The 144,179-nt window shown below is 43.3% G+C and overlaps 2 protein-coding genes across 2 annotated transcripts; one reads left to right on the top strand and one right to left on the bottom strand.

Annotated features, from left to right (window-relative positions):
- The first annotated feature begins 38,473 nt into the window (after positions 1-38,473).
- On the top strand, positions 38,474-56,759 carry LOC132649473 (neurocalcin-delta-like). The gene is made up of 3 exons (XM_060373253.1): positions 38,474-38,866; positions 53,316-53,421; positions 56,627-56,759. Exons 1-3 carry the CDS (start codon positions 38,489-38,491, stop codon positions 56,722-56,724), a joined length of 582 nt encoding a protein of 193 aa, XP_060229236.1. The 5' UTR covers positions 38,474-38,488; the 3' UTR covers positions 56,725-56,759.
- A 7,757-nt stretch (positions 56,760-64,516) lies between these two features.
- Positions 64,517-130,276, bottom strand: LOC132649582 (grainyhead-like protein 2 homolog). The gene is made up of 10 exons (XM_060373659.1): positions 130,213-130,276; positions 125,033-125,202; positions 106,064-106,222; positions 89,366-89,453; positions 88,850-88,989; positions 86,595-86,626; positions 80,276-80,370; positions 76,074-76,159; positions 66,353-66,417; positions 64,517-64,631 (listed from the first exon to the last, which is right to left on the bottom strand). Exons 1-10 carry the CDS (start codon positions 130,274-130,276, stop codon positions 64,517-64,519), a joined length of 1,014 nt encoding a protein of 337 aa, XP_060229642.1.
- Between the last annotated feature and the right edge of the window lie 13,903 nt (positions 130,277-144,179).

Here is a 144,179-nt window from a genome sequence, read left to right as displayed (position 1 = left end):
TGTGATTTAGTTTCCAAAGTTGTGCTTTGCGTTTCTGTTCTTTCATTGGAAACATCTTTCTGTGCTCTAAAGTGGGAGATATCCCTTTTCAGTTTTCCTGTATTCCTAATTGAGCGGGCGACAGAGATGTGATTTTGTATACAAAGTTGTGCTTTGCCTTTCTGTTCTTTTGATGAAACTTGTTTCTGTGCACTACAGTGGGAGATATCACTATTCAGTTTTCCTGTATTGCTAATTGTGCAGGTGACACACATGTTACTTAGTTTAAAAAGTTGTGCTTTACATTTCTGTTCTTTCGTTGGAAACTTGTTTCTGTGAGGTACAGTGCGAGATATCTCTTTTCAGCATTGCTGTACTCCTAAATGAACGGGCGACACAGATGTGATTTAGTTTACAAAGTTGTGCTTTGCCTTTCTGTTCTTTTGTTGGAAAATTGTTTCTGTGCACTACAGTTGAAGATATCACTTTTCACTTTTCCTGTATTCCTATTTGAAGGGGCGACACACATGTGATTTGGCTTCCAAAGTTGTGCTTTGTGTACCTGTTCTTTCATTGGAAACTTCTTTCTTTGCTCTAATGTGTTAGATATCACTTTTCAGTTTTCAAGTATTCCTAATTGAGTGGGCAACACAAATGTGATTTAGTTTACAAAATTGTGCTTTGCCTTTCTGTACTTTTGTTGGAAACTTGTTTCTGTGCACTACAGTGGGAGATATCACTATTTAGTTTTCATGTATTCCTAATTGAAAGGGCGACACACTTGTGATTTAATTTCCAAAGTTGTGCTTTGTGTTTCTGTTCTTTCATTGGAAACTTCTTTCTGTGCTCTAAAGTGGAAGATATCACTTTTCAATTTTCCTGTATTCCTAATTGTGCTGGCGACACACATGTTACTTCGTTTACAAAGTTGTGCTTTACATTTCTGTTCTTTCGTTGGAAACTTGTTTATGTGAGGTACAGTGCGAGATATCACTTTTCACTTTTTCTGTATTCCTATTTGAAGGGGTGACACACATGTGATTTGGCTTCCAAAGTTGTGCTTTGTGTACTTGTTCTTTCATTGGAAACTTCTTTCTGTGCTCTAAAGTGGAAGATATCACTTTTCAGTTTTCCTGTATTCCTAAATGAGCGGGCCACACAGATGTGATTTAGTTTACAAAGTTGTGCTTTGCCTTTCTATTCTTTTGTTGGAAACTTCTTTCTGTGCTCTAAAGTGGGAGATATCACTTTTCAGTTTTCCTGTATTCCTAATTGAACGGGCGATGCACATGTGATTTAGTTTCCAAAGTTGTGCTTTGCGTTTATGTTCTTTCATTGGAAACTTCTTTCTTTGCTCTAGAGTCGGAGATATCACTTTTAGTTTTCAAGTGTTCCTAATTGAGTGGGGAACACAAATGTGATTTAGTTTAGAAAGTTGTGCTTTGCCTTTCTGTTCTTTCATTGGAATCTTCTTTCGGTGCTCTAAAGTGGAAGATATCACTTTTCAGTTTTCCTGTATTCCTAATTGTGCAGGCAACACACATGTTACTTATTTACAAAGTTGTGCTTTACATTTCTGTTCTTTCGTTGGAAACTTGTTTATGTGAAGTACAGTGCGAGATATCACTTTTCAGTTTTCCTGTATTCCTAATTGAACGGGCGACACACATATATTAGGTTTCCAAAGTTGTGCTTTGTGTTTCTGTTCTTTCATTGGAAACTTCTTTCTGTGCTCTAAAGTGGGAGATATCACTATTCAGTTTTCCTGTATTCCTAATTTTGCAGGCAACACACATGTTACTTAGTTTACACAGTTGTGCTTTACATTTCTGTTCTTTCGTTGGAAAATTGTTTATGTGAGGTACAGTGCGAGATATCACTTTTCAGTTTTCCTCTATTCCTAATTGAACGGGCGACACACATCTGATTTAGTTTCCAAAGTTGTGCTTTGTGTTTCTGTTCTGTCATTGGAAACTTCTTTCTGTGCTCTAAAGTGGGAGATATCAGTTTTCAGTTTTACTGTATACCTAATTAAGCGGGAGACACAAATGTGATTTAGTTTACAAAGTTGTGCTTTGCCTTTCTATTCTTTTGTTGGAAACTTGTTTCTGTGCACTACAGTGGGAGATATCACTTTTCCGTTTTCCTGTATTTCTAATTGAACAGGCAACGCACATGTGATTTAGTTTACAAAGTTGTGCTTTGCCTTTCTGTTCTTTTGTTGGAAACTTGTTTCTGTACACTACAGTGGGAGATATCACTTTTCAGTTTTCCTGTATTCCTAATTTTGCAGGCGACAATCATATTACTTATTTTACAAAGTTGTGCTTTACATTCCTGTTCTTTCGTGGGAAACTTATTTCTGTGAAGTACAGTGCGAGATATCACTTTTCAGTTTTCCTGTATTCCTAATTGAATGGGAGACACACATGTGATTAGGTTTCAATAGTTCTGCTTTGCGTTTCTGTTCTTTCATTGGAAACTTCTTTCTGTGCTCTAAATTGGGAGATATCACTTTTCAGTTTTCTTGTAGTCCTAACTTCGCAGGGGACACTCATGTTACTTAGTTTACAAAGTTGTGCTTTACATTTCTGTTCTTTCGTTGAAAACTTGTTTCTGTGAGGTACAGTTCGAGATATCACTTTTCAGTTTTGCTGTATTCCTAACTGAACGGGAGACCCACATGTGATTTAGTTTCCAAAGTTGTGCTTCGTGTTTCTGATCTTTCGTTGGAAACTTCTTTCTGTGCTCTAAAGTGGGAGATATCACTTTTCAGTTTTCCTGTATTCCTAATTGATCAGACGACACAAATGTGATTTAGTTTACAATGTTGTGTTTTCCCTTTCTGTTCTTTTGTTGGAAACTTGTTTCTGTGCACTACAGTGGGAGATATCACTTTTCAGTTTTCTTGTAATCCTAATTTAATGGGCGACACACATGTGATTTAGTTGCCAAAGTTGTGCTATGCGTTTGTGTTCTTTCATTGGAAACTTCTTTCTGTGCTCTAAAGTGAGAGATAGCACTTTTCAGTATTCAAGTATTCCTAATTGAGCGGGCAACACAAATGTGATTTAGTTTACAAAGTTGTGCTTTACATTTCTGTTCTTTTGTTGTAAACTTCTTTCTGTGCTCTAAAGTGGGAGATATCACTTTTCAGTTTTCCTGAAATCCTAATTGAACGGGCGAAACACGTGTTACTTAGTTTACAAAGTTCTGCTTTATATTTCTGTTCTATTGTTGGAAAATTCTTTCTGTGCCCTAAAGTGGAAGATATCACTTTTCAGTTTTCCTGTATTCCTAATTGAATGGGCGACACACATGTGATTTATTTTCCAAAGTTGTGCTTTGCGTTTATGTTCTTTCATTGGAAACTTCTTTCTGTGCTCTAAAGTGGGAGATATCACTTTTCAGTTTTCCTGTATTCCTATTTGAACGGTGGACACACATGTTACTTAGTTTACAAATTTGTGCTTTACATTTCTGTTCTTTCGTTGGAAACTTTTTTCTGTGAGGTACAGTGTGAAATATCACTTTTCACTTTTCCTGAATTCCTAATTGAACAGGCAAAACACATGTTACTTAGTTTACAGAGTTGTGCTTTACATTTCTGTTCTTTTGTTGGGAACTTCTTTCTGTGGTCTAAAGTGGGAGATATCACTTTTCAGTTTTCCTGTATTCCTAAGTGAGCAGGCGACACATATGTGATTTAGTTTACAAAGGTGTGCTTTGCCTTTCTCTTCTTTTGTTGGAAACTTGTTTCTGTGCACTACAGTCGGAGATATCACTATTCCGTTTTTCTGTATTCCTAATTGAGCGGGTGACACACATGTGATTTAGTTTACAAATTTGTGCTTTGCCTCTCTGTTTTTGTGTTGGAAACTTGTTTCTGTGCAGTACAGTGGGAGATATCATTTTTCAGTTGTCCTGTATTCCTAATTGAGCGGGCGACACACATGTGATTTAGTTTCCAAAGTTGTGCTTTGCGTTTATGTTCTTTCATTTGAAACTTCTTTCTGTGCTCTAAAGTGGAAGATATCACTTTTTAGTTTTCCTGTATTCCTAATTGTGCAGGTGACACACATGTTACTTAGTTTACAAAGTTGTCCTTTAATTTCTATTCTTTCGTTGGAAATTTCTTTCTTTGCACTACAGTGGGAGATACCACTTTTCAGTTTTCCTGTATTCCTAATTGAGCAGGCGACACACATGTTACTTAGCTTAAAATGTTGTCCTTTACATTTCTGTTCTTTCCTTGGAAACTTGTTTCTCTGAGGTACAGAGCAAGATATCACTTTTCAGTTTTTATGTATTCCTAATTGAGCGGGTGACACACATGTTATTTAGTTTACAAATTTGTGCTTTGCCTTTCTGTTTTTTTGTTGGAAACTTGTTTCTTTGCAGTACAGTGGGAGATATCCCTTTTCTGTTTTCCTCTATTCCTAATTGAACGGACAACACACATGTTACTTAGTTTAAAATGTTGTCCTTTACATTTCTGTTCTTTCCTTGGAAACTTGTTTTTGTGAAGGACAGAGCGAGATATCACTTTTCAGTTTTACCGTATTCCTAATTGAACGGCGACACACATTTTACTTAGTTTACAAAGTTGTGCTTTACATTTCTGTTCTTTTATTGGAAACTTGTTTCTGTGAGGTACAGTTGGAGATATCACTTTTCAGTTTTCCTGTATTCCTAATTGAGCGAGCGATACACATGTGATTTAGTTTATGAAGTAGTGCTTTGCTTTTCTGTTCTTTCGTTGGAACCTTGTTCCTGTGCTGTACAGTGCGTTATATCACTTTTCAGTTTTCCTGTTATAATAATTGAACAGGCGACACGTATGTGAATTAGTTTACAATGTAGTGCTTTGCTTTTTTGTTCTTTCGTTGGAAACTTGTTCCTGTGCTGTACAGTGCGATATAAGACTTTTCAGTTTTCCTGTCTTCCCAATTGGGTGAGCGACACACATGTGATTTTGTTTACAAAGTAGTGCTTTGCGTTTCTGTTTTTCTGTTGGAAACTTGTTTCTGTGCTGTACAGTGTGATATATCACTTTTCAGTTTTCCTGTTATAATAATTGAACAGGTGACACGTATGTGAATTAGTTTACAAAGTTGTGCTTTGCGTTTATGTTCTTTCCATGGAAACTTGTTTCTGTGCCGTACAGTGCAATATAACATTTTTCAGTTTTCCTGTGTTCCTAATTAAGCAAGCAACACACATGTGATTTAGTTTACAAACTAGTGCTTTGCGTTTATGTTCTTTCGTTCGAAAATTGTTACTGTTAGGAACAAGTTAGGGTTAGGGTTAGGGTTAAGGATAGGGTTAGGGTTAGGGTAGGGTTAGGGTTAGGGTAAGCCTTAGGGTTAGGGTTAGGGTTAGGGGTTTAGGGTTAGGGTTAGGGTTAGGGTCAGGGTCATGTTCTGGGTCAGGGTCAGGGTCAAGGTTAGGGTTAGAGTTAGGGTTATATCACTGTTCAGTTTTCTTTTTATAATAATTGAACAGGTGACACGTATGTGAATTAGTTTACAAAGTAGTGCTTTCCTTTTCTGTTCTTTCGTTGGAAACTTGTTCCTGTGCTGTACAGTGCAATATATCACTTTTAAGTTTTCCTGTATTCCTAATTGAGCGAGCGACACACATGTGATTTAGTTTACAGAGTAGTGCTTTGCCTTTATGTTCTTTCCTTGGAAACTAGGAAGAAGTTAAGGTTAGGGTTAGGGATAGTTTTAGGGTTAAGGTAGGGTTAGGGTTAGGGTTACGAGTAGGGTTAGGGGGTTAGGGTTAGGGTTTGGGTTAGGGGGTTAGGGTTAGGGTTAGATTTAGTGTTAGGGTTAGGGTCAGAATCAGGGTCAGGGTCAGTGTCAGGGTTAGGGTTAGGGCTTTATCACTTTTCAGTTTACCTGTTATAATAATTGAACAGGCGACACGTATGTGAATTAGTTTACAAAGTTGTGCTTTGCTTTTCTGTTCTTTCGATGAAAACTTGTTTCTGTGCGGTACAGTGCGAGATAACACATTTCTGTTTTCCTGTATTCCTAATTGAGCAAGCAACACAAATGTGATTCAGTTTACTAAGTAGTGCTTTGCTTTTCTGTTCTTTCGTTGGAAACTTGTTCCTGTGCCATACAATGTGATATATCACTTTTCAGTTTTCCTGTAATCCTAATTGAGCGAGCGACACACATGTGATTTAGTTTACAAATTAGTGCTTTGCGTTTATGTTCTTTCCTTGGAAACAAGTTAGGGTTAGGGTTAGGTTTAGGGATAGGCTTAGGGTTAGGGTAGGGTTAGGGTTAGTGTTAGGATTAGGGGGTTAGTGTTTGCCTTAGGGTTAGGTTTACTGTTAGGGTTAGAGGGTTAAGGTTAAGGTTAAGGTTAGTGTTAGGGTCAGGGTCAGGGTTAATGTCAGGGTCAGGGTTAGGGTTAGGATTATATCACTTTTCAGTTTTCCTATTATAATAATTGAACAGGCGACAAGTATGTGAATTAGTTTACAAAGTTGTGCTTTGTGTTTCTGTTTTTTCGATGAAAACTTGTTTCTGTGCCATATGGTGCGATATATCACATTTTAGTTTTCCTGTATTCCTAATTGAGCGAGCTACACACATGTGATTCTGTTTACAAAGTAGTGCTTTCCTTTTCTGTTCTTTCTTTGGAAACTTGTTCCTGTGCTGTACAGTGCGATATATCACTTTTCAGTTTTCCTGTTATAATAATTGAACGGTCGACACATATGTGAATTACTTTAAAAAGCTATGCTTTGCATTTCTGTTCTTTTGATGGAAACTTCTTTCTGTCCTGTTCAGTGCGAGATAACACTTTTCAGTTTTCCTGTATTCATAATTGAGCAAGCGACACAAATGTGATTCAGTTTACAAAGTAGTGCTTTGCTTTTCTGTTCTTTCGTTAGAAATTTTTTCCTGTGCTGTACAGTGCAATATATCACTTTTCAGTTTTCTGTATTCCTAATTGAGCGAGCGACACACATGTGATTTAGTTTATGAAGTAGTGCTTTGCGTTTATGTTCTTTCGTTGGAACAAGGTAGGGTTAGTGTTAGGGTTAGTGATAGGGTTAGGGTCAGGGTCAGGGTCAGGGTCAGGGTCAGGGTTAGGTTTAGGATTACGGTTATATCACTTTTCAGTTTTGCTATTATAATAATTGTACAGGCAACAAGTATGTGAATTAGTTTACAAAGTAGTGTTTTGCTTTTCTGTTCTTTCGTTGGAAACTTATTCCTGTGCTCTACAGTGTGATATAACACTTTTCAGTTTTCCTGTATTTCTAATTAAGCGAGCGACACACATGTGATTTAGTTTACAAAGTAGTGCTTTGCTTTTCTGTTCTTTCGTTGGAACAAGGTAGGGTTAGTGTTAGGGTTAGTGATAGGGTTAGGGTCAGGGTCAGGGTCAGGGTCAGGGTTAGGTTTAGGATTACGGTTATATCACTTTTCAGTTTTGCTATTATAATAATTGTACAGGCAACAAGTATGTGAATTAGTTTACAAAGTAGTGTTTTGCTTTTCTGTTCTTTCGTTGGAAACTTATTCCTGTGCTCTACAGTGTGATATAACACTTTTCAGTTTTCCTGTATTTCTAATTAAGCGAGCGACACACATGTGATTTAGTTTACAAAGTAGTGCTTTGCTTTTCTGTTCTTTCGTTGGAAACTTGTTCCTGTGCTGTACAGTTTGATATATCACTTTTCAGTTTTATTGTATTCCTAATTGAGTGAGTGACACACATGTGATTTAGTTTACAAAGTAGTGCTTTGCGTTTAAGTTCTTTTGTTGGAACAAGGAGATGCCATATTGCTCTGGCTTTTTTGGTTGGACTTTTACGCTGTCCTCTACCTATTGGGCTATCTTAGTTGTTTGCATTTAGTTTCTCTTTGTTCCTGGACTCTTGTAGTGGAGAAAATCCCTTTGGCAGGAAGATGGTTTTTCCTGAAGGAAGCCTTTCCAGCTTTTTGGGTATAGTCACTGGATGTCTCGTGTTTTTCAGGAGTTGCTACAGCTCACCTCAGCCCTTAGACCTGGGTAGTAACTTTGGTCCTGATTATTCGAGAGGGCTCTCCTCTCACTGGGAGAAGTCCTGGAGACAGTTACCCTCCTTCTGGGTTTCTTGCTGTAAATTTAGTGATCAACTGCTGTAACCTGTGTGTCCTGTGGTTTGGTCGGTTTTGTTAGGGATAACTGGTTGCCCCTTGGAGCAGTATCTGGGGGGATGATCTCAGGGTTCCCGGTCTTTTGTAGATCTGAGGTTGTAGCTCTGTGCCCCAGGACCCAAGAGGTAATTTGTGGCGGGTGAGTACTGCTCTAGTGTCTTGGGGCACACAGTTCTGCCTGTAAGGTGTATTTGGTACAATGCAGGCCTCTGGGCTGGTGGAGTGTGCACCTGCCTGCTAGTCTGCAGAAGCTGAGTTTCCAATCACTATGTGCTCCCTGTTTGGGCCCAGATCTGTGATGGCTGGGCGTACTCACCTGTCTGCGATCTGCAGGCTGCTAGGCTTTCCCTAGGTGACCCCAGCAGCACGGTTTCTTCCTTCCCTGTGGGGTCCTCTCTGGACAGGGGTTCCCAGTCCCTGTTGTACTGTGGCCCGCAGCTTGTCTGTACTGCTGAGCTGAGTGCGCAGCTCTCTGCACGGCAGGAGCTCAGTTGTGTTGGCGGTGGGTACCCGCCATCCTAGTGACCTTCCGGGTATAGACTGGGTGACCTGTGATCAGTCTGGCAAGATTGCTTCCCAGTGGGGTCCCCCCGAGGCTAGGACTCCCAGCCTCAGGCACCCTTGTGCTCACGGATCAGCCTGGGAAAGTGATTGGGGCTCGGACGCTTGCGGCTCGAGCCCGGAGACACGAAGCCCACGTTACCCGGGATTTCTTCTGGGTTTTGGCTGGGTAGCCGTGAGTGGACCCGACCGATTCCCATGCCGTGGGAGCCTCCCCTCACCTGGGAAACACGATTGATGTAGTTTAAGGGCCCAGAGTTCAGTCTCCTGGTCTCTGCACGGCGAGTGCTGTCCTGCTTCTCAAACGCGGTGCTCTCCCGGCTCCCCATACTTATAATTTTTGTACATCTGATTTTTTTTTCACTTTTTGAAAAATAAGCCAACAAGGTGGTAGCCAGGCTCCCCTTGAGCTCAAGCCTTTGGGATGTTTTCTAAAGTAAGCAAAGCTTGTGTAGTCATGGCGGGAAGGGGTGAGTGGGTGGTGGCAAGTGGCTCAGAGAGGCACTCTCCGCACAACGTGGTTCACATGGAACTGTCATTCTCCCGGGCTCTGCACAGAAGAGCAACTCTGGTAAGCTGAGGGGAGGGATGGGCTGCGTGGCTGGGGAACCATGGCAGTTGCCATGATTCCCTTGTTGGAATGTTTTCAAGCACAAGCCTCAAAAACTGCACCCCTGGCCTGCACCATTGAGTTCTTTCACACCACTGAAGCTGTGGGAGGAACCCGTAGGCACCTTAATGTCAGCAGCCGTTCTCCTGTCTCTCTCTCTTTAAAGATTTACTTTTATGTGCATTGATGTTTTGCATGCATGTATGTCTGTATGAGGGCTCCAGATTCTCTGAAACTAAAGCTATTGACAGTTGTGAGTAGCTATGTGAGTGCTGGGAATCAAACCCAGGTCCTCTGGAAGAGCAACAAATACCCTTAACCACTGAGCCATCTCTCTGGCTCCCTCCTGTCTCTCTTGTTATGTGCTCAGTGGCAATGCAAATCAGACCTGTGGCCACCAGATCATCTCTGTTTGTGAGCATTGTCTGCTTTTCTTGGATGACAATCTGAAAATTACTGGGAACTTGAAAAATTCAATTTAGTAGTTTATGAATAAAAGGTCTAGGATGCACCAAGTATTTCTTATCTTTTAAAAATTTAAGTATGACAAAAAGAAGTGTCAGAATACCATTTTATTGAGAAAAATGAGATTAAATGAAAGGATTCTGTTGGAAACAAAGATCCTTCGATGATTTTTGAGAAGAAATATAAAGACTGAAAAAATATGAATGTATCTTTATTTCCTTCATTCTTTTGTTTCTCTTTCATTATTTCTCGTTTTTATTTATTTGGTCTCTTTTTTCCCTACTACCAGGGATTAAATGCAGGGACTCCCACTCATTAGGTCACCACCTTACCACTGAGCTACACATCCAGACCTTTTGGGGACCAGGGGCAGTCAGGGTCTTACTAAGATGTCATGCTGGAAGTGAGCTCTGCATCCCACACTGGCTGTGGCAAATTCACAGGTCTCCTGCATAGCTCTTAAATACAATCCTTTGTTGCCTGTTTTTATTAGCAATGAGAACATCTCTCTTGGCTTCTTGTAGTCTTCTTTTTGTGATTTACTGCCCAGACTGGGGCTCCTACCCTCTCTACCCCAGTTCCTGGCAAGGGAGACACAGTCCTCAGCACTGGCTGAGCCCCATTACAACTTCTCTGCATGATGAGAGAAGACAACAAGATGATGTCAGAGTTCTGTGGATGTCAGTGTGAACAGGGAAATCGCTCTTGGGTGTGAATTTGGCGTGTGCTGCGTCGACTTTCAGAGGCAGTGGGTATTTGGACTGGGTTTCCTGGTCGAGTCACTGTGACTGAACAGGGTACAGTTCAATCTCTGGGGTGTAGTGTCAGTACTAGACCTATTGAGAGAACGCCTATCGGTTCCTCAGCTGTTCATGTTGTCTTCAGTCAGCTTTCTCCTAGCACCGGAAATGAAGAGGATCATCTAGATCGCACGCCACCTAGCTGTCATGGAGTCTTCCTGGTAGAGTTTTACAAGAAAAGTGAGTCTTTAGCTAGCTACAAAGTCATGTTCTTCAAGGATTTAGTCAATTAAAAGTTATATCAGGAATTAGCTGGAGGGGGGAGGGGCAAGATGGTGGCACCGGGAGGACTCTCATTCTGAGCAGCAGCAACAGGATCAGCACAGTGACCAGTAATCAGAACTCGTGGCCATAAAACACAGTCATTGTGTTTCCCAGGTGAGAGGATACCCCACGGTGGGGGATTCAATCAGCTTTTAACTCACCCGGCTAAACCGCTGAAGAGATCCCGGTTCCGTCAGACGCTTGGCTGCCGGCTGCTGGCCGCCAGCCTCAGCCCCAGCCCAGAGCCACAAGCCAGTGTCTCTGGTCATGGTCCCAGACTGAACCGTGCGCACCACACTATCAGAGACTGGAATTTTCAGTCGAGAGATAACCCCAGGGTACAGAAAATGACTGGGACCGGCCTTAGGTCACCCAGACATCCCCTGGAAAAGACTAGGGTTCCACGGGCACCCCAGGAGCCAGCCCAGAGCCAGAGCCAGGGATCCAGGTTCCCGGCACTGAGCCCTGCCTGCCTGTGCACCTGACTTGCCGCCTGAGATAGAACTGTGGGCACCAGGGCACCAGCGAATGAGTTTCACTGTCCGGTGCAAACACACAGGGAGGGAAACGGCTGGTCTGATCTCAGAGCACTCAGCTAACACCCCCAGCCTGAAAAGGCCCCCGGAAAATTACCCAGTTTAGGGAGGCACCCAGACTCCCAAAGGCTGCAAAGGCAGACACAGGCAGTTTCTGCGCACCAGACAGCTGGCAGAGACTGAGCTGCCAGCACTCAGCTGTGCTCCAGGCACAGGCAGTTTCTGCGGCCAGCCAGCTGGTGGACACTGAGCAGTGTGCACCAGGGCAAAAAAAGACACTGGGAGTCCCTGTCTCCAGAGAATCCACAGGGAAGGAAGGAAACTGTACTGACATAAATCACCCAATCCTTCCCTAGAAATAGTCTAGCAGACTAGTGGGGCCAAGGCGCCATCACTCAGCTGTGCTCCAGACACAGGCACAAACAGTTGCTGCGTGCCTGATGTCCAACTGGGTCACAGCAGCTGATCATTAAATATACAACAAGAAACCCAGAAACAGGGCAGCTGCCCTCAGGACTTCCCTGGGTGAGAGGAGAACCCTCTTGACTAACAAAGACCACAGTTACCATTCAGGTTTATATCCCTGAGGTGAGCAACTCCTGAAAAAATGCCAGCCATCCAGGGACTATACCCAAAAAGCTGAGAAGACATCCTTCAGGAAAAACCAGCTTTCTGCAAAGGGGATTCTCTCCACCACAGGATCCCCAGGAACCACCAGAAAATAACCCCAAACACCTAAGATAGCACAATGGGTAGAGGCCAGCGTAAAAGCTCAAGCAACAAAAGACAGAGCAATATGGCATCTCCAGAACCCAGTTACCCAGGGGCAAGTAGTCCTGGACACCCCAGCATAACTGAAACCCAAGAAGATGACCTAACAACTTTGCTCATGAAGATGATAACAGAGGAAACAAATAAGATACGTAAAGACATAGAGGAAGATAAACTCAAACAGAATATTGCCATCCGTAAAGAAATAGAGGAAGCTGCAGTCAAACAGTTTATGGCCATTAGAAAGGAAATGCTTAAAGCACTGAATGAAATAAAAGAAACAGAGCTGAAGGAACTAAAAGAAAAACAGGTGAAGGAAGTAAACAAAACAACTCAAGACCTGAAGATAGAATTGAAAAAATTAAAGAAAACACAAATGGAAGAAATAATGGAAAGGAAGAATCTAGGGAAGAAAACAGGAACTGCAGAGGTAAGCATAACCAACAGACGACAAGAGATGGAAGAAAGTATCTCAGGTGTAGAAGATACAATGGAAGAAATCGATGTATCTGTCAAAGGAAATGTTAAATCCGAAAAATTCCTGTCACAGACCGTCCAGGAAATGCAAGACAATATGAGACAAAACCTAAGAATAATAGGCATAGAGGAAAAAGAAGACTCCCTTCTCCAAGGCCCAGAAAATATTTTCAACAAAATCATTGAAGAAAATTTCCCCAAGCTAAAGGAGAGGCCAATTAGAATACGTGAGGCCTACAGAACACCCAACAAATTTGACCAGAAAAGAAAATCCTCCCGCCACATAATAATCAAAACAGTAAGTATACAGAACAAAGAAAAAATACTAAAAGCTGCAAGGGAAAAAGGCCAAGTAACATATAATGGTAAACCCATTAGAATCACACCTGACTTTTCAACAGAGACTATGAAAGCCAGAAGGGCCTGGACGGATATCATGCAGACCTAAGAGAACACAGATGTCAGCCCAGGCTACTATACCCCGCAAAACTCTCAGTCCTCATAGATGGAGAAAACAAGTTATTCAATGACAAAAACAAATTTCAAAAATACCTACAAACAAATCCAGCATTACAGAAGACACTAGAAGGGAAAATACAACCCAAGAAAGCTAGCTACATTCAAGAAAACACAGGAAATAAATAACCTCACTTCAGTAAAACAAAAAGCAACCAAGCACACAACCTGATGACCACAGCCAACATCAAAATCAAGGGATCTAACAGCCACTGGTCATTAATCTCTCTCAACATCAATGGACTCAACTCTCCAATAAAAAGACACAGATTAACAGAATGGATACATAAACAAAACCCAGCAATCTGTTGCATACAAGAAACACACCTAAGACACAAAGATAGACATTACCTGAGGGTAAAGGGTTGGAAGACATCTTTCCAAGCAAACGGACCCAAGAAGCAAGCAGGAGTAGCCATTCTAATATCTGATAAAATAGTCTTTCAACCAAAATTAATCAAAAGAGATGGGGAAGGACACTTCATACTCATCAAGGGAAAATTCCACCAGGAAGACATCACAATCCTGAACATCTATGCCCCAAATACAAGGGCACTCACATTTGTGAAAGAAACATTGATAAAATTTAAAGCACATATAGATCCCCACACATTAATAGTGGGACACTTCAACACCCCACTCTCAACAAAGGACAGGTCAACAAAACAGAAATTAAACAAAGAAACAATGTCTCTGACAGAGGTCATGAATCAAATGGACCTAACAGACATTTACAGAACTTTACATCCAAACACAAAAGAATTTACCTTCTTCTCAGCACCTCATGGAACCTTCTCCAAAATAGACCATATAGTGGATCACAAAGCGAGCCTCAACAGATACAAGAAGATTGAAATAATCCCTTGTATCTTGTCTGATCACCACGGAATAAAGCTGGACCTCAACAATAACAGAAACAACAGAAAGCCTACACACACATGGAAACTGAACAACTTGTTACTAAATGACAGCTGGGTCAGGGAAGAAATAAAGAAAGAAATTAAAGTCTTTCTAGAAATCAATGAAAATGAAGACACAACATACCCAAACATGTGGGACACAATGAAAGCAGTGCTAAGAGGAAAGTTCATAGCACTAAGTGCCTTCAAGAAGAAATTCGAAGACAGCTCATTCAAGCACCCTAATGGCTCACTTAAAAACCCTAGAAAAAGAAGAAGCAGACACACCAAGAAGGAGTAGACGGCTGGAAATAATCAAACTCAGGGCTGAAATCAATCAATTGGAAACAAATAAAACAATTCAAAGAATCAATGAAACCAAGAGCTGGTTCTTTGAGAAAATCAACAAGATCGACAAACCCTTAGCCAAGCTAACTAAAAGGCAGAGAGACACCACCCAAATCAACAAAATCAGAAACGAAAAGGGGGATATAACTACAGACACTGAGGAAATCCAAACAATCATTAGGACTTACTTCAAAAGACTATATGCCACAATATTTGAAAATCTAAATGAAATGGACAATTTTCTTGATCGATTTGACTTACCAAAGCTGAACCAGGACCAGGTAAATCACCTAAATAGACCTATATCCCCCAAAGAAATAGAAGCGGTCATCAAAAGTCTCCCATCCAAAAAAAGCCCAGGACCAGATGGCTTCAGCGCAGAATTCTACCAGACCTTCAAAGAAGAGCTAACACCAATACTCTTCAAACTATTCCACAAAATAGAAACAGAAGGAACATTACCAAACTCATTCTATGAAGCCACAGTCACCTTGGTACCTAAAACTCACAAAGACTCAAACAAAGAAAGAGAATTTCCGGCCAATCTCCCTTATGAACATTGATGCAAAAATACTTAATAAAATACTTGCAAACCGAATCCAAGAACACATCAAAGATATTATCCACTATGACCAAGTAGGCTTCATCCCAGGTATGCAGGGGTGGTTCAATATACGGAAATCCATCAATGTGATCCACCATATTAACAAATTGAAAGAAAAAAACCACATGATAATCTCCCTAGATGCTGAAAAAGCCTTTGACAAAATCCAACATCCATTCATGTTCAAAGTATTGGAGAGATCAGGGATACAAGGCACATATCTAAACATAGTAATGGCGATATACAGCAAGCCTATAGCCAACATCAAACTGAATGGAGAGAAACTTAAAGCAATCCCACTGAAATCAGGGACAAGACAAGGCTGCCCACTCTCTCCATATCTCTTCAACATAGTTCTGGAAGTCCTTGCTAGAGCAATAAGACAGTTGAAGGAGATCAAGGGGATACAAATTGGAAAGGAAGATGTCAAATTATCACTATTTGCAGATGATATGATAGTATACGTGAGTGACCCCAAAAACTCTACCAGGGTACTCCTACAGCAGATAAACACCTTCAGCAAAGTGGCCGGATACAAAATTAACTCAAAAAAAATCAGTAGCCCTCCTGTATACAAAAGACAAAAGGGCTGAAAAAGAAATTAGGGAAACAACACCCTTCACAATATCCACAAATGACATAAGGTACCTTGGAGTAACCCTAACCAAGGAAGTCAAAGACTTGTATGAAAAAAATTTCAAGTCTCTGAAGAAAGAATTAGAAGAAGATATGAGAAGATGGAAAGATCTCCCATGTTCATTGCTTGGCAAGATTAACATAGTAAAAATGGCCATCTTACCAAAAGCAATCTACAGATTCAATGTAATGCCCATCAAATTACCAACACAATTCTTTACAGACCTGGAAAGAAAAATTCTCAACTTCATATGGAATAACAAGAAACCCAGAATTGCTAAAACAATCCTCTACAATAAAAGATCTTCTGGAGGTATCTCCATCCCTGATCTTAAGTTGTACTATAGAGCAACAGTTTTAAAAACTGCATGGTACTGGCATAGAAACAGAATGGTGGATCAGTGGAACCGAACAGAGGACCCAGAAATAAACCCACACACTTATGGACACCTGATCTTTGACAAAGGCGCCAAAACCATACAATGGAAAAAAGATAGCATCTTCAACAAATGGTGCTGGTCCAACTGGATGTCTACATGTAGAAAAATGAAAATAGATCCATACTTATCACCCTGCACAAAACTGAAGTCCAAGTGGATCAAAGACCTCAACATAAAACCAGACACATTAAATTGGCTTGAAAAAAAAAGTGGATAATACCCTAGAACTCATTGGTACAGGAGAAAACTTCCTGAACAGAACACCAACAGCACAGGCTCTAAGAGCAACAATCAATAAATGGGACCTCATGAAACTGAAAAGCTTCTGTAAAGCAAAGGACACCATCATCAAAACAAAGCGACCACCTACAGATTGGGAAAGAATCTTCACCAACCCTTTATCTGACAGAGGACTCATATCCAGTATATATAAAGAACTAAAGAAGCTGGAAAGCAGCAAACCAAGTAAACCACTTAAAAAATGGGGAACAGAGCTAAACAGAGAATTCTCTGTAGAGGAATACCGAATGGCAGAGAAGCACTTAAAGAAATGCTCAACCTCACTAGCCATTAGGGAAATGCAAATCAAAACAACCCTGAGATTTCACCTTACACCCATGAGAATGGCCAAGATCAAAAACTCAAGTGACAACACATGCTGGAGAGGTTGTGGAGAAAGGGGAACCCTTCTCCACTGCTGGTGGGAATGTAAACTTGTACAACCACACTGGAAATCAATCTGGCACTTTCTCAGACAACTAGGAATAGTGCTTCCCCGTGATCCAGCCATACCACTCCTAGGCATATATCCAAAAGAGGCTCAAGTACACAAAAAGGACATTTGCTCAACCATGTTTGTAGCAGCTTTATTTGTAATAGCCAGAAGCTGGAAACAACCCAGATGCCCCTCAACTGAAGAATGGATGCAGAAATTGTGGTACATCTACACAATGGAATATTACTCAGCAATGAAAAATAAGGAAATCATGAAATTTGCAGGTAAATGGTGGGATCTGGGAAGGATCATCCTGAGTGAGTTGTCCCAGAAGCAAAAAGACACACATGGTATATACTCACTCATATAGACATACAACATAGGACAAACCCACTAAAACCTGTGCATCTAAAGAAACTAAGCAAGAGAGAGGACCCTAACTAAAATGTCCAATCCCCATCCAGAAAGGCAAAGAGGATGGATATCAGAAGAAGAAGAAAACAGGAAACAACCTAGGAACCTACCACAGAGGGCCTCTAAAAGCCTCTGCCCTACAGACTATCAAAGCAGATGATGAGCCTGATGGGCAACTGTTGGGCAGAGTGAATGGAATTTTAGGTAAGAACTGGGAAATAGTAAGAGCTGGAGAGGACAGGGTCTCCACAAGGAGAGCAACAGAACAAGAAAATTTGAACACAGGGAACTTCCCTGAGACTCATACTCCAACCAAGGACGATTCATAGGGATAATCCAGAACCCCTGCACAGATGTAGCCCAGGGCAGTTCAGAGTCCAATTGGGTTACATAGTAATGTGAAGAGGGACAGCCTCTGACATAATCTGATTGGCCTGCTCTTTGATCACCTCCCCCTGGAGGGGAGCAGCCTTACCAGGCCATAGTAGAGGACAATGCAGCCACTTTTGATGTGAACTGATATACTAAGATCAGAAAGGAGAGGAGAAGCTCCCCTATCAGTGGACTTGGGGAGTGGCATGCAAGCAGAGGGAGGAGGGAGGGTGGGATTAGGAGGGGAGGAGGGAGGGGCTTATGGGGGATGCAGAATGAATAAAGTGTAATTGATGAAAAATTTTTTTAAAAAAAGGGAAAAAATAATTTAAGAACCTTAAATGACTTTCAAAAGTGGAGGAAAACATGGAGTTAGTCAATTTACATGGAGCACGTCTCGTCCCTGGGGGCAATGGTCTCCTGAACCTACTCAGACCTCAGACACCACCACTGCTAGTCTAGAACTGATGCAGGATGTTCCAACAAGGGGGTTAAGGCTTCTCATAATATTTCCTATAAACCCACACCTGTTTGTTTATATCCCCCATTTTTATTCATTATTAGCCAGATAGAACCAAGTAATTGTGGTAATGATACTTGCTTTTTTGCCCAATGCTGGAATGCTAGTAAATTTACTACCTGGTTACTCGCATGCCTCGCTGGGTGCCTGTGCCCGTTGATGCCCCTCACGCTATGACTCTCTTCAGACAGAAAAGGGATCTTGGAACTACAGCCACTATTGTTACTGCCATCTCATTGGTGGCTGTTGGAGCTACCACCGTGGCATTAGCCATGAGTCATACTGTGCAGACTGCTCAGACCCTGAATAATCTTTTAGCCAATGTAGCTCATGCCTTAGATGTACAAAAAGGAATTAATGCTCAACTAAAAGGAGGTTTGATGGTGTTCAATCAGAGGATTGACCTCGTGCAGTAGCAAATTGATACCCTATGGCAAATCGCTCAACTTGGCTGTCAATGGAAGTATGCTGGACTTTGTGTCACTAGCATACAATATGAGAATTTTTCCCATGCTGCAAATCTGTCTAAACAATTGTCTAGCTATATTTTAGGTAATTGGCCTGGAGAATTCAATACTACGATGGAGCAGCTGTGAGTGGCCATTGTCACGGTAAATTCTACCAGAGTGGACGCAGGACTAGCCACAGGATTATCAACATGGATTGCTGCAGCCATGAATCATCTGAAGGAATGGGCGGGCATGGGAGCGTTAGCAGACCTTCTGGTGTTGCTCTCCTTGGTTTGCCTGTGGTATATATGCAAGATTAGAGTCTCACAACAGCGTAATGCAGCCATGACCATTCAGGCCTTTACAGCCATTGAAGCAGGACAGTCTCCCCAAGCATGTTTGGCTACCATAAAAAGCTAAAGTGTTATGCTCAGGATGTGAGGCTAAGCACTGCACTCAGGATCAGCTGCTTTGGACCCAGAGAAGAGCATGTCTGATTGTATGCGGGTTGATGCTCCAGGTCCCGCCTCTGAGAAAAAGGTATTGGACGGGTCTGATGCTCTTTGGGTGGATGACACCTAAATGAACATCAGTACAAAGTCCCAATTCATTTCTAATATCAGAGATCAGACCTCTACTCTTGCCTGATGTGTCTAAAACAAAAAGGGGGAACTGTAGAGAGCTGCAGAATGCTGCGCCTTAAAGATGGAGCTGGTTTCCACCTTCCACCTTCCCGATGGTGAGTGCTCTCTGTCATGAACAACTCCACATTTGGCTAAGGCCGAGGATCTGGCTTGCTTCCATGTATGTGGACCTATCTGCATTGCCCACATGGCACTCTGGGGTTGGCTACCCAGAGGCTATTTAAGCTGTGGGCTGGCTTTCCCCAGGGTCAGATGATTGTACAAGGTTCCTGAATAAACTGCATTGAAAAAAAATGTTATATCATTATATGCCAAAAACTATGTTTAAGAGGTATGTGGTAACCATGTGGGTGACATAGGTGGGTAGAAGGAAAAATAACTCAGAAGTCCAGCCAGCAAAAGTGAGGAAAAGCAGTTTGCTTTGCACTGAAAGACTTGAAACTCTAATCTTATCACCAGACTGAGTCAGCATGAGCTGCTCTGTGCCTGCCTCTGCGGCTTGCACCCTGTGAGGTCTGAAGTGGACGTGAAATAAAGACACAGATCCTTGGACCATAACTGTCATTGTCAGTGCTGTTGCTTGATTGTGTTTGGGGCAGTTTTCAGCCTCACCACACACCTCATCTGACCCATACTGCATAAGGTATTGTTTTACATACGTGAATTTTTGGCCCAACCAGCTAAATGACATGCTCAGGGGATCAAGTGAGTATATGACAGAAGAGGGACCACTACACCTGATGACCTGAGCTTGACCCCCAGGATTCACATGATGGGAGAGAAACAGCTCCCACAAATTGTCTCTGACCTCCACAGGTGCACTGTGGCTTGTATATACACAGTAAATGAATACATTTAATTAGAAAAAAAATAAAGAACAAGAATTAAAACTTACACCTTTAACCTCAAAACCCATATCTTTTGCTCACCACCAACCACCCTTCTTGACTCTTAGTATTTCTGAATTCTGTGTTTTCACCAGAAACCAAAATCCTCCTCAATGATGTTCCCTCTCTGAGCATCAGTTTCTTTGCTGTAACATGAGATAAGTAGGTCACAGACTCAGGGAGGTTAGCTAAAAGGTGGGTGTGGGGATTCTTGATAAATTGCACAGGATTACAAAGATTCTCGAGTTCCATTCATTTCACTTATATGTGGCATGGTGTGCCATAGTGAACAAAGCAGGAACTTCAAGTTCCCTGTGACTGGAATTCAACTCTGCCCTCAGCTCATACTCTGTCCAGTCTTGAAGAAATTATCTCATTTCCCTAAGCCTTTGTACCCTGTCTGTGTAGTGAGGTGCGCTATTCTTTCCCCGCAGGGTTGTCATGGGGATTAAATGACACAGTGTACAGAAAACATTTAGCAGTTGCCAGGACATTGAACGGTGACGAAGCGAGAGTGACTCTTAGGCTTGGGGTCATAGAGATGCATTGCACAGCAGGTCACGCTGGTAAGGGCAGGTAGCCAAGAAAGAATAGGCTGTACCACTCCCCACTGCCCTCACCCCCCTCCCACTCCTGTGGACCCTTTCTCCCAACAAGTCTTCTTCTGCTTTCTCTCTCTATCTCTCTTTTCTCTCTCTTTCTTTCTTTCTTCTTTTTTTTTTTGGTTTCAGTATATTTACATCCCAAGGGTGCCCATCCCTCCTCTCCTCCCAGCCCCACCTTCCCTCCTTTCCCTTTCCCCTCTCCCTTCCCTTCAAAAAAGGGGAGCCCCTTCCTCCACATCAATACTCCCAGCACACCAGTCCTCTTCTTGTTTGTGACCCACTTGAGCTTCTTGGGATTATTTATAGGCGTGTGAAGGTTACTTACTAGATTATGAGCACTTACCACTGTCTGCATCACTGAAGACATCACTGTCCCTCCTTCAGCAACCATTAACTTCAGAAAACCATTCAGGGAGCAATGGGGCCTCGTGAGCGCCCCACATCTGTGATGGGCAGTTGATGGTGCCTGGCTTTTTTTAGTGTAGGTTCTGGGGATTGAACTCAAGCTTGTAAGGCTGATGGGACCATCTCCCCAAATCCTAATTTTGTATTAAAAAAATCTTTGCAGAGTTTGTATAAACTGTGTTGGAAAGAAAGTGTTGGCTGATTCTCCTCACTTGAGTCTCAGCTGCCAGTTTCAGTACCCATTTCCACACCATCAGAAACTGCCTGGGCCCTTTTCAGTCAAGGCTTATGTATATTTTAAGCAAGAGATGTGTATTAGGGTTCTCTAAAGGAATAGAACTAATAAAATAAATGTGTGTATGTGTGTGTAGAGATAAAATGAATATACATGTGTATTTTCATTTTAGTATTTAACAAATGATTTCAACTTAATATTTAATGAATATGGTCATTTTAATATATATAATTTCTTAGAGTGTCTTAAACTCTAAGACCCAGCTAGTTCCATAATGGCCGTCTCCTGACAGGAAGGCTGAGAATACAGGGGTTGTTCAGTCCCCAAGGCTGTTTGTCTTGGCGGTCCGATCTGGTGCTGGAGTCCTAGAGGAGTCCTACAAGTATTTCTAAGGAGTTGCGGGTCTTCAGTCTCTGCTGGAACCCAGATGAGCTAGGTTCTAACACAGTGGAGGAGTGCCTGCCTCAGCAACAGGCAGATGAACTCGCCACAGAGGGTAGGATGAGCATGCAAGAAGCAAAGCTTTCTTTTTTCCATGTCCTTTACATGGGCTGTCACCAGAAGGTGTGACCTAGGTAGGCAGTCCCACCTCAAATGATCCCTCAGGAATGTCCCTCACAGAGCTGATTCCAGATGTGGTCTCATGGACAGGTGACAGGTTGAAATAGTGAAGTGCATCTTTATGCAAAAGAGAAAACATAAACTATTCTGAATTGATGGAGGAGCGTGAATAATAAATTTGAGGTATTTTCTCCTCTTTTAATTACTAAATTTTCTCCTTTTCAGATTTATTTTTATTATTTTTTTATTATGTGCCTGTGACGGTGTGTGTGCACATGAGTGCAGGTGTCCCCTGGGACTCACAGGTGTCATTACCCCCTGGATCTTAGTCACATGGGGTTATGATCCACCCAATCTGGGTGCTCAGAAAGGAGGGTCCTTCCTAGGAGCGGTGTTTGCTCACTACCAACTGCTGAGCTGTTTCCTCTTTTGGTGCTTCTTGTGCTGGTGAGGACTCCTAGTGAGCTGGGAGTGAGCTGTGTCCCTCCGTTTCCCTGGGCAGCCAGGAAGGCCTGGCTTTCTCAAGCCCCTCCCGACCCCCTCCACTTACCCCAGGGTACTGCATAAACAGAGCCCCTTTCCTCTCTATAAAAAAGGCAGGAGGCCTAGCTATGGATGCCGGGTGAGTATGATTGTTTCCTGCTCCCACGGTGGGGATACAAGTTATCGGACATTCTCATAGGCTGTTTCCTGATTGAGTTTGACCTTGACAGTGAAGACACACGGCAGATAAACTAACATCAAATCAGGATGCCCGGCCTACCCAAAGTTCCGAATGGAAAGATGTTTTCAAGCTTCAGCAGCAGAAGCTTTAAACCACGCACCAGGGCTGAGGACGAGACCCTGTGGGCAGGGGCCAACCCATAGAATGTGGCTGATCTTGGGCTAAGCATGCCTGGGCCCAGGGCTCAGTCCCAGCACCCAAAAACAAAGTCAGGGAGAAGGAAAATCCACTGAAAGTTCTGCCTAGGCTAACTGCCTGTTAGCTGGGGAGAGAGACTTCTTGGTTATGTTGCGGTTATTCCCAAGTGAACTTTGAATTGCCTGATGTGAAGCTTTGGTTTTCTTTGAAAACAGAGTTATTTAAAGTTTGATCATATTTACCCCCAACTCTTCCCAGATTCCGTTCCCACTACCATTCAAGTTAATGTCCTTTAAAAAATGTTCACACACACACACACACACACACAAACACACACACTGCAATAAATATAAAACTCTCCAAATCCAATTTGTGCCGTCTGTAACTCATAGGTGTGGGGTGATCCAGTGGAACGTGGTTTACCTACCAGGAGCCATATCCTTAAAGAAAACCAATTCTCCCTTCCCCAGAAGCCGGCAACTGCCTTTGCTAAGGGTGGAGGCTCATAATAACCCCCTCCCCATTTGACTTAGCTTAATCTAATCATTGACAACCTTAAGCTACAAAAACATCTTTAAATGCTTCAGAATCTTTGTAAACTAATGAGGACTAAGACAAGGACCAGGTTATTGTACTAAGTGAATATCACTGTTGAAATACAGTTTTTAATATTTTGAAAAATGGATCCAACTCACTTTTAATCCATGGCACCTGCTCACACGTAATTTGTACTGGGTTTCGATATCCTTTTATTACCAATTTCTCTTTGAATACAATCAAATCTTCCTTTTGCATAACTTTATGCAATATTCCCCGGGGGCAGGGGAGTATTGGCAAATCCATGCCCCATTACTCAAACAGAGTCACTGCTCATCATACCACACCCTGCCTTTACTGCTTTCTCCTTCGACAAAATTGTTCACATTAATTTCACATTGCCTTCTGGTATTCTTTAGTTGTAATCATCCTCAAAGTCTGAATTTGGCTGTGAGAGCAAGCATATTGGAGTCTTCAGAAGAATTAGGCCATCACTTTTACCCATTTGCATTATGGTTTTATTTGTGCTTCTGAGTATGTGCTCTGCTTACCTCATAAATTTAAGGTGTTTGCTGGTTATGCATGGCAAATGCACCACTCTAATGTCACTTCTGCTTAATTCATCTTTGCAGCTTGCCACAGAGGCTGTACTTGCTGGTGCCATGGCTGCTGAGATGCACCTGCTACTAAACTCTATTCAAGCAAGATTAAGCTTGAATGACCAGAAGTTACATTGATCTAGAAAAGACAGAACATGGTTTTCTTTGCACTTGCCTTTAACGAGGTCAGTACATTTCCAGGACCTGCAATTCAGACATTTTTAAGTGTGTGACTACCTATATGTGGGGGCCAAAGGCAACAGGGTGTTTCTGCTTGGCCAGGCCTGGTTAGCAGAGGGGCAGGTGTTAGGGTTCATCTGTGCATCCCACATGCTCATGTGTTTGACCACTTGCTCCCAGATCGTGGTGATAACTGTAGAACCTTATGGACATGGTTCCTACCTGGCAAGCTAAGCCACTGCAGGGGGCTCTAAGGGCATTCGCTTCTGGTTTCTGCCTGAGATCTTTATTTCTAATTGGCCTCCATGAAGTGACCAGTCACCAGCTCCACCACCACAGACTGAGCCGCTCCACCATGATGGGCCGTCCCTTTGAACCATGAGCCAAAATAAATCCTGCTCAAGTTGCCTCTGTCAAACATTCTGCCACCACTATGAAAACAGTAACTAATGCTGTAAGTCTGATACTGCCTTAGCTGTCCTCAGCTCAGGTGTGAGGGACAAGAGAATCACGGAACCTTGTTTGACCTACTTACAGACACTTGGAAACCTTTCTTTCTTCCTTCATTCCTTCCTTCCTTTCTTCCTTCCCTTTTTGATTGACGGCTTGATTGATTTATTCTAGTGCTGTGCCCTATCTGATGGCATTTGCTGTAACATGAGGACTGGAGACATCCATGGGAGTTCAGGCAGACTCTTATTAGCATCTAGAAGGAACAGGAAGCATTTTTGAGCTCTCTGGTGTGACAGTGATGAGGTGGGCTCACACGATGATCTCTGAGTAAGCCCACCCAGACATACCAGAGGTGCCCTAAAAATAACGCTAGTTTGTCCTGGTTGCACCCACAGCTTGTCCTTCAGATGCTGGAGCCTTCACTTGGATGCATTCTAATTACTTTGTGGCATGGATTCCTTTAGATTTTACTTTCTCTGAATATGGAATAAAAATAGCAACCAGAGAGTACACAAACAAACAGAAAGATGTGTGCGCGCACACACACACACACACACACGCACACACACCATCCTCCCTAAGCCTCTACTCTGATTTCTTCCAGTCCCTGTGCTGACAAAGGAGAGTGCAAAGCATTCTGCCTCTGCCACTGACCCTCGGCTACCTCACCTTAGGCTAATACTTAAATCTTTACTCTGATTCTTTAATATGGAGATTCTCTTTCACACAATATTTCAATGATCTACTGAAAAAGTAGTGTGAACATTCTGTAAATTTATACAAGAAGGTACTATATTTCACTTGAGTTTGTTACGCAGGGCACTGATAGGCATGTGCTCTGAGTCAGTCAATGTTGGTGGTAAGAATGAGTGTATTTAAAACATCAGCTGGTTTGATTGTAAAAGTAGTATTCTCTGTTTTACTAAGAATTTTTATAAGCTGAACAGAAGGCTGAGAAGCAAAAAAGAACAAATCAAATGAAAACTGAGCAAACTGAGTTATAAGTCAATCAATAGGTTTTTATTGAGTAACTAGTTTGTTCTGAATCTTGTCCCTCAGTATTGGGATTGTGGGGACTGTGAACAAAACAAAACCAAATCTGTGACTTCATGAAGCCTCCATTTTAGTAGAGAAAGATAAGCAATAAACATAATAAAGCTGTTAGTGTGCTGGAGGTTGAAAGTACTAAGGCAGACAGTAAAATACTCAAGGAAGATCTGGCGTTACGATTTTAACCAGGGATCTGAGGAGAAACACCACTGGAAAGGTGATATTGGGGTTATCGTGAAAGAGGCGAGGCATGGGTGGTGAAGATGGGTTCTCTTCTAGCTGCTTTGGACTGAGAGCAAACTCACGATGGGACATGTAACCAATATTGAGTCAAAGGATAAAATTAGAAACACTATGTATTTTTCTTGTCATGTGAGTAGAAGAGCTGTGGTGTGGTCTTGCCTGTACAGTGTTGGTTCCTGAAGCAGAGTTCCTTGTTAGTGTGGACTGGGTTCTTCAAGGAATGCATCTCTTGTTCCGTAGCTATGTAAGAACAGAGTACTGTATGCCTTTGTCCAGGTGGGCAAAGAGCCCAACTTTGAGTGGAATAAGGGAGCCACAGCAGAAAAAATGCCTGTCCATGACAACAGTCATCAGCTTGTCAGTGACAGCAGATACCTCCTAAGCAGGCATCATCTTCTTGTCTCTTCAAAGAAAGACTTCAGCTGAGAGACACATGGTTTAAGCAAAGCAAATTACACAAGTGAGTTCTCCAGTGTGGACATTTAAGAAGTTTCTTATAGGCCCCTACCTCCTTTGACATCAGTGCTTAGTTCTTCCTCTTGGGTACCACCTTCATTTCACCCCATTGCACTCAGCATGCTCTGGAGCTAAGATGTTGCTCGCTGTGGCTTTTCCTCCCTTGGTTGTTGGGATCTTCTCTGGTGGGCCTATGTGGGCCACAAGAAAGTGCCCTATCGTTTCCATTTCTAAGATGGTGGCACAAAACTACTTCACCTCAAGATGTCAAGCCACAAAGCAGTATTTTACCTACCAGGAGACAGTAGTTTCCCTGGTTACCTTGTGTGTTATTCTCTGCCCGCCTAGTCAGGATGTACTGAACAATAAAAAGGACCTATCTACATGACACCCCTTCCCTCCTGCTCATCATGCCTGCCTCACTACTTCCTCTCACAGTATGAGAAAGAAAACACAAAACAAGACAGACTCTCCTGCAATTGGTTTAACATCTGGCTGGAGAAGCTGATCTGGAACAAAATGTAAATAACTAATTCCAGATGTAGCTAAATGCAAGATGTGACTGCAGTGTGTAAAGGAAGCCCTCTGGATGACCAGAGGTCTCTGAAGAAAGAGCTGTTCTATTTGGGTTGAGTATGTGTGAGTTGGGTCAGTGGGCATTTAGAAAATGGAGGCGACTAGGTAGAAAGAGCAGCCTTTTGGGGTACAGAACATGGCTACAATATATAAAGGAGATCTGATGGAACAGGAGCATCCAGGAAAGCCAGTGGGGGGCACCACTGGTGTCAGGGAGCTAAAGGCTCTGCCTGCAGAGGGTATTCAGCACCACTTTTGCTCTGTAACTCCAGAGTCACATGGCTAAAGTCATTGTTTTGTGGCGCTCATCCAGCATCCATGGTATCTTGCTACAGAGCCATAGCCTCCCCAGAACCAGAGGGGAGGGCAGGATGAAATCCAGAGCCCTTCTCATCAGCTACAACTCCCAGGGGACCCGTGCGCTTCATTTCTGGTTGTCATAATGACCACCACATGGAAAACATTGACCTAGGGGCTAGCCTCCTGGAGTACAGACCCACAAAGATTTTTCATAGCTGGGTAATGACCCAAATGGAAGTCAGGCTAGAGAGAAATGGCTCCTGCTCCTTTTCTTTGTGCATCACCTTCCTGGACACTGGGCAAGAGGGAGAATGCCTTCACACCCTTGGAGCACTTGTTTCTATAAGTATGCCAATGGGACAGTACCCTTATCTTACTTAGGTTAATGGTGTTTATTGAACATCTGCTGGAGCCAGGCATGATGTTGATTTTTTTTTCCATCGCTCAGCAGCAGGAGGTTCTCTTTCTCTCATTCAGTCCTCTGGACAGCATGAGGGCATAGGTGTCAATTGTGCCTAATTACTGTATAGTAACTAAGAGGAGGAGACGTGGTGTCCCCAGGGCCACATGATACACTGCTATAATAGTGACTCTGATTTAGTTGTCACCTACCCTGCAGGAGCATCACATAAGGCACTCCATAACTTCTCCTATCTGGTCAATGGGTGTCTCGTGCTCTACATCCAAAACACAACTGTTGCACGTGTTTTGTAGATAGATAGCATATCCTGCCATGCTAGTCAGGATGAGGAATCCCAGGATACATTTTAGCATAATCAGCCATTCAAACAACAGAAACCTCCCAGCCAGGGGAAACAGCAGGGGTGGAGGTGGGAGGAGATAGGTCACCCTCCCCTGGGACCACAGCTGCATGTCACGGCTGTTCATTGCTTCATAACTATCATCCTTGGAGTGAAATCACAGACTTTCAAAGAAAAATATTAATAAAACTTCTATGAACTATGTCCCAAACCGCAGACTCTTGCTACTTCCTTACCCCATGTAGGAGTATTTTTATAGAACTATCCCTTCTAAACCCGGAAGCCATATGCCAAATAAATTTTAAAAATTATGAACTATTCTTGGACTCTATGGGGCCTGGAGCCATTTACTAAATGCATTTGTGGCCCCCAGAGGAAGTCTAAAATTGGGGACATGAGCCTCTGGTCTTCCAGCTGCTGGTAAGCAAATTGGTCTGGATGGCTGAAACTGATCTGTTTGCTCCCCTGGTCTAGGAAGCTCCATGCCCTGTCTGCTGTCACAGTGATTACTGTTAAGCCATAGTTTGTGATTAAAAATAAGAATATTTAGTGCCTTAAGCTGAGCAGACATTACTTGATATCAGAATTCCAAGCAACTCCATCTGGTTGGACTGCGGCAACTCTGAGAGACTATTGAGGCCACAGTGTACCCCCAGCCTTACCCCATAATGTGGCTGTAGTCAAGTCTGCCACAGCAGTCAAGTGTCCATGGACATAGGGACTTTCTCCAAAGCTCTTGACTTCTGACACTCACACGGTCTCTGTGCTGTGTCAGCTGTATAGTACGAATAGGCCTGGACAGTGACCATCTCATGGGGCCTGTCCACTAACTCATGGATCATTTACATGGACAGGGTAAATGAGCCTCCAAATGCTGACCATGGATTATGCAGGAAGGGTAGAACCAGACATGAGCTGTATGACCAGCTGACGGCAGAAGGGATGCCTGAGAAGCTGGCTGTTTTCTCTAACGTGCTTTCAGACTAGTTAGTTTCTCATTTTTTACAGCCTCTTATTCCTTAGATTTTTTTTCAAAGAAAGTTATTCACCATATGACTCCAGCTGGCCGAGAATGCACTAGTAGACCAAGCTGGTCTGAGCTTGCAGAGCCCTCCCCCCCCACCTCCTGAGTGCTGGTTAAGGCTTGAGCCACCAAGCACAGGTTGTGAAATGTTTTACAGCCAGTCACATTGTTCCTCCACCTCACCTGCTGGCAGTGTCTGTTACCCATGCCCACCTACATCCAAAACTGCTTCATGGAAAACTCTAGCAACAAACAATTCAATGGCCTTTATTGCAGTACAATTGCCTTATTTTCTTGTAAGTTTTTATTAATCTCTTGTTTCCAACTTATAAATTAAACTTTATCTTTGATATATATGTATATGAAAACCAGCATAGCTATGAATAGGATTGGTACTCTCTTTGGATTTAGGCATCCACACAGGATCTCAGAATGTATCCCATGCAGATAGCAAGAAACTACCAAAATGATGCAGTCTTTGGTGATGAGCTTAGTTAAAAGTAATGTTTCTATATTTTAAGAGGAGGTTATAATATTGTTAGACAATGCTTTATTTAGATTTTTTTATCAAAATACATGTTTAATTGACATTAATGTAAAAAACAAAACTTTGGAAAGAGCCAAAGGCCAATCCTTGCCTAGCCTAAAATGCAAGGTCTCCAATGCCTTAGAAACTGTTACCCCTGAGCTCACCCAGAGCAAACCTGGGCCTCATCTCATGCCTCAGGGGACATAAAAAAAACTATCAATCAAGCTGATGTCCTTTTGTAGGGAAAGTGGGCGCAGGCGTGTGACATCACTCAAGACATTCGGGCCATTCTCCTGGGAAAGAGACTTCACTGTAAGCAGTGGCTTTGTACATTTGTTCAAATGACTTCAGCAAGCCACATAAGTTTTCTTTTTCTTTATCATTTTTGTGTGCCAGCCTGTGTGAATCTATGTGTATCACCTGTGTGCACGGGTCCAAAAAGGCCAGAAGAGGTTCCCTAAAACTGTAGCTGTGAGCTGCCATTTGGGTGTGGAAACTGAATGGTCCTCTTTTCAGTGAAAACTGAAATGGTCCTCTGCAAGAGCAGCAAGCTCATTTAACTGTGGTGCCATCTTGCCAACCTCTTCAGCAAGCTGCGAGTCCTATGCCCATACCACAGGCTGGAGGAGAAAAATGTGGTCGAGGGCTATCACACAGCTCCCCAGTCCTCCTTTCATACCTCACCTCTTCCTTGAGGCATCACTGTTTATTTTCCTAATCTGCCTGTGTCCTTGTGTTGGTTTGGGTGGCCTCCTGTCACACTCTGCTGAGTTTATTGAAGGGAAGTTCTGAGGGAACAGAGGTCCCTCGGCTTCTTGCCCAGTCATGCTTTTCTCCACTGAGAACCATAGACAGACAGCCTAGAAATGAATTTGAGGATTTTAACCATCAGTCAGATGGCATCTAAAACAAGTCATGAAAAACAGCACACCTCTCCATTCATCCATAGCATTTATAATTTTCCTGACATTTTTCTAGTTGTGTTTTTGTAGTTGAAACAGAAGAGTCAAAACCATGCTTAGTGGACAGGATGAAGCTTCCACAGGGGACAGACATTTTAATCACGCTGCTCTTTTCTGGGGATTCTTTGTTTTTGATGCAGCAGACTTGACTTCAGCCGCTAGCACCTTACAAATACCATTTTAGGAGACCACAGTGCAGCTTACATTGAGACTTCCCCTCCAAAGTTAGCCAGGCTGTCTAGGGTAAGTTATGGGCTTTTCCCTGGAAAATCTAATTCTGGGAGCTGAGGAATGAAGCTACAGAGTTTTCAAAACCTTTTGGGGAATCACAGAAGTGCAAGGCTTCTTCCTTCCCTGCACAGATGCAGAAGGGAAGAAGGGAGGTCTTGCCCTTGAAAGAACATCGGCTAGTCGCCATTGCCTTTAGTGGAGGAGGGGTGGGGTTTTTGTTTATTTTGTTTGGGGTTGTGATTTCTTTTCTTCTTTGATGGAAAAACTGGCTTCACATGTTTTTCTTTTCCATCTCTGACCAAACTCTACACTTTTTTCTTTCTTCCTTCTTCTTCCTTCCCTCCCTTCCTTCCTCCCTCCTTCCTTCCTTCCTTCTTTCTTTCTTCCTCTCTTTCTCTTCCCCCTGGAAGATTGGGTGTAGCCCAAAATAAGTTAAGAAATTCCACACTACCCTTCTTGGAGGAAACTATTGAAAATAGGATATCAGTGTTTAATGAAGCGGAACTGAAACAAAGATCATTAAGTGAGCCAGGCGTCTGCAGTGGAAAGACTGCAGGAGTCTACTCAGGATCTGCACAGCTTGTGGGCAAGCAGAGGGAGTACAGACCACACAATCTGAGGGTAATGGGGAGCCCTGTAGGATTTTGAGAAGACAGGCATGTGGCACAGAGAACATTTCAAATTTGAAGCCAACTTCTGCTCCTACACCCTATCTCGAAATCCAAAGCAAGCAAGAGAACGTAGCAGTGGTATGACATAGTATGGCTTGTGTTTTTAGAAAGTCATCGTAGGCGCTGAGTGGAAAATAGATGAGAACTGGGATAAGAAGAAAGGAAATTAGATGAAAAGAGCTCAGGCAAGGAAGGTCTTAGAGGACCAGTGAGGACCATTGTTGTCTTCACTGGGGTGGTGATGAAGATGGTAGGCAAGGTGAATTTGAAATTTTGATTAGAAAATCAATGTCCCATGCCAATGGAATTAAAGTGAAAGAAGTCACAGGCGATCCTTGAGTCCTGGGGTGAGCAACTGGAGGCAAGGGGGAGGCCTTTACTGAGATGGAGCAAATGGGAATCTGGGAAAGCTGACAAGATTCAGTAGGAAGCCAGGAGCTTTCAGGGCAGCCTTGAACTAGGGTTGATGGGCAGAACTGGGTGTGAAGCATGCCCACTGAGGGGTAGGACTCTGACTCTTCGATGTTCCCACTAGCTCTGCCTCCTCACTCTCCTTTGCCAGTTCCATCCCATTGTTTAAGGTCCGAATGTCACAGTGATAAGGACCCAGTCTTCAGGAGAATTGGCTTCTGAGACTGAGTGTGTTGTAAGCTCTGTCTGCTGCTGGCTCCATGGACTCCTGACTCCAGACTTCTGGGCTCTCAGCAGCTCATCTTCTGCAGCTGCACTTTTAGTAGACATCTCGGGATTACCATGTGCCCTGACTCACCGAAAAGCCCTGTTTCTGTATTTTCCCCAACTTTGTGTCAATCCTTGGAGCTACTGAGGCCAGACACTCAGCATCCAGCTGAAGTTCTGTTTGTTGCTATTGTTCTCTACCTTACAACCCAAGGCCTCTGCCTGGAATCCAGCTACATGTCCCTTCTCCTGCTGTAACTACCCTTCCAGCCAGCACAGCCTGTGTCTAGGTCACTGAAGGGCTATAGGACTTCCTCCAACCCACCAGCGGTAAATAATGACACAGAGACTTTTATAAGTCTAAAGTTGAGGACTTCACCTGGGCATATTCTCAGCTACCGTCTAGACTTGACCCAACTATTCTTGCCTATGACCTCTGCTCCACTCTGCCCTTCTGCTCTCTTCTGTGTCTGTTCCAAAACCTTCATATTTGCCTTCTTATCTCAGACTTCCTCTCTCTCTCTCTCTAGAAGCTCTGTCCTCTACTTCCTGCTCCAGATATTGGTCATTAGCTCTTTATTATAACCAAACAGCAGTAAGAGAACACTTGAACATCTTTTAGAGTGCCTCTAGGTAAATGAGGAAAGGCAAACATTCACAAACTAGAACACCCAGTGGTGGGACACAGAATTGACAATAGCAGTATCCCGCCAGCACTGAGTTCTCTGTCAGAACAGTCCAGAGACATTTCCTCACACAATGTGAAGGAAGGTTACTCCAACACAGGGCCTTCCTCACTGGCCCCCCTCGGTTTTTCTCTTTTTAGTCTGTCTCAGCACAATGTCCACAGCACTGGCCCAATGGCCCCACTGTTCTCAATTCTCATGTTTCCACTCTGCCACATTCTGGGTCATGCTAAGACCCTGTTCAGAACAATTTAGCTAGCTGCTCTCACTACCTACGTGACCTTCTCACTGCTCTGCTCTGGCCATGGCACATTCTCAGTGAGGTCTTCTCTGACTTCTTATTTGAAATTCTAACCCTCCGGGCACTCCCCCCTCTACTCTTTACCTTCTCCACTGCACATGTACACCCAACACTTCTCTTACTGTTTTTTCTTTCTGTATGTCTCTTGCCGCCAACTATAAACTCCATAAAAGGCTCTTTGCCTACCTGACCCCTGTCTTGTGTCTCTCCCGACAGATACTCAGTACCTATTTGTGGTGTAAAGGGGTTACAACAGGAGACTGTCTGCTCCTTTTCATCTGCTTCCTTCTAACTTTTTATTAAACTGTTGTAATTTCTGCATGTTCATGTAGGATATAGGGCAGAGTGAAAGCCAATGGACAGCAGTCTAGGCTCATGGCTTCTCCACAAGCTGTTTGACCTAGGTCATGTCAATTAGTTTTTCTGAGTTTTGATCTCTTTGCTAATAAAATGGAGAAAGCCTGCCCTGCCTATCACAGGTGGCTAAGATGCTACAGAGTAATGTGTGAGGGACCATTGTCTTAGTCTCTTATTTTGCGAAAACAAATATCTGGGGCTGTATTCACACAGAAAGGACATTTACTTCATAGTTTTAGAGGTTGGAAGACTACGATTAGGTGGTAAATAATGACACAGAGACTTTTATAAGTCTAGAGTTGAGGACTTCACCTGGGCAGATTCTCAGATTCTGTCTGTTTGACCTCTGGTTAGAGCCTTCAGATCATATCACAACATGGTAGAAACACATATGACAGAGAGGGAGGTCACATGGCAAGGTGAGAAACCGGGATCTGGGAAAGAGGCCAGGCCAGCTCTTTTGTAATAACCCATTGTCTCAGGAAGTAATCCATGGGATTCACCCTCTCTCCTTCAAAGGAGCATTACATCATTTGTGATGGAGGAATACCATTACCTACCTACCTTCTACTGGACCTCACTTTTAACAGCTCTTTCATTTCAATACCACTGGGGACCAAACTCGCGACACACCAGTCTTTATGGTTAAGATGAAAACCATTCATAATTCAATACTATAACGTTATATGTGTGACCACCTTGTTGAATTCTCATATCAAGTCAGTGAAATTGCAGTATTGAATTCATTTCACTGAGATGCACCCCCAAATTAAATTGTTTGTTCAACCATTAAACAATAGAACTAGCCTTTGAACCTAAATGTTTTCTTTTTAAAAGAATCTTATTTTGTTTATGTCTATATATGTGCATGTGTGTGCCGTTGTTCATGGCAGATATCCTAGGAATGGAGGTACAGGCAATTGGAGCCTCCTAATGTGGACTGTGGGTGGTGGGAACGGAACTCACGTCCTCTGAAAGGGGAGTGCTTCTTCCTAATGAACTCTCTCCAGTCCCTGAACACAAGCACTTCACTTCTATGTCCTGAGCAGTTGTCCCATTATGCTCAAAATCAGTTAATGACTGTGTGCAGAGATGAAGAGGATTTGACCCAAGGTGAAACTGTTGCTTCTGCAGTTTTTTTCCCCGACTGTTATTTAATGTAGTATTTCCCTGACAGTATTCTCTGTGCCCTTCTTTGGATTCAAATAGGCACACAGTCCTGTTTCCCACAGGCAAACAACCTTCAGGCCTCTCTACCCAGTGAACGAAAGCCTGTCATGGGTCTCTCAGGCTTTTGTCGTGTGTCCGACTAAGCAAGGATAGATGGCTTCCTCAGGTTGAGACACCAGTCCTCAGTCAAGTATTTGTTGATAACTACAGAGATGAAGACTGGACTAAGCTGCAAACACCTGCTTCCCAAACAGCCAAGCTATGCTCTTTTCTTTGTGTTACGGTCTTTCTGTGTTAATGAGTTTGTTAATGTGCTTTAATTAGTGTTTACTGAAAAATAGCTGCACACAGATTAGTCTTGTGAGAGACTTAGCCAAAATGTTGAGGCAATTTGTTCCTTGTATAAAGCAGCTAATAAGTGAGAAGTACTCTGTAAAGGTTGGAAAAGGACATTAAGTTGGTTTTTAAGAAATAGAACTTTGTTTCTACAGGAAAAGGAATGATTTATTTAAATAGGTAGATTGAAATATTAAAATAGCAATCCCCTCCTAACTCAGGTACCGGATGATTTGCATATAACAAAACTGGATAGTGGCAATCTGATTGGAAGCCATGGCATCCACCAAGAGGGGAGGTCTACAGAGATCCTGAAAGAACTTGAAATCACTTGTAAATTTCATTAAGTGTTTTGGTTCCCTTCAAACCTATGCATTATGTATCAACTTTTGTTTCTGAATTCTGGCCTCAGGCAAATTGCCAATGTCACAACCAAATGAGGGTTTTAAAATTCTCATAAACCACTCCCTCTTCATTTGGGAGGATTTTCACTTCCAGAGGAGGAAAGTGAACGTTATTGGATTGTTATTCAATCTGGGCTTCATCTGTAAGTTAATTTGTCTCTGTATAAATGTAGGGACCTGGATGAGGTCTCCTTGCAGCTGTTGTAGGTTGAAGGAACATCCTCTTCAACCTACACCTCAAAGGTAGCCTGTATGTGAGCTGAGTCGGGTTCCACCTCAATGCAGAACTCAGATTCTAGAAAGAAGTGAGATAGGGTGTGGCACAGCTCGATGGGGGGCTTAGGCTCCGGTGTTCTGCAAAGTAGGGGGTATCATTAACGTATTGTGTTTTCAAATAGCTAGGAAGGAAGATGAATGCTCTCATCACAATGACATGGTGAGTGTTTGCAAGGCTGAATATGCGTATGCCCAATTTAATCATCACATTAGGCATGTCTCTATAAAAACTTCACATTGGAAGCCACATATGTTCAATTTTATGTATCAGTTACAAGTACCTAAAGTCAAAACTAACCAATCAGGTGATTGATAACGATCCCTATTTCCTGATCTATGGATTTTACAAACGAAATTTGAGCCCTGTGAGCCACACAAATGCTGCCCGGTAGGAATTTCGTGAATGAGGGCCTCAGAAACAGTTTGGTATCAGAGGCCCTGAGACCAAGGTGTAACTCCAAGCACCTGGTGCTTTCCAGCACGATGAATAGCACCAGAAAGCCAGCCTGCTTCCGGGAGACTAGTCTTCCAAGTCTAGCATCTGTGTCCATCTAGTAATTAGTCATCCTTTTGATTACCCATGATGCTTTTCCTACTTGTTCTTTAGTTTTGTTTTTTGTTTGTTTGTTTGCCTTTAGTTCACAGTGTGTTTTGTGATGGACCTTGGAGAGGCAAAGCCTAACAGCCATTAAGATCTGCCTGCAGAGTAGACAGCAGCAGGAGAGACATATACAAATGACAAGTATCCCAAAACGAAAAATCAGAGGTCAGGTTGTTGTCCTTCAGGTCATCTGAAGTGAAAGGGCAGAGCATCTTCTGTGTGAAGGGGTATATACAGACTACAAGTCCTACTTAGCACTGCCTGTCACCCAAGCATCCTAGAGGCAATTGGGAGAGGAATTGCCTAGAGCAGACTGGCTTATGGGTATATTTTTGGAGAATTGTCTTGATTGCTAATTGATATAGAAGGCCTTACACCACTGTGGGCAGCACCATTCTCTAAGATGGTTTGAGCCTTCAAGGAAGCCAGCAAGCAGCAGTCTGTCACGGTCCCTGCCTCAAGTTCCTGCTTATGTTCCTTCCCTGGCTTCTCTCAGTGGAGGAGTGTGGTCTGCAAGCTGAAACAAACCCTTCTTTCACTAAGTTGATTTTCGTTAGAGAATTTTATCATTCACAGAAAGGAAACTAGAACACTACACAACAGTCCGAAAGCTCGTGACTAAAGTCAGGCATTACCCCCTCTGAGCAATGTCCTGTGATGGCACCTCTGCCCCTTTCTAGCCTCCCCCAGAGTGTCCCTCCTCCATGTACCACCGCACCGTACCCAGTCTTCTGCCTCCATGGGTCCCCTCACTGCCACCACCACCCCCTGTGTACCGACGGCTGAGTGTCCTAAGGGAAAGGTCACATCTCACTCTTGGCATCCACATCTCCGGAAGTCTGAGAAAGGCTGAATGAACACTAACTGGATATGTGAGTGGAAGCCAGTATTGAGAGCGACACCTCCACCCCCATGGAAGGCACTTCCTCCCCCACACCGTGCCAAGAATGAGTAACACGGGAGTGTATACTTCTACTTTACAAATGGAAACATGGTGCTAGGGAGACAGCTTAGCAGTTAAGCCCTTGCTGTATACCCATGAGGTTCCCAGCTCAGATCCAAGCACCACGCAATCAGTGGACATACAGTACAGATCTGTAACCCCATCTCTGGGAGAGGCGGAGACAGGAGGATTGCTGGAACTTGCTGGCTGGTTTCCAGCCTAGCCTAAAAAAAAACCTGCCCCCACCCTTTCTTAAAGAAATAGGTGAAGGGTAGCAGCAAAGACCATGTGATACCCTCATTTGGCCTCTGTATATTCAAACATATACGTACACATAAGTGAATAAACCTTTTTCTATGAAAAATATTTAAAAATACAAACACTCCTTAATGTACAGTGGAGATAAATCCTGCTAAACCCATGCATGCTGTGAGACTGTGATTTGTGTGGAAAATGCATCAAATACATCTCACCTGCCCAGCATCCCGGCCTCCTGGGCCACTGTAGGGCAAAGCTCTCTGCTGTAGGTCAGGACTCCACGGAAGATCCCACCAGGGAATATGGAGGATGTGAGCAATTGGCAATATTAATTCCAGGTCTGGAGAGGTGGCTCAGGGCTTAAGAGTACTTGCTGCTCTTCCAGAGGACCCCAGTTCAGTTCCCTGGATAGTCTGCTCACAACTATCCATAATTCCACTTCTAGGGGATCCCTCTTCTAACCTCAGGCACTAACCACAGGAGGATGAAATCATACACATTATGCAGACTAAACTCTCAAGCACATAAACAAGTAAATCTAAAAATAGTTTTCAATTAACTCAAAATCAAACACATAGTGAATCTGAGATGTTCCTGGTGGAGCTTGCTTGAGTTGCATCATGGGACTTCACTGTAGCATTGGCTCCGGAGGCGCCATGTGCGCACTTTGCACCACACAGGCTGCCACACACCGCACACACACACACACACACACACACACACACAGACACACACACACATGCTGCCACACACGCACACATGCTGCCTCACACACACACACACACATGCTGCCACACACACACACACATACACACACACACATGCTGACACACATACACACACACGCTGCCCCCCCACACATATGCTGCCACACACACACACACACACATGCTGCCACACACACATACACACACACACACACACGCTGCCCCACACACACACACATGCTGCCACACACACACACACACACACACACACACACACACACATGCTGCCACACACACACACACACATGCTGCCTCACCGCACACAGTCAGGGAAGGCTGCATGAAAACGCTCTTTTCCCTCTTCCCAAGGAACAACACCTGATAATCACGTCGGACAGCTCTACAAACTATGATGTGTATTTTCTTTTCTCTCTGCAGTTGAATTTTCGTGGCCAGAATGGGGAAGCAGAACAGCAAGCTGCGCCCTGAAGTCATGCAGGACTTACTGAAGAGCACGGACTTCATGGAGCATGAGATCCAGGAGTGGTACAAAGGCTTCTTGAGAGACTGCCCCAGTGGACACTTATCAATGGAAGAGTTTAAGAAAATATATGGGAACTTTTTCCCTTATGGGGATGCTTCCAAATTTGCAGAGCATGTCTTTCATACCTTTGATGCAAATGGAGACGGGACAATAGACTTTAGAGAGTTCATCATAGCCCTGAGTGTGACCTCGAGGGGCAAGCTGGAACAGAAGCTGAAGTGGGCCTTCAGCATGTACGACCTGGACGGTAACGACTACATCAGCAAGGCAGAAATGCTGGAGATCGTGCAGGTAGGGGCCCTGGCATGTTAGAAGGAGAAGCATGCGTCACAAGAAAGACCCAAGAGGCACCGGGAGAATTTGGACTGAGTGTGTAATCTGGTGTGTTTCTGAGGCAGTTAACTTTTTGAAAAGTTTGAATTTGCATGCCCAAAAATGGCATAAAAATCTCCACTGGTCAGAATTTCCTGCAAACCCAGGAGCTGCAACTCTGCTGCCTGCACATGTTCTCCTGTCAGCAGTCACCTGGGCTTTGGGGTGGCTCCCACACTGCAGAGAGACAGGGCTCTCCCTGGTGGCCACCCTTGTTATAGTCTTTCCATTGGTCAATATAATGACCTGCTCAGTCATAGAGTTTGCGGTCACATCTTCTGAAGTTGCGTGAGTAACAAAGCCCTGGCTTGGGTCCCCACCTGCGTTTTTCAGGGACCACCTCTGTGGCTTTGATCAGCAGTCAACTCAAGCAGTGTCTCCACCTGTGAAGTGGGACTGCCTGTCATGGGGCTCGTTTAAGTTTAGATTTACCTCCCCATGTGAAATGCTGTCTTAGTTGCCGTTCTGTTGTGAAGAGATACTGTGACCAAGACAACTCTCATAAAAGAAAGCATTTAATTGGGGGCTTGCTTACAGTTCTGGAAGGTTAGTCCATGATCATCAAAGTAGGAAGCAAGCAGACAGGCATGGCACTAGAGCAGTAGCTGAGAGCTTTGCATCCTGATCCATAGGCATCAGGGAGAGAGAGACTGGACCTGGTGTGGGCTTTTGTACCCTCAGAGCCCAACAAGACCACACCTCTTAAACCTCTCTAAACAGTTCCACTGTGGACCAAGATTTCAAACATATGAACCTATGGGTGCCATTCTTATTCAAACCACCACAAATGCCCAGGACCAAACACATAGTCAAGATCACTGTTCTTAATTTACAGCTTTGTAGGGTCTGGACTCTTTATCCTATCCAGGATGCAAATACAGAGAGCTTCTTCATTTTACTAAGAAACACTGAGTTTGGCCTCCCCATACCACTCAGTTTGAGTAAATTCACTGAAGCAAACAGGAGAAGGTGGTGCTGGTAGGCTCGTGGTAATGGCAGCTTGCTGAGCAGTGGGTGGGGTCTGGGGACAAAGCTAAGGAGATTCACTGAGGGCTCAGGAGAGACTTGGAGAGCTTCTGCTACCGCCATTACTAAGAACTAGATGATGACAGAGACCACGGGAGCTGGCTGCCGTTCACCTCTAGGTAGGTGAGGGAAGCTCGGTAGAGAACCACTTGGTGGAAGTGGGTCAAGGGCGTGGGTTTTGGATTCTTGGAGGGCTCAGCTCAGAGGTCACATTCATTGCAGGGCTTCTGGGCAAATCCTATTGAGATAGAGCTGCTGCCCTGGGAAAATGGTAGCGTTGGGTAGGAAGGGATGGAACAAGGAGATGAAAGAAGTCAGCTGCTGTAGGAATGGGGTTAGGATAGAGGATGGCTAGCTTGCGGAGAATGTTGGGGACCATGACAAGGGAAACTGGACAGAGCTGAAAAGACTACAATAGAGCTGTGAATGAACAGTAGTCATGTTCAGGTGGAGCCTGCATGGGCAGTTACAGCACAAATGTTAGGAAGATGCAAGATGAGGGTTTCTGGTGACACTGCCTCAACCAGGAATCACTCTCCAAGCACTTCTCTCTTCTGAATGGCCACCAGTGGCTCTCCTTCCACCAGAGGGTAACAGGCCATACCAAAATAATCACTCACTGATATAGATCTTAAGCATTTCTCCTCCTCTGCAGAGGGGGACAGCTAATGTAAAAGATGGACAGATAAAGGGGTGGGCTTGAGAGATAGTTTAGTGGCTAAGACCACTGACTGCTCTTCCAGAGGACCAGAGTTCAATTCCCAGCATGGTGGTTCCCAACAGTCTGTCACCCCAGTCTCAGGAGATACACTGTCCTCCTCTAGCATCCACAGGTACTGCAAGCACAGGACATACATGCACCCAAAGCACCCACATTGTACAATAAAGCAGAATATTAAGAGAAAAGTATTCATTATTCCATCCTACCCTCAATTTTTTTTTATTTTTAAAAATTTTTTGTGGGTAGGACAGTTTCTTAAATGATATATTCCTTGATAATTTTTAATATGATGATTTTTAAATTATATATTTCCTGGTCCTCTTACCATGCATTAAAAATATTCAGTTACTTCTGTAAAGTGTATGATATTTTCTACCTTGCCATTTTCATCTTGCAGAGTAACACAAGTATTTCTGTGTTTATAATGATGTCTTATAAAAATATTTAATAAAATGCATAATAATCCTACAGTATATTAAAATTACTTAATTTTCTACTGTTGGATATTTAGGTTACCTCCAGTTTTCATTATAAATGATTTATCCTTTAAAAATAAAATAAATCTGCCAGGCACAGTGGTGCATACCTGTGATCATTTCAGGCCAGTCTGATCTACAAAGTGAGTCCAGGACAGCCAAGGCTACACATAGAAATCATGTCTTAAAAAAAAAAGTCAATCTTTCTATATAAAGTTTTTCTATATAAAGTTTTTCTTTCCATTCTTAGGATGGAATCCCAAAAGCTGGGTCAATATTTCTAAGATCTCTTGATACATCTTATCAAAGTAGTTTTTCTAATGCCCCCACAAGTGGAGGTAGGACAACTGCTTATCATTTTGCATCTTAGATTTTCCTTATTTTTTGATAGTTAAACAAAACTTAAAATTCCAAGGTTTGATTTCTGTAACTATAATGAATACCTGAAACAATCGACTTACAAGGAGGTTTGTATTGACTCACAGTTTTGTAGATTTCATCCGCTCTGTGAGTCTGGGCCTGTGGCAAAACATTACATCAGGGTCGGGAGTGTGAAGCAGAGAAAAACCATTCACCTCATGGCCAGCAAGCAGTGAAAGAGAAAAAGACTGAGGTGCCGCAGTCTCCTTTGAAGACTCACTCGGACTACCTGAAGATGAGCCCAGCAGGCCCCCTCTTAGAGAGTCTACCACTTCTCAGCAGGGCCAGACCTTCAGGCGCAGAGCTTCGGGAACACATGACATTCAGTTGTAGCTTTCATCCTAACTAGGCTTTTTTGCTATTATGTGTTGTTTTACTATTTGGTACTGGGAACAGAACTAGGGGCTTCATGAGTACACACCCCAGCGCGGACTTTGCTGCATTCCAGGCCTTTTTATCTCAGAGCGCTGGGCTCTGCCTTTGGAAGAGTGGAAAGGGCTATTCTCATTTTGGACAAAACTTCTTCCTAACTGGAATCTGAAACAGAAATGTCCAAGAGCCATGGTGTTATCTTCTAATGTTTTGTTTTTTGTTTTGTTTTGGTTTTTGCCCAATTTTCCTGGTGGTTTTTGCAGCCATTGTTGATGAACCTGTAGATAGCAAGACTGTAAGGAACATGAGCTTACGAGAATGGAGATGCAGCTATGCACTCATCTGCTATCCATAGCTCAGCAAAGGCCCTGGCAAGGGGAACAGTGTTCAGGAAGGTCACATTGCCCCGTGCTTTGGAATGTGGCTTGGAAGAGCAGGTAGGAGAACGCTGGGACATGCAGAACACGACAGCAGACCCCAGACCCTGAAGGGTCTTCCACCATGTTCAAGCCTGGTGAGAAACATGAAGGTGTGCTCAACCTGATGGAGGCCTGCCCCTCACTGTAAATTGCCCTAGGCCACTCCCAGGCCCTCATAAGTGTCCAGACCTGAACTTCAGACATGCGTGTGTAAGGCTGAGGTTCTTAAGAAGCCTGTCAATAGAAGACTCAAATTCTTCAACCGTTGGACACCCCCATTCCTTTGATGGTTAATACTCATGGCTGCGAACACCACAAGCACCTGAAGTGACTTTAGATCATCGAAGAGATTAAATTAAATCTCAAACCATTTTCATACCCAGGGCTATTTTGCAAGCTGACAGTCCACACAGTCCATCACATTCTTAGGCTGATCCCTATCATCAGTTATTTGGGATGAACTGGAATTCAGTGTAGGACCTCACTGAGCTCCACGGTCTGGTTTTGTTTTTGTTTCTGTTTTTTGTTTTTTAATCTTTTATTCCTTCCCTTTTTGAAAGCCTACACTCTCTAAGCCCTGTCACAGGAAGCTATTTGTGGGGATATTCTTGTCTTTGTCCTAGCTGGTCTGCACCACTTAGGAAAACATTGATTTACTTCAAAGCAGTCACTGTCTGCTGAGTGTCTGTGGTAAGCTGGGCAAACAGCTGTTCGGAAGCAGGGAGGCGGGGCCAGCTATGCTAGGGAGCACCATAAACAGACTAAGGGTCTCATTGTTGAAGGAACACTTGTAGCTTAATAACAATCTCTGAAAGCAACTTCCTAGCTGAATCACCATCCCTTCAAGACTCAGCAATTCAAGCCATTTAATGGGGAATGAGGGGAGGAAAATTTATGATCATTTACCTACAAATGCTGACAGGGTCAGGGCGTAGACCAGGATGAAAATGAGTCTTTAATTAGGCTTTGCATAGAGATGGAGGGACGTACGCTGTTCAGAAATCATCCATTTGTTGTACTTAGATCTTTCCCTCGACTTAGTTTTGGAATAGCATTAGTGACAAAAAGGCTAGAATTCATTTCCTGATATTGGTATGAAAGACCAGAATTTACCACACTACCATGAATTCTGTGCTGAAGCCAGCTGAATTAGTCTTTATGGCTGCTACAGCAAGGAGCCCCAAAGCTCATGGCTTACAAGCCCACAAATATATTATCTTATAGTTCTGAAAGTCTGACCTCAGTTTCACTGGACTAAAATTAAAGTGTGCTTATGGTTGTGTCCCCTTCTGGAGCTATTTGGAGAAAAGATTTCTCATCTGCCCCAGTTCTTAGAAGAAGTTTACATTCCCAGGCCTGTTCATTCACCTTCAAATCCAGCTGCACAGATGCTGGCTCCCTGGGACTGCAACCCTGATCGTCTCTTCCGTTCATGCATGCATTTGTGTAGTTATGAATGTTAATCATTGGTTCCTGTGTTTTCCGGGGCCATGTGTGGAATCCAGGTGTACCCTCCCATCTCCAGATCTGTGATTGATTCATCCAGTTTTGAGAAGTCTCTTTGCTATGTAAGGTAAGACAGCTCCAGGCTTCAAGCGTCAGGACACGGACATCCATGGGGGGGGGGGGGTTCATTACTCAATCTACCACATATGCTGGAGGACAGTTGTGGCTCTTTTTAAAGAAAACTATTTATTTTCACTATTTTTTGATGTACCATCATCTGGATGAATAAATTAAAACATCTGTGAATTTGGTTTAGAGCCTTAAATGAACACTTCTTTTTTACAGTTATGTGTCTGATTTCCTGTTAGTTACAAATTTAGGATCCTGATTTAGGCTGGTTTTTAGTATTGTACCGAAGCACTTCCTGCAGCTTAAAGCAGGCTGAAATGGGGACCTTTCCCCACCATACTCTGGATTCTCTGCTCTCCATGGGAACAGCTGCCTGTCACTTTATGAGGAAGGAAATTCCTTTCTTTCTCTCATAGTTCCAGCTCCCTGCCCTGCTTGGGGGCAGTCTAAATGCCCACATACCCGCCATGGCACAGGCTGAGTCTACGGAAAGGGCCAAGTGATACCTGAAAGACATCACCAGTTCTCCTGTGGCCTAGAACTTCCTGGAGCTGTCAGAGACAGAAGCTGGGATGGGAATACAGCATCCAGTGTAAGAGATGGGGTGACGCTTGCCTCCCGTCTGTTCACACGTAGTCACTGAGCAAGGCCGATGTGACGGCAGGACTGTCATTGGTTACAGGGACAGGTGTCAGCCTCATAACTCAACGTGAGCAACAAGTGCAGGCAACAGCCACCTTTACCCAAAGTAAAGATGATGGCTAGGCATCTTGAGGAAAGCAGGCCAATGTCCCCTTCTTTTTAAAACTTCAGGTTCCCCTATCCTCCTTTTGCATCTATTATGTGCTCCTTGCAGGTCCCTTAAGAAGAAATTTAACCATGAGTCTACTTTCTTGACTAGACAGTGGAATGCACAAACCATCTAGTTCCTTCTGGATGCTATGTTTTTGTCTATCAAAGTTTTGGTCTGTAGACTTATGGTTTTTATCAGATTTGGAATGTTTTTAGTAATTATGCTTTTGGCTCTCTTTCTTCCCTCCTTCAGTCTTTAATTATGGACATACTGTACAGCCTGAAGCCCACACACAATCCACCAGTGTGCTGCATTGCAGATGCTAACTGTTCTCCCTTTGATCTTGGGTAACTTAGCCTCATGTCTACATGAGTATTTGTTTTACTAGTAGATCTGATTTGCCATCAATCTCACTCTGTGCATTTTCCACCTCAAACATTGTAGAATTCATTGCTAAAAATTCAAGTTGGGTTCTTTTTAATGTCTTCTCCCATCTCTTTTGGGGAAAGATGGAGCACATTTTTGTATGGGTTTAAATGGCCTTCTGCTAATTATAACATCTGTGGCAGTTCTGGGCCACTGGATGGAGTTACTCCTCCTTCTGTGTGGATGATACTGCTTCCTTAGGAGACTGATAGCTGTGGGTGGGAGGGCACAAGACATTGTGAATTTTACCCGTTGAGAGGTATATTTTGTAAATATAAATTCTGTCCAGCTTTTTAATGTCCTTATGCTTTGTTCTGAGAAGTAGTTAAGTTACTTGGAAATGGCTCGAACTTTCCAGATCTTGGTTTTAAAATTTGAGCAGGGATCACTGGGACTAACTATTTCCCAGTAGACAGACCCCACAAATCAGGAGGTTTTCCATGGATGGTGACATTCTTCCTGACCACAGCTGACGGTCAGGCTCTCCTCATCCATCTTCCCATTTGATTCTTTCAACCCTGTTTTTTGCTAGTTCTCATTCCTCTGCACAGGAACTCAGCCAGACATGCATGGGGAGCCTCAACAGTGCTCTGGACTCCTGCCTGTGTGGTTTTCTCCTTTACACTGTCTTTGAATGACTAAACACCTTGGTCTGTCCACCTGCCAGTGAGTCTATAAAGCTCCTTCCATAGGAGTGAGTCAGTCACTGTCACAACATCACAGTGGAGATGTCCAGGGCTTACTTCTTCTGGTTCTAGTTTCTCAGGAATCACTGTCATTGGCTGCTTAATTTACAGATCTTATAAGCTTATACATCAGGTTCGATGTATTTCGTCTTTGTCAAATCAAAATATTCTTCAACCATTTCTTGTGTGTATATGAACCATTCTGATTACTCACACCTCGATCTCTATTACCTCCTTCCTGTCCTCATACCTACCCTCCCCCCATGTAAGTTGTTTTCTCATTTTCATGGTTTTTTTGCTTTGTGACCCATTGGCTTTAACCAGTGCCATCTATGGAACATGTATTGCCTTTGGTTTCTGTTGGTGATGGCTTTAACTGGGAGGGTAGTCCAGTCCCTGAGAATCCTGGTTGGAAGTAACCTTCTCTGTTTCCATTTTCACATTCAGTCTGAATGCCTGTCTCTCTGCCACCTGTGAGTTTCTTGACCTGGACCATGCTTTCCTTTTCTAAATCTGAAAGATATTGTGCTGTCCCTGTGCTTATCACAAAGCCAGCATGCATTCATCAACCAAAGCAAGTACTAAGCCACAAAACATACACAGATGAATAAACATCCTATATTGAAGCAATGTAGATTCCACTGGGAAGAGAAAACTCATGGAGAAGCATCATGGGTCTTGGATCATTAGTTCTGCCAAGAAGAAGAGGGAAAAGAACAGAGGATTCCAGGAGAAGGTGTTAGCATCAGACTTGGTCTTGGCTCAGAGAGACTCTTCTTGGGGTGCTGATTGTACCAATGCTTTGTAACAAAAGGATTGGTCAAACCAGTTTGGGAAGTGCTGGATTCAACTTAGTGGGCATCTTCAGTGCAGAGATTCTAAGGGCCTTTTTAACATTTGCGCTGTGGTATTCTTACCCTTCTTTAATACTTGTAAGCTTCATTTTCACAGATCTCTCTTCATTTCTATTTCATTCATTTGTTCACATTTTATAATATATTAATTTTACAAAAAAATTGACTCTGGTCAAGTCAGAGACTTTCTCATTATTCTTCTATTAAAACTTGATTTTATTTAAAGTATAATAAATATACATTGTTCAATCTCTGTAATCAGAAGTGGAAAGGTAGCCTATCTCTGCACTTGAGCCCCTAAGTACTCTACTTTCTACATGAACTATAAGTCAGTGTTGTCTGCTATTATATTTGAAAAGCTACAGATAGGTAGAATTGAAGTATTTCAACATAAATATGAGCTATGGACTCAGTCAAAACTAGCACACAGTGCATCGAAGGGTGCTGGCACAGAAGCCCCTGGGATGGTGCTAGGGAGCACCAGCACTCAGTAATTTTCCAGTTAATTCTCTCTGTCCTAATACATTTCAGTCAGCATAAACCAGTGTTTCTCACCTTGTTTGGGTGATGGTGGTCTTAGGGCATCTTGAAAGACACGTTTCTTAAAAAGAGCTGTAGGGGCACGTTGGCACTGGCTCACACCTTAATCCCAGGGCTCGGAGGGAAGAGGCAAGCAGATCTCAGAGTCTGAGGCCAGCCTGATTTACAGAGAGGATTCCAGGACAGCTAGGGCTCCACAGAGAAATACGATCTTGGGAGAGAAGAAAAAACAAAACAAAACAAAAAACTTTAGTGAAAGCACTGTATCGCAGAGCTTGTCCCGCTTATGTGTGTATAGCTTTAATTTCCACACACTTGGTTCTATAGATTATCTAATGTCTATCACCTTTAAATGATAAAAAGGCATCGTGCTGGCCTTTTAAATAGTAAGCTGTTGTGTAGGAAGCAAGAGTCGGTTTATAAATCTGTACTTAAGATCTTCAAAGTTCTCAGGCTTGTATGGGGAAAAATATGCAAAGTGGACAGACCCTATTTTGAACAGGAAAAACTGATAGTTTATTTTTTCCTAAGTAAAAACCTTCATGAAATGTAGTATAAGAATGAGATGTCATTTATGGAGAGGGAGCAAGAGGGGCTGAAGCAATGACTGACTGGTTAAGATCACTGCTCTTCAGAGGGTAGAGATGGAGTCCCAGCCCACATGGCAGCTCACAGCATTCTCTAACTCTACTTCCAATGGATCTGATGCCCTCTTCTGGCCTTCGTGGTCACCAGGCAAACACTCATGCACATAAATAAAAAATGTTTCAAATAATAAAATAAAAGAGGAGATGGGAATGCTGTTCTCTTGTCAGAAATGGTACTCAAATACCTCAGCAGGACATGGTGACGAACACTGATGTAGTTTACGTTTCCAGCTGAATGACTTATATCATTCCAGCGTGTAGACACCGACTGCAGTTTAAAATTATTACCAGAAAAGGTTTTCAGGGTCTCTTATCCTGGTGTAGAAATCTTTCTAAGTAGGATGCTGTTCCTTATCTGCAATCCACAGACAGCACTGCTCAGCTAACCTCCGCTGCCATCAGAGAGCACTGAATGTCTGGTGCTTTATAGGAAGACTCTAAATTCTCTGGTGAAAAGAGTCGCTGGTGTCTTTCAGAGAAAACACCTCGATTCTTAAAATTTTGCCTGGCCTTGGTCGATCCACAGCCCTGTCAATCCAGATGTGACTGTTTCTAAGAGTTTGTTCCTTCAGGATGGAAGGAATGGAGGGAGGGAGGAAGGAGGGAAAGTAAGGAGGAGTGAGGAAAGACCACAAAGATGAAGGCCACAAGTGAGCCTAACAGGGAACAACCTTACTGGGCTTCTGAGTGTCCCAAAGGTCCACATATACCCAGGGACAGCGTCCTTCTAACATGACTTAAAAATAGGCTACCTCTGCCAAGTCTTCACTGACATTGCTAAAACTAACATGCGGAAGCAGCTTGGTTTCTCTATGGCTTAATCCCATTAAGTTTGGGGGAAATGGTGATAATAAAAGACATGGTTTGCCTCAGAGCACTGGTTGGGACTGTGTCTTTTCTCTTGAGGCTCTAGAGCCCTAGACTGAAGCTCAACAGTAGTCAGTTTTGGTTGTTCCTGCTCTGGGGAACAGAAAGAAGCCATCATCCCTCCAAGCTAAGCTTGTGAGACTGACACCACTGGGGCCTGAAGCCCCACCCGCCCTATCTTCTCTGTCCTGGGGCCTGAAGTCTCCCACACACCACTGTCTGTGCACTGCCCTGGGGCCTGAAGCCACCCCTGTCTGCTCTGCCCTGGGGCCAACCACATTACAAACTTGGTTTGGGGATCACTGCATTCATCCTATTGGCTAATTGATGCACAAAGAACAAATCTAATCTAATTGCCATAACAAAGCCATTATGCTTGGCCAAAGACCAGCCTCTTAAAGGAAACCTAACCATCCAGACATCCAGGTGCCCAGTTTGCAACTGCTACTTATGCATCGTCTTGTGGAGGATTCAGTGACTCTGTTCTTTGTGGGCTGGTGATGTGGCGAGGGAGCTGTTTGTAGAGCCCTCATTTCTCTGAGCCAGTTCTATTTCTTCCTAACAGTTCAGGACCCTGTCAGCTGTTCTCAGCTGTTCTCACAAGCCTCCATCTGTGTCATCACCTGTGTTGTGGTTTAGAACCACAGGCCAACCTGTTGGCCGTAGAGGTAGTCTCCTCTTACGCCCTGTGTTTGCGTCAGCTTTCACGCCTCCACTCTAGCAGAAGTGTTAAAGGACTGACCTCCATACTGCTACTGCTCGTTGTCATCAAAGTCCCAAGAAGGAGGATTCCATTTAGCCCTAGCCTTCCAGGCCCAGGGTTCTTAAAGGGTCAGTGGGTTTCTAAGGGAGCACTAGGGACTGAGAAAAACGGAAGTGAAGGCTTTCATGACAACTACTAAGGCGTTGCCGGTGTGCCTAAGCCCATCTAAACGGTGGTCCCTGGAAAGTGGGATACTTTTGGCAGTGTGGTATCATCCAAGCTCTTTCTAAAGGGCAGATGAGATGTGAGAGGACAAACCCCGCCAACTGCTTTTCTTTGGAAGGCCTGTGCTCTTTTCATGTCTTGCTTCATAGTCAGCCTTCAGGGCGGCCTGCCCTAGCCTCCTTTCAGACCCAGAGTCCCACACCTCTTGTCATCATGCCACACAGTCCCTTTGCCCATCCCACAGTGGGCATCTCATCCTTCTGCCTGCTTCCTGGTAAACCCCTCAGGACAAAGGCAGGGCTGGGCACAGTATCCTGGTGTGTCACACTCAAGACAGAAAATGACAGTTGAATGAGTGGGTTGGGAAAATGAATGGTAACTGAGACCTGTGGAGGGGATAGTCAGGAGCAGAGGCTTACAGGGTTGGGGTGTCGGTGGATATGCTCCTAAATCCCCAGGTCTGCATAGTTGTCTGCAGTGATAGATATGTATCCACAAACATTTGCGCCAAAGGGGGAGGCTGCAGCTGTTGGCAGACTCCGAGAGTGTAGGGAGCTTACAAGAATTAGATTTTATGTATAAATACAGATTTACAGAGGGAGAGAGACGTGGGAAACAAAGGGTGGGAAACAAAAATTGTGAGACAAAGAGGGAACCTTATATAGAGAAGCAGAGTAAAGGAGAAGAGAGGAAGAATATGAGAGCGGGGCTGGAGAGATGGCTCAGTGGCAAAGATTCTCTCTGCTCTTCCAAAGGTTCTGAGTTCAGTTCTCAGCACCCACATGGCAGCTTTCATCTGTCTGATCCCTCTTCTGGTGTACTCATATACATAAAATACACAAATAAATAAATCTTAAAAATGTATATATGAAAGAAGGCAAGTGAGGTGGGGCTCTCACTCTGGAACAAATTCTTTACACTGGTGCTATACAAGACCTTGCAGTAGCCACTGCCAGTAGCTTGATGAGTAGCCAGGCATGATCGCCTGTCACAAAAGGAGGGTATCCTGGCCAACTGTAATTTAGGGTAAGTGGAATGAAATGCTCCCAGAGACGTTGCAATAGAGCCATTTGTTTGTGCAGAGGAAGGGAGAGTGCACGCTGAAGAGGAAGGAAGGGAAGGCATAGGTGGCTTCCTGTGGTAGGGTCCCGTTTTCTTTTATCCTTAGTACATGGGCCAGGCTTGGGGGTGAGCAGGTGAACACTCAGATAAGAAATGAGTGCGAGTGAAGCCACTGATCTAGGAAAACAGGAGAGCACCTGACTGCAAGACAGTCACAAACACAAACCAGGAAGGAGCCCCCAAGAGGCAAAAAGACTCAGTAGAGAAACAACTGGGTCCAAAAGAGATTGGGGAAAGACAATCACAGTATGCTGAAGTCTTGAGGCAAAAAATAAATGCCTCTGTTGTCTGTAAATATTCCTCAGCTGACACCTCTACGCATGCTGACGGAGCAGTGCTTGCCCTGGACAGAGGCTGTGCTGGGGTGAACCGGTGGGGTCCAGACACTGCACTGCTGTTGCTGTTCTGAGATCCCTGAGATTATGAACTCACAGAACACAAAGAAGCTCGAAGTGTGTGTGTGTGTGTGTGTGTGTGTGTGTGTGTGTGTGTGTGTTGCCTGGTCCCATCTTGCCTTGTTCTGTTAGCAGGAAAGCTTTCCCACTTTTAAAAAGAGCACTACCTTTATGGCCAACAGGTTGGCCTGTGGTTCTAAACCCATAGCACAGGTGGAGACACAGATGGAGGCTTGCGAGAACAGCCGAGAACAGCCGACAGGGTCTGGGAGAAGAACTAATTACAGCCCTATTCTTGCCTGCAGGAACTCTTTAGCAAGCACTTTTCAGGAAAGCTGGATGTGGCTGAGTTTATCCAGTGTTGGCCATCACTCTAAACTGGGCCACGGTGCTGGCCTTGACTGTCTTCCTAGAGTGACTGACCATGGGGTGTCCCTGGAGTTCAGCAAGGGACATGGAAGTCTGCCACAGGGGTCTCTGAGGGATGGTATCTGCCCAAGGGGACCTCTACTGGGTGAATCCACCTTCATTCTTATTTTGTTGGCTGGGATTAGAACATTTCTACAATATTTTAGGTATTTCTGATAGGATTGATCCTAAACAAGAATGTAAAGCAGGGAAATTTAACCCTTACTATCACCTTCACCTGGCATTTCCTCTTCTCTTTAGTTGTCTTTATTTCCCTGTTTTTCCCAGTTACACTGATGTACCTAGAACTCCAGAAAGTTCCAGAACTTTCTGACAAAATCTATTTTTTTAAACGTTTTCACCATGCTGAAGTTCCCAAAGTAAAATTGATTAACAATGTCATGATCTAAACAATGACTTCATCTTGCTCTTCCTAATACAAAGTACCTTTGATGAGTGAGGCCCTCGAACCTTTCCTGTGCATCTTCACTTCCACTTACTCAGTCCTTCAGTCAAATCTCTTTTTCTTCTATCATATTTCACAGAAGTCTATCTCAGCCTGAGATTGCAAAGTTATTATAATCCAAAACTCTAACAGCACCTGCCTTCCCTCTCAGAGCTACTTGGATCTTCAGAGAATGAGTGAGCCCATAGCCACGCACTGTGGAGAAAACAGTGCTGCACAGGTTGAGAGGACTGATAGGGTCTGCCAGGGGGAAGATAATGACATACACATGGCCACCCTCACCCCAGTTCCTGAAATAATGACTCTGAGACCTTATTATTTATGAACAAATGCTTAGACCAAAAGTTTGGGCTCAATCCTGACCAGCTCAGAACTTATAACTTATTTTACCCATTTATTTTTTTCTTTTCTTTTTTTTTTTTTTTTTTTTTTTTTTTTTGGTTTGTCAAGACAGATTTTGCTGTGTAGCCCTGGCTGTCCTATACTCACTTTGTAGACCAGGCTGGCTTCAAGCTCACAGAGATTCACCGGCTTCTGCCTCCTCAAGAACTGGGATACAGCAGGGGCAAAGGCCACTGTGCCCAGCTTGTTTATGCTATTATATGTGTGCGGCATGGCTGGTTACCTCACCTTACAGTCCAGGACGAATCTACCTCTGACTCTACCCTAGCATTTATCTCTCTCTGCCAGAACTCCAACTTCCTGTTTCCTACCTCAGCTTTTTATAGACAGGCAATGCTTTCATGCAGTACATAAGAGATTCTCTCTCCACGTGCATTCACAGGCTGGCGGGTGTCTGTCTTCCTCGAGGGGCCAGGGTTGTAACCACAATAGGCCCTACTTGTCTCTGAGCCTAGGGGTGGTCAGTCATCTAATGTGTGAGAGGTCCTGAGAATAGCAACCATTCCTGGCATGTTAGGAATACAACCTCAGTCCTGCCCCTCCCCCAAGCATGGCTCAAATATTAACACAACTGCTGAGAGTTCCTTTACACGTATAACACATCAGAGGCAGCAGGATGGGCTTTCCTGCCAGTTGGCACTACCGAGGGTGTCGTTGGTGGAGAGCAAGTTCGAGGGCCTGGCTTCTACCTGTAAAAGGCTCAGGGACAGACAGCACTCCAGCAGAACAAAGGGCCCTTCCCCTTACTCCAGCATCTGACTCTTGATAGAGCTACTGTTGGCTTGAACTGTTTCCATATCACAACCCGGCTGCTTCTTTCCCTAGGCTATCTACAAAATGGTTTCCTCTGTCATGAAAATGCCTGAAGATGAATCAACCCCAGAAAAAAGGACAGAGAAGATCTTCCGCCAGATGGACACCAATAGAGATGGTAAGAGGCTAAAGGACTTTGCTTGGGTCAAGCTTCTGGTGGAGTCCGGGCAGGGTGGCTCTATAAAAGGACCAAATGTCAACCACAGGGACCTTATGCACAGTGATATGTGACAACCACCTATGCTGGGCGGGGAGGAATAGAAGTGGGTAGACCCTGGAGCTGGTCCCAGTCTAGAGCAAAGGCCTTATTTTCTAGGCCCTTCTAGCTTTCTCCTAAGTTAGCCTTCCCCAGAATAGAATGGGTCCTGTGGAGCAGAAATAAAAGGACCCAAGAAGCCACTGAGGTAGGATGGGCCTTTTCTAGAAGTCTGGATCCTTGTGGCCAATAGGCCAGAGTATGGGGATGTGCCTGCTGTTTCTTAAAGACCCCAACAGCTTTTATCCCAGCCTGCCTGAGTGATCTTATGAGCAGACTCTACCATGCTGCGTCCAAGTGAAAGCTCAGGTAGTGGGAAGCAGGTTGGAGTGGTCTGCTGGTTCCACTGGGTGAGGGTGCTGCCTGGATGCAGCCAGCAGGTGCACAAACCAAAGAGCGCTTGGTGACACAGGAGGACCACAAGTCTGAAGCTATCTGCAAAATCAAATAAATAGATATGGTTTCTGCATGTTGGGCTACCAAGTAAGATACAGGATCCCCAGGCAATTGAGAAATAATGACTTCTTTATAGCATCTCTCTCTGTGCAATATTTGGGACATACGTATGCTAAGTAATTGATCGTTATTCAACTGAAATTTAAAGTTATTTTAGAATCATTATTTTTATTGCCAAATCTTGAAATGCTATTCAGAAATAGTTCCTGAGTTTACAGTGCTAAGTCAAGGCCTACCATTGATGACCCAATGCTGCCAAAAGCTTCACAGCTCTTTAAACAAACATGTATTTCTTTATTATTTACATGCATGTATGTTTGTACCTGCACACATGTGTGAGTTTATATGCATCACACGCATGCAGAAATCTGCAGAGATCATAAGAGGATATACAGTTCCCTGGAACTTGAGCTGCAGGTGGTTGTGATCTACTCAACATGAATGCTGGAAATCAAACTGGTCCTCTGCTCTTGACTGCAGAGCCATCTCTCCAGCCAACTCATCTTTAAAACATAAAACTCGTTTTAATATTACAGTGTAGAATTTTGCAAGTATTATTACATGACATGTATGAGTGTGCCATGGTGCACACATGCAGAAGACATGTTTATGAAGTTCGTTTCCCCCCACTTTCCTTTACATAGTTTCCAGGAATCAAATTCAGGTCATCAGGTTTACGCATCACATACTTCTATTCACTGAGACAGCTCACTGGCCCCAGACCCTCACACCTGATGTTTAATAATTCTAGTGAGCTGTGTACAAATAGACCAGGTCCTTCGTGGTGTGTATGATAGCATGTTCTGCATAGAATAAGCCTCCTTTTCCCCCCATACGTGGGGCGCCAGCTCCCTGAGAATCTTGGTTTGGTGGCACAGCCAGCTTGTTCACTGCTAGAAGTTGCCTCCATGAAGCTGCCTGACATCCTCTGAGAGCTGTTTTCCCTCATGTGCCCTGATTCACAGCACATAGTTTGTTTCACAAGTTTAAACAAACATGGGATTGTTTTTATGATATTGAACCACAGGTTTTGGTCATCTGGGGAACATGATGGCTTTAAGACCCAGCCTCTTCCTTAGAGGAGGACTAAATGATGGGGGGAAAGACACTTCTGGATATCTGGCTCAAGGCAATGGCAGAGCCTCTCCACTGGGACTGTTTCTACGGGATCAAAGAGCTCTGCCTGGGCCCTTGCCCAATGCACAGCCGACTACTACTGCCCTGGGCTTTGATAAGGAAAGATTTGTTTAAACAAGGAAAGCTATGGGGATGGAGGCAGTGAGGGCAGGAGGGCAGGGACTGCTGAGCACCCGAAAAACACACTGCTTCAGCTCAGGGCTTGGCTTCAGTGCTTCGGGCATGAGCCTCCTGTCCTTCCTCACTTGGAGCAGAGCCGGCGTGGTGTGAAGCCTGCTGCCACCAGAGTCTCCTTAGATAAGGGTCTTTGCATCCCACTGCTGGCCTCTGCCATGAAAAGTCTGCACCTACAAGCAAGTCAATCTGGGAGTCTGTGCAAGAGGCAGAGTTCATATGGGGTACCAAATGCTCTACAGCTTGTGGTGCCCGATGCCTGTGCTTGTACCTGCAGCTTTAAAGTGTTTAGATGCTGCTTCCAATCCCATCCCCTCATTCTCATCCTGCAGGGGCTGAGCAGGTAGCACGGAAGAGCAGCTAAGGAGGTACTGGAGTGCACAGGCCTGGAGGAGCCTGGCAGCCTCGTATCTGTCTTTGGAAAAACAGATGGGGCTAAGTCTGCAGGGAAGGAGAGAGGGCAAAGTTAGGTAGTTAGGTAACGGCTCCCAACAGTTCTATTTCCAACTATCAGTCAATGAGTCACTTCAATCAAACGGTCACCACGGAAGTGCCAGGAATGAGGAAAGCCACCCCCACCCCCATTTCTCCAAAGTGATAGTGACAGAGACCTTTACTGGCGGAAAGTTGAGGAGGAAGGATACTGAAGATCCAGGAAATTGAGGAACCTGAAGTAAAAAAAGGAAGCTTGGGCTACACAGTAGAGTCCATATCAAAAAAAAAGAAAGAAAGCCGTCTGGTGAGGGATCCAGGTTTTTGGCTTCCTTCTCAAGCCGCCTGGGTTGACAGAAGTGTATCACCTTCTGTCTAGAACACACTCCTTTATCCTCCCGACTTTGGATGATGGTGGTGCTATCCTCAAAAGTTGTTAAAAAGAACCTACACTCCTGCTCTGCCCACTGGGAGCGGGGTGGGGGGAGGAGTCTTCTGCAAACCAGAATACAGCAGTACACAGGGGCTGAAGGGCCTGAGCCTGGCACACGCAAACGAGCTAGGGCTACTCAGTCCTCAGAAGCTGAGCATGAGCACAGGGGCTCGAGGAGTGGGGTGAGGCACTAGGGCAAAGATTCAGGTCAGGGTAAGCCAGTACCCTCCCCAGGCCCTGGGTCCTGTCCTGGAGGTCTTGTTAAATGGCCCTGTGCACTGAGCGAGGTGGGGGAATGCCACGGTAAACAGAGAATTGGGGTCCCTGCCTCATGGTCTCCTGGCTTCTGGTGGGTGAAGCTGTGGGCTTCTGCTGTGCCCCGTGTGCAGTGCAAAGAACCACAGGCCGTCACTCACTGGTCCTCTTGCCTTCTAGGAAAACTCTCCCTGGAAGAATTCATCCGAGGGGCCAAAAGCGATCCATCCATAGTGCGTCTCCTGCAGTGTGACCCCAGCAGCGCCAGCCAGTTCTGAGCCCCGCACCCTAAGGACGCTACAGCTGCCTGGGTCTCTCCCAGTTGGCTTTTAAACTTATTTTATTTGTATTTTTTGCCAAACAATATTGATGGTGAAGCTGTCCCCTTTTCAGTCAGACGTGCTCTGCTGTGACACCCTTGCCCCTTGCTTCTTTCGTCGTGAACGTGAATGCCCAGAGCGCTTGTGGAGAGCATGAACAGACTTTGTGGTGTTCCCTGTTGGATGACTTTTTAATCATCATTACTTTTTTCCCTTTGATTCTAATGTGTCTGTCTTAAAACCCAAGACTGGTGGGGCCAGAGAAAAGAATTCCATTCTGCCCCTGAGATCCTTCAGCAAGCTTTGAGGGGCTTTGTTTGAAAGACAAAACTCCTAATCTGGGTGTGTTGTCACGCATGCCCTCAGGGCTATGGCAGGCACCTGAGGCTAGGTTTTCTAAGAGCAGGTTACCCTCTGGGGTAAAGCTATTAAAGCCAGCTGGGACATTCCCCTCCACCCCAGCAGGCTGTAGTTTCCAAGCTGTGAACATTACAAGGTAAATTAACAGAGATGGGGAAAGATGACTCAGCGGTTCTCCCACCCCACAGGTTTACAGAGGTGAGCTAATACGAGGCCCTTTGAAAAATCAAACACAGATGGTAACATTCTAAAACCAGACCCATCTTGCTACCTACTTGTGATTTATAAAAAGACTGCTGTATATAAAATATTGGGTATTGCAGACCAAATTAAGTGTTTTGCCTTGTAAATGCATGTTTAGTGAGCGCTAATGCAATCTTACTACAGAAGACTTGTTTTAGCAGTTTATTGTGAAGCCAACTACAACGAATGTCAGTGTCTTGTTTTAAAGTCCTGTCTTTGCACAAATGTACCAGTCAACAAGTGTATTTTATATACTCCATAAAATTACAAAAGAATGATGACAAGGGCCCAGCTTTGATTTCGAATGGTTTTACAGAGTCAAGGTGGCCAGAGGAAGGCAGTTTCCAAGCATCTTGTCCACCAGCAGCTCTGAGAAGGGGCCATGGTACAGCAGCGCACCGGCAGGTGCAGGTGTGCTGTCTTTCTAAGCAGATGAATGTTCCATAGACTCGGAAAAGCAGATTGGTCCTAACAGTGTAACCTACATCCTCAGTGGGGGAGCCACGCCTAGAATCTTCTTTTTCTGCCCCCGGGTATCTTTCATGTAGTGAGGTGTGGGCCAGCCAGGCAGTTCACCCACCCACTGTAGGTGCCGGCTAGGGATCCTGCAGTGTCTGAGGCCACCGTGGGTCCCAACAGCACTCCCTTTCACCGTGTTATTTGAATCTAGCAAAGCTGAGTTGTTGCTTGGGCTGGTCACCTCATATACACTACTTTGAAATAAGGGTTGGAAGCAAAAACTTCTGGCTACAGGCAACCAAAGCCTCACACACAGTGGCATCAACAAGGCCCAGACACTCAAGGATGTTGGTGGCAGAGCCTGCCTAAGAGGAGTCAGGAAGGTCTCTGCTGCCTGTAGCCACGTCCTGTAGAACAAAGCCGCAAAAAGTTAAACACAGCTATAAGAAATGATGCCCAGGCAATTCTTGCTGGCCGAAGGTCCCCCCCCCATGGCGATACTCTTAACTGGCAGAAGTTCAAACTTTAATGGTGTCTCCATAGGTTGAAATTTTGTGACCTAGATTTTGTAATCTTAATATTTCCTAGTGTCATTTCCTTACCTTTTGTAGCAAGGCTTGCCAAATCCTGTGAGCCAAATGATAAAGTCTGTTTTTGGAAAGCAAAATTAACCCAAGTTGGGATGGAAACCAGAGGTGGCCTCCAGCTCTTCAGAATTCAAGAGCACAGGTTATGAACCCTGTGGTCCCCAGAAGGCCTGGAGAGCTCCAGACCAGCTAGACACACAGACATAACAGACCTATCTCTAATGTTTCCTCCTCTTCTCCACCTCTCCCAGGAAGGCATTGGGTGTCATTTTATGCATGCATGTTTGACCAATGAACTTCACAGCATCAGGAGGGCCGAGTGCCTGAAGACATCTGTCACTCCTGTGGCCAGGCAGTGTTTGTGCTGTGTTCAGGGGCCTCTGGTGGAGGTAGAGCCTGTTTTGTTCCAAGTAAAGGAAGTCTGTGCTGTCCACAGGACTGGAGGACGTTTCAGAGTGCTTGACTGTTCATACCTCGCTCAGGATGGAGAAGGGGCGGTGTGGTACTCCCCAGCGGGACTTTCTGGAAATGGATTTAATTATATATATGTCATATTATGTGAAGTGGTCCCATTCTCAGTTGATTGTATAGCTCTTGCCTGGCATTAAAGCATGTTTATTATTTAATATCATTGTCTGGAGCATGAGATTTTTTTCTTACTAAGCTGCCTCAGCTGACAGTGTCTTGTGTCTTTCAGGTTTGAGGGTGGAAGAGTTTGAAAGCAGTTCTGGTCCATGTGTGGCTTCCTTACTTCCTTCTCAGCTTGGCCTTCACTCCCTCCCACTTTGTGCTTCTCCAAACATGAAGCACCAAAGCAAAACTCAGAAAAACTCCTCAGTAGGATCAGGGAAGCTCTCAGGAAGCAAAGCAGGCAGATCTGTAAGTTCAAGGCCAAGCTGGTCTATGTAGTGAGTTCTAGAACACCCAAGGGTACACAAAGAAATCCTGTCTTAAAAACCAACCAAACTAAAAATACAACAGCAATATAATCCTTTCCCTTCCCACTCTGTTGGAGATTTAGTGGGAGAGATAACTAAATGTTCCCCCAAAGCCATCACATCAAGCTTTTCTCGTCTTGTTCCTATCACTGGCCTTGACTACAGCCCCAAAGGCTAATGCTATATGAACAAGAGCTACTAACTTGCTCCCTAGATTAGGAGGTACAATAGGCTCCTCACAGGCCAGCTAGACCTTTGGGGTGCAGATGTGGAGGAGACTCTTTTCCTCCTCCACAGTTAGTCTCTGTGTGTAAGCAATATCTGAAACACAACACGTGATGATGAGGTGATGATGGGAATGTGGCCAGAGCCCTGAGGAGCCTGTATACCTACAACTCAACCATTTCCCCACTTTTGTAGCATCAATATGCCTGTTGCCTAGGACTTTCTGTACTGAGTATTAATGTGTGGTGCATAGTTCCAGACCTTCCTCGGGTGCAGAGATAGTGACCATCAGGAGCTAACTAGGGGGCAGCTTGGAGCACCCAGGCCATGGGAAGGCTTAGCTCTATGAATTTCCAGGGAATATTTGATATTTTAGTATTTCTCTGTGACAAACAGTAAAAACACTCTAAGGTACAATGCAGCTGGACTTGCCAACCCCACTTAGTTAAATATTCCCTCCTATGCCCAAGATTGGGCCCATGGACATTTTAACACGGGTGGGTTTGGGGTAGGGGGTAGGGACAGGGAAGAGACTCCACCCCTCCCTGAGGAGGAAGGGGAGACATTTTCCTTAGGGGTGTAACTTGGTGTAACAGTGATACTAAGTTGCCCATGCCCATGCTCTAAATAACTTTCTCCCCATGCTCACATAAGCAACTCTAAACTCATTGAGTCTACACACACACACACACACACACACACACACACACACACACACGGTGCACATGGAAACGTGGGAGACATGTGAAAGGAGCCTGGTTAGGAAAAATGAAGGGATCAGCAAGAGTGGAAGGGGAACAAACCAGAGTAATGAGGTATGAAAATGACCAAATCATACATGTGTGTAAATATCTAAATTAGTATATGCTAATAAAAATTCTCACCAGTACACACCACCTCCAGAAAGACAGGCAAATGGCCAGTCAGACCTCTCGCTGAACCTCAATAGCAACATCTCATCATTTGGCTGGATTCATACTGAGTGTTTGATGGGGCCGCCAGTCAGCATAAGTGTGGCAGGCTTGGAAGTGTATGTGTGAGCTAGAGAGGCCTTGTTAGCAAAGGAGATGGCTGGAGGGGAATACCTAACTCAGGATCAAATACCACTATAAACACTTCATGGCAAATGGGAAATGTTCTTTCCCAAGTACCACGTGATGGATACTGATGCCCAATGAACATGGGTGGTGCTCACCCTTGGTGTCTTTTCACATTTCTCTTCTCTGCCTCTGGCTCATCAGAGGCCCCCACCATCTTTCCTCAAATTCTTGACTTCCCAGTATTAACCATGGACCCATTTAGAGTTGCTTAGGAGTACAGAGCTGAAGAACCCTTTGGAATAGATGGAATATGTCACCAAAAATCTCCCCCAGTTTGGGGAGCTTGGGGAGGGGGGAGGAGGGGATAAGCACAGTTCACTGATGTCCACAGGGAAAGGAAGATGTGATAACACTCACATCCCCCCAAACGACCCATTCAGGCAGGTATGAAGAACAATCAGACCCAAAGATGAGGAAGGACATGGGTAGCAATAAAAAAAGACCATGGCCCATTTCTAATTACATGATCTTTCCAGAACTTTCCATAATAAACACTCTCCATCCACCCCAGGCCTGTTTTTCCCTAGCACTGATCTGAGCACAAAGGGCAGGGATCCCATTGGGGGTGAGGCCAGGGAAGGCTTTTTTGAGGCAAGATTTTAGTACTGTGCCTTAGAGAAGGGTGCTGTAGAAAATGCTAGCATTCTGCCTCTTGGAATGGCTGCTCCTGGAGATCATTGACGATACCAGCTGGAGCAGTGTGAATGCTGCATAATGAGGTGGCTAGCACAGGAGCCCCAGTATGGGTTTTCAAGGGTCAGAGAGTGTGGAGACGGAACTGAAATAGGAGCCGTGCGGTTTCAGCCTCTCTGTAGCAGTTGGCACAGATCTAATGAAGCAGAAATAACCACAAAGTGCCAGAGAGAAGGGAGTGGAAAGAACCCACCTGAGAGGCCAGTCAAGGGCAGCTGTGCTGGCAGCCACCCTGGAGGCCTCTTGTTGCCCTTTGGCCCTCTTCTTTTGCAAGCCTGGTGTAAGGAGGAGGGAGAGCACTGGTAGGCAAGTCTCCACTGTATGAAGGACTGAAGGGGCAGGGACAGCCAAGACCCCAGGCTGGTGACTCTTCCCCACACCAGCAACCACTGCCCAGAAAGCAGCAGACACAGCTGTTTGACTCATATTGTGAATATTTTTTTTTCTTCTTAAAAATGTACAAAAAATAAAATAACATATTTATAGTTTATAGATTCTCCTCTCCCATTTACAAAACTATTAAGTTACATTTACTCTTTTTTTATGTGGGAGTAGATTGTATACAAATCAGTCTCCCCTTGTTTGTCTTTCAGAAAGGGCCATTCTTAGAATTTGGCACAAACCCTCTTTTCCTGTTGCATGAAAAATAAATGTTTTAACTCATTTCATGCTTCCCAGGTTTCTGCTTTGGGACATGCCTTAGTCTTTTAGGAACTGATTTCAAGATGGCAGCCCATTGTATATTTTTGTTGTTGGTGGTTCCAATTTCTAAACACTGAGGAAGTTTCAGTGGGGACATAGAATGAAAACACCTGCTTCATGTGTTCCCCAACCTTTTATGGATTACAAAAAAAAAAGTTTGGGTGCGGTTAATTCGGGGACAAAGGAAAGACAAGCTTTTCTATCTTGCTATTTTTGTTCAGGAAATGATGCTCATCAAAGCTCTGCTAATGCAGCGAGGGATGGATGCAGAGAAGTCCACCAACAGACACTCCTGGACCTGCCGCTGTACCCCTATTTGTGGTCCTGGCTTCATGTCCCTTGTTCTGGCTACCACAAGGACTGTAGTGACTCAGGACAAAGGCAAATCCATCTCCAGCTGGTCCTCTGCCTCGGGGGAGATGGGCAGTTTTCCAGAAACCGGAGAGAAGAGCTGGGAGCCTGTCAGATCACTACAGATCTGTCTCCCTGGAATCCTGAGCCACCCTAAGGTCTGCCATTCATGTTTGGAGCTAACCCCAAGTGCTGTAGCATGGGAAGCGCATAGAGCATATATTTCCAACACTGAGTTTGTCTGCCTTAGATCAGAGCCCTGCTAGTGCCCTAGAGGGTCCCCAAGCTGCTGGTTCAGCAAGTGATGTGGGGTGGAGCAGAGGACTAAGCAGAGCTGAGCCCAGGATACAAACCTTTGGCAACACAGAGGGATTCGGAGCCCAGTGGGCTCTCAGAAAGGTGCCCCTGCTATTCTTTGGATCCTCTTGGTCATAGCACCTACTCTCCAGCCCATTCCTCTGCAGCTTTGGGTAGCTAGGCTAGAGTCAGCCTCGGCTGCTCGGGCTCTCAGGGGAAGGTGGGGCAAGAAGGCAGGAGCTGGAGAACAGAGCCTCCAGGTAAGACATCAAAGTGCTTCATAGACAAATTTGGACCTTTCCATGGAAGCTGCCCCATTATCCAGGCTTTGGGGTGGGATGTGCCTGACTATCCGAACTAGTGCTCAGCCCACAGTGTAACAAAAAAATCCCCAAACTACCAACCTGTCCTCTCAAAGAGAACTGAGGCCCACCATGGGGCATGCTGTTCAGGAAAGCCTTTTTCTCTTGCCCTCCCAAGGGCCAGGAGAGGAGGAAACAGCCTTAGCTCTCCAGTGTGCCTCTCAAAGCCAGTCTCAGAAGTTCCAGAAATCCCACGCTTTCCACAGCCAGGGTGGACAGCCTCACCTCTTCCCATCTTCAGAAGCCAGAGGAAGCAATGTCTGCTGGTCACAGCCCAGCTGAGCTGCTGGCTCGCTTCGCAAAGGGACCACTTGAGATGAAGGACATGCTTGTAAACTATGAGCCACTACTGTGTCTACTTGTAAGCCAAGCAGTTCTGCAGCAGGCCCCAGGGATAGGACCCCAGTGCAAACCCTTGCGGAAACTTTGCATAAGCTTCAAGGTGTCTCACTCCAGTGCTAAAGAAGGCGCTGACAGCATGATCTTTCCTGAACAGCTCAAAGGACACTCTTAGACAACAGATCATCATGAGACAAAATGTGATGGCCTCAAGGGAGAGTCATGTCTGAGGGGAGAGGGCTCCATTTGGGGAAACAAGTCCTCAGCATGGCTCAGTGGAGAGTCCATCTTGGCATTCACCAGTCACATGATACCTTAAAGGCCTCTTTCCTAGCCTCCTCTCAGATAGAGCAGAATGCTCTGAGTCTCCAGGTATGTCCCCTCCAGGGCAATGGCAGTAAACATGCCCACACACCACAGGTAAAATATATTATTGCAATATTAGGTACAAATTATGTACATGGCTGTCAATCATACTTTGTGCTCCTTATTACTGACATGGTAGCGGAATGTCTTCCTGAACAAGGCCCAGTGGCTATTTGCTGAGATCCCCTGGAGGTATTTAAGCAAAATGACCTTCCTCAGAGCAACCTGAAGGTTCCAGGCCAGAAAATGGGTGTCCTCTTTACCCCACCCATGACGACTGTGCCAAGAAGCAGCTCATCTTGTCCATCCACTCAAGAAATGTGGAGAGGTAAGAAAAAAGGCATCGCAGTTCCCCAGGCTCTTCGAGATGAATGGACTAGCTGTATTTCCCTTGAAGGGGGAACTCTGGAGGTCTCAGGTGGAGCTATCAGTAACTTGTAGAGTCCTGGAGGGCCTGGACTCCAGGCTCTTGGGGAAAAAATGGACAATAAATAAGGGCCTGACAGGCTTAAAGAACTTAGCCGAGGGATACAGGCTTCAGCTCCAAGCAAGTAGAAGAGTTGACTGTTGGTCTGTTGGTGGGCCTTGGGCCCTGCCCCCTTCCAAGCAGTCTTGTAACAGTCACTTGAGATGGGTGAGATGGGTCTCCAGGTTGTAGGGCAGCGAGCCCACCTCTCCCAGGAAGGAGTGCACCGGAAGCTCCTGTCAAGGGGACTTGGGCCCAGTGCTCAGATCTCCATAAGCGTGATCTTGAAGCCTTCCACCATGCTCTCCATGTTGAGGATGAAGGTGTCCTCATTTGAATAGTGTTCAATGATGTTGTCATCCATGTTCACCAGGATGCTGCCGAAATTGGGTGAGATGGGGTGGGGTAAGAAACAAAGCCAGTGAACAGAGGGCTTTATGCAAGAGCAGCCTTCAAGCTACTGACTAATCACATTCTTAGGCCCCTCTGTATTTTCATTACAAACCTCAACTGCCCTTGGCTGAACACACATGTACAGTAAAAGTTACATATGACTCTACAGCAACTATAAAGGCAAGTTTTATCAGCAGCGCTTTGCAAGTAAGAAACAACTCAGTAAGGTCAATGGCTCTCCAACTTCACCCAGCCAATGAACGCCTGAGCTGGGTCTAAAGCTGGCTTTGCCTCACCCCAAGCTACTTCACCTCTTCCTGGCTGCCTACTCCATGGTGGTTTGGTTTCAAGAAAACCAACTTCCAGAGTCTATCTGTGATTTTTTTTATATAAATTTTGTTTTTGTCTTATATTTGAGTGTTTTGCCTGAATGCATCTCTGTGTACGGTATGTGTGCATTGTGCATGGTACCCTCAGAGTTCTGAAGACCAATTTAATCCCCTGGACTAGAATTGCAGGTAGTTGTGAGATGCCATGTAGGTGCTGAGAATGAAACCAGGGTCCTGTGGAAGAGCCACACACGCTCCTAACCAGTAAAGTGTCCCTCCAGCACCTCTATCTGTGACTGAGAAGTGCCTGAGCCTGTCTCACTCTTGTTAGCCAAAGAGATTTCCATTTGAGAAAGAATGACTCCCTGAATCACTTTATAGTGGTGTCATCAGGGATGCTGCCATACCTTCAGTTTGTTCTTTTACGGAATTAAAAGGCACCCACGCTTAGTGGGCTGATGTTGGGATAAAAGCCTTATGCATAGGCCTTCACAGGCCCAGTGCTGAAAGGCAGTGCTATCAGCAGTGTGTTTGTCCACACTGAAGCTCTCTAGCCAGCAAGACTTGAGGCTTCACTCAAAGTGGTATCCCCAGCCTACTGCACTGATCTTGGAAAGAACTGCAGCACACATTCACCGAGTGTCTAACAGGAGTTCAAGTTTGATGCTCCGTCAGCCAAAGACTCCAAAATCAGAAAGCCTGAGAACCCAGGTCACATTTTCTTTATGAAAAGGGTCCAGAAGAGTTTTATGGTACCTACTCCCAAAGAGGAAGCCTTAGAAAGGTCTTAAGAGGGGCAGAGGAGAGGGAAGCACTTGCTCCTTGAGGCCATTGAAGCGGCCCACCTCCCTGCAGGCATTGAATATGCTTTCTGTTTACTGAAAGTGAGACCTGGGGCAAATACTTAAGCAGGCCCTGGGCTTCATTCCTCCTCAGTGAGCCTGTGAGGAGGAAATGGAGCAGGGAACCCAGAGGCTCCTCACCACCCAACCAGGAAGGACTAACTGTTCACTGTTCCTTACCATGTGGGCGAGCAGCCTGACGCCCATTTGAGATTTCATTAATGATTACCTTGAAATAATTTTCTTTAGCCTCAGCTAATTTTTGTCCGTACTGTGTCACTCAGAAGCCAATGTGAAGAGCTACATGTAGTTCTGCCACGTCATTTTCCCCGATGTCCCACCACCTCTAGACTACTCCCACCCATGTGAGGCTGTCAGTAGATGAAAGCACCTCGGGTGACATGTTAGAAATGCACCGTGGGTCTCCCTGCCTGAACTGCTAGCATCGTGGGCCATGGATGTGACAACAGGTAAAGCTATATTAAAAATGTACCTTGCAGACAGGGCAGCTAGCTGAGTTAGCTTTTTTCTTACCCATTTTTGCTCTTCTGATAAAGCTTTATGATTTTCTCCACTGGCAGCCCATACTTCTCAGACAGCTGAAACATGAATAACAGGAAAGTGGTCAGCAGAGAGCAGGGACACACTGGGAAGCACAGCATTCCAGCTCAGACCTCACATCTGAGCACAGCACAGTCCCCTAATGAGACACGTCAGGAAATCTCATGATGAACACTTTCCCTGCACTAACTGCTGAGACCATTCAGCCCAAGCCACTGGCTTTATAGATTAGCAAAATGAGGCGTAGAGAAGTGAATGGAGCCCCAATCCACGTTAGCAGCCACAGGGTCACAGCTCACTAACTATGGCCCTGACTAGTTTCACCAAGTCATTATTTCCTCTGCCCTTAGAAGGAAGAGAAATGCAGCTCATGCTTCGAAGTGTGTCAGAGCCCATGTCTAGTGCCATCCCAATTTTGATTCTCCCTTTGGATAGATCTTAAATCACTCAGCAAAACAATCTTGATAAAAGTGGCATTTCCGATCCCTGGGAAAAAAAAAACATCTACTCACAATGTTGGATTAAATAGGTAGCCATGCATCAAAACACATTTCAACTGAGCCACTTGCAGTGGTTCACCCCTGTGAGCCCAGCCCTGAGGTCAGCATGAGCGATGGAATGCTCTCCAGACCAACCTCAAGAGGTAGTGAGAGAAAAAGTTCAGGTGGATAAAAGATTTATATATGAAAGATGAGACCACTGAGACCATGAAAGCACAGGAAAAGATAAACATGAGTTCATTCTTCAGATAGCCATCATCCTAAGTACAGTTTTTCCGGGAGACATGACACCTGCAAAACAAGCCTGAATAGTAATAACTGTGGAATTCTGAAATATCAGTAGCTCAAACATACCACAAAGAAAAATAATATGCTGGGAAGCATTTTAAAATACAAACAATATATACAGAGCAAACTGCTTCGTTAAAAAGAACTCGATGGGGAACAGGGCAGAGAAGAAAGAAAAAAAAACAGAAAAATTATATACAAGAAGAATATAATCAGGCAATAAGCATATGAAAACTGCACTGAACTTTTACTTAAAAATTTCAAATGAAAATAATGATAGGATAGTACTTTTAATTTAACTATCAAAAATGCAAATGAGCCAGGTGCCATGGCACACCCCTATAATCCCAGCACTCTGGAAGGCAGAGGCAGGTGGATCTGTGAGTTGGAGGCCAGCCTGGTCTACAAAGTGAGTCCAGGACAGAAATCCTGTCTTGGAAAACCAAGCGGGGGGCAGGGGGAAGGAAGGGAATGAGAGATCCAGCAGGTTTAAACATTTTCTGCTTTTGGTTTACAGCTCTGATGGATCTGATGCCCTCTTTTGGCCTCCATATGTACCTGCACACACGGCAGACAAATGACACATTAAAAATTAATCTAAAAAATCTAAAACGAAACAAAACTGAAGTCATAATCTAATGTTGGTCAGAGCATGAGGAAACAGCAGTGTTCAGATTCTATATAAGGAATAGTGACCCTCAGCCTCCTGGAAAAGAAGTTTGACAGAAGCATAGTTTTTAAAAGTGAATATGAGCCATTGACATCATGTCTAGTAATCGGACATACAGAAATACTCTCATGCTCAAACATGTTTGGAACATACCTGTTCATAACAGAGGAAAGTCATAACAAATATGCATTAAATATCTTGACATTTTCTTCACTTACACTTTAAAAATTGCTAGCATATTAGAGGGGAAAATAAGTGAAAATTTGTCAATATAGTATAATCTTATCTGAATTTTTAATGTTTACATATATTTAAATGTATATAAAATATTTAAATGACATAGCAATCTATTAATGATAGCTACATTGATAAATGGTCAGATTCAAGCTCCCTTTTACTTTGTATAATTCCACAGTGCTTATTTTTATGATTGTGTCATTTTTGTAAGTACAAAGTGGCAAGATGTATTCGAGAAAGATCTACTCCAAATATGTGCCATCCCCTCGCTAATGGCTCACAGGTAAGGTTGGGACCCAGACTTAGGAAGTGCAGCACAGGCTAGAAAAGGGCTGCAGAACCCTAGGGGAGAGCTGAGATCCTGAGAAAAGTTTGTTCCAGAGAACCCTAGGTTCCTGCCTTTCCATCCCTACCACAGGGCAGAAAGACCTCTTCACCATATGTACACTCAGAAGCAAGACAGAGAGGCAGGGTGATAAAGACAGACTAGACAAGTATCCTCTTGCCTGCGTGGGGCACATCACTGGTGGTCCTGATGAGGTTTCCCCACAGCCACAATAAGGCCCAATGAACAAAAGTTAACAAAACAAAACAACACACTTGTTGGCCAGTGGGATGGCTCAGTGGGTAAAGGCCCTCACCACCAAGGCTGGCCAGGTGAGCTCAACTCCAGAAACACAAGGTGGAAGGCAAGAACCTTGACTCTTGCAAGTTGTTTACTGACTTCCACATGAACGTGCAAATAAATAGAAAAGGCAACATTTCTCACAAGAGCCTGGAGGCAGCAAAGAAAACAGGCCTTGTGTTAGAAGGGCCTGTTTGCAGAAAATGTAAACAAACAAATAGGCAGATAAAATGAGAAGCAGATGAGTAGCAGCTGGAGAGGCAAAAGCTAAGGGAAATGAATGGACACAGGAAGTCTCAAAAACACACACGCATGATGGAAGACTTAATTCAGAATTGGAGAAATTTAGCAGATAAATTACAATGACACAGTTGGTCTAGTTTATATAATAGTAAATGCATATACACATACATACTGAATTTCCCAAAGATACTCTGTCATATAATGTGTAACAAAGACAATTGAACCATAATTCAATAAAATGAGAAATAAAAAGTTGAGAAGTTAATAAAAAATGTTAAGCCTCTCAGGAATACTTTACATTGCCTCTACTCTCTTCTCTCTTCCTCCCATTGAGGCCCCTACACTCTTTAGCAAGCCCCTTGGTGTCCTATTTGCATATGCAAATAAAAGGGAGCCACTTCCATTTTAGACAGGTTGATAAGAGTGCTTTCCTAGTATACGCAAGGCTAGGTTTGAGCCCCAAGACCACATAAACTGGGTGTGAAGGGTATCTGTACAATCTCAGCACTGCAGGTGGAGCATATGTTCAAGGTCAACCTCCCCTGCATAGCAAGTTTTGAAGGCAGCCTGGGACACATGAGACCCAGAAAGAGATGGAAGAAGGGAGAGGGAGGAGGGAGAGAGAGAGGAACCCGGTATGGTGAGCTAGCTCTGTCTTTTGAGCTCTGAACTGAATTCAGTTCTTGCTGAAATGGCAAGGCTCTCAAGAGTGACCTCACTTCCTTACTCATTCCCTGGGGATCTAGAACCATTCAGTGAACAGAACTAGTTCTCAGAAACTCCTTGAGAGCAGCCTGCTTCCACATTATTTCCTGATTACTTCCTCAGCATAGCTGGCCAGAGCCACAGCAAGACGATGCACAGAACTCGGATAGGACAACATACATACACCCATACTTAAATTAGCCTCAAACCAGAACCTTTCTATGCCTTTCCCACACAGCAACTAGCTTGTTTTTTGGTGGTGGGGATCACGGATATTTTGTGGTGCATTAGCATTCAGCCTGCAGGGTGGAAAGCTGGCTCAGCGGCCAAGAGCACTTGTTCTTCTTGCAAAGGACTCGGGTTCTATTTCCACAAGGATGTTCACTACTTCCTCATCAGTAGGGACAGATGTGCACAGACATACACACAAAATAATGAATCTTTAAAAATTTCTGTATGCATTTCACAGTATGGGCTGCACTCACCCACCGCACTGGGTGCTACTCATCTTATCCCTACATCATATCTGATGCACTATCCTACATCACAGACACTTTCTACCATCTTGGTGACTGCCTTTCATAATGCCATTGCTTTTCTTTGTAATTCTGTTTTAGTTTAGATACTTAAAAGCACTCTCAAAGAGTCAATGGATTTGAAATTGCAAAAGGCACCCATGGCACAAAAAAGTAGGAAGCCCTGGATAGCATTCCTTTCTGTGCATAGTGCTTGCTGCATGTGTACGTGTGCTGGGGGTAGGGGGAGGGGGAGGATGGAGTCCCCAGTATTTTCACCTAATTATTCTCACTCAGTTGCCTTCTAAGATTTGGCTTTGGTTAGTGTCACTTGCAATTTCTTTTTAATTTTCAAGTGAAAAAGTTTGCTTACTCAACAGCAGTAGTCTCATGTCTGTTCAGTCGCCCTTTTTTCTAAAAGAAAAAGGAATCGATTCCTGGCTTCTCTTTTCAGTAATTAGGCTCTCCACTCTCCAAAGCATGTACTTGGCAAAGGGCTGATCAATCAACTGTCTATCCCGCCTCTTTCCCAGATGCTTATTATCGATTCTTGCTTTCCCTTTACTCTTTGTGTGACTGGCATTGTTTATTCTTCTTTTATGTAAACATATGGACATCTGCCTACCTAGACTTGAGTTGATGGAGAGCTTAGGGTGGTGCCACCATTTGGGGTAGAGCTTGGTAAAAGAGGCACCTATGTCTTCCAGCCTCATTTTCCCTATCTGTAAAATGGTGATGATGCTATTTCCATGCCATGTTCATAGGAGTATGACAATAATTAAAAGGATCCTGTAGCACTCAGCATAGTGGGACATACTCTGCGAATAGCAAACATTTGCAACAAACATTGTGCCCAAGGCCTGAGGATATGCAACTGACAGCAAGAGACAAACCCCTCGGGACTGCATATTCTACTGGAGAAAAGAAGGAAGGAACACCCAACCAATATTAGGTATGCCAGGTGGTCTGGCTTCTTTCCTCTTGCAGTAGCAAAACATTCTGACCATCAGCAACTTGAGGACAAAGTTTATTTCCTCTTATATCTCAAATACCAGTCTGTTACTGAGAAGCTAAAAAACTCAAGCAGGAAGTAAAGCAGAAAGGCAGAAAGGAAAGCTGCTTACTGGTTTTCTGACTGGCTCTTGCTCAGCCGTCTAGAGACAGTGCTGACTCAGCAGGCTGGGTCTTCCCATATCATTCATCAGTCAAGACAATTTTTCACAGAAATGGCCAAAAGCCAGTCTGTCTCAGGCAATTCTTCAACTGAGGGTCCCTTGTCCTAGGTGACTCTAGGTCATGTCAAGTTGACAATAAAAACTGATCAAGACACCAGGTTGAAATAAAATAAAGCAGGTGGAGGCACACAGAGAAGAGGTGTTATTTATGTGAGTGGTCTGACAGGCCCCACGAGCTGGGGGTGAGCAGCCCCAACATCGTGATATGAAAGAAGAGCATCCTGGCAGAGGGGACAGCATGTGCAAGAGCCCTGAGGTCTGAGTGGCTTCACTGACCTCCAGAACAAGCTCCGAGGTTCTGTGGTCAAAGTTCACTCTTCATAAGGTTACTATGTGGTGGTTTCAGGAATGGCCTACCTAGACTAGTGTGTATGAATGCTTGGCCCACAGGAAGTAGCACAGTTAGGAGGTATGATCTTTTGCTTGCTGCTGTGTATGCTTGTGGTAAGAGCCAGGCAAGCTCTGAAACAGTCTCAAGAAACAGCAAGCCCACACACCTCAGTGTGTGGTTAAAGTGCCTGCCACACAGCATGGGGACCTGAGTCTGGATGTCCAAACTGCACGTTTAGCCAGATGCTGCAGTGCACACCTGCAATGGCCGAGCTCCCATGGACTTGCAGCAGGTGCTACAGCAGAGACTGAGCCTGTCTCAATCAGGGGGAAGCTGAAGTGACCTCAGTGTTGTCCTCTGACCTCCACACATGACACAGCCCATGCTCACTGATGAAAACACATGTGCACACACATACACACAAACACCAGTTTTTTTAAAGTGAGCATACCACCTTCTAGCTAACCGAGCTACTGCACCCATCATGTGGCCTGGCTCACAGGCTGTAGGACATCCATGTGGGCTACAGAAAGTCACCACCTCGGAACTGTTCATGAATCTGTCTGATATGGTACCTTCTGATTCAAATACCAGTTCACACCTGAAGGAAGGGTGGAAACACAGTTGTATTTTTTTTTAGGTGACAGAGTCACATTTCATCACTGTCAATAATTATTTTCTTTTTTTAAAAAGTAAAAGACTACTTTAAAAACAAAACCAGAAAAAACGAGAGCACGTATGACATGAAAGAAGAAAAGAGACTGAAGGAGGTTGCCAGAGGTTGGGGACAAGAGGTGGGAAGACTGAGGGAGGAGAGTGTACTAAAATTCACTTCGTTCAAAAATGTTTTAATCTAATGTCTTGTATGCTAATGACAAAACTGCAATAAAATAAGTAAAAGGGAACATATATCCAAGTAACAGAGTCATGGCTGAAGACAGGGAATACTGACCACTCTACTGTACTCTTGACACGTTTACATATGTGGATTCATTTCACACAAGCACATATCACCCATATTTATGCCACTAACAATACGGACATCTATACAGTCTGCCCTCGATAACTGCAGGCAGCACCCACAGGGTTAAGTGACTAAAGATCAAAAGTATTTTATAAAAGTTGTGCTTGTGCTGAATATGTATAGACATTTTTTGCCATTACTTCTTAAACAATGCTATCTACATAGCTTTTACATTCATCAGGTAATGTAACTAGGGATGGTTTAAAGCAGATGGAGGATTGCCGAAGTTGCGTAGGAATATGCTATTTTATATAAAATACATGGACTTGAGTACTCATGAAGTTTAATATTATGGAAAGTTGTGAAACAAATTCTAGATATGGAGAGATGATGTATAAATTTATGTATTCATTTTATGCATACATATTACAATATATAGGAATACATTACACATGCATATTATATACCCATGTACATATTTATTATAACATACAAACATGTACTGGTAAATGTGAGTATAATAAAATATCCTGGTTCTCGGCGGATCCACATTCCAGTCAGTTTTCCTACCTCACACAGAGACACAAATCAACTCAGGATAGAATTACATTAGCTGGAGAAATGGCTCAGTGGTTAAGAGCACTGCCTGTTCTTCCAGAGGACCTGAGTTCAATTCCCAACACCCACATGGCAGTTTATAACTGACTGTAATCCAGCTCTAAGTGACTTGACACACTTACACAGACATATATACAGGCAAAACACCAATGCACATAAAACAAATAAATCATTTTTAAAAAGAGAACTACATTAGTAAGCTCTAGTGTTCTTCAAAAGACACCATCTCCATCACACGCTGATGGTCCCCTTCGACAGAGCCTGTGGTCTTGACACCCCTAAGGTCAATGAACTTGGTTTGTAGATCACTACCAGCCCACTTGTGGACCCTGAAAAGGCTCTTCTTGACCACCTTTCCCACTTGTAACACTCCAGAAGCAAGCAGGTAGTTTGTGTTAAACGTTAAGGAAACTTTTTTGTTCCAAGTTGAAAGGAAGATGAAGCCAGAATTGCCTGAAGACTATGACTAAAGCCATGGAGGGAACCTGAAGTTTCCAAGGCTTGCAGCTCTCTCTACCCATTCCCCTGCCTCACCCCCATTTACCATCTACCAAAACAACACAGGAGTTGAAGGGAGGCTGAAAAGTTAGAAAAGTTGCTGTTGAGTAGGTGAAGTGACCTTTTGTTCCACAGTGGTCCAGTGTGAACACATCTTCAGGGTACTTATGAAAGTAGACAGAGGTTACAGAAGGAAAAAAAGACACCAAGGACCAAAGCAGGATCCCAGCATAGCACAGCAGTTCAAACCTGTTCTAGATCTGTGGTATCCATCCCTCAGGCTGTTCTAGGAGTTGGTTAAATATGGATTCCTACAAGGCCTCGTGGTATATGCTTACAGTCCCATAATCCCTGTGCTCAGAAAGGTGAGGCAAGAATCCAGGTCAGCCTGAATCTTCAGCAACATTGCCTCTTCAGCAGGAAGGACTAAGAATGTGCATTGAAATAACCTCTAGATACTCCTATAAACAATTATTTTATCTGCTCTTAAAAACCAGACTAAGGTGTGGAAGTGGACAATGATGTTCAGAGAAATCTGACTATTTTACATTATTTTGTAGACCATTTATCCATCCTTCAGCAATTTCAAGGTCATTAAAAAAATCTTGGTTCATCCCTTCTAGGCCTTTTGTAGTATCTGTTCTTTCTAATCATTTTAAAATTCAGAGCCCATGATGGTGGTGACACAGCCTTTAGTCCTGGCACTACCGAGGCAGAAGCAGGTGGATCTCTGAATTATATAGGCCAGCCTTGCTTATACAGTCAGTGAATTGCAGGTCAGCTGGGGCTACACAGTAAGACCCTGTCTCAAAACAAAACAAACAACAAAAATCATAGTTCATTAGAAGTTCCATAGTCTTTCTTGCATTTGCTTCTGGATTTGTTTCTGCTCTGAGTAGAATAGAAATCAATAGTCCCCACAAGTCACGACAAATAAAAAGCTGCCAAGCCTCCTCCTGTGCTTTCTGGAGAGTGACAGTGCTGCTCTGCTCAGAATGACCAGGGTCATGAAATGCCAGAGTGGGAGCAGTATGAAACCCACCGTGGCCACATTCTTCTAATTTTTTTCTGATTACTACTCAGAACTGTAGATAGACACTCACAATACATTCACAATATCACACAGCTGTTCTCTCAAGTTCCAAAACATTCTCATCACTTCCACAGGAAATGCACTAGTGTAGATCTTCCTTCTGCTCCCAAACCCATGGCAAACTTGCCTGCTTTCTCTCTCCCAGAAGTCATTGATTCTGGACATTACTGATAAATTGAATTGTGTAATAGAGGGCATTTTGTGTCTTCCTGCCAGTTTTACTCTGTATATACTCCTAAAGAATTGGAAACAGATGTCCAAACAGAAAGTAGCCCATGAGCATTCACAGCAGGGCATTCTCAGGAGCACCCCAAGAAGGAAAAGCACATGGACCTGTCAGCTGAATGAATGAAAAAAAATGAAGTATGTTGTGTTCATACAGTGAATGATTACTCTGCCAGTAAAGAGAAGGAAGCGCTGGTTTGTAGCATGTTCTAGCATGGACACACACCAGGGAAAAGTACAAATGAAAGTGATCTCAGGCCACTGTGTTGTGTGGTCTACACATAGGAACTTCCTCACGTACTGCAGTGTTCAGCCATAAGCCCAAATATCCCATCCGATGCATTTCTCAGACCAGCAGCCCCCAGGAGAGGTGAGAGGCAGCGCTGGTCCCCATCACTGCCACAGCCTATCCCCTACTGCACAGCTGTCTCTGAAACTGCTCATACTGAGGCACAGTCAAAGCTAGGTGAACAGCGTGTGAATAAAACACAGCTTTCCCTAGGTCGTGCTGCTAACCCTGGCCTAGGGCAGCGGAGAGAAGGGGAGAATCATCTCAAACCACTGCAGTTCTGCAGCAGATCTTTCCCCATAACCAACATGTCCTCTCTCCACTTTGGAATACGCTACCCAAGCCAACAAGGCACCATACATTTTTTGGTTTGTGTTTATTTGTACACTATATGCACCTAATTTGGTTTTATTAAAACAGATAAACAAAAGCCCCATGTTATCCTTCCTCCAAAGCATCTGACTGGGATGATTAGTCTGGAACCAATAGGAATTTGGCTGTTATTCCAAAAGTCTGTCTTAACACGCTGATAGGCTGACACAGACATGGATATTTACAAAGAACTCGACTCTTCACTTTCTTTCTGATTCTGGAGCCACCTAAGTTCTGCCCAGGTGGCAGGGCAGGGACTCTGGAGGCTGAGGGGGCTGTGGCTTACCGCTTCCATCAGGCCCTTCACTGTGGGTGATCTCAGCATCAGGGCGTCGAACACGTCATCACTCTCCTTCCACACGTACAAAAGCACTGCAAGAGAAGGGGACAGCCAGCATGACTCCTGTCACATGGGAGTCTCAAGCTGACACCACCTGCTCTGCCAAAAGGCCAATGACTACTGGGATGTACCAGCTCTGACACCTAGATCCACACTTTAGTTTCTCAAGAAAGGCACACAGTCTCCTCATGACTACTGTTCCCTGTGCTCATTCAGTGAATACCACTGAAGGCTCCTGGGTGCCATAGGCTGTATATACCAAGTGCTGAGGTTGAGGCAGAGAGCTAATAGACCCATTCTCTGCCTTTAGGGAGTTTATGGTCCATTAGGAGATAGGCAGGTACCAGATGACCTAGACACCATTGTGAGAGTCATAAAGAAAGAGCCAAAAAGAGGATGCTTTCCAGACAGCTCCTACCATGGTGAGGTGAGGGAGAAGGCTAAGATACTCAAGTATCTCTGAGTTGTGAAGAGCATAGAAGCACCAAATCTAGAAAGGAATGACACCAGGAGAAGAGAAGGTCAGGCAGACATTCTCCTGCACAGGCTTGGAAGGGTACCAGGGTAGCACCTAGGACAGTCCAGGAAGAACTTAGGATGCAGAGAATCACAGATTTGGGTTCAAGTCCAGCTCAGCCCCTGCTGTGACCCTAATGACTTAATCTTTCCCTGTCTGGATAATCTGTGAAGTAGGACACTAGCATCCAGCACATAGGTGCCTGCTGCCAGTTCTGGGAAATAAGGTCCATGTGGTAGGCTTCATCTAGGCCCAGCACACAGAGAGGCTCAGTCTTCAACCTACAGAAGCAACCAGGAAGTAGGTGTGGCCCCTGTGCCCTCCAGGGAGGGCATAGCTTTTCCTCTCACTTCTCTGTAAGAGCTCTGAACTGGAGAGTGTGCAGGCTAAGATGGGCAGGCACTGCCGATCTCAGCAATGTAAATAGACCTCGGGAGGCTAAGATGCACCTGTGGGGTCCCACAAACATGGTCACCCTTGCTTCTGCTTCCCCTGAACACTGAGTCCTCCTCCTGTGCCCACCACTCCAGCAATCATGCTGAAAGGGCAGCTTCCAGAAAACAAAAACAAACAAAACAAACAAACAAACAAACAAACAAACAAACAAAAAACTGGCCACTGTCATTCAGGTGCAGTCCGGCATTCCAGAGGGCTACTCTTTTTATCCTCTGGCAGCAGCATAACTTCCCACCCAAGGGAAGAAAAAGCTGAAACCCCTCATCTGTCCACACTAGGGAAAACTGCCCCAGGCAAAAACAATAACAGCAAAACACTGGTGAGCCTACATCTCAACTATCGTCTTAAATCCACCTAGCTACCATCACCATCGGCAGAAAAACAAAGGCAGGACTGGGAAATGAAATCAGCCAAATCCAAACTCCATGTCTCCCCGCCCCCTCCGTCCCAAAGGCTTTCTTTTTTTTTTTTTTTTTTTTTTTTTTTCAATGCAGTTTATTCAGGAACATTGAACAATCCTCGGACCCCGGGGAAAGCCAGCCCACAGCTTAAATAGCCTCTGGGTAGCCAACCCAGGCGTGCCACGGGGGCAATGCAGATAGGTCCACATACATGGAAGCAAGCCAGATCCTCGGCCTTAGCCAAATGTGGAGTTGTTCGTGACAGAGAGCACTCACCATCGGGAAGGTGGAAGGCGGAAACCAGCTCCATCTTTAAGGCATAGCATTCCACAGCTCTCTACAGTTCCCCCTTTTTGTTTTAGACGCATCAGGCAAGAGTAGAGGTCTGATCTCTGATATTAGAAATAAATTGGGACTTTGTACAGATGTTCATTTAGGTGTCATCCACCCAAAGAGCATCAGACCCGTCAGATACCTTTTTCTCAGAGGCGGGACCTGGGGCATCAACCCGCATGCAATCAGACATGCTCTTCTCTGGGTCCAAAGCGGCTGACCCTGAGTGCAGTGCTTAGCCTCGCATCCTGAGCGTATCATTTTAACTTTTTATGGTATCCAACCATGCTTGGGGAGAATGTCCTGCTTCAATGGCTGTAAAGGCCTGAATGATCATGGCTGCATCACACTGTTGTGAGACTCTAATCTTGCATATATACCACAGGCAAACCAAGGAGACCAACACCAGAAGGCCTGCTAACACTCCCATGCCCGCCCATTCCTTCAGATGATTCATGGCTGCATCAATCCATGTTGATAATCCTGTGGCTAGTCCTGCGTCCACTCCGGTAGAATTTACTGTGACAATGGCCACTCTCAGCTGCTCCATCGTAGTATCGAATTCTCCAGTCCAATTACCTAAAATATAGCTCGACAATTGTTTAGACAGATTTGCAGCACAGGAAAAATTCTCATGTTGTATGCTAGTGACACAAAGTCCAGCATACTTTCATTGACAGCCAGGTTGAGCGATTTGCCATAGGGTATCAATTTGCTCCTGCAAAAGGTCAATCCTCTGATTGAACACCATCAAGCTTCCTTTTAGTTGAGCATTAATTCCTTTATGTACCACTAAGGCCCCAAAGGCTTTCTTAAAGCTGTGCATATAAAGGCCACATTGACAGGGGTTCTGCCCAAACTCCCTTCTGTGGCCTGTGAATGTTCAGCTAGATTGCGGTGACTGTGGTAACGGGAGGAGAGGCAGAGGAAGGAGAGAGGCAGACTTGGGCACTGGTGCCTTCTTTATCAAACATCAAAACAGAAGTGCAGAGTAAATATGCAGACTGCCTGCATTTCCTACAAGTTTACAACTTTAGTCCCTTGAAGCAATCCTGCATCACTTCCATGTCAGTTCAGCTGCCTAGAACCCAAAGGCTATCAGAAAAGGAGGCAATGTGAACAGTGTGAGAAAAATACTTAGAATGCGGACCCTGGCTACATCCAGATAAGGAAGAGTAAACTCAAGAGGAAGACATACTGGTAGCTATTACTTGATGGAAATTCTGTAACTTCTTGAAGCTCTCAACAACAGAAAGAGAGGGAAAGAGCAACTTCCATCAGGATGACCCTAGAGAGATTACATTCTATTAAAATTAGCACTACTAATAAATAGCCTCAGCTTGAACCATTGCTTTTCCTGTTGCTCAGGGGTGGCTGGTAAGAGCTCAGGTGCTTCATTTTGTTCTGTTTTGTTGAGCAGGTGGGGCAGTCTCAGCCTTCCCCTGTCAGGCTTGCTGACAGCTAGCCTAGAGGCCATACTGGGCTCCAGACCGTTAGAGGGCTTGCCCAGTTTTCATTAGATTTATTCTGGGGTGTACCAATGGCAACAATCCTGCCAACCACAACAGGAACCAGCACTGAACATCCCAGACATCACACAGCCAAAGGCAGGTAGCCTCTTGTGGAGCCCCAAAATGACTCTGACCCAGTTACCCTGACAAGTGGCTGCAAAGGAAAAACAACCTGTAACGATGGCTTTGCTGTTAACTGTCACTATTCTTCTTGAGCGACTTCTGACAAGTAGGAGCTGCCACTAACCCTCAATACCTGAGCCAAGCACCTGCTAAGAGCAAGGGCCCAGTGATGTCTCCATCCTTCTCCAAAGAGAAGCTCTTGGAGGTAGCGTGGAGGTGGTTCTTACCGCTGGTAGGTTACAGCGCCCTCTGTGTCTGAATTCAAAGTTTCAGAAGCCATACCTTAACTTTTACTTATAGGCCAATACAATTTGTAGTGGCAATTTTGGTGGCAGTTTCACAAGCTTTGAAAAATAGTTATTGGACCAGCTACCAGGCTGTAAATATAATTTCACACACCAGTGTGACTCCTGGTTTCCCTATGACTCTGCCCTATTCCTAAGTAAAGTCAGGGAGGAAAAGACACCAAGGAATGGAGGTGAAAACAAGTGATAGTGAACTGGGAGCCACCATCTCATATGGCCGTGCCCAACCTTTTGTTGTTAATTGTTTTATCTATTGAATATCTCTGAATCACTGGTTCATGAGACGCACTCACAGAGCCAATGTCCTCTGAACTATGTATTTCCCTGCTGGAGGAGTTGGGAGCCACATAACCGTTCCTCCAAGGCCTGTAATGGAAAAGCCTGTAACCTCCCATATGAGGGAAAGCCCACCAGGATTGGGAATGGTTCAGTCTCAGGGAGTGAGTTCTTGACAAGACACTCCCTAACCTTCACACCAGTGGCACACAGGAAGGAGAGATACCTCGCTTTACGTTTTCTTCTTTAATCTGCTTAGACGGTGTCGGACCAAACTCCTCTTCCATGGGCCTGAACATCCGTTTAACAAGGACGCTGCTGCTGGAGAAGACAGGCAGAAATGGTTAAATACATCAGAGCGTGTCACACCACAGGGTACTAACCTGTCCTCCCCTGCAGGCTCTACACCACCATCCCCACTGAGGGAGAAAGATGGAGCCACAAAAGGGAGGTTGCTGAGCCTGCCTCTCCTTTTCTGTTCAGAAGGTCAGGACCACGGAAAAGCTGATGGCACCCAAGTTGCAGCAGCCTCTCACATCCACGGTGAGCTCCCGACAGGAGACAACACAGGCCACTTCAACAGACCTCTCTTGAAGACTGTCCTGGCTTCCTACAGTTCTCCCTTTCCTGGTTGCCACAGTGAAGGTTCAACCCACTCCACTGAAACCAGAACATTCTCTCTGGAGTCAGTTCTGCATTTGCTTTCAAAGTTCTTATGCTTTCCAGACAGACTAAGGGAATTAGAAGAGAAATCAGAAAAGTGGAGATTTACAATTCTTTAGTCTCAGGCGTAGATGCAGACTTGTAGAAAATGATCATTTCTCTGAAGACTAGCCCATGAGGCAGTGTCTAGCAATCACTTAGCAGAATGGTTAGGACAGGACTTCAGCAGTCAGACCACCTCGATGGATTTAAAATCCCTGCTTTGTAGTTTATTACTGTACAAATTTGGCATGTTGCTCAACTTCCCTGCTCCTCAGTCTCCTAAAAGGAGGCTGTTGACTTAGAAATGATAATATTTGAGGAACTAGAAGTATTAATTACACCAAATTGATCAGTATACACTATTTACACTGTCAAGTGATCGTACCACACCAGATAAATAAGTACAAATATTATGTGCAAATAAAAATTAATTACTTTAATACAATTTAAAAGGAGGCTGGGGAGGTGGTTCAGCAATAAAGGCTGTACACTGCTCTTGTAGAGGACCAGAGTTAGGTTCCTAGCACCATGGCAGGGGGCTAAGCTTTCTGTCCTCCAGCTCCGAGGGATCCAATGCATCTGACCTCCACTAACACCTGCACATACGTGTACATACCCACATGCAATGCACACATGGTTTAAAAAATAATAAAAATGCTAAATTTACAGGAGGCTCCCGGGAGAATTCCATGAGTGTTGGGGACTGAGGGGAAGCACCACCAAAGTGCTAGATGAAGACAATGAAGATGCTGATGATCACAGGCTGAGGGCAAGAACAGAGAAGACTAGATTTTCCACCCAGAGCAAACAGCTCACTACCTCCTGGTCTCACATAGGAGATGGACACAGTAATTAACCCCAGTCCTGCGGGTAACACAAAACTGTGACTCCTGCCTGAGTGAGCTTCCTGCCACCAGAGAGCCATTCAACACTTCCCAAGTCGGGTTGGTAGGGACCCAGCTTATAAAAGCACATGCACACTACCTGGGACAGTCTGAAAACATTCCTATCCATGTTGGAAGCTTATATCACTAAAACCAACGGTACTTAATTTACCTCCAAAGGGAGCATCAGCCAACTGAGTTTCTTAACACACATCTCCGCCTTGCTCACTTACGTCCCGAGCACTCTGAGGCAGCTGAATAAGAACAATCTTAGCCCTTGTGTCCACAATGACAGAAGGCTCAAATGTGTTATCAGCCTTCCACACTGTGATTCAGCTAATAGGAAAAAAGGCTATTCGCATGTGCCACCTTCAAGGGAACCATCTCATGAAAGAGCTACCCAAGAAATCTGAGATGCTTTTGAGGATAGCCTATCAAGAGCCATCTTATTTTATTTCCTCTATGTCAAACAGTAGAAACAGCTAAGGAAAAAATTACGACTCAGGTCTCACCTGAAGGCAGTAAAGAACTTTTAGAACACTGCTGCCTCTGCCTTGCCCTTGCTGCTTTGTCATAAAAGCAGGCATGATACTGTCTCCTCTTGGAACTGACCAAGAACTTAGAACTGTAATAGTAGTGACCATGAACTAGTGACCATGAACTTAGAACTAGAAGATTAAAAAAAAATCCATACACATAGCAGCCAGGCACTATTAGGTTAATAACTGGTAAATTGCCTGAAATGTTATCAGATACCTTCTCATGCTGTGTGAGTCAAGCTGCTTCACAAAGTAAGATTCATTTATATTTTTTCCAGTTCAGTTGACTTTTGAGAACAACTTAATCCAAGCCACAGCAGGCTTTGTCATTAAAATAGTATCTCAGATAAACCACATTTCTCTTGGGAGGCCAAACACTTTCAAATCTATAAACCCAGTAGGAGTCAGTAAGTTTTATATGTTATGAATCCAGTAGTTTCATTTATTTTTCAAAGCAAAACCAAACAAGGCAGCTATGACTTGCCCGCATTCTAATGAGAAGAATGCAGGCTGAAGGCCTTCTTGTGCCCAGCTCAGTGACACTATATAATCATTTTCAAAGGATCAGAGAGCAACAGAGCAGAGCTTTCCCTGACATCATCTCCATCACGAGGCCATCAGTTAGAAAAACCCAGGGCCAGCAGCATACTCAGCCATAGGCTTGTGGGGTTAATCACAAGGAAAACAAGACCCTTGGAAGCAACAAACAATATTAAGATTCATCCAAAAAATCCTGAGAAATGTTAGGTCTGATACAAGAGCAAGGATGGAGAGGGCTACAAAGCTACCAGGACTTATGGTGAAACTTCTGGAGAGCACAAGGCACAGACACACTCTGCGGGTTATTCTCCAGCCTCTTTAACTACCGCAAACAGTGAAGCTAACTCAAAATCACAAGCTTGGCCTGATCCATCGTCCTGATGGCTGCTGTGACAATGCCACTGATGTTAGTACCTCCTCAGGGCTAGATGAGCACACACGGTATCCTCAGAGCTCTGAGATCTGTCTGCCCTGCCAGGAGAGCTCATGAGATGAAACAAGGTTAGGCCTTGGTAAAGACCAGAAAGCTTACACAATAGGATATGCCCAGCCCCCACCCCTGTGCCTTCCCCTCAGCCATGCATGGGTCTAGAATTGAGGAAACGGGGCAATGGAGGCACATTGGTGAGTGCTGGGAATTATGGGTAGGCACTGGCTCAACCTGTGCTTCTATCATGTACCAGCTAGACAACTTTGAAGAAGTTTCCAAATTTCTCAAGGCCTTTTTCCTCACTGTTAATGGCAGATAATAGGAAATCTGGGAGATAATAGGAAATCTCCCAGATTTCCTATTATGAAAAGAATACACATAAAAGCATTCAGAACCTAGCCAAGGTATCCAGGGAGTGCTATTACTTTAACATATAGCAATAGCCAAGGACCCAGCATGCATTAACACAGAGGCACTAACCTGCCCACATTGCTCAATCAGAGATGTATGGAAGTATAGGACATGGCTGTCCTTGGAATGGATGACTACGCAACAACACAGGCAATTCTTATGGAGAGACCAGTGGAGTTACAGGTAGGTCACTGGCCACTTAGCTTGCAAAAGACAGGCTGATGGGTCTGCACAATCACTTCACACTCTCCTAAAGTTCCCCTTTATAACACTCCCTGTGAACTTTATCTCAGGAATACCACTAAGCAAAATGCCAAATGCTGGGGATGTAAGAGAGAGAGCCTTCTACAGCACCCTCAGTATAGACCTGAGGACATGGAGGTTAGGGACAGGAAGGCTGGATGAGGCTTCATGTGGATAAACAACAGTCCAGAGGATGGACTTGGCTTCCTGAGCTCAAGCCAACATTCTTTTCATGACGCCATGCTGTCTCTTTATAAAATATGTGATTTAAAGATTAGAATTCATAGGTCTAATCACTTGTTTGTTCCAACCAACTGAAATTTGATTATTTCTGTCCCAAGATAAAAAGAACAAACTACCCATTTCTGTTTTTGAAATGGGAGTTTTTATTTTCTAGACAGACTGGGCTAGCCAAAATGTTTGATCCTCCTGCCTCAGATCCCTGATTTCTGGGACTAGAGGCATGAGCCACTATGCTTGTCTTTCTAATCAATACTTAAAGGATTTACAACTGATTTTAGAGATTTGGTCCTGGACAAGTTCCAGTCCTAAGCAGCCTGGGGGTTATTTAATTTAATTCCTTTGAGAGTGTCTTCCTCTGAGACGGAAGGTGGCAAACTTTGTCTAAAAAGGGCCCAGCAGCAAAGGTTTTTCAGATTCTTACTGTAACACTCAATTCTGCTGCTGTATCACCAAAGAAACCATAGAGAACACATGAAGGAACTAATACAGCTGTGTTCCAGAAAAACATTCCTTGCAGAGGCTCGGGTGTACTTCATATCACTGATCATGTAATGCCAGTCTTCACTGGAGGTTTTTAAACTATTGAAACCATCTTAGTCTGTAGACCATTCAAAATGGGTGATTGAGGCTGTGTGGTGTACACACCTTTAATCCCAGCACTCAGGAGGAAGATCTCTGTGAGCTCAAGGCCAGCCTGGCCTACATGGTGTGTTCCAGGCAGCTAGGGCTACAGACTGAGACCCTGCCCACCCCCACCCCCACCAAAAGAAGATCTGGCCCTTGGTCTGTCACTTGAAAACTTCTGCTTCAGGAATAAAGCCAGCAATATCAGCTATACTTCCTTCACCAATTATGAAGTGTTTTACATAGGAATGGGAAAGTTTGACTATGGTTTGTAGGAAATTTATCTTGGGATGTTAGGTATACACAACTAATGCAAACAATAAGCATAAAATACGTATTAAGGAATGAATGTGGTTTTAGCCTGCTTTAAGAGAAAAATATAGCCTTTGGATTATAAGAGAGTTCCCAACATAATCTGCAATTCAGGAGGTTCTAAACACATGTATTCAGAAAACAAAAGCAAATAAAAAGAAAAAAAAACTAACTTAGTGGTCAGGCTGGAGAACTATGAGGTTAAAAGCACTGGCTGCTCTTCCAGAGGACCTGGGTTTAATTCCCAGCATCCACAGCACAGTTCATAATCATCTGTAACTCCAGTTCCAGGGATTCAATGCCATTTTCTGGCCTTCATGGGCAATAGGCATGCAACTGGTACACAAACCTACACAGAGGCAAAATGCTCCTTTTTTGCTGTTGTTGTATAAATTTAGTAGTCTCCCATGAGAGAAATTAAGATATTAAAAGATAAAATTATATTTTAACTAAGAACAGTTTCAGGGAAGAATAGAAGTTTGAATGTTGAGGGTGGAAAAGGCTTATCCAGAGAACAGAGCAGGAGTGAATGGACAGAAGTTGAACACTGTTATCAGAGAGAACGTGCTATGATAATCTCAACTGTTAACCAATATGAAATGAGAGACCCTATGAAGATTTGTAAAACACACTCTTGGGTATGTTTGTCAGGATGTTTCCAAAAAGAATTAATTAACCAGAGAAGATCATACTAAACATAGGCAGTGTCATTCAAGAGACTGGAAGCCTAAATGACATTCTCTAACTGGCAGAGGCCACAGAGGAACAGCTCTGGCATCTGCCCCTGCCTCTGCCCTATGTTGTTCCAAAAGAATAAGCCAAAGTACAGTTTTCCTCCTTTAAACTCTAAAAGCTGAAACCACCCAGCTCTTAGAAATAATATAATGAGCTTCCTCATATGCAGAGAGCATTCGTCACTGGCAATATTCAAATAGAAGGCAGCTCAACACCTACCCCGTGAGAATGTGCTACCAACATTACTGTGTCCTAGAAGAGTCATCTCGTGACCTTAAAACAGCCCTTTCATACCTGCAAGCTTCTGAGTATATAAAATGAGTTAAGGAAAGAAACTACACTGACGAGTTAGCTGCCCCTAAACATTTATAGGTGGGCATATATTCTCTGCAAAGATGGGGCCAGAGAGACACATCTGGAAGATACAGAAGACAACTTCCTACCCCAAACCCACAGGGCAGTGAACAGGTTCTCAATCTACTCAGGCCCCATTCAACACCTTGAGTAAGGCTTCAGGAGTTGTTTGTGTCTCGGGCAGTTTTGAAAGCAGGAAAGGCTTTTACACTCTCAACCAGATCTTGTGCTGAGACGAAACGATGGGAAGCAAGAGCTATCAGAAAGATTTCAACAAACAGTGCACTAGAAGGGATGGGCCACATTTGCAAAATTACCATTTAGTCAAAGGCAGATCACAGGGAGAAAGGGAAGGCACAGAAGATGGGCTTGCAGGAAAAGGTGACCACCTGTTGCCCCTCTCTCCGTTCTAGGTCACAGCACACGGGAAGGTCCCATCTCCTGCCCAGGGCGGCCCAGGCTGGGAAGGTGCATTGCCACCCCACAAACAAACATTATGTGCTTAGAATGAAGGACTGCTCTTACCCTTCTCGTTTGTCATCTGTGTTGTAATACACCTGTGGGGAAAACAAGAGGCTCATGTCAGACAGGATAAAACAGAAATCTGAATGAGTTGTCTGACTGTACAAACTATCTGTGAAGAGGAAAAAAAGATACATTTGATTAGCAATGTTGTGTGTGTTAGATTTTATAAAGTAAATTCAGAAATGTGACTATTTCTAGCTTAAGCTGGTCTGATCTGATCAGGTTACTCTGGCTCTCTGCCAAATGTTGCTCCTGACAATAAGAAAATCTGTTGGTAAGATCTAAACACATTCTTTAGAAAGGCTGTGCTGGCTCCCGGGTGTTTGTTCGTCAAAGGGGGCTTACCCTGGTTTCCCATCACCACAGAAATGTAAGGGTAAACTGTCAGCAAAGAAACTGGTGGACAAATATTTAACTGGGATGCCTATTTCACATATCAAATCGGGCCAGCATCCCTCAGGACCTGTGGCTCCTCTCAACATACCTCACCCCAACCCCTCCCCTACACTCCTCTCTTGGCTGGACTTCCTGTTCCAACAGCATGTAACTCAGCCATTTTGGCTTTCTTTGCCTCTTGAACCTGGTGGCAGCTCTTGGCTTCTCTCTTACTTCTCTCTCCTTGCCCGTTTAGTCAGCTGGCCATGTTCAGCCTGGACTCCTCCCTCTGCCTGCTTTGTCCTTTACATATACAATAAAAATCTCCACACTTTAAGGGGAGCCACATCTTCCTCTTTTTATTTCAGTTTTTCATTCATTAACTCTCTTCATGCTCTAAAGGTCATGTGGCAAAAGGAAGATCTCCAAGGACAAGTGTCATTAGGAACGAGCAGTGGCAAGCACAATCAGAATTAGAGAAACTGAAGTATCCTGCAGACAGTGCCAGACAGTGGTGCCACATGCAGGCAACCATCTCTCTCTCACACACACAGCCTTGCTGGCTGTCTTTTCTGGAAAAGATACAATATTCATATTCTTTCCTCTTATATATTGGTTCCTATGTAATAAGACAAGATAGAAATGTCAAAATGAATTTTAGTAGAAATGTACTCCATGCTAAAAGTATGAATATATTTATTATCATATTATATCATGAACCGAGAAACAAATAAACACACACACTCATGCATATGCACACATGAAACCCCCCACACACACCATGATCCTCTGGTTGTACAGCTGCCTTGTCACTATATAAAACATTCTCCAGAAAAAGGAGAAGCTGCAAGATTGAGAAATCAGGCTGATGTCAAGTCCCAGCACTTAGAATGTGAGGGGACTTGAGTTTGTCATAATGCTCCTATTTCTCAAAACAATCCTTTCAGCTAAGGATTCTGGATTCAAAAGAAAACAAAACGAGGCAAAATTAAAGTCCCAATTAGTATGGCCAAAACAAACTCGGGCTGATGCTAAGAAACATCTTTTCTTTCTTCTCCAGTTTTCATTTCTCCCTTGGGAGAAGTAACCTTAAAGAGTAAAGGAAATAACATCAGCATCACCCGAGAATTCTGTAAACCTTCCCTTATAGAGGACCAGTCTTCAGTTAGCACAGGAAAAACCCTGAGCAAGCTCCAGTTCAGCTCCGTCAGCACTGGAGTGCTAGACCCAGCACACCAGTACCCTTTTAGTTTTTATTGAACAAAATCATAATTAATTCTCCTGTGGATGCATAGTTTTCATCATTAAATTTCAGTGTCTGCATAATCTTCCACAAAACTAAGCTGTCATAATGATTATTGAATATTTATTTGATTTCCAATCCTTCATTTCATTTGTAGATATAACCATAGGACTTGGCTATTGTGTTTTTGAAGGAAGATCTAACACTCTTTTTCCCTCAGATGACTAATGATTTATCCACTCAATGAGAACTACTAATTTGCTAAGGAAAAAATTGTTGACAAGATCTTAATTTCTCTCCTCTGGGCAAATGTATGTATGAAATGTATGAAACAGTTTTACCTCTCACCACTAGGTGGCGATATGTGCACTGACCGAGTCTGCTTCACAGACACCACAACTTGAACAGGCAGATGAGGAGCTTTCTCCTGTCCTGTTGTCAACAATGCTCTAATAACAGCTCACACCTTTCTTTGCCTTAGCATGCCAGTATTTCCTCCCAAGACAATGTTTTCTGTAAAAACCTACTTTTTGTGTTGCCATTCCCCTGCTGCTTGAGTTTATTTTTGTGGCCTGTTCTGCGTACACACCAGCACACCCTGAGGAGGGCAGTAGGAGGCTGTGAGCAAAAGTAGTACCTGTCCAGTCCTCTGCAGGTTGGCAAAGTGAACATCTGGTATGAAGAGCACGGGCTGCGAGTGCAGGTCAGGCATGGTTTTGAAGTACGTGATGTCACTTTTCTTCTGTAAAGGTATGGCGGCCAGCTTCCCGTCAGAGGCTGCATGAAACCACAACAACCACAGAACAGGGCTATGCACACATGAACACTGTCAGCCAAGTCCATGATCCTCCCCCAAAGCTTTTCCAGCAGCCTAGATTATGCTTCAAATGCCCTTCCCCAGGCCCAAATAAACAAAAAGAGCATGGGATTCTGGGAAGTACAATGAGGGTAGAAGGCTCCTCCACTTCCAGCTGTCCTGTGTGTACCGCGGAGGACTTCTGTTTGCTTTCCATGTCAACGCTGCCCCTGTCTGCACTGTAGGGGCAAAGCAGGCCACACCTGGAGCCTTCGTACCTTCCCCTGTAGCCAGCTTCTTCTGTCTCTTCAAAGGACCCTGCTGGCTACAATCAGCATTGGGGAGGGGTTGACTTACAGTTGTTGCACTGGGTTTGGGAGGCCTGGCCCTTCCCTTTCTTCCTATTCTGCTTTCTCTCTTCATCTCGGATTTTTCTTTCTGCTCCCTGATCGGGAAAACAGAGACCAAGCAAGGTATGTTTTCAGAGCATAAAAGAATATTCTCATTTTCTTTCTCTCTCTCACACACAGCATGAAGATGGGAAGAGGAAGCCAGGAAGCCTCCTGCCTCAGCAAAATGAGAACACTCACAGATCTTCATGCTACATTCTGACCTGTAAGGCCAGCTCATCGGATTGCTGCCTCTTCCTGTCTCATGCCTACTCCATGAACTTGGCTTTTGAATCCATGGGGAAAGAACAGGCTGAGTTCTCTGGCCCAGTGTCACCTGCTGGGTAGCTCAGTGCTATTAATAGAACAGCCTAAGCACTGGCCCATGGCGTCCGCTCCTAGGCACAGACAGCTTTCAGGCAAGTGCCACTTCCCAGGGCAAGTTTTCCTCTGCCTATGGTTATGAATTTTTTCAAAAATCATCACAGGAAGAAATAAAGGGGGCATTTTTGTAGCCACACAAAGATGCGGGATCACTCTGCACATGAAATTATCATATTTCCCTGTATGCTTAGAGATGGTGCTCACTCTACCACGTAGGAGAAACATGCATTCACTCACTTCTGTGCTCCTGTTCTTTGTAATTTGACTTCTTATTAGCCAAATTCAAGGCCTTCTCCTGCTCCACTACCTGATCAGCTGCCCCTGGTCTCAGCATCATTTGCTGTTCATATTTCTTTTGGGCCATTTCTTAACCTATTTTCCTCTCCTGATCCCAGAAAGGCATCCAGCACAGCTTCCTCCATTCTGGCTTCAGCAGAATTCAAGTACACCATGAATTCACAATTCACAGGTGACATTCACAGGACACCAAGCCAAACCTGCTTCCTAGGTCCATGTTAACAGTCTCTTTCCTTGCAGTCTGTTTAGGAAACAGTGACACACACCACATAAAGCACCCAGTAATCTGCACCCTTCAGACAAACCAAATACACTTTTGGTCACACTGACTCTTACTGGTCTTACTGACTTAGAGCAGAAAGCCAGACAAGACTAGGATACAGTGGGGACTTGGGTTCAGCAAGAGCACCATGGCTTTGGAGGGAGTTCTTGAAGGATGGGCCACTGCTGTTTTCCATAGATGGGACTCAGACAATCACAATGCACCTTTCATACCAAAAACTACCAAAGAAATAGCGGTTCTTATGCTATTTTACATTAAATTTTGAGGTGTCATTGATACTTACAGGCCATGGAAATCCACAGCAAGAGGGACAACATAGAGAAATATAGATACACCGGCTACAAAAAACTCATCAAAATAACACAGATTTTTGTAGAGCCTTTGTGTTTAAACAAAGAGAAATCAATTCTAAATGCCCCCAATAACACCTTGCTCAAACCAACTTCAAGTTTGGAGTGGGAAATGGCAACATTTTTTCTTAGATACATACAGAGCACTTTGCCATGTGTTGGAAGCTATGTGTAATTCAGTATTCCATACAAATATGTATTATCTACCCCTATAAATTATAGTTCACTCAAGACACATCCCAAAATTATACAAATTATTTTTTCATTGTCAAATTTTGTGTTATTTTTAAGTATTAGTGTCATGTGAAAAACACTCATCATGCTGAATATTGCCCTGGTTAGTTTGCTGTGTTTTTGTTTTGTTTTATTTGTTTGTTGATCAACTTGACACAAGCTAAAGTCATAGGAGAGAATCTCAACTGAGAAAATGCCTGTGGAGCATTTTCTTGATGGATGAGAAAAGGCCCAGCCTGCTGGCAGTGGTGTCGGCCATGGCACAGGCTCCTGGATCTAAGAAAGCAAGCTGAGCAAGCCGGGGAGAGGGGGTGTGCAGGAGCAGGGCAAGTCAGTAAGCAGCTCTCCTCCATAACCACTGCCTCAGTTCCTGCCTCCAGGTTCCTGCTGTGAGCTCCTTCCCTGCCTTCACTCTGTGATGTGCCCTGGAAGAATAAGACGAAACAAGCCCACTCTCCCACCTGCTGCTTTTGGTCATGGGCTTTATCCCAGTGCTAGACGGCTAACTCAGACAGATAGTGCAATGACCTGAATGAGAACATTCTCCAGAGCCTGGTATGCAAACACTTGGTCCCCAGTTGGTGGTGATGCCTGGGAAGCTGGCATCATTGGAGAAAGGCTCATTGGAGAAAGTGCATCACTGGGGGTGGGCTTAAGAGGGTTTAAAACCTCACTCCACTTTCTCTCTCTGCACTATGCCTGCATCTCATCTTCCTGCTCCTACTTTCATGCTTACTTTCACACTGCTATGCCTCACCTGCCATGATAAACTCAACCCTCTGGACCCATATGGCATTTTATCTTAGCACGAGAAAAGTAACCAATAAAAATGGGTACAGCCCAAGAAATTTTACTTTTAAAGAATGGTTTTATTTGTGCTATTTCTGAGAATAGCCAAGAAAGAATTGTTTAAGAATTATCTATATCATCCTCCTCTTCAGGAAAACAGCAAACAGTGGATGATGCAGAATACCTCTGGTCCAGGCTTGGAAGGCCACAAAAGCTTCTGCAGAGGACTTGGCAGTAGCCTTGGGGACTGAGGTTATAATAGAAGCTGTGAGGCTTCTGGAGGTAAAGCCAAAGACACGGAGTGGATCCCTGTCACCAAGCTGGGCCACCTGGTCAAGGACTTGAAAATAGAATTTCTGGAGACAATTTACCTCTTCTCCCCACCCATTAAGGAATCCTAGACCATCAGCTTTTTCCTGAGAGCATCCCCAAAAGATGAGATTCTGAAGATCTTGCCAGGGTAGATGCTGCAATGAGGACCCAGTTCAAGGCTTTAGTTGCTATTGGGGACTAGAATAGTTATGTTGGCCCTGGTATTAAGTGGTCCAAGGATATAGCCAATCAAAACCCGAGGGGCTATCATCTTGGCCAAGCTTTCCACTCTTTCTGTATGGAAAGGCTAGTTGGGGAACAAGATTGGCAAGCCCCACATTGTTCCATGCAGAGTGACAGGAAGCTGTGGTTCCACACTGCTGAGTCCCCCCCAACCGAGAGGCACTGGCATCATCTCTGCTCCTGTGTCCAGAAAGCTGCTAAGTATGGCCAGTATTAATGACCGCCAACATAAGACAGGGCTGCACTGCCACCCTGGGCAACTCCATCAAGGCCACCTTTCATGCCATCTCCAAGTCCTACAGCTTCTTGATCCTGGAACCTCTGGGAAAGACTGTGTTCATCAAATAACCTCATCAGGAATTCATGGACCACCTTGAGAAAACCCTCACCAGAGTTCAGAGGACCTAGGCTCCAGCTGTGGCTACCACATATGGGGTAGATCATAAAATGAATTAAGCGTATTTTTGGAAAAAATTATATATGTGCAGTATAGTTTTCAGGAACTAGAAACACATTATACACTCTTGGGGAACTGTCATTCTCATTTCTAAATAAAGCTGTGATTTCAGTAAGACCCAAAAAAGCACTACACATTCAGTACAGACAGATCTGCCTCCACCAAGATCTTGCATCACTTTATTTCCTAGGAGTACTTGTCGCCAAAACTTCCAGAAAACATTACTTCTACACTTAGGGAAGAAGTCCATTTCATTTAAGAGGGCAAATTTGATGCAGCTGATGCAATTACAGTTAACCCATCCACAAGGTCCTAAGACTCTTCTTCATGGGAGTTTCTTGACATTCCCCACTCCTTAACACTGCAATATACAGAAACCTATGTCATCACTCACTGCTTGAAAAAAAAATGCCAATCCATCATGCTTCATTAGGGCATTTAAAACAGGAACTATTAGGAATGTGACCTTTCTTATTGGCAAAGCGTACATGAGAGTGATCCATTCTGGGTTTTCAATGTTTAAAATCATAGCCATACAAGTAAATGGTTTTTCCAACCACCTTTTCCTAGCCTAAGGCCCCGCCATGTGACTTCAAAAACAAAGCTTTGGGGCAGGTAGGGAACGTACACATTCCCCTTCTCATCCTTTCTCACTGAAAGGAAAAATAACTGAATGAAAATAGGTTTGTTTTTTTTTTTTTAATTGGCAAACAACTGGTATAATGAGCCCATTTTATCCCTTAAAGCCTCTTTTCCTCTAGGACATAGGCTCACAACCACAGTGCAATACTCTCCTCCCTACAAGTTTGGGGTTTTGTGTGTGTGTTTGTTTAGTTTTGGGTTTTTTGAATGATCAGTAGTCACTCTCACATTCAGTATATAAAGTTAGCTATTGATTCAAGGAGTCTGAATTGAGACAGATCTATGTCTGGACCCAGCTCCTCTGCTGCGTGAGTCCAGCCAAGTGCCTTTGACCCATGTGTATGTACTCACTGAGTGTTGCGTCAAATGGCCTCTGGGCTCTGGAGGCTACCTAACTGTCCCTCGGTTCTATAAGGGCTATACAGCTGTGCCTACAGTGCAATTCCAGTGGCTTTTATTATCTTCTCTTAACCATTTCCTCTCTGCTGTCACTTCTCTTGGCTCACAGGGACACATTCCTCCCTGTGCTATTTCATTGCTATAACAGGCAATTTAAAACAGACTGGTGTAGCTTTAAGAATGAAGGGTAGCATGGAATTAGCTACGGGCCTCTTTTCGTTTCTCTTCTCCATCATCTAATCTGAAGTAGTCACCAGTGTATACCTATAAGCAGCCAGTGAGATTACACTGTCTTTGTTACCTCACTTGTATGTATGTGTGTTGTGTGCAACTGTCCTTCAGTGTGTTCTGAGGCCAGAGAAGCATTTGGAATGTCCTCCTCTATTATGCCCTGACTTATTGCCTTGATACAGGTCTCTCATTGAACCTAAAGTTTGACATTTAAGCTACAGTGAGTGGCTGGACACCCACATGCCTCAGAAACAATCCCAATGTTACAGGCACATGCAATACGCCCAGATTTTTATACTAGTGGTAAGGATTCAAATTTAGGGCCTTGTGCTTACATAAAAAGTACTCTTATCCACTGAGCCATTTCCCTGCAGTTTATTGAGCTTTTCAGTAGTCATCCTATGACTAAGTAGTAGTAGTAGGCCACACTGATGGCTACATGATGGCTACATGTCTGCACTCTCCGATTTACAGATAACTGTGTGCCCTCCATCAGCATATCACCTGTGCTTTCACATTCCATGTCTAGAGTTTATTCTCTACTAGATTTAGGGAGAAGGAATATTCACCAAAATTGGGATGTTATATTGTCGTTTATGTTTTATTTGAAGTTTGTGTTTTTCTATATTCTTTACATTGGAGTTAATTGGGTAGAAAAAAAGTCCTTGGTTTACTTTATTCTATTCAGATAACTATTTTCTCCTGATATAGTATTACTGTTGAAATTTTTTTGTTGTTGTTTTTTCAATGCAGTTTATTCAGGAACATTGAACAATCCTCTGACCCAGGAGAAAGCCAGCCCACATCTTAAATAGCCTCTGGGTAGCCAACCCAGGCGTGCTACGGGGGCAATGCAGATAGGTCCACATACATGGAAGCAAGCCAGATCCTCGGCCTTAGCCAAATGTGGAGTTGTTCGTGACAGAGAGCACTCACCATCAGGAAGGTGGAAGGCGGAAACCAGCTCCATCTTTAAGGCATAGCATTCCGCAGCTCTCTACAGTTCCCCCTTTTTGTTTTAGACGCATCAGGCAAGAGTAGAGGTCTGATCTCTGATATTAGAAATAAATTGGGACTTTGTACAAATGTTCATTTAGGTGTCATCCACCCAAAGAGCATCAGACCCGTCAGATACCTTTTTCTCAGAGGCGGGACCTGGGGCATCAACCCGCATGCAATCAGACATGCTCTTCTCTGGGTCCAAAGCGGCTGACCCTGAGTGCAGTGCTTAGCCTCGCATCCTGAGCGTATCATTTTAGCTTTTTATGGTATCCAACCATGCTTGGGGAGAATGTCCTGCTTCAATGGCTGTAAAGGCCTGAATGATCATGGATGCATCACACTGTTGTGAGACTCTAATCTTGCATATATACCACAGGCAAACCAAGGAAACCAACACCAGAAGGCCTGCTAACACTCCCATGCCCGCCCATTCCTTCAGATGATTCATGGCTGCATCAATCCATGTTGATAATCCTGTGGCTAGTCCTGCGTCCACTCCGGTAGAATTTACTGTGACAATGGCCACTCTCAGCTGCTCCATCGTAGTATCGAATTCTCCAGTCCAATTACCTAAAATATAGCTCGACAATTGTTTAGACAGATTTGCAGCACAGGAAAAATTCTCATGTTGTATGCTAGTGACACAAAGTCCAGCATACTTTCATTGACAGCCAGGTTGAGCGATTTGCCATAGGGTATCAATTTGCTCCTGCAAGAGGTCAATCCTCTGATTGAACACCATCAAGCTTCCTTTTAGTTGAGCATTAATTCCTTTATGTACAACTAAGGCATGAGCTACATTGGCTAAATGATTATTCAGAGTCTGAGCAGTCTGCCCAGTGTGACTCATGGCTAATGCCCTGGTGGTAGCTCCAACAGCCGTCAATGAGATGGTAGTAACAATGGTGGCTGTAGTTCCAAGATCCCTTTTCTGTCTGAGGAGAGTCATAGCGTGAGGGGCATCAATGGGCACAGGCACCCAGTGAGGCATGCGAGTAACCAGGGCATACCTAAATTTACTAGCATTCCAGCATTGGGCAAAAAAGCAAATATCATTACCACAATTACTTGGCTCTATCTGGCTAATAATGAATAAAAATGGGGGATATAGACAAACAGGTGTGGGCTTATAGGAAATATTATGAGAAGCCTTAACCCCTCGTTGGAACATCCTGCGTCAGTTCCAGAACTAGCAGTGGTGGTGTCCGAGGTCTGAGTAGGTTCAGGAGACCATTGCCCCCAGGGGCGAGACGTGCTCCATGCCAATTGACTAACTCCATGTTTTCCTCCAATTTTGAAAGTCATTTAAGGTTCTTAAATTATTTTTTCCCTTTTTTCTTAAATTTTTCATCAATTACACTTTATTCATTCTGCATCCCCCCATAAGCCCCTCCTTCCTCTCCTCCCAATCCCACCCTCCCTCCTCCCTCTGCTTGCATGCCACTCCCCAAGTCCACTAATAGGGGAGGTTCTCCTCTCCTTTCTGATCTTAGTCTGTCAGTTCACATCAAAAGTGGCTGTATTGTCCTCTACTGTGGCCTGGTAAGGCTGCTCCCCCCCCCAGAGGGAGGTGATCAAAGAGCAAGCCAATCAGATTATGTCAGAGGCAGTCCCTCTTCACATTACTATGTAACCCAATTGGACTCTGAACTGCCCTGGGCTACATCTGTGCAGGGGTTCTAGGTTATCTCCATGAATAGTCCTTGGTTGGAGTATGAGTCTCTGGGAAGTTCCCTATGTTCAAATTTTCTTTTTCTGTTGCTCTCCTTGTGGAGACCCTGTCCTCTCCAGCTCTTACTATTTCCCAGTTCTTACCTAAAATTTCGTTCTCCTGCCCAACAGTTGCCCATCCGGCTCAGCATCTGCTTTGATAGTCTGAAGGGCAGAGGCTTTCAGAGGCCCTCTGTGGTAGGTTCCTAGGTTGTTTCCTGTTTTCTTCTTCTTCTGATGTCCATCCTCTTTGCCTTTCTGGATGGGGATTGGACGTTTTAGTTAGGGTCCTCTCTCTTGCTTAGTTTCTTTAGATGCACAGGTTTTAGTGGGTTTGTCCTATGTTGTATGTCTATATGAGTGAGTATATACCATGTGTGTCTTTTTGCTTCTGGGACAACTCACTCAGGATGATCCTTTCCAGATCCCACCATTTACCTGCAAATTTCATGATTTCCTTATTTTTCATTGCTGAGTAATATTCCATTGTGTAGATGTACCACAATTTCTGCATCCATTCTTCAGTTGAGGGGCATCTGGGTTGTTTCCAGCTTCTGGCTATTACAAATAAAGCTGCTACAAACATGGTTGAGCAAATGTCCTTTTTGTGTACTTGAGCCTCTTTTGGATATATGCCCAGTAGTGGTATGGCTGGATCTTGAGGAAGCGCTATTCCTAGTTGTTTGAGAAAGCACCAGATTGATTTCCAGAGTGGTTGTACAAGTTTACATTCCCACCAGCAGTGGAGAAGGGTTCCCCTTTCTCCACAACCTCTCCAGCATATGTTGTCACTTGAGTTTTTGATCTTGGCCATTCTCATGCGTGTAAGGTGAAATCTCAGGGTTGTTTTGATTTGCATTTCCCTAATGGCTAGTGAGGTTGAGCATTTCTTTAAGTGCTTCTCTGCCATTCGGTATTCCTCTACAGAGAATTCTCTGTTTAGCTCTGTTCCCCATTTTTTAAGTGGATTACTTGGTTTGCTGCTTTTTTTCTTTAGTTCTTTATATATACTGGATATGAGTCCTCTGTCAGATAAAGGGTTGGTGAAGATTCTTTCCCAATCTGTAGGTGGTCACTTTGTTTTGATGATGGTGTCCTTTGCTTTACAGAAGCTTTTCAGTTTCATGAGGTCCCATTTATTGGTTGTTGCTCTTAGAGCCTGTGCTGTTGGTGTTCTGTTCAGGAAGTTTCCCCCTGTACCAATGAGTTCTAGGGTATTTCCCACTTTTTTTTCAAGCCGATTTAATGTGTCTGGTTTTATGTTGAGGTCTTTGATCCACTTGGACTTCAGTTTTGTGCAGGGTGACAAGTATGGATCTATTTTCATTTTTCTACATGTAGACATCCAGTTAGACCAGCACCATTTGTTGAAGATGCTATCTTTTTTCCATTGTATGGTTTTGGCGCCTTTGTCAAAGATCAGGTGTCCATAAGTGTGTGGGTTTATTTCTGGGTCCTCTGTTCGGTTCCACTGATCCACCATTCTGTTTCTATGCCAGTACCATGCAGTTTTTAAAACTATTGCTCTATAGTACAACTTAAGATCAGGGATGGAGATACCTCCAGAAGATCTTTTATTGTAGAGGATTGTTTTAGCAATTCTGGGTTTCTTGTTATTCCGTATGAAGTTGAGAATTTTCCTTTCCAGGTCTGTAAAGAATTGTGTTGGTAATTTGATGGGAATTGCATTGAATCTGTAGATTGCTTTTGGTAAGATGGCCATTTTTACTATGTTAATCCTACCAAGCCATGAGCATGGGAGATCTTTCCATCTTCTCATATCTTCTTCTAATTCTTTCTTCAGAGATTTGAAATTTTTTTCATACAAGTCTTTGACTTCCTTGGTTAGGGTTACTCCGAGGTACCTTATGTCATTTGTGGCTATTGTGAAGTGTGTTGTTTCCTTAATTTCTTTCTTAGCCCTTTTGTCTTTTGTATACAGGAGGGCTACTGATTTTTTTGAGTTAATTTTGTATCCTGCCACTTTGCTGAAGGTGTTTATCAGCTGTAGGAGTTCCCTGGTAGAGTTTTTGGGGTCACTCACGTATACTATCATATCATCTGCAAATAGTGATAATTTGACATCTTCCTTTCCAATTTGTATCCCCTTGATCTCCTTCAACTGTCTTATTGCTCTAGCAAGGACTTCCAACACTATGTTGAAGAGATATGGAGAGAGTGGGCAGCCTTGTCTTGTCCCTGATTTCAGTGGGATTGCTTTAAGTTTCTCTCCATTCAGTTTGATGTTGGCTATAGGCTTGCTGTATATCGCCATTACTATGTTTAGATATGTGCCTTGTATCCCTGATCTCTCCAATACTTTGAACATGAATGGATGTTGGATTTTGTCAAAGGCTTTTTCAGCATCTAGGGAGATTATCATGTGGTTTTTTTCTTTCAGTTTGTTAATATGGTGGATCACATTGATGGATTTCCGTATATTGAACCACCCCTGCATACCTGGGATGAAGCCTACTTGGTCATAGTGGATAATATCTTTGATGTGTTCTTGGATTCGGTTTGCAAGTATTTTATTAAGTATTTTTGCATCAATGTTCATAAGGGAGATTGGCCGGAAATTCTCTTTCTTTGTTGAGTCTTTGTGAGGTTTAGGTACCAAGGTGACTGTGGCTTCATAGAATGAATTTGGTAATATTCCTTCTGTTTCTATTTTGTGGAATAGTTTGAAGAGAATTGGTGTTAGCTCTTCTTTGAAGGTCTGGTAGAATTCTGCGCTGAAGCCATCTGGTCCTGGGGTTTTTTTGGATGGGAGACTTTTGATGACCGCTTCTATTTCTTTGGGGGATATAGGTTTATTTAGTTGATTTACCTGGTCCTGGTTCAGCTTTGGTAAGTCAAATCGATCAAGAAAATTGTCCATTTCATTTAGATTTTCAAATTTTGTGGCATATAGACTTTTTAAGTAAGTCCTAATGATTGTTTGGATTTCCTCAGTGTCTGTAGTTATATCCCCCTTTTCATTTCTGATTTTGTTGATTTGGGTGGTGTCTCTCTGCCTTTTAGTTAGCTTGGCTAAGGGTTTGTCCATCTTGTTGATTTTCTCAAAGAACCAGCTCTTGGTTTCATTGATTCTTTGAATTGTTTTATTTGTTTCCAATTGATTGATTTCAGCCCTGAGTTTGATTATTTCCAGCCGTCTACTCCTTCTTGGTGTGTCTGCTTCTTCTTTTTCTAGGGTTTTTAAGTGAGCCATTAGGGTGCTTGAATGAGCTGTCTCGAATTTCTTCTTGAAGGCACTTAGTGCTATGAACTTTCCTCTTAGCACTGCTTTCATTGTGTCCCACAAGTTCGGGTATGTTGTGTCTTCATTTTCATTGATTTCTAGAAAGACTTTAATTTCTTTCTTTATTTCTTCCCTGACCCAGCTGTCATTTAGTAACAAGTTGTTCGGTTTCCATGTGTGTGTAGGCTTTTTGTTATTTCTGTTATTGTTGAGGTCCAGCTTTATTCCATGGTGATCAGACAAGATACATGGGATTATTTCAATCTTCTTGTATCTGTTGAGGCTCGCTTTGTGACCCACTATGTGGTCTATTTTGGAGAAGGTTCCATGAGGTGCTGAGAAGAAGGTAAATTCTTTTGTGTTTGGGTGTAAAGTTCTGTAAATGTCTGTTAGGTCCATTTGATTCATGACCTCTGTCAGAGACATTGTTTCTTTGTTTAATTTTTGTTTGGTTGATCTGTCCTTTGTTGAGAGTGGGGTGTTGAAGTCTCCCACTATTAATGTGTGTGGATCTATATGTGCTTTAAATTTTATCAATGTTGCTTTCACAAATGTGGGTGCCCTTGTATTTGGGGCATAGATGTTCAGGATTGTGATGTCTTCCTGGTAGAATTTTCCCTTGATGAGTATGAAGTGTCCTTCCCCATCTCTTTTGATTAATTTTGGTTGAAAGTCTATTTTATCAGATATTAGAATGGCTACTCCTGCTTGCTTCTTGGGTCCGTTTGCTTGGAAAGTCGTCTTCCAACCCTTTACCCTCAGGTAATGTCTATCTTTGTGTCTTAGGTGTGTTTCTTGTATGCAACAGATTGCTGGGTTTTGTTTATGTATCCATTCTGTTAATCTGTGTCTTTTTATTGGAGAGTTGAGTCCATTGATGTTGAGAGAGATTAATGACCAGTGGCTGTTAGATCTCTTGATTTTGATGTTGGCTGTGGTCATCAGGTTGTGTGCTTGGTTGCTTTTTGTTTTACTGAAGTGAGGTTATTTATTTCCTGTGTTTTCTTGAATGTAGCTAGCTTTCTTGGCTTGTATTTTCCCTTCCAGTGTCTTCTGTAATGCTGGATTTGTTTGTAGGTATTGTTGAAATTTGGTTTTGTCATTGAATATCTTGTTTTCTCCATCTATGAGGACTGAGAGTTTTGCTGGGTATAGTAGCCTGGGCTGACATCTGTGTTCTCTTAGGGTCTGCATGATATCCGTCCAGGCCCTTCTGGCTTTCATAGTCTCTGTTGAAAAGTCAGGTGTGATTCTAATGGGTTTGCCATTATATGTTACTTGGCCTTTTTCCCTTGCAGCTTTTAGTATTTTTTCTTTGTTCTGTATACTTACTGTTTTGATTATTATGTGGCGGGAGGATTTTCTTTTCTGGTCAAATTTGTTGGGTGTTCTGTAGGCCTCTCCTTTAGCTTGGGGAAATTTTCTTCAATGATTTTGTTGAAAATATTTTCTGGGCCTTGGAGAAGGGAGTCTTCTTTTTCCTCTATACCTATTATTCTTAGGTTTTGTCTTTTCATATTGTCTTGCATTTCTTGGACGGTCTGTGTCAGGAATTTTTTGGATTTAACATTTTCTTTGACAGATACATCGATTTCTTCCATTGTATCTTCTACACCTGAGATTCTTTCTTCCATCTCTTGTAGTCTGTTGGTTATGCTTACCTCTGTAGTTCCTGTTTTCTTCCCTAGATTCTTCCTTTCCATTATTTCTTCCATTTGTGTTTTCTTTAATTTTTCCAATTCTATCTTCAGGTCTTGAGTTGTTTTGTTTACTTCCTTCACCTGTCTGATTGTACTTTCCTGTTTTTCTTTTAGTTCCTTCAACTCTGTTTCTATCATTTCATTCAGTGTTTTAAGCATTTTCTTTCTAAAGGCCATAAACTGTTTGGCTGCAGCTTCCTCTATTTCTTTACGGATGGCAATATTCTGTTTGAGTTTATCTTCCTCTATGTCTTTACGAATCTTATTTGTTTCCTCTGTTATCATCTTCATGAGCATACTTGTTAGGTCATCTTCTTGGATTTCAGTTATGGTGGGGTGTCCAGGGCTACTTGCCCCTGGGTAACTGGGTTCTGGAGATGCCATATTGCTCTGTCTTTTGTTGCTTGAGCTTTTACGCTGGCCTCTACCCATTGTGTTATCTTAGGAGTTTGGGGTTATTTTCTGGTGGTTCCTGGGGATCCTGTGGTGGAGAGAATCCCCTTTGCAGAAAGCTGGTTTTTCCTGAAGGATGTCTTCTCACCTTTTTGGGTATAGTCCCTGGATGGCTGGTGTTTTTTCAGGAGTTGCTCACCTCAGGGATATAGACCTGAGTGGTAACTGTGGTCTTTGTTAGTCGAGAGGGTTCTCCTCTCACCCAGGGAAGTCCTGAGGGCAGCTGCCCTGTTTCTGGGTTTCTTGTTGCAAATTTAATGATCAGCTGCTGTGACCCAGTTGGACATCAGGCGCACATCAACTGTTTGTGCTTGTGTCTGGAGCACAGCTGAGTGCTGGCGCCTCGGCCCCACTAGACTGCTAGACTTTTTCTAGGGAAGGATTGGGTGATTTAGATCAGTACAGTTTCCTTCCTTCCCCGTGGATTCTCTGGAGACAAGGACTCCTAGTGTCTTTTTTTGCCCTGGTGCACACTGCTCAGTGTCCGCAAGCTGGCTGGCCACAGAAATTTGCCTGTGCCTGGAGCACAGCTGTGTGATGGCGGCTCAGTCTCTGCCAGCTGTCTGGTGCGCAGAAACTGCCTGTGTCTGCCTTTGCGGCTTTTGGGAGCCCGAGTGGCTCCCTAAGCTGGGTAATTTTCCGGGGACCTTTTCAGGTTGGGGGTGAGCTGAGTGCTCTGAGATCAGACCCGCCGTTTCTATCTCCGGAGGCGAATCAGGCGCGCAGGCAGGCAGGGCTCTGTGCCGGAACCTGGGTTCCCGGCTCTGGCTCCGGGCTGGCTCCTGGGGTGCCCGTGGAACCCGCCCAAGTCTTTTCCAGGGGATGTCTGGGTGACCTAAGGCCGGTCCCAATCGTTTCCTGTACCCTGGGGTTATCTCTCGACTGAAAATTCCAGTCTCTGATAGTGTGGTGCCCAAGGTTCAGTCTGGGACCGTGACCAGAGACACTGGCTTGTGGCTCTGGGCTGGGGCTCGGGCTGGCAGCTGGCAGCCGGCAGCCAAGTGTCTGGCGGAACCGGGATCTCTTCCGCGGTTTAGCCGGGTGAGTTAAAAGCTGATTGAATCCCCCACCGTGGGGTATCCTCTCACCTGGGAAACACAATGACTGTGTTTTATGGCCGAGAGTTCTGATTGCTGTTCACTGTGCTGATCCTGCTGTGCTGCTGCTCAGAATGAGAGTCCTCCCGGCGCCGCCATCTTGCCCCTCCCCCCACTGTTGAAATTTTTGATGATAAAAATATCCCTATTCACTTCTAATTATTTATTTTCCTTTAATTAAATGCCCAAAGAATAGTTTTCATCTTTTCAAAGTCTGATAGCTATGCTTTCTTTTTTTAACCCCCTGAGACAGAGTCTCACTGGCTGTCTTGGAACACACTACATAGACACGGCTGGTCAAACTTACAGACACACACCTGCCTCTGCCTCCCTAGTGCTGGGTTAAAAGGTGTGTGCCACTCTGCCCATCTGATAGCTGTTGTTTCATATTGTTTTCCTGAGCCAGTTCCCCCAGCACGGTATAAACACTCTCCCATGGTTCTGATGTACCATTTTTGCATTTGTTGTATTCTGTTGCTTGGGAGTTTATTGTTTTTTTTTCTTGGTTTGTTCTTCTCAATGACCACTGTTCTACAAATATTCAGTCATCTCTAGCTCTTGTCTGTGGTATGTTCACTCCTCTCTTTTATAATTTCCTTCTATTCTGCGCTGTTTTCCCACCTGCACCTCCTTATGACCTGTCACTGGCCTAGCCACTAGCTGCTTCTCGTACATTATTGAATACTTCTGCTTCTATTGCAAGTTCTTGCCTGAGCTCAAGCATAGGTCTATTCTTCATATACATGGTTTTCAAGCTTCCTGTTAGCGAGATTCATTGGCTCACTTTGAGATATTGGGCTGTTTTTCATCTGCTGGGTGGTAGTAGCTTCATGATGTTCATTCACTGTTCATAAGGAAGTTGGTCTGACCTTAATCTTGTTTTTAATGAAATGCGTTTTTTTGGGGGGGGGGGCTATTTTCGGAGTCACTTTGGGCAACATGAGAAGCCAGGACAGTTCTCCCCTGAGGCTTGTAACCTACAATCCCTCTTCTTAAATGTTCACACAGTAATACAAAGAAGCGCACTGTTATTGTTACTTCAAGGTTTATTCATTTTATTTTGGGGAGTGTTTTGTTTGCACATGTGTACATGCACCACATGAGTGCCTGGTGCCTACAGAGGCCAGAAGAGGGTACCAGATCCCTTGAAACTGGAGTTGCCAATGGCTGTAAAGCTGTCAGTTACTGGAAACTGAATCTGAGTCCTTTTCAAGAGCAGCAAGTGTTCTTTAGGACTGAGCCAGCCCCTAGTCTTCTGTTTTATAAGATGGCCTACTCTGTATATAAATACAGAGTATAGATAGACATTTCTGTGTGCTTTCTATTGTTACAATAAAGACCACGGCAAAAGCAACCTGGAGAGCAAAGGGCTTACTTCCTCTTACAGGTGCAGGCCATCACTGAGGGAGAAAAACTCAAGGCAGGAACCTGGAGGCAGGAACAGAATCAGAGACCATGAAGAAATGTCTCGTACTGGCTTGCTCTTCAAGATTTGCTCAGTTTGCTTTCTTATATACCCAGGATCTCCTGCCCAGGGCTAGCAAGCTAAGCCCTTAGTAAGCTAAGCCCTTCCACATCACCCATCAATCAAGAAAATGCTCCTTAGACTTACACACATGCTAATCTGCTAGAGGAATTTTCTCAGTTGGCCCTTCTCTTACGAGAAAACTCTCCAGCTGTGTGGCAAAAACTAACCAGGAGAGTGTCCCTTCCTATCTTAATTTTCTTTTGTGCTTTTCTTTCCCGGCCACCGGTTTGCCCACTCCAGCAGCTGATTTTACTCTTACCAGTTTTGCCCAGAACAGGGTTTTCCCTTTAGATCAGGGCTTTACATTGTAACTTCTCATGCAAAACAACATAGCAATGTCAGTCCCTTTGCACACACCAGCCAGCTAGGGTCTTTAGAATTTTTTCCCCCAGCCCACCTCACACCCTGTCCTCAGAAGGCCCCTTGGTGCTTTCCAACCTTAGGCTCCATTACTTGCCCTCACAGAGGCTGACCTCACACAGGCTGTCAAATGATCAGTACACGTGCTCACACCTGTGACCATCTCTTGTACCTGACCTTCAGGGTTGAAGCTTTCTTATTCTAACTATTCTGTTAAAGTGTATAGTAGCAATCATGGAGATGAAAGCACTGTGTGCTGTGTAAGAAATGATGAACTTATTTTGTAGGCAAGGTTTCTAGTCCTGAAAGTTCTAGGTGAGGCCCCATGCAACTCAACAAATGGCCAAGATTGCAATGTGTGTTCTACAGTAGTGTCTACACCCAGCGGATATTCCAGATCTGTCATCTCAGCTGCACGCTCGGACCAAAGCACAGTATGCTACAAACTGAAGGTTCCCTCATTTCACCCGACATGTGCTGAAGCAAAGCCCTTAACGCTGGTGAGGTGATGAGGCTGATCCCTGATGTGACAGTGTCCCGTGAAAAGACACAGGAGAGCTCTTCTCTTTTTCTTCCATGTGAGCACAAGGAAAGAACATGCCTACCGGCAGGAAGTCCCTCACAGGGACTGAACTCATAGCGCTGAGGTTTCCGTAGAAAGTACATTTCTATTGCTCACACCACCTAGCCTCAGGTATTTTGTTTTATCAGCCTGAGAGAACTAAGCCCCAGGGCAATGCCAGTCATTAAATTAATGGTAAAAATACTGAAAACAGCAAGAGCCAAGACAAAGGACAGTGGATTGGTGACTCCCTAAATATCTAACAGGACTTGAGAATAAAAGACTGCCATGTCTCTGTGGTTGGCCGAGAACAGCGACAAGGGAGAAATGTCATTAAAAAAAACATCTAGCCAAAACAGAACCTTTCTGACAAATTTGTCTTTACTCACCTTGTCGCAGAAGACCTTGATCTGGCAGTACGCTCTGTGGACGGGTTTATTGCTGCGGTTATTGTAACTGTATGTGTCAATCTGAATCATCAAAGGAAGTCCTTTCACGCCCTTCTGGGAGGAGAAATCTGTACTCAAGCAATTCACTGCGATGAAAATCTGAAGGAGGCAGAAAAAGAAGAAAGTTCACAAACTGCCATGCAAAGGACCTTCAAAGAGGGAGGCAGGCAGGCATGTGAAGTGAAAATCCTACACAAACCTATAAGGACAACTGATAACTGTTCAATACTCTCCCATAGAATCCTGCCAGATGCACAAAACATTATATGGCTGTAAACTTCTAAACAATTTGCTTTGATATTTGAACTTGAAATAGACAATTTAAATGACTGTCTAGAAAGCACATCACTATAAATGAGTTAACTAGGTTATTTTCTTGGTATATTAAAATCGCCACTTCTGGGGCTACAGAAATGTGTCAGCAGTTAAGAGCACTTGCTACTCTTGCAGAGGACTAGGGTTTGATTTCCAGGATCCACACGGTGGTGCACAACTGTTGTAACTCCAGTTCCAGCGAATCTGAGACCGTCTTCTGGCTTCTATATTCTCCTGGATGCACGTGGCACACATACATACACTCAGGCACACCCACATACTAAATTAGTCAATTAATCTAAGAAGTTGACACTTCTAGTTATAACTTTCCCTAACCTCTGACCTGCAGGATAAAAAATAATAATAATTAGATAACTATTCTTTTTTAATAGAATAGCATTGAAACCCAGTTATGTTTTGTAAAACTTCCTTCCTTGACTGTGGAGCGTGAGGTCTGTCTGGAATAATTTCTTATTATTTAATATGACCTGGCACCTAATACAATGCCTAGCAAAGAACTCACTAAGCATTAGATAACTGAACTTACAGGAATCCCACTAGATTGCAAGTCAAAAGCCCCGACTTCAGCCTCTTAGCCCAGCTAAGGGGCCTCATACATGTCACTCAATACTTGCCATGTTCAGTGGTCCCATTAAAGTGCCTGCAAGCCCTCTCCCTGAAAAAGAAAATCTAAATGCTAACCTACTCCACATTAGTGAAGAAGAGGAGCTGGCAAAGGCAAGAAACAAAACAGGAGGGATTAAATAACAGCATAAACCTCCTCCTGTTAACAGGAAGTGGTGGCACACACCTGTAATCCAGCAGTCAGGGAGCTGAGTCAGGAGGATCATGAGGACCAGTGCAACCTGGGAATTATAGCAAGATTCTGAACAAACTAAATCCTCATCTTATAACATGTGGCATCAGGAAATGCAATAGAAAAACTTTTAAAACCTTCAAGCTAAAAAACAAACAAACAAACAAAAAATATACAATAGAAATGACATGATGCCAACAGGACAGAAACTCTAATCAGTTTTTGAGAGTTCTATTTGATTAACAGAATAAAAAACAAGTTTCACTGTAAAGGATTGGTAAAGACAGAGGATGAGTGTAAATGAGCTAAAAATGACCCTGTTCTACATAATGGTGGGTCACAGCCAAAAGATGGCATTTTCATAGTTTGCATCTACAATTCCCCCAGAGATGAGTGCTGTTAGAGGCTATGAAAGCTTTAGGAAGTGGCCTGGCTGGGAACTCTGTCTCTGGGTCCTATGTTATATAGCCAGCCCCTGGCTCTTGGCATGCTCTCTGCCCTCAGGTCCATCTTGATCTGAACAGCCTCTGCCACACACTCCTACCATGATGCCTCCCACCCACAATGCACTGGGACCTTCTGAAACTCTGGGAAAAGAAAGAAAAACAAAACACCTTTCTTCCACTAAACTGTTTCTAACAGGTGCTCTGGTCATTGTGACACAAACTAATATAGACACTATGTAATAGTGATTTTTATTGGAATGAGCAAAGAACACTGACAAGAACTAGGAGGAAGGGTAGCAGGGACAGGGGTGGACCGGGACATATATTATTATGTGTAACACAAAGTTTCAAAAGTGTTATCCCATCAAAAGTGGGCTTTTGATGGATGTCAAAACCTTTGTGCCTCTGTGAAAGTGCCTAGAGTTGCCCTGAAGGAAAATGAAGGCCACAGAGTTCTTCCAAGGTACCGGGCTGATCTGTTTGATACCCTGTAGACTTTTAGTAATTTACACCACCAGGCATCTAATTGTCAGTGCTTCACCTCTTCACACATCCTTTTACCTGTGAGCTCCTCCTTATGCCCATCAGGAGTGTCTAAGGACATTTGACAAGTTTCAATGATGTGCTAATTACAACAACTTTGCCAGCTGTGCCACTAGCTCCCACCTTTCTAGCCAAAACCCGAAAACAAATACTAAAGGTACTCTGTCTCACTGTACGTCTAGAGATCTAATGTGTGGGTACTCTGAGAGACATTGGATTTGTGTTAAAGAAATGTTTTTCCATCTGTTTGTCTTTGAGACAGGGTCCCCTTGGCAGCTCAAGGTCACCTGAAACTTGAAGCTCCCTCTTTAGCCCAGGCTAGTATTAAACTTGTGGTGATCCTCCTGATTAAGGCTCTCTAGAGCTGGAATTACAGGCATGGTGTACAATAAATTTTAGCGGCTTTGTACACAGACACAGGCATAGGTGCGTGCGCACAGGAAGGGAAAGAATAACTGTATAATACATAGTTTAATTTCCCTACTTTGCTCTTTATATACCCTGTAATATCATGTTATATATTATAAAAATAAAGAAAAGATACTTTTAAATATATACATTCATTTCACTCATTCATTCTTTTCATTCATTTATTCAGTCTATAAGTATCCATGGAAGCACACAGTGAAGCACACAATGCATTAAATGGTGTAGGATCTTAGAAAGAGACAGAAGCTAACAATTCAAGGAGAATGCAACCAGTGTTCAGCAATGACCATCATACAGTGGTCGAGTACAAGAGAGGTGTGAGCAGAGGTCCCGCAGGACAAAGTCCTCAGCCTGGAGGAAACTAGTGAAACATAAGCCACAGATACTCTAGATTTGAGCAGGGGCCTCACAGAATCTAAAGAAGCCTGGGGGCAGGGGGGTGAGATCAACTGAAGATGCAAATGCCTGAGTAATGAAGACTATGGCAGGCAGGATGCATCTTCCAAACTTCCAGCATAGAAATATTCTGTCCATAACAGTCACAGTAACAGAAAATGCTACCTTGGAGAGTCCCTAAATGACAGAGAAATTTTATTTAACATTCACTTAAGCAGCAAATGTTTTCAAACATCTTAAGTTTCCTGAGGCTGCAGCAACACAAATATGCAAGCTCTGTGCCCTGCAACCACAGAAGGCAGGGGTGAGATGGGGTGAGAGATACGTGCTGGTGTCTTAAAGATTACAGTAGCAACGTGACCACTGATGTGATGGTCAGGAAGGAGGCGTCCTTTTCTAGGCACACTTGACTTGTTCTATTGCTGCCAATGGGATGATCTAGGCCAGAATGCAGTTTTGTATCAGCAAACAAAATGCTCACTCTGCTGAACTAGTGGTCGTCCCTAATTCTGGCCCTGCATTTCACAAAGATCTCCCTGATGTAATCCACCATCACTCCACACTCCATCTATAGGTCTGCCTAGTAGAAGAGAAGACAATGTTCTGGTGGATATTTCCTACATGACTGGCTTGCTAATTTGCATGTCATTCACTGAGGGTCAATGATAGCTAGGAAGAAAAGCTAATTATGGTCTGTCATCTCCAAGTCTGACCTAAGAGAGCTAGAGCAATAGATCATGACTATTTACAAGGACCACTTAAGTAGCCTAGTCATCTAGAGCCAATGAGATAACGGATGCTCACTGGCAATAAATAGACTCAGTCATCCTTAGAGGAGCCATAAAAGTCAATCACCCTGTACACAAGGTCCTTAAAAGCCAATAGAGTTCAACAGGGAGATATTTAGATTTAATGCTCTTAAAAGAGAAAGGTCTCCACAGAAGGCCCAGAGTGGCTCAGACTCAAGGCAGCCTGATCCCATAAAAGGAGCTTGCCTTCTGTGCTGGCATCTCTCGGGTCAGCCCAGCATGCAGGGTGCTGTGCTGGGCTCAGCAGCGCTTCCTTCTGGCCACCTCCTGGAAAGCAGTTTCAGGGTCTGATGGCATCAATCACAGCCTGGCTGTGCCACACTCAAAATCCAAATGGTTGAACTTTAACGGAAGTGGGGGTGGGGCGGCACAGAAGGCTGTTAACTGAAACCTTGGCCGAGGAGCTGATAAGCATTTGCTTCTTTTTGCAAACCCAACCATGTCCCACAGCTCCACCAGCAGTAGGCAAACACAAGAGCAACTTTCCCCTAAGTTGACCTACAAAGAACCCAACGTAAATGTGTTGCAGAGCTGAGGACAAAGCATGATTTCACCCCCTGAATGTTCATCTAAATGTCAAGCACAGAAAGTTATTTCTAGCTTCAACAGGAGTTCAGGCTATGCAAAGAGCAGATGGACTCGGTACATAGCTGACCTGTCTCTGAGTTACACACAATTGTGCGGCCTCTGCTTACATCCTTCCCAAACCTCAGGTGGATTCCTCTAATTCTAGAAGCACACTTTTCCTTCTTCAGGAAGACTAATTAAATCTTGTGCAGTCAGGCAAATAATAGACACCATTTCAATTTCCTCACATGTTCAGAGTGAAGCAGATAATTTTTTAGACACCTTCCCCAGAAAAAGCAGTCTAAAGCATGTGACTTTTTAAAAATAAAATCACTTGTTACATGTGAGTGACAATTCCCCTTTTGTGGCTTCGAACATAAAAGTGACTTTGCAGAGGTCTCAACCCCAGCTGCACACCAGGCAAATAAGACAGTTTATTAAAATAAACACAGCAGGGAGCTTCAGAGCCAACCCATGATCTCATTGTTAATTTCCACTGTTTCTTGGGCTTTCCAATAGAAACAGTCAACCCTATCTTTAATTGATTTAATTTAGAAAGCAATTTAAGATTTAAAACTAAATCCTCACAACCATGATTCAGTGTCATGGATTTATTTGACTTCATACAAATTGAATTTTGTACTTGTACTATCTTTCTGGCTAAAGGCTATTTATATATTAATGTATTTCCTAATACTTAGGATCCTAAAGAACTCATCTAAAGAATCACACAGGTTTATTGCAATAACCACAGGTAGGGTGTGCACCAAGAAATAAGTTTAACACTAGAACCCATTCTCCCTTCATAAATATTATATAAATAAGTAAGTGTGTTGGTGCCAATTTCTCTCCTCTTTTTTCTTCTTCCTCCCTCTCCTCCCCCTCCTTCTTTCCCTTTCTCCCTCTCTCCTCCTCCCACCCCTCCTCCTTCTTCTCTCCCCTTCTCCTTCCTTAGACAGGATCGCACTATGTGGCTCTAGCTGTCCTGAACTCAGAGATCCTCCTGCCTCTGCCTCTGCCTCTGCCTCTGCCTCTGCCTCTGCCTCTGCCTCTGCCTCTGCCTCTGCCTCTGCCTCTGCCTCTGCCTCTGCCTCTGCCTCTGCCTCTGCCTCTGCCTCTGCCTCTGCCTCTGCCTCTGCCTCTGCCTCTGCCTCTGCCTCTGCCTCTGCCTCTGCCTCTGCCTCTGCCTCTGCCTCCCAGGTGCTGGGATTAGTTCTTGGTTCTTATTAAAGACCTTTAGATAGCTTCCTTACATTTTGTCATTTTTCTTCCACATGAGTGCAGATGGAATGACAAATGAAACAGGCAAAAAAAGTAAGAGTAAACTCTAGCCAAGCAAGAACATAATAAAATGTGAGCTATCGCTCACTTCACGCTGTGACTCACAAGCATCCTCCTGTGCTGGCAGTGTGCTCAGAGGTGAGGATAGCAAGGCAAGACCAGCCCCCACACCTGTTCTCAGGCCCCTTTGCTGTTTTGTTCAGGATTTCCTGAAGCCTCCGATTATACAGCACTTGTAGATATGATTACTGTATTTCTTTTTTTTTGTTTTATCTTTCATTCTTACAATGTATTTATTTTTTACACATGCTACAAGTGCGTCTGAATACACACAGATGAACATTTGAGTTGCTCTCACATTCTACCCTGCCATGGTTTTTCTGTTTTTCCACCACCAGTGTGTTTTTTGTTGTTGTTTTCAGAGCACGTCAAATCTGGTCCATTTCAGGGCACTTCGGTCTGCTGTCTCTGCAGATCCACACTGGACGACTGGACGACTACCCCGCCCCCTTTGAGACTTCAGTTCAATACTAACTCTTCAGACACACAAGCCAGAGTTACTTTTCTCTCCTTCCCATCCAGAGGCATACTTGACTGCATTTCTCTTTTCTGTTTTCTTCATACACTGAATAGTATTTGAATTTAATGTGTTTAGTTACCTGTTCCATGAGGGCAAAAGCCCAAAAGGCCATTTCTCTGTCTCAGGTCAGCTTCATTCTGCCAGGCTCCTCATCAAGTATTCCTCATCAAGTTCCTCATCAAGTTCCTCATCAGGTTCCTCATCAAGTATTTACTCAATGAGTTAAGAAACATAATTTTTTTCCAAATATGCATTTTTCCTTTATGCACAATCGTGCTTTCATAATAGTACCTAGAAGCTGAGACTGACAGAGTAGCTGAAGTTGTCAAGACAACACAGTGGGTCACTGCTGACCGGATATACCCTCTGAAACTACCTGACAGCGTGTCTGCATGCCCATTTACCTACCTAGTGACTGAGGTAGCAGTATAGCTACGATAAGACCAACAACATACTCAGCATGATTGTCTGTCTGTCAGTCCAGCTAACCACCTCCCTATCCACACATGCTCACACCCTTGGAAGGGCTACAGATGAGAAGCACAGAGGCTCTCTAAGAGCAGGCCCTGCTCCCGGGACAAGAGCACTGCTCATGCCCAGTTCTAGTCAGTGTTGTGGAACAAGCATAATTAGTTGAACAATACAAACCATACTTGCTATGAGAACTTGCAAAGAAGTAAAGAGCTTAACTGGGAAGGCTTCCTGTAGGAATCAGGGGTGAGAACAAAGGCTGCGGGATGCGGAGATCCCTGGAATCAGCGTTGAAGCTGCCCTGGGGCCCGTGTATCATTCGTCAAGTGGGACAAGTAGGTGTGGGCCACAGTACCCAGTAAGAGGCCCAGTGAGACCTGAGAAAAGCAGTGGGGCTCCGGAGTGGCAGGGTTCACACCCTTCCAGAGTAGGTGAGAGAAACATTAAAAATGTAAGACGAACCTGGGCCAGGCAGGCTAGTAGTGAAAGGGCACAGGGCTCCCCAGGGAGCCAGAGGCTTCGGCTACAGCCTCCAATGCAAGTGGTAAGTGGGGTCACCTGCAGTGAGGGGGTTAGAAGATGCCAGCTTTCTCTACAGCTGAGAGCAGGGTGAAAGTCTTGAACAAAAACAGAGAGAGAGAATGAAAGAATGAAAAAAAGAAAGAAAGAGAAGGGGAGAGGGAGGGAAGGAAGGAAGGAAGGAAGGAAGGAAGGAAGGAAGGAAGGAAGGAAGGAAGGAAGGAGCAGAAGGAAGCTCCTTCAGCCAGCCCTCCTTCTTGCAGACCCTGTCTTTTGAGAAGCTCTAATAATCCCCACTTTGGTGCTATGGTATTTAAATGAGGCCATACTTTTCAACCGGAAAGGAGCCATACAAGCAAAAGTAAGGAGCTTCCCCAACCTCGCCACCCACCACACAGCCCACAGCCAACCTCCATGATGCTCATCTTTGTAACTGTTCTTCCTCAGAGCCAGAGCAGTCAAGCAGGCCACCCCTGTGCACTGCTCAGGTAGCTCTACTGCACCACAGGGGCCCCCAACCCTGCTCTTTCAGGGGGACACTACCCTATCCTGGCCAGATTTTTCCTCAGGGAGTTTGTAAAGCCAACCTCAGATGACTCCAGTTTATAAGCCTCAATGATTAAACAAACATTAAATCAAGGTAAATTTATTTTTAAAATATCAAATCGGCTGACTGGTGGTGCATGCCTTTAATCCCAGCACTGGGACGCAGAGGAAGGTGGGATTTTTAGTTCAAGGACATCCCAGTCTAAATAGTGAGTTCCAAGACAGCCAGAACAACACAGAGAAACCCTGTCTCACCAAAAAATAAAATAAAATAAAATAAAATAAAATAAAATAAAATAAAATAAAATGATTAAGTCTACTTCTCCACAGAACTTAGCAGGAGGGATGTCTAGGCCAGAGAGTCCATTCATCTCCAATTTTCACTGTTCAGCTCTGCCACCCCATTGGATCTTACACAGCAGCATACTAGGATGAGGAGGGCCTTGGACACTGCCTAACAGTGACTGCTTCACACATTGACAAGCTCCCTGTTGTGGGAATTTAAGTGTAAATTCAGTCAACTTTTTGGTGGTTTTGCTTTCTTGTCCTCTCTTTCTCTCTATCACACCCTCTCTGGATAGGGCCTCATATATTCCTGGTATGTGTGTGGCTGGTGATCAAAACCTGGGCTTTGCACATACTAGGTGAGCAGCCTAGCAACTTAGCCACATCCCCAGATCTAAAAACTTTGTAATGCTCTAATCCAATACAAAACTCAAAAGGCACCAAAAGCAAAACTGCAAACACTCTCCCGCCCTTGTTCCCCAGTCAAGTACCTCAGTGTACTATGCAAATGTGAGTTCTGTCCTATTCTGCAAAGGGCAGAAGAGAACACATATTCCCAATTCTCACTTTTCCCACATAATGATGAAATCTGATAGCTGTGTCTCTTTAAAAATGCTTACATATAGAATGAGAAATCCCCCCCCCCCATTAGGCTGTTTCTAGCTTTTAGTTTACAACCAATGCCACTGTGAATGTCTGTGTGGTTTTTGTATACAACTATACACAGGAACATAAATTTGCTGCTTAAGTTGTTTTCTCCAGCTGAAAGTGGAGAAGAAAAAGCCATGCCTCAGTGGTTCCTGCCTGTGATACCAGTGCTGGGAGGTGGAGGCAAGAGTCTTGGAAGTTCACCTTAGTTCCAGGCCTGTCTTAGCTTCTCTGAGAGCAGGACCTGTGCCTGGCCAGGAATCCCATCTCTCAAAACTGGTATCTCATCTGCTGCCTCAAATACACCCTTGTCTCCCTGGCCATGAGAGTGGAGATGTCCCTTCACAGTCCCCCCAACATAGACCAGCACTATGGAAGGACTGTGCTCAGCCTAGACTTGCTTGGCTCTGTTGTGCATTTGCTGTGTTACTGAGGTAAACTACTAACTTCAACTCACTCCTCAGATGAAAGCTGTTACCTGCTTAGAAACACGAATAATTGGATAATACGTATAAAGGCCTAGCAGGGTGCCTGATATATAGTAATTGCTGAACAAATATTAGTCATTGTGCACACAGGCACACACCATTATGTCATGAAATCCAAGTGTGTAATCCAATTCTCTGCACAACACAATAGCTTATAGCTGTGAAGTTCAGAGCCGTAAGTAGAATGCAGGGCAGAGACCATGGCTGCTCCACACTAACAAAAGATCAACTGATATCTTCGGTGAGATGCCATCCAAAGATTACTCCTTGTTCACAAGCATTAGCTCCAGTTTTCCTGTCAGCCCTTACCTTATAAAAGAGGAACAAAGGCAAGGCTTTGTTTAAGTTCAATACCACAGACTCCAGCAAATGTTTGTCTTTCCCTTTTAAAGCTCCCTCTGCCCACACCACGCCCCAGCAAACACAGAAAAACGCCATTTGCCCTGCTCGGCTGTGTGTAACTCAATCCTTCTGAGACCTCTCCCAGGAGCCTCTCCCAGTGCTCTCTTTACTTTTGAGACCATGGGATGCCCTATAATATTCTCTATCAGATAACCTGCTTAAAATCGGCCTAAGTTAAGCAAAATACTAACTTAGTCTAAGTGAATGGTAACTTCTGCACAAACGGCTTTATCTTTTAACTGCCGTAGAAGCTCCCTAAGAAAAGGCATCAACTTCCTGTTGATGCTGTGGGGTAGGGAACCAGCAAAGTTATGAACCTTGCTCACCCGGAACTATGGCATCCTTTAGGCAGTCCATTCGCTCTCTCTGTGCATTCTAAAAACCAATGTTTGCACATCTTGTCCCCTCCTCTGGTGTCCAGGAGTTCAAGGAAGAGTTCAAGGGAGAGTCCATTTAGATGCATGCCCTAGGAAGGTACACCATGACTACCAAATTTAGATTTTTGTAAATTACTTTTCAGATTTATGCATGTTATTCTATGAACAGAAGTGTTTTGCGTGTGTGTGCATGGTGTGTGTATGTGGTGTGTGTGTGTATGTATGTATGTATGTATGTATGTATACCATTTGCATGGCCCAGGCTCTATGAGTTTAGAAGCATCAGACCCTTCAAAGCTGGAGTCACAGATGGTTGTGAGCCACCATGTGAGTGCTGGAAATAGAACTTGGGTCCTCTACAAGACTAGTGCTCTTAACCACTAAGTCATCTCCAGACCCAGAAGTTTAGCTTTCTAAGAGCGCTGTACTTGACACAGAGCACCAATAAAGTAGGGTGTGATTGCACAAGCCTGTAATTCCAGCACTGGGCAATGGTGGCAGGATTATCAAGAGATCACAGCCAGCCTCTGCTATATGAAAGCTTGACTCAACAACAGCACCTGTTAGACATCTCAGATGAAAAAAGAAATACTGGAAAAGAGACAGCTAAATGAGGCTGGAAAAATGATTCAGCAAGTAAGTGCATTCAGTGCTCTTCCAGAGGATCCAAACTTGGTTCCTAGCACCCATGTTTGGAAATTTACAACTGCCTATAACTCCAGTTCAAGGGGAATCTGACAGCCTCTTTTGGCCTCTATGGGAAATGCATACAAACACACACACCCAAATAAAAATTAAAATGAAAAAGTGAAAGAGGAGGAGGAAGAAAAGAAATAGCAAACCTGAGACATGATAGGTACTGAGTTTAAGGATAGCTTTTAATTAGCATAATCTCACTCACCTAAAGTAACTATAAAGTTGTACAAGATTAAAAAATTCTGTTCTCCACAATTCACGCTTTCTTGTAGTGAAATGTCACTGCCATCACAGACCTGCTCTGTTAACAAGCTGTCTCTTAAACTCAGAGGGACTGTACTGTCCATTCCTGGCTCACATGCAGGGACTGGGCGGGGCTTGCTCACCACTAGCTGCACCTTGAGAGAGGAGCACCTGAAGGAAGAAACCAACACACAGGAGGAGAGACAAGGGAAGTTGCTCTACAGGACACAGGTCCTCAGATCTCTACACACTGACTCTGCCTACTTGCCCTATAGTACAGGTGCTGCTAGGCACTGCTTCCCATTGGCTTTTGTCTTCCTCAGAGACAGATTTACAGATGGATGAAGACCTCTTATCTTCAGTTGTCATCAGCCAGCCATCTCAACAACCACTCCTCAAAAAACAGCCTCAGCTTTAGATGACATCTTTTAAATATTAGAGCAAACTCAGATACTTAACATTAATTAGAAGTAGACTAGTAAGGAAGCAGGGCTCAGAGGAAATGTCAGCACGCCATGGTCACAATCACCTGATGGGTTTCTACAGGTACAAGCTTACAGACAACTTTTTATTCTAAATCCTCTCTCTCTCTCCATTCCTCCTCCTCCTCTCTCTCCTGTTGGGTGTGTGTGAAGGTCAGAACAACTTGCAGTGTGTTTGCTTATTTGATTGCTTAAGTTGCACATACCTTCATCTTCTCTGAAAATAATCTCCATCTTAGTTTTGTTTGTGTGTTACATGCTGGGCCTCTTGCATGGTTTTGAACAAAAGGAAAAGAACAAAAAGTCTCTACTATTCATGACAGGAAAAAAGTATAAAAGAAAAACACAAGCCCATAAATGTGAAAATAAATTTCAGGATACCAGAGAAAGAGCTAGAGAGGTGAGTAGATAGAGAATAAATGTGTAAAGGTAGAAAGAACCCAGTTAAATACCTCAGAACTGCAGTCTTGGGAAATGCTGCTCTTTAGTGTGTACAGAGTAGAAAGACCCGCTAATGTTAGGCTATTCAGAGCACACATGTGTGAGTGGGCACGTACACACACATTCAGCAGAGATTGTTGATGTCAAGTTAGTCTACACACACACAAGCACTCAGCTGAAGAGAGCAAAATATCTGAAGTAGTAGCTACGTCCATTCTGGTCAATGGTTTGGGGTTTTGTTATTGTTGGTGGTGGTAGTTCTTTTTGGTTTTTCAAGACAGGGTTTCTCTGTGTAGTCCTGGCTATCCTGAAACTCACTATGTGGACCAGGCTGGACTCAAACCACAGAGATCCACCTGGCCTCTGCCTCCTGAGTGATGGGATTAACAATGGTTTTTATGATACAAACAAGTAATGCTCCAGGGCATAAGGATAAGGAAAGCTCTGGGCTCTGAAGTGTTAAAACAGCACACCAGCTTTTCTGGGGGCCAGCTGCTGTGGGGCTGAGGATGTTAAACATGGGGCCTGTGGCCAAGCAGGAAGAGTCATTTAATCTGCTTTGCTGAGGAGGCGAAGCTGATGCCCATCTTCCCTCCTGGGCCCATGTAAATTGCACTCTGCAATTATTGGAAAAGGAAAATTATAGCACTTTTTTTTTGGTCTCATTGTAATGGATGATTTGCTTCCATGAGGATGGGTAGGACAGGAGCCTGAGGGTAGCATCCGCCCTTCCATCTACCTAATCTTGCAGGACTGGGATGCAAATTGGAAGTTGAGATGCAGAGAAATGTCCTCCATGACATCTCTTAGCCCTGTACATCCAGTTGCATCCTAAACATCTGTTGATACAGACATGTTTCTGAAACTCTCTTCCTGAGACTGGAAGAACATTCACTAGTAATCTAATAATAAAGGGATGAATGGGACACATCAAGTCCTTAATTGCAGCTAGTGGAAGGTATTCAGGCAAACAGGACAGACAGCATCAAACAGGAAGCCTTGTTCTACCCTGACAGGCAGAGACGCTAAATCCAAAGGCAGCAAAGAATAAAGTAACCAATCAATAACTTAGAAACCCACAGTCTCCACTGGTTTCCAGTGTGCACGGGGCTGGCTGCAGGCAGCACCATTAGGAAGCATCCTCCATGTCCACATCCTCCTGTAATTGCTGTACCATTTTCTCCTCCAGCTGCTTTCCTTTGCCTGCAAGAGGAGCCCGGATGAGATGGATGTTCTGCTTGACCTCTCTGACATCCTGAGCCTTCTGCAGCTCTTTGTTTTTCTTCAACCTGTTCATTATAAACTTAGCCTGGCGTTTCTGCTTGATCTCTTCAACTCTCTTCATTGCATCAATGGTTTTGTTCCATAGCTCTCGCTGGTATTTCACAGGTTCATTTCTACGTTTTTCAAATTCAAATGAGTTGTCCACCGTCTACTATGCCAGCTTAATATTACTGAATTATTTTAGGTTGCTTTTGTTTGTTTGTTTCAAGATGGGATTTCACCATTTAGCTCTGGCTCTCCTGGAACTAGCTCTGTCCTCAAACTCATAAATATATCGGTCTGCCTCTACCTCCCCAGTACTGGGATTAAAGGCATGTACCACCACAGCCTGGCAGGTTTTTCTTTAAGACTTGTCAAAAGAAAGGCCAACAAGATGTCTTAGTGGGCAAAAGTACTTGCCACACAAGCTTGGCAATCTGAGACCTGTTCCCACAACCTAGATAGGGAGTTAGGGATGCTGGAGTGTCTGTAATCCCACAGTCCTCCTGAGAGATGGGACGCAGAGACAGGAAGTTTATGTCCTCCTGCCTGGACTGTGGAGGGTGACAGAGACAAGAGACCCTGACTCAGAGCAAGGTACAAAGAGAGATACAACTCTGGGAAAGTGTCCTCTGAGCTCTATATGCATGTCCTCACTCCTGTGCACCCAGGCTCACACAGAGAGACACATTAATAATAATAATAGACAGTAAACAAAAATTTTTCTAAAGAAAGATGTAATAGACTCGTCTTTAGTGGTGGTGAAGGAGAAATATTTTTTAATTCTTTATTAATTACACTTTATTTATTTTATATCCCCCCTGTGGTTCCCTCCCTCCTTCTGTCCCAATCCCTCCCTTCCCCCCCCCCTCTGCATGCATGCCCCTCCCCAAGTCCACTCTTAGGGGAGGTCTTCTTTTCCTTCCTTCTGATCCTATTCTATTAGGTCTCATCAGGAGTGACTGCATTGTCTTCTTCTGTGGCCTGGTAAGGCTGCTCCCCACTCAGGAGGAGATGATCAAAGAGCAGGCCAATCAGTTCATGTCAGAGACAGTCCCTGTTCCTATTACTATGGAACTCCACTTGGACACTGAACTGCCATGGGCTATTATCTGTGTAGGGGTCTTAGGTAATCTCCATGCATGGTCCTTGGTTGGAGTATGTCTCAGGAAAGACCTCTGTGCTCAGATTTTTTGGTTCTGTTGCTCTCCTTGTGGAGCTCCTGTCCTCTCCAGATCTTACTGTCTCCCACTTCCTTCATAAGATTCCCTGCACTCTGCCCAAAGGTTGGCAATAAGTCTCAGTATCTGCTTTGATAGTGTACAGGGCAGAGCCTTTCAGAGGTCTCTTTTCTCCTTCTTCTGATGTTCATCCTCTTTGCCTTTCTGGATAGGGATTGCACTCATATAGACATATAATATAGGATAAACCTACTAAAATCTGTACACCTAAAGAAACTAATCAAGAGGGAGGACTTTTGCTATGCTCAATCCCTATTGAGAAATATTTTTTACTGAATTAAGATTCTTCCAAAATATTGGCTGAAGAGGGATTTTTTTTAAAGACTGGGGAGGGGGTGACCTCCCTCATCCTAGCATTTGCTAGAGTAGGAAGGCGCAAACACAAAACAAAGGGTGTAGTGTGCTGGTCTCCTAATATGGTAACAAGGCAAAGAGTGCAAGGAATTCTGCAGCACTCTAATGCTCACGCTGGTCTCCTGTATGGTCTCCATGACAGACATCCTAGCACTCAGGGACTAGGTTAACCTTGGAATCACTATGGAAGAGAGAGCAACACTGAAGAGGCATGGGGCATTTGAACTCTCCCTGGAAACCTGAGAAAGAGCTGCAGTTAGGGCTGCACCGTGTGGGTGATGTCACCGTCGCAGAGATGCTCTGAACCAGTACTCCAAGCTCACTACTCTTGAATGACTCAACAGTCTTGTGTGAAAAATCACCATCTTGGAGATTTGTGCTTGGCAAACCTGCTTTCTAGTACCAGTGTTTGACTTTAAAGAGAAACTTAAAATCGGAATGCACTGCAGGTGAGAGTCATGTGAGAAAGTAAGGCTCAGAAGCTGTCCCATCATAACCCTCTGGGTGGGACCTCAGGCATCTGTGGAGTGTTTACCCTGACTCCCCACCATTCCACAGCTCAGCAAATAAAACTGAGGAAGGGGACATGAGATGCTGGAAGCCGGCAATGCCTGTAATACCAGCATTTGGAAGGCTGAGACAGGAGGATTGCTGTGAGTTCTGAGCCAGTCTGGGCCACACAGCTTGGCTTAAAAACCACCCCGTCCCCAGAAAAAATAAACACAAATGCTGGAAACTCTGGTGCCAGGTCTAGGCCACAGCTGTACCTCACTGCAGGTGCCTTCTGCTGCACTGGCCAGGACCCATGCCCACCTGTGGGGACAGTGGGGACACTCAGAACTCCACCATCTACACACCAAGAACCTGAGACAATTCACAGTGCATGGTCCTCCAGACTGCACAGACCCCGAGGGGAACAGGTCCTGTCCAAGACTGTTTAGCCTGCTTGAGTCACCTAACAGAAAGCCACTGTGGCACAACCGGAAAAACCGGCTCTGAGAGGTGGAACCTTGCAGCCACTAGGCCTGAAGCAGGAAGCCAGCTTGGGACCATGGCCAGAGCCTGGGACCACCACAGAACTTGAGCACATTCCTGGCCAAATGTTGTTCATTACTAAAGGAAGCTAAATAACTCAGTGTTGGTGTCCTCTCCTTTCTCCTGCTTGCTCCAGAGGAAAGATAGATGCAGGGCTAAGAGGCAGGGCTGCGTAAGGTCCTCAGAAGCAGAGCACTTGCCTAGCACATGGGAAGTCCTGGGGTCAATTTTAAGGACCACACAGGAGTGTGCGCACACACAAACAATAAACACAACATTAGAAGAGGGGCTAAGGAGAAGGCCCAGTGGGTAAAGTACTTGGCACATACACATGAGAAACATTTTAAATCTCATTGTGTTGCTACCTCCCAACAATGGTAGCTAGCAAAGACCTGAACCTCGGGTGGATGCCATAGTGCGTAAAAATTCAAATGTATACCCAGGGCTGGGCAGAGAAAGTTCCAGAACAGAATAGCACTAGGATAATGTCACTCATCATGAAAGCCACTTACAACCTTGCAAACTTAGGCCCAGTGCCTCTAGAATTCTTAATTATCAAAATAATTAAAAAACCTGCATCTAATAATAATAATAATAACAATAATAATAATGATAACAACAACAATAGTGATGATGATGATAATGATGAAGCCTGGTATTATAGTTTAGGCCTATAATCCCACACCCCAGAAGGTAGCACAGGGAGACCCTATCTCCAAAAAAAATGTTACAAACAAACTAAAAACTCTTTATTTTTAAACATGGGTGAAAATGTTAAAATTTAGAATAATTCATAAATGCACAATATTAACACATGTGCTTTGTGGACCATAGGTCTGTGTTTTCTGGCCACCAAAAAAAAAAAAAATCCCAAACATCCTGTGATATAGACTGAGCTGCTGAGACCCCCTCCTGAAGCCTGCAGATATCTGTTGGGTATAAACGTAACAGCAACCCCGGAAAAGAAAACATTTTCTGTATGATATCACCAATCCTCCCTGTTTAGCTGACAGTCTTTCCCACAACTGCTATCCTAGTGTTTCTTTTGCAGTCTACTTACTATAAAATCAGTAATAACCATTTGTAACATTAAAAAGCTTACTTATCACTTAAAACAAAAGACATTCACTAAAAATAGGTATTAAGGAAATAAAACAAACACTACTGCAGGAAGTATCATAAAATATTGTCCAAGACCATTTGCCAATGTCTACAGAAAACCAGTATGTGTGCCTAGAAGTATACCTGTGCACATATGTGCAAACTCACATACAGACAGGCACACATGTGCACACTCATGCACACAGACATACATGTATCCATCCATGCATACATAAAGTGAGCACTTGTATATGGTAAGTGAGTGGTGTAGAATGAACTGGCTGCAAGATCAGCTAGTGTAGCCCCAAATCAACTATTCCATCAGCTTCCATGGAGCCTGTCTCTTGGGATGTCCACTTCTCTTTCAAAGGTCCCTACTGAAACAGCCCTTAACTCACTTGTCTCTACCATCCATTACAGCAGACTGTAATACTGAAAATACGGAGAGGACTGTGGTGCATGTTTAGAGCTAGCTTTAACACTCTAGGACATCTTCTGTGGCAAAATCCCATTTTTCTTCTCAGTAACCATGAAGTGGATATGGCCTCCCCCTGGTCACACTGCTGATTGGTTACTGGATCCCTTGCTGGATCGATATCCCCCAAAGCCTAGTAAGATGCCTGTAGAGACATTTGTTTTGACTGCCAGAGATTCCAGCACATCCCAGTACTGTGCCCTAACACAAACCCCTTTTGTGCAATAGTCTAGCCTCAAAGAGAAACATAAAGAGCAGGGGCCAGCACAGGCTAAAGAAAGATAGGTGGCAGGAGCCGTGAAATGGCGCAGACAACCTCAGTAAGCTGTGACAGTCTCAGGAGTAGGGAGAGAGTTGGAGAGGTCTCAGGCAGCCAAGAGCACATGGTGTGTGCAGGCATGCCAGAGACACATTTTGCCTGAAGTTCTGTGTGAAGCATCTTGTAGTAGGGCCTGTTCCCTTCTCTGGAACATTCTCCAGGCTGCACGGCTGACTTGTCACTGAATGCCCATTTGGGTCAGCTTTCTTGGGCCTAAAGCCAGTTTCACCTACATTGTTTTATACATGAGTGGAATGAGACCCTGAGCAATTCATTTTCTTCTGGAAAGCCTGCTTGCAAACTCCCAGCCAGTTTCCTCTCTCACCCAGCCTTCCCGCTGAGGACAATGAAGCATTGACAGCCTTGTTTACATTGACCTCCTCCTGAGATGAAAGACAAAGTCTTCTAACACTCTCCAGCCGGTACACAGGTACACAACTGAAGCAGAAAACAAGCTTAGGTTTTATCTGAAACATCCTTTAAGTGCGAAATGAGGCTGAAGAATAAGACACTGAGACCCAGAATGAGCTTTGGGGCCTTCAAAACAGACCTGTGGCTAGAGAGCAAACAGGGCTATCTGTGGAAACACTTCCTTATCCAAACCAAGGTAGGGCAGGCATCTGTCCTTGATGCCTGTTTGTCAGAGACATTACTTACCCCTGCATGTCTCAGCTACACTTACACCCAAAGAAACAGAAGAGGGTCAGTCAACAAAGAAGTGTTTCAAAGTCATCGTGGTGAAGGTGATTGGAAGCCCTACTTCTGGAGCTCTGCTCCTTCACCTACTGAAGCTGTATGTCGCTACTGTGAAGATACAAGCTTCCTGATGGTGGCATAGAGAAGCCGGGGGCTTACGAGACTCCAAGTGTTAGATGCAAGTTCTAGACTGGAACATGTGGCCTGAAGAACTGAGGAGGGGCAACATGGCAGCTCACCATATTTTTTCAGAGCAGAAGCTCACACCCCACAACAAAAGGACAAAGGCATGAATCCTCTAAAAGGGAATATAGCAGGGCCCCAGTGCTTGGGAGGAAGAGGCAGTTGAATCTTTGTGAATTCAAGGCTGGCCTGGTCTACAAAGAGAGTTCCAGGAGAACCAAGGCTGTTACACAGAGAAACTCAGTCTTTAAAAACCAAAATAGACAGACAGATACATACATACATACAGATACATAGATAGATACACAGATGATAGATAAACAAATAAATAAATAAATAAATAAAATAAGAAAGGGACCATGCTCGTTTTCTTCTTTTTGACTCAAGTTTCTAGGAAAACACTACACAGGGTTTTGAACAAGAGTCTTCATTCATTAAGAGCCATGGTAGGTTTCACTAACCTTTGCCTCTTCATTCACATCCCAGGTGAAGGAAACAGCATTGTACGCGATCTCTTCAATGTTTCCAATGGTGTTGAAGCTCTCCTTGTAGTCAGCTATGACAGTGAAAGAGAAAAAGGGCTTAGCAGGGTGGTAGCCAGGAGGAGAGGCACAAGCCTCTAATCCCTGTACTTGGGAGGTAAAGACAAGAGGATCTAGAGTTCCGGGTCATCCTTGTAACAGAGACCAGCCTTGGCCAGTACATGAGACCCTGGCTCAAAACACTCACACGCCACACACATACATATGCACCCATGCACGCACACATGCTTGTACACTAAAGTAAGAGTCCCTCGATGACACATTATTTGTCAATGGTAAAGTTTTGGATTTGCCTATTTTGCAGTGTGACAAGCTACATATTTCTGCTTACAGAATTCTACGGCTGAAAAAAAATTTACTCACGTCTTTTTATTAAGAGTAAATCTATGTGAACCATGTCTTTATCTGATTTGATTATTAGGTCTTTTTTTTCTGTTCACATTCCTACTTCCCACTTTTTTGACAGCCATCCCCCACTCCCCCCATACACACACAGGGACAATTTTTAGAAGCAAAATATTCTGCCAGTCAGGTGATGTCACTAAAGGAACTGCAGTAGAGTGAAGGCTTTCCATGAGCAGTGATGGTGATAGGGATCAAACACACACTAAGCACACACTACACTGAGGCACCCCCATGCCAAAGAAGGACATTTCTAAAACTTATCTTAGTACTCCAGAGCGTTGCGTTAATCTCACTTGGCTGTCATCACCTGACCACTTTGGGCTCTGTCCTATGGTCACTCCTTACACAATATGTTATCTATTCCCTTATAGTATGTGTCTATTCCCTCATCCAGTATGTAGTGACTCCCTTATAGAGTAGGTATCTATTCCCTTATGGTATGTAGCTATTCCCTGTCATCCCATTAGACTCCCCATGGAGTCAATAGAGATCAGCATGGGTGCTGTGTACTGTTATGGGCATGTTGGGCTACACAGAAAAGCCCAATTTGCTTATCTCCAATGATGAAACTGGTACCTCAGCACTGCAGGAAGATTCCTTATTGCTGGGAGCGGAATGGTGCAGGAAAACCCACCTCATGCTCTCCAGACTCCCTGGGATAGGCTGGCTGGTCTAGCCTCAGTCTGAATTCTATTTCCCCCTCTTTCTCGGATCACCTCTGCTTTCTATGATCCCTGAGGGGTTCAAAGCAGTTTGCTGAATGCTGTGTCTTCATTTCATCTACCCTACATGCAAATATCTGCCCACATGCACCTAGCCAGCCTAGAATCTTCTTGTGGAGAGTGCTAACTTATTTCCTTTTCACTCACTCCAGTGGTCTTGCCTAGAGAAACCTCAAAGCAAGATGTTTCTTTTCTTTTTTGGCATTGTTTTGTTTCTCTGTGCCTTGAGACACAGTTCCACAAGTATAACCCAAGCTGGTTAAACTTGTCCTGAATGCTGAGATTACAGGTTTGAGCTGTCATAGCCAACTCCAAACCTTTATATTTTAAACAAAGCACATAAACTTTTAGCATAAAAGTATGTATATTCAACATAGGAAAGTCAGAGACCATGAATAAATAAAAAAAATTAAGGACAACCACAGTCTACTAACCCACAATTAACTGCCTTTAAACTTTATCTATGTGCTCTTATCTCTCATCTAGCTCCTTTTCTCCAAACATGTAGATATTTTTATACAATGATTAATAAACATCTTTTTCATTGCTATATTGTTTTGCTTGGCTCATCTCTGGTGTCTTCCATATGTAAAACCTTCTGTAAAATTATACGATTGTATCAGACCATGTGTCATGGCTTTATTCTTATTGGTCACTCAGCTGACAGCTGACAGTCTGCTGCCCTACCCCAGTGTTTCACTTCTTTTTACAGCTAAATTTCATTTAAATTTAATTATATTTTATTAAAGTAAATTCTCAGGGACAGAAGTATAGCTTGCTGGTAGAGCAAGGGCTAGGAGAACTTGGGTTCAACAGCTAGCATTAAAACAAAAGACATTTTAAAAAAGCATATTTCCGGAAATAAGTTTTTTTGTTTCTTACTTTGTTTTGTTCTGTTGAAACAAGGTCTCACTGTGTATTCCTGGCTAGCCTGGAACTCACAGAGATTGCCTGCTGCTACCTCTCAAGTGCTGAGGTTAGGGATCTGAGCCACTAGACCCAGCTATAATTTTAAGGCTGATTAATTTTGCCACACTGGTCCAGGGAGGAACAATTTACACTTAGGGCAATTATGTCTTTTCTTCTCAGATTGTCTTTTTTCCAAACTAATATTCAAAACATTATTTTAATCTGAAATTCCTTGATTGCTAAAGGCGTTGAATAGTCATTCTTGTTCTCTGGCTATTTGCATTTCTTCTTATTATTTTTATTTTTGTAAGTTCATTCATTTATTTTGGCTTTTCTAATTTTATTCTTGATACACTTTTCTCTTAGGGTAGTCATTATTTTAAAATAAATACTCAAAGGCAAATGAGGGGGAAAATCAAAAGAAAAGAACATTACCCCTTACAGTTTCTAAAAAGGCTTTATGTTTGGGACGATCACGAATGCACACCTGTGCTTTCTGCAGGCTTCCTCTATGAGAGAGAGAAGAAAGCCAAATTTAAATTTGAATTCCATGATTTCTTCACTAATCCCTTGCAAGATAATCTTATAGTTGTTTGAGAAAAGAGCAGGTAAGATCAGCTGTAAAGAAGAAATGTCACATCTAGAAGTTAAGACAAGAAAGGTGCTTAGATTGACACTGTGGAGTCCTACATCACAAGGCTTCATTTTTCCAGTTTTAATTTCCCCCAAAAAGGGCTGAAAAAAAGAAAAAGAATTTCATACCACTTGTCATATAGAAACACACCAGAGTCTTCTAATATGGCACTCAACCAATAAATATGGCAACCAAAATGCTCATTCTGTGCCAGGAAATGTCCTCACTAGGCCCCTAGTCTTATAGCTCTTGCAATATAGAAAATAGAACACAACTAAATACATAAACATAAACAAACAAGATAATTATTCTAAATCTGCCTGATTTTTCAAAGAAGTCTTGAATGTTCTTTTCTCTATTTCTTACCCAACAAAAACAGAAAAATAGGATGAAGGCAGTTCTTATTAATTATGATAATTTACACTCAAAAGGACAATCACTAAATGCTCAGCTAGTAAGTCATGTCGAAATAAGTGGAATCACGGGGAGGAGTAATTCTAATGAAACTAATCCCATTGATGCCATGGTGCCAGCCATAAAGCCACATCTCCAGTCTGAGGTTATCATGTCCTGAACATCCAAGTCAGGCCAAGTAGTATGGAAATACACAGCCACAGACATCATCCAGGGTGTGTCAGGATGCCCCAGAGCAGTATGGTAATTCATGGATTCTCGGGGTTTAAAGACTATCTGAGAAGCACATTTTCAAATGTTGGAGGCCAGCATAGGGCTTTGGTGAGACATAGGCCACTGCCAGATATTCTCAGTCATGAGCATGGAGTGAGGCCAAGACTACATTTCTGCCAACTCTCATGTGGGGCTGGTGGGGTTCCTACACTTGAGAAGTCTTGACTCTGTTGTAAAATGGAATGGATCTTTTGGGTACTTCTGGTTTTCACCACCATGCTCTTAGAAAGCACATTAGTTGGTGGTGCACGCCTTTAATCCCAGCACTCAGGGAGACAGAAGCAGGTGGATCTCTAGGCGATCAAGCCCAGCCTGGTCTACAAAGAGTCCAGGACAGCCAACGATACACAGAAAAACCCTGTTTGGGAAAAAGTAAAAAGAAAAAAAAATATATACATTAGTCTTTATTCATGAGGTCCATGTAATGGTCTATTCTTCCCCACCAAAAAAAAAAAAAAAAAAAAAAAAAAAAAAAAAAACAAAAAACCTTTTTTTTCTTGATGAACAGACACAAGGCTATACAATGGCGGAGGACTTATCTAACCAGGAACACTTAGACTCACTCCAAGAGGTTTATCCTTGTACCTAGAGTGGACTCAAAGATATTGTTTCCTTCTGATAAAACCACTGTCATCTCTTGGCAGTCAGACCCAAAGACTCCTGGAATGATAACTGTGGTCTAGTTAAGAACATACATGTTCATGCTGGACAGGCCTTGTGCCAATGATGAGGTCTGTTTTTGGAATAATTCCTGAGGTAGCAATCAGTATGTTTTCTCATAGGGAGAAGCCAAACTGTTTATGGAAGTCAAAAAATCTGGTAACTAATTAACTATGATTTGAATTCAGTTCTGTCTGATACCAACAGCTGCATTTTTAACTGCAATTTCAACCATAAATCATCAGCAGATATTGAAGCACATACTTCAATGGCAACTGCTTTATGAGGTGCTGAGGGAATGTATGGTGAAGGAGGAAAGGAAACTGGGCATTTGAGGACTGTGGGAAGTTACTTACAAAGGAAGGCAGGAAAAGGGTACTTTGGCAGGGAATGCTGAAATGTTTTCTTCAACAAGAAAATATTTTTAGAACTTGCTAGCATGAGAAGGCTGAGTGAGAAGGTCAAGCTAGCCCATCTAAGAAAACCAAAGGCACTGGTGCTGTGGAAAAATGATGAGTATGCCCACATATTTGCTTTCTTTACTCATTTCTTGCAAGTTATATTTCACATAGAAATTATGGGATGCAACTATTTTTAATTTTGAAGGAGGTATGATGGTGAGTGAATCCTTTTGCTATCTTTTGCTTTTATCTTTTGCAGATAATCAGTGGTCTGTTAATTGGGTGTCTTGTTTTAATTCAGACTTTTGAAGGCTGAGGCTCCTGCACCTTAATTAAGCCTCATGTGCTTGGAGAATTATAACTACCGCTTTTAATTATTATATGTATATTGTTGGAGATTAAACAGTGTGGTATAATTAATACAGAAGATGGCACTCTTCTAGAAGCTGTAGATTCTGTCTGGACTAGTGAAATAATGAAGGTGGAATGCTAGAGATGAATCTGGGAACTGTGCCAATTCTGTGCACAGCCACATCAGCTTCATCAGATGCTGTGAGAATGTGGCATGGTTGATATGTTTGGGAGCTATGATTCAACAGGCCCATGCTCAGGGTGATAGATACAGGAAGGAAGCTTTTAGCTGGGCATATGACCTCTTCTCCATGACCCTCAGTGAGTTACCTCTGACATCAGAGACAGTATCTAAAGAATGTACAGCTGCTTCTCCATTGTGGACAACAGTCATACTGACCCACCTGTCCTGAAACCTCTGTGTGCCACATCTGCAAGCCTGGGCAGGTCAACTCACAAAGGAGAGGGGCTTGTCTGAGCAACACTCAACTCTGATTTGAAAAAGATGGAAGAAACACAAACCTTTCTAAACGTGTTGAGATTTTTCTCCCTGTTCTTCTAAATCAAAAAGCAGCATTTGAAAGCCTGTGTGACTCATGTAAGAATTTTCCAACAAGCTCATTATCTTCTTCAGAGCACTCTAACAAGTCATGAGTAACTTGGGTGTCCTTGAGTATGTTGACACTTGAGCTGGCTCTTGACAATCACCGAATCATTTCATCACTTGCTCATGGTCCCTTAAAAGCCATGTGTGAGGTAGGCCCAGGGTTGAATACACACAATACTGCAGAAACCCCTAAACCTTTGTCTGTAAGCCGTGCCTCTCAGAGTAAGAAACACATAAGCACATTACATACCTCTCCAATTCTACCACTTGGTGTGCGTCTTAGTCTGTTTTCTGTTAGTGTAACTAAATACCACATGCTTTAGTACATTGCTTAAAAGCTTGTGGCTTTCAAGGCTGAGAAGCCCAAAAGAAGAGCCTGTAAGAGCCTCCTTACTACATCATCATAGGGTGGATGACACATGGTAACAGAGGGAAGAAGGCAGCTCAGAGGCTTTATTGTCTTACAGCATCAGAGAAGCACTCATGACCTCATCTAACTATCCCTACCTCAAACACAATAGCACAGAGGTCAGAGGCTGGGTTTCTAAAGCATGAGCCTACAACCCAAAACACTACCACCTTACTAGGTGACAAAGAGCCAAACTGTGACCAGCACCTACAAAGGTCTGTCTATACACCAATCCAAACCCCTTTGGCTTTTTGTGACATGAAATCTTTCAAGTGTGCACCTTTTCAATACACACTCCAAATTGTTTATGGGTAAAATTATGAATATATAATGTGACCAACACTGAGTGACTCTCTGAAGTTTAAATTTTAAAGATTTTATTTATTCATTGTATATGAGTGCTCTATTTGCATGTATATGGGCATGCCAGAAGAAGGCATCAGATTCCAGTATATAGATGGTTGTGAGCCACCATGTGGTTGCTGGGAATTGAACTTAGGACCTCTGGAAGAGCAGACATGCTTTTAACAGCTGAGCCATCACACCAGCCCCTTCCGCCCACCCCCCAGTGTTCTTAAACTGTAGCAATCAATTATGTCATTGCTATCTACTCTCCATAACTTATTATAATAGCCTTCCTGGTATGATTGAAAATGACATCCTTTCTAGGATTCTCTTTGCACTAAACCTAATGTTTATCTTGTGTTTGGTCTCATTTTTTTAGGGCAGGAACTATATAGGACAAAGTTACAGATTTCAGACAATAACAATATTAAAAGAAAAAACATTTTATATTATAGACTATTATTAGTTTCCATGCTTTCTTTTTTTTTGATATCATTTGAAGCTCTAGTCCTGGGGCCAGAGAGTGGGCGCAGTATATAAAGCAGAAAGACTGATTTTGGATCATACATGCATGCATGCACACACGAGTACACACACACACACATACACACACACACACATCTTTACCTGCAAATTTGAACATCAGTGATAGTTCACATCTTGTGTACAAACATATAACTGCAAATACATATGAGCCTTTTATATACCATGGGTTACAAGAACACACCTAAACTTGGCTGGACATAAAACTTCCCACTGGTCTCTATGACTCAGAGAGTTTTAAATTTATAAATATTTTGTTGCTAGTCTACAACATTAAGCTACGGACCACACAAAAGAACCTGGTACCTTTGAGTGTTTTCTGAAAGAATAAAGATAAAAAGTGTGCATTGGTGATAATTTATACTTCTACATGATGGGAACTGATGGTTCTTTCGATAGAAACTTGTTTCTGTGCCGTACACTGTGAGATAACACTTTTCACTTTTCCTGTATTCCTAATTGAGTGAGCGACACACATGTGATTCCGTTTAAAAGTAGTGCTTTGCTTTTCTTTTCTTTCGATGGAAAATTGTTCCTGTGCTGTACAGTGTGATATATCACTTTTCAGTTTTCCTGTATTCTTAATTGATCGAGCGACACACATGTGATTTAGTTTACAAAGTAGTGCTTTGCATTTATGTTCTTTCAGGTTAGGGTTAGGGTTAGGGATAGTGTAAGGGTTAGGGTATGGTTAGGGTTAGGGTTAGGGTTAGAGTTAGGGTTAGGGTTAGGGGTTTAGGGTTAGGGTTAGGGTTAGGGGGTTAGGGTTAGGATTAGGGTTAGGGTCAGGGTCAGGGTCAGGGTCAGGGTCAGGGTCAGGGTCATGGTCAGGGTCAGGATTAGGGTTAGGGTTATATCACTTTTCAGTTTTCCTGTTATAATAATTGAACAGGCGACACGTATGTGAATTAGTTTACAAAGTTTTGCTATGCCTTACTTTTCTTTCAATGGAAACTTTTTTCTGTGCCTTACAGTGGGAGATAACACTTCTCAGTTTTCCTGTATTCCTAATTGAGCGAGGGACACACATGTGATTTAGTTTACAAAGTAGTGCTTTGCTTTTCTGTTCTTTCATTCGAAACTTGTTCCTGTGCTGTACAGTGCGATATATCACTTTTCAGTTTTCTTGTATTCTTAATTGAGCGAGGGACACACATGGGAAATAGTTTACAGAGTAGTGCTTTGCTTTTCTGTTCTTTTATTGGAAACTTGTTTCTGTGCTGTACAGTGCGATATAGCAGTTTTCAGTTTTCCTGTTATAATAATTGAACGGGCGACACGTATGTGAATTACTTTAAAAGCTGTGCTTTGCGTTTCTCTTGTTTTGATGAAAACTCATTTCTGTGCCGTACAGTGCGAGATAACAAATTTCATTTTTCCTGTATTCCTAATTGAGCGAGCGACACACATGTGATTCAGCTTACAAAGTAATGCTTTGCATTTCTGTACATTCCTTGGAAACTTATTCCTGTGCCATACAGTGCATGATAACACTTTTCAGTTTTCCTGTATTCCTAATTGAGCAAGCGACACACATGTGATTCAGTTTAAAAAGTAGTGCTTCCTTTTTCTGTTCTTTTTTGGAAACTTGTTCCTGTGCTGAACAGTGCGATATATCACTTTTCAGTTATCCTGTATTTCTAATTGAGCGAGCGACACACATGTGATTTAGTTTACAAAGTAGTGCTTATATTTACAAAGTAGTGTTTATATTCTTTCGTTGGAAACTTGTTCCTGTTAGGAAAAAGTTAGGGTTAGGTTTAGGGGGTTAGATTTAGGGTTAGGGTTAGGGTTAGGGTGAGGGTTATATCATTTTTCAATTTTCCTGTTATAATAATTGAAAAGGCGACACGTATGTGAATTAGTTTACAGAGTTGTGCGTTGTGTTTCGGGTCTTTTGATGAAAACATGTTTCTTTGCAGTACAATTCGATATATCACTTTTCAGTTTTCCTGTATTCCTAATTGAGCGAGCGACACACATGTGATCTAGTTTACAAAGTAGTGCTTTGCTTTTCTGTTCTTTCCTTCGAAACTTGTTCCTGTGCTGTACAGTGCGTTATATCACTTTTCAGTTTTCCTATTATAATAATTGAACAGGCAACATGTATGTGAAATAGTTTACAAAGTAGTGCTTTGACTTTCTGTTCTTTCGTTGGAAACTTGTTCCTGTGCTGTACAGTGCGTTATATCACTTTTCAGTTTTCCTGTTATAATAATTGAAGAGGTGACACATATGTGAATTAGTTTACAAAGTAGTGCTTTGCTTTTCTGTTCTTTCGTTGGAAACTTGTTCCTGTGCTGTACAGTGTGATATACCACATTTCCAATTTCCTTTATTCCTAATTGAGCCAGCGACACACGTGATTTAGTTTACAAAGTAGTGTTTTGCGTTTTTGTTCTTCTTTCGGAAACTTGTTTCTGTGCTGTATAGTGTGATATATCACTTTTCAGTTTTCCTGTTATAATAATTGAACGGGCGACATGTGTGTGAATTAGTTTACAAAGTTGTGCTTTGCGTTCCTGTTCTTTCGATGGAAACTTGTTTCTGTACCGTACTGTGCGAGATAACACTTTTCAGTTTTCCTATATTCCTAACTGAGGGAGCGACACTCATGTGATTCCGTTTAAAAATAGTGCTTGGCTTTTCTGTTCCTTCGTTCAAAACTTGTTCCTGTGCTGTAGAGTGCGATATATCACTTCTCAGTTTTCATGTATTCCTAATTGAGCGAGTGACACACATGTGATTTAGTTTAAAATGTAGTGCTTTTCATTTGTTCTTTCATTGGAAACTTGTTCCTGTTAGGAAAAAGTTAGGATTAGGGTTAGGGTAGGGTTAGGGTTAGGGTAAGGGTTAGGTTTAGTATTAGGGTTAGTGTTAGGGGTTAGGGTTAGTGGTAGCGGTAGGGTGTTAGGGTCAGGGTTAGGGTTAGGGTGAGGGTTATATCACTTTTCAGTTTTCCTGTTATAATAATTGAACAGGCGACACGTGTGTGAATTAGTTTACAGAGTTGTGCTTTGCGTTTCTGTTCTTTCGATGAAAACTTGTTTCTTTGCCTTACAGTTCGATATATCACTTTTCAGTTTTCCTGTATTCCTAATTGAGCGAGCGACACACATGTGATTTAGTTTACAAAGTAGTGCTTTGCGTGTTGGTTCTTCTGTTGGAAAATTGTTTCTGTGTTGTACAGTGTGATATATCACTTTTCAGTTTTCCTGTTATAATAATTGAACGGGCAACACGTATGTGAATTAGTTTACAAAGTTGTGCTTTGTGTTTCTGTTCTTTCGTTTGATACTTGTGTCTGTGCCATACAGTGCGAGATAACACTTTCAGTTTTCCTTTATTCATAATTGAGGGAGCGACATACATGTGATTCCGTTTAAAAGTAGTGCTTTGCTTTCCTGTTCTTTCTTTGGAAACTTGTCCCTGTGCTATACAGTGGGATATATATCTTTTCAGTTTTCCTGTATTCCTAATTGAGCGAGTGACACACATGTGATTTAGTTTACAAAGTAGTGCTTTGCGTTTCTGTTCTTCTGTTGGAAACTTGTTTCTGTGCTGTACAGTGTGATATATCAGTTTTCAGGTTTCCTGTTATAATAATTGAACGGGCAACACGTATGTGATTTAGTTTACAAAGTAGTCCTTTGCGTTTATGTTCTTTCATTGGAAATTTGTTCCTGTTAGGAACAAGTTAGGGTTAGGGTTAGGGTTAGGGTTAGCATTAGGGTTAGGGTTAGGGTTAGGGTTAGGATTAGGGTTAGGGTTAGGGTTAGGGTAGGGTTAGGGTTAGGGTTAGTGTTAGGGTTAGGTGTTAGGGTTAGGGTTAGGGATGGGGTTAGGGTTAGGGTTAGGGGGTTAGGATTAGGAGTAGGGTTAGGGTTATGGTTTTATCACTTTTCAGTTTTCCTGTATTCCTAATTGAGCAAGTGACACACATGTGATTTAGTTTATAATGTAGTGTTTTGTGTTTCTGTTCTTCTGTTGGAAACTTGTTCATGTGCTGTACAGTGTGTTTTATCACTTTTCAGTTTTCCTGTTATAATAATGGAACAGGCGACACATATGTGAATTATTTTACAAAGTAATGCTTTGCCTTTCTGTTCCTTTGTTCGAAACTTCCTCCTGTGCTGTACAGTGCATTATATCACTTTTCAGTTTTCCTGTATTCCTAATTGAGCGAGTGACACACATTTGATTTAGTTTACAAAGTAGTGTTTTGGGTTTATGGTCTTTCGTTGGAAACTAGTTCCTGTTAGGAACAAGTTAGGGTTAGGGTTAGGGTTAGGTTTAGGTTATGGTTAGGGTTAGGGTTAGCGATAGGGTTACGGTTAGGTTTCTATCACTTTTCAGTATTCCTGTTATAATAATTGAATGGGCGACACGTATGTGAATTAGTTTAGAAAGTTTTTTCTGTTACGAACAAGTTAGGGTTAGGATTAGGGTTAGGGTTCTATCACTTTTCAGTTTTCCTGTTATAATAATTGAACAGGCAACACGTATGTGAATTATTTTACAAAGTTGTGCTTTGCTTTTCTGTTCATTTGAGGAAAAGTTGTTTCTTTGCCATACAATTCGATATATCACTTTTCAGTTTTCCTATATTCCTAATGGGGCGAGCGACACACATGTGATTTAGTTTACAAAGTAGTGCTTTGAATTTCTGTTCTTTCGCTCGAAACTTGTTCCTGTGCTGTACAGTGCGGTATATCACTTTTCAGTTTTCCTGTATTCCTAATTGAGCGAGTGACACACATGTGATTTAGTTTACAAAGTTGTGCTTTGCCTTTCTGTTCTTTCGATGGAAACTTGTTTCTGTGCCATACAGTGCGAGATAACACTTTTCAGTTTTCCTGTTATAATAATTGAACGGGCAACACGTATGTGAATTAATTTAAAAAGTTGTGCTTTGCGTTTCTGTTATTTCGTTGGAAACTTGTTTCTGTCCCGTACAGTGCGAGATAACACTTTTCAGTTTTCGTGTATTCCTCAATGAGCAAGTGATCCACATGTGATTCCGTTTAAAAGTAGTGCTTTGGGTTTATGTTCTTTCATTGGAAACCTGTTCCTGTTAGGAACAAGCTAGGGTTAGGATTAGGGATAGGGTTAGGTTTATGGTAAGGTTAGTGTTAGGGTTAGGGTTAGGGTTAGGGGTTAGGATTAGGGTTACGGTTAGGGTTAGGGGTTTAAAGTTAGGGTTAGGGTTAGTTTTAGGGTTACGGTTAGGGTTCTATCACTTTTCATTTTTCCTGTTATAATAATTGAACAGGTGACACGTATGTGAATTAGTTTACAAAGTTGTGCTTTGTGTTTCTGTTCTTTAGATGGAAACTTGTTTCTGTGCCATATAGTGCGCAATAAGACATTTCAGTTTTCCTGTATTCCTAATTGAGAAAGCGACACACATTTGATTCCGTTTAAAATAGTGCATTGCTTTTCTGTTTTTTTATTGGAAACTTGTTCCTGCGCTGTACAGTACGATATATCACTTTTCAATTTTCCTGTATTCCTAATTGAGCGAGTGACACACATGTCATTTAGTTTACAAAGTAGTGCTTTTCGTTTATGTTCTTTCATTGGAAACTTGTTCCGGTGCTGTACAGTGCGTTATATCACTTTTCATTTTTCCTGTATTCCTATTTGAGCAAGCGACCCACCAGTGATTTAGTTGACAAAGTAGTGCTTTGCTTTTCTGTTCTTTCGTTGGAAACTTTTTCCTGTGCTGTACAGTGTGTTATATCACTTTTCAGTTTTCCTGTTATAATAATTGAACAGGCGACATGTATGTGAATTAGTTTACAAAGTAGTGCTTTGCTTTTCTATTCTTTCGTTGGAAACTTTTTCCTGTGCTGTACAGTCTTTGCTTACAGTTCTATTTGTAACTTTTCAGTTTTCCTGTATTTCTAATTGAGCGAGTGACACACATGTGATTTAGTTTACAAAGTAGTGCTTTGGGTTTATGTTCTTTCGTTGGAAACTTGTTCCTTTTACGATCAAGTTAGGTTTAGGGTTAGGGTTAGGGATTGGGGTAGGATTAGGGTAGGGATAGGGTTAGGGTTAGGGTTAGGGTTAGGGGTTAGGCTTAGGGTTAGGGGGTTAGGGTTAGAGTTAGGGTTAGGGTTAGGGTTCTATCACTTTTCAGTTTTCCTGTTATAATAATTGAACAGGCGTCATGTATGTGAATTATTTTACAAAGTTGTGCTTTGCGTTTCGTTCTTTCGATGAAAACTTGTTTCTTTGCCATACAGTTCGATATATCAGTTTTCAGTTTTCCTGTATTCCGAATTGAGCGAGCGACACACTTGTGATTTAGTTTACCAAGTAGTACTTTGCGTTTCTGTTCTTCTGTTGGAAACTTGTTTCTGTGCTGTACAGTGCGATATATCACTTTTCAGTTTTCCTGTAATAAAAATTGTACGGGCAATACACATGTGAATTAGTTGACAAAGTTGTGCTTTGTGTTTCTGTTCTTTTGATGGAAACTTGTTTCTGTGCCGTACAGTGCGATATATCACATTTCAGTTTTCCTGTTATAATAATTGAACATGCAACACTTATGTCAATTATTTTAAAACGGAGTGCTTTGCTTTTTTGTTCTTTTATTGCAAACTTGTTCCTGTGCTGTACAGTGCGTTATATCACTTTTCAGTCTTCCTGTTATTATAATTGAACAGGCGACACGTATGTGAATTAGTTTATAAACTAGTGCTTTGCCTTTGTGTTCTTTCATTGGAAACTTTTTCTTTGCCATAGAATGTGAGATAACACTATTCAGTTTTCCTGTATTCCTAATTGAGCGAGCGACACACATGTGATTTCGTTTAAAAGTAGTCCTTTGCTTTTTTTTTTCTTTCGTTGGAAACTTGTCCCTGTGCTGTACAGTGTGATTTATCACTTTTTAGTTTTCCTGTATTCCTAATTGAGCGAGTGACACACATGTGATTTAGTTTACAAAGTACTGCTTTGCGTTTCTGTTCTTCTGTTGGAAACTTGTTTCTGTGTTGTACAGTGCGATATATCACTTTTCAGTTTTCCTGTTATAATAATTGAACAGGCGACACATATGTGAATTAGTTTACAAAGTTGTGCTTTGCGTTACTGTTCTTTCGATGGAAACTTGTTTCTGTGCCATACAGTGCGAGAGAACACTTTTCAGTTTTACTGTATTCCTAATTGAGCGAGCGACAAACATGGGATTCCGTTTAAAAGTAGTGCTTTGCTTTTCTGTTCTTTCATTGGAAACTTGTTCCTTTGCTGTACAGTGCGATATATCACTTTTCAGTTTCCATGTATTTCTAATTGAGCAAGTGACACACATGTGATTCAGTTTACAAAGTAGTGCTTTGCGTTTACGTTCTTTCGTTCGAAACTTGTTCCTGTTAGGTACATGTTAAAGTTAGGGTTAGGGTTAGGGTTAGTGTTAGATAGGATTAGGGTTAGGGTTAGGGTTAGGGTTAGGGTTAGGGTTAGGGTTAGGGTTAGGGGTTAGAGTTAGGATTATGGTTAGGGTTAGGTTTAGGGGGTTTGTGTTAGGGTTAGGGATAGGGTTAGGGTTATATCACTTTTCAGTTTTCCTGTTATAATAATTGAATGGGCGAAACGTATGTGAACTAGTTTACAAAGTTGTGCTTTGAGTTTCTGTTCTTTTAATGAATACTTGTTTCTTTGCCGTACATTTCGAAATATCACTTTTCAGTGTTCCTGTATTCCTAATTGAGCGAGCAACACACATGTGATTTAGTTTACAAAGTATTGCTTTGCTTGTCTGTTCTTCTGTTGGAAACTTGTCTCTATGCTGTACAGTGTGATATATTACTTTTCTTTTTTTATAATAATTGAACAGACAACATGTAAGTGAATTAGTTTACAAGGTAGTGCTTTACTTTTCTGTTGTTTCGTTGGAAACTTGTTCCTGTGCTGTACAGTGCGATATATCAGTTTTCAGTTTTCCTGTATTTCCTAATTGAGTGAGCAACATACATGTGATTTAGTTTACAAAGTAGTGGTTTACATTTATGTTCTTTCTTTGGAAACTTGTTCCTGTTAGGAACAAGTTAGGGTTAGGGTTAGGGTTAGGGTTAGGTTTAGGGTTAGGGTTAGCATTAGGGTTAGGGTTAGGGTTAGGGTTAGGGTAGGGTTAGGGTTAGTGTTAGGGTTAGGTGTTAGGTTTAGGGTTAGGGATAGGGTTAGGGTTACGGTTAGGGGGTTAGGGTTAGGGGTAGGGTTAGGGTTATGGTTTTATCACTTTTCAGTTTTCTTGTATTCCTAATTGAGCGAGTGACACACATGTGATTTAGTTTATAATGTAGTGCTTTGCATTTCTGTTCTTCTGTTGGAAACTTGTTTCTGTGCTGTACAGTGTGATATATCAGTTTTCAGGTTTCCTGTTATTATAATTGAACAGGCGACAAGTATGTGAATTAATTTACAGAGTTGTTCTTTGCGTTTATGTTCTTTCGATGAAAACTTGTTTCTTGGCCTTATTGTTCGATATATCCCTTTTCAGTTTTCCTGTATTTCTAATTGAGTGAGGGACACACCTGTGATTTTGCTTACAAAGTAGTGCTTTGCCTTTCTGTCCTTTTATTCGAAACTTGTTCCTGAGCTGTACAGTGTGTTATATCACCTTTCAGTTTTGCTGTTATAATAATTGAACAGGTGACACGTATGTGAACTGGTTTACAAAGTAGTGCTTTGCTTTTCTGTTCTTTTGTTGGAAACTTGTTCATGTGCTGTACAGTGCGTTATATCACTTTTCAGTTTTCCTGTTATAATAATTGAACAGGCGACACATATGTGAATTAGTTTACAAAGTAATGCTTTGCTTTTCTGTTCCTTTGTTCGAAACTTCTTCCTGTGCTGTACAGTGCGTTATATCACTTTTCAGTTTTCCTGTATTCCTAATTGAGCGAGTGACACACATGTGATTTAGTTTACAAAGTAGTGCTTTGGGTTTATGGTCTTTCCTTGGAAACTAGTCCTGTTAGGAACAAGTTAGGGTTAGGGTTAGTGTTAGGGTTAGAGTTAGGGTTAGGGTTAGGGTAGGGTTAGGGTTAGGTTAGGGTTAGGGTTAGGGGTTAGGTTTAGGGTTATGGTTAGGGTTATGGGATTAGGGTTAGGATTAGGGTTAACATTAGGGTTACGGTAAGGTTTCTATCACTTTTCAGTATTCCTGTTATAATAATTGAATGGGCGACACGTATGTGAATTAGTTTAGAAAGTTGTTCCTGTTAGGAACAAGTTAGGGTAGGGTTAGGGTTAGGGTTAGGATTAGGGTTTAGGTAGGGTTAGGGTTAGTTTTAGGGTTAGGGTTAGAGTTAGGGGGTTATGGTTAGGGTTAGGGTTCTATCACTTTTCAGTTTTCCTTTTATAATAATTGAACAGGCAACACGTATGTGAATTATTTTACAAAGTTGTGCTTTGCTTTTCTGTTCATTTGATGAAAAGTTGTTTCTTTGCCGTACAGTTCAATATATCACTTTTCAGTTTTCCTGTATTCCTAATTGAGGGAGCGACACACATGTGATTTAGTTTACAAAGTAGTGCTTTGAATTTCTGTTCTTTTGCTCGAAACTTGTTCCTGTGCTGTACAGTGCGATATATCACTTTTCAGTTTTCCTCTTATAATAATTGAACGGGAGACAGTTATTTGAATTTGTTTACAAAGTTCTGCTTTGCCTTTCTGTTCTTTCGATGGAAACTTGTTTCTGTCCTGTTCAGAGCGAGATAACACTTTTGAGTTTTCGTGTATTCCTAAATGAGCAAGTGACACACATGTGATTCCGTTTAAAATAGTGCTTTGGGTTTATGTTCTTTCATTGGAAACCTGTTCCTGTTAGGAACAAGTTAGGGTTAGGATTAGGGATAGGTTTAGGTTTATGGTAAGGTTAGTGTTAGGGTTAGGGTTAGGGTTTAGGGTTAGGATTAGGGTTAGGGTTAGGGGGTTAAAGTTAGGGTTAGGGTTAGGGTTAGGGTTACGGTTAGGGTTCTATCCCTTTTCAGTTTTCCTGTTGTAATAATTGAACAGGCGACACGTATGTCATTTAGTTTACAAAGTTGTGCTTTGCGTTTCTGTTCTTTCGATGGAAACTTGTTTCTGTGCCATATAGTGCGAGAGAACTCTTTTCAGTTTTCCTGTATTCCTAATTGAGCGAATGACACACATGTGATTCCATTTAAAAGTAGTGCTTTTCTTTTCTGTTCTTTCGTTGGAAACTTGTTCCTGTCCTGTACAGTCCAATATATCAGTTTTCAGTTTTCCTTTATTCCTAATTGAGCGAGCTACGCACATCTGATTTAGTTTACAATGTAGTGCTTTGCTCTTCTGTTCTTTCGTTTTTTATCTTGTTCCTGTGCTGTACAGTGCGTTATATCACTTTTCAGTTTTCCTGATATAGTAATTGAACATATGACTCGTATGTGAATTAGTTTACAAAGTTGTGGTTTGCGTTTCATTTCTTTCGATGGTTACTTTTTTCTGTACTGTACAGTGTGAGATAACACTTTTCAGTTTTCCTGTATTCCAAATTGAGCGAGGGACACACATGTGAGTCCGTTTAAAACAGTAACTCAATGACTGGCTCTTTGGTCTCCCCACCCCCGAAGGGAGGAGCAATCATGTCAGGCCACAGAGGAGGGCTTTTCAGGCAGTCCTGAAGATACCTGATAAAACAGGATCAGATGAATTTGGAGGAGGTCCCCCCATCAGTGGACTTGGAAAGGGGCACGGTGGAGATGACGTAGGGAGGGAGGGACTGGGAGGGAATGAGGGATGGGGACACGGCTGGGATACAGAGTTAATAAAATGTAACTGATAAAAAAAATTTAAAAAATTATTTATAAAAAAAGACAGTAATCCCTCTCTATTGTACAGGTCATCCTGAAACTCACTATATAATCCAGCGTAGCTTTGATCATTCAGTGACCCTCTTGAGTCAGGCACCCAAGAGCTGGGATTATGAATGTGTGCCACCACATCCAGTTAGATTTAAAGATCATAGGAAAACTTACAATTTAAATAAATTTGTAAAATAAGAAAAAAAAATAAAAGTAGTACTTTTCTTTTCTGTTCTTTTGTATGAAACTTGTTCCTGTGCTGTACAGTGTGATATACGTATATATCATTTTTCCTGTATTCCTAATTGAGCGAGCAACACATGTGAATTAGTTTACAAAGTTGTGCTTTGCGTTTCTGTTCTTTCGATGGAAACTTGTTTCTGTGCCTTACAGTGCGTTAAATCACTTTACAGTTTTCCTGTTATAATAATTGAACAGGCGACACGTATGTCATTTAGTTTACAAAGTTGTGCTTTGCGTTTCTCTTCTTTCCATGGAAACTTGTTTCTCTGCCGTACAGTGTGAGATAACACTTTTCAGTTTTCCTGTATTCCAAATTGAGCGAGTGACAAACATGTGATTCAGTTTACAAAGTAGTGCTTTGCGTTTACGTTCTTTCATTGGAAATTTGTTCCTGTTAGGAACAAGTTAGGGTTAGGGTCAGGGTTAGGGTTAGGGTTAGTATTAGGGTAGGGTTAGGGTTAGGGTTAGGGTTAGTGGTTAGGGTTAGGGTTAGGGTTAGGGTTTGGGTTAGGGTTAGGGTTAGGGTTAGGGTTATATCACTTTACAGTTTTCCTGTTATAATAATTGAACAGGCGACACATACGTGAATTAGTTTACAAAGTTGTGCTTTGCGTATCTGCTCTTTCAATGGAAACTTGTTTCTGTGACCTACAGTGCGAGATAACACTTTTCAGTTTTCCTGTATTTCTAATTGAGCGAGCGACACACAGGTGATTCTGTATAAAAGTAGTGCTTTGCTCTTCTGTTCTTTCGTTGGAAACTTGTTCTTGTGCTGTACAGTGCGTTATATCACTTTTCAGTTTGCCTCATATAATAATTGAACGGGAGACACGTATGTGAATTTGTTTACAAAGTTCTGCTTTGCCTTTCTATTCTTTCGATGGAAACTTGTTTCTGTCCCGTACAGAGCGAGATAACACTTTTCAGTTTTCGTGTATTCCTAAATGAGCAAGTGACACACATGTGATTCCGTTTAAAATAGTGCTTTGGGTTTATGTTCTTTCATTGGAAACCTGTTCCTGTTAGGAACAAGTTAGGGTTAGGATAAGGGATAGGGTTATGTTTATGGTAAGGTTAGTGTTAGGGTTAGGTTAGGGTTAGGGGTTAGGGTTAGGATTAGGGTTAGGGTTAGGGGGTTAAAGTTAGGGTTAGGGTTAGGGTTAGGGTTAGGGTTATTTCACTTTTCAGTTTTCCTGTTATATTAATTGAACAGGCTACACATATGTGAATTAGTTTACAAAGTAGTGCTTTGCTTTTCTGTTCTTTCGTTGGAAACTTGTTCCTGTGCTGTACAGTGCGTTATATCACTTT

This window comes from Meriones unguiculatus, chromosome 20, assembly GCF_030254825.1.
Source record: "Meriones unguiculatus strain TT.TT164.6M chromosome 20, Bangor_MerUng_6.1, whole genome shotgun sequence".
NCBI classification, from domain to species: domain Eukaryota; kingdom Metazoa; phylum Chordata; class Mammalia; order Rodentia; family Muridae; genus Meriones; species Meriones unguiculatus.
Note: the sequence above shows the minus strand (reverse complement) of the source record. Positions and strands in the feature narration are given on the sequence as shown.

Bases quoted from the DNA above. Each gene is read 5' to 3' on its own strand.
- LOC132649582 (XM_060373659.1), bottom strand. From the start codon at position 130,276: ATGACTGTTGTCCACAATGGAGAAGCAGCTGTACATTCTTTAGATACT. The intron at 86,627-88,849 runs GTACTACTTTTG...TTTTCCCCACAG, and splicing joins ACCTGCAGAGGACTGGACAG to GTGTATTACAACACAGATGA. The intron at 80,371-86,594 runs GTAAGAGCAGTC...TGTCTTCTCCAG, and splicing joins ACAGATGACAAACGAGAAGG to CAGCAGCGTCCTTGTTAAAC.
- LOC132649473 (XM_060373253.1), top strand. From the start codon at position 38,489: ATGGGGAAGCAGAACAGCAAGCTGCGCCCTGAAGTCATGCAGGACTTA. The intron at 38,867-53,315 runs GTAGGGGCCCTG...TTCTTTCCCTAG, and splicing joins AAATGCTGGAGATCGTGCAG to GCTATCTACAAAATGGTTTC. The intron at 53,422-56,626 runs GTAAGAGGCTAA...CTTGCCTTCTAG, and splicing joins GATGGACACCAATAGAGATG to GAAAACTCTCCCTGGAAGAA.